Source organism: Aphelocoma coerulescens, chromosome 1A (genome assembly GCF_041296385.1).
Source record: "Aphelocoma coerulescens isolate FSJ_1873_10779 chromosome 1A, UR_Acoe_1.0, whole genome shotgun sequence".
NCBI classification, from domain to species: domain Eukaryota; kingdom Metazoa; phylum Chordata; class Aves; order Passeriformes; family Corvidae; genus Aphelocoma; species Aphelocoma coerulescens.
The window spans coordinates 22,462,700-22,606,878 of record NC_091014.1 but is presented as its reverse complement, the minus strand read 5'-3'; the positions used below and the strand labels follow the sequence as shown (position 1 = coordinate 22,606,878).

At 38.1% G+C, this 144,179-nt stretch overlaps 2 protein-coding genes across 5 annotated transcripts; both read right to left on the bottom strand.

Annotated features, from left to right (window-relative positions):
* Nucleotides 1-21,192: 21,192 nt before the first annotated feature.
* Nucleotides 21,193-35,208, bottom strand: GPR37 (G protein-coupled receptor 37). Its single transcript, XM_068996214.1, has 2 exons — nt 34,399-35,208; nt 21,193-22,986 (listed from the first exon to the last, which is right to left on the bottom strand). Exons 1-2 carry the CDS (start codon nt 35,107-35,109, stop codon nt 22,168-22,170), a joined length of 1,530 nt encoding a protein of 509 aa, XP_068852315.1. The 5' UTR covers nt 35,110-35,208; the 3' UTR covers nt 21,193-22,167.
* A 35,862-nt stretch (nt 35,209-71,070) lies between these two features.
* On the bottom strand, nt 71,071-129,120 carry POT1 (protection of telomeres 1). Of its 4 annotated transcripts, none has more exons than XM_068996178.1 (20): nt 128,656-129,120; nt 124,145-124,278; nt 119,928-120,000; nt 118,475-118,566; nt 114,608-114,718; nt 112,733-112,780; nt 111,448-111,562; nt 105,093-105,223; nt 98,489-98,779; nt 94,430-94,585; nt 88,138-88,298; nt 85,631-85,719; nt 84,460-84,504; nt 83,882-84,038; nt 82,401-82,606; nt 80,994-81,129; nt 78,339-78,433; nt 76,700-76,791; nt 74,448-74,553; nt 71,071-73,392 (listed from the first exon to the last, which is right to left on the bottom strand). In XM_068996178.1, exons 2-20 carry the CDS (start codon nt 124,265-124,267, stop codon nt 73,163-73,165), a joined length of 2,457 nt encoding a protein of 818 aa, XP_068852279.1. In that variant the 5' UTR covers nt 124,268-124,278; nt 128,656-129,120; the 3' UTR covers nt 71,071-73,162. The 4 variants fall into 4 exon arrangements, with proteins under 4 accessions (XP_068852279.1, XP_068852287.1, XP_068852295.1 ...); XM_068996186.1 differs by lacking the exon at nt 128,656-129,120 and adding an exon at nt 127,934-128,018; XM_068996194.1 differs by having other exon boundaries at nt 73,200-73,423.
* Nucleotides 129,121-144,179: the final 15,059 nt, after the last annotated feature.

Here is a 144,179-nt window from a genome sequence, read left to right as displayed (position 1 = left end):
CTTGCTTCCTGCTATGGCACAAAAATCCCACACCAGGAAGGACCATTCAATCCTATTTTAGTACCAGGCAGTGCCAACAGAGGCATTGAAGTCAGCCTGATTGGGCTGTCTGGTCTAATCAGTAGCCCATGATTCTCTAGAAACAGTTTGCTAATTGCGTAGACCTGGACTTAAACAAAACCTCTCCCTCCTACCCAGAGCTCTTTGACCACTTCCATAGTACAAATCTCCATTATGAATTGCTCAGATGCACATTTTGCTCCTTCTTTTGTCATTTCTGTCTCATTAGCTGTCTTGTTTCTCTGTGCCTTCGAAGAATAAAATATTTTATGATTCACATTCAGCCCTAGTTTTAAAGCAATACAACTGTGAACAGTTGCTTAAGAAGCTTCCTAAGCCTCTTTCAGGAGGCTGGGAAAGCAAGAGAGAAGTGAGAGTGTTTTCCTTGGATTTTTATCTGCTACATCTAGGTTGTTTTCACTTTAAAAAAAGCACTCATTGACATGAAACTTCTTTCATAATTATATGAAAAATAAAGAATACTGACTGACTTTGAATTAAGTCGCAACTTCAAAGGCGTAAGGAGCTTCTTATGGTATCAAAATGTCATTTTCCTCATGATATAGGAGCTGTTGTCTCCTGCATTGCTGCAGACTGCCATTCTTTTACCCCCAAAGGTATACTAATCAATTCTTAAACAGTCCTACTTCATCCGTGTTTTAGATGTCTGAACTACTGAGTGATCTTTGTAGCAGACACATCTGAAAAAGCAGCATTCACAATGCTTATGCATAATTTACAGTATAATTCTTTACACTTATCTAGCACCTTTCAGCTTAACATTCCAAAGCTCTTTGCAAATATTAATTAATTTATCCTTCCAGTGGTGCTTGAAGATAGGGGATATTACTATTCCTCAGGAGACACAACGATAAAAAAAGAAAAAAAAGAATGTAACTTTCAGCAAGTCATTTTTGCTATATAGTTTTATTTTTTCATAAGCAAAATGGAGTTTAAAAAATAAAGTAATTTTCAAAAATGTTATTAAGAATAATTATTTTCACTTTCAAGAGAAGTCTGAATAATTCTAGAGCAAAATATTATTTTTTAATACGTATGAACTTGCGAATGCCCCAACTCTTGCATTCAGCTAATGCAATACTGAAATAAACAGGAGCTCGACACCCAGTCCCTATGCACTTTTGAGTCTTGACCAAAGTCCCAGCAGTACAAATGGGTATAGATGGGTGTATCAATCCCTCCCAGTCCTGCAGCGCTCACCAGGAATTCAAGGACCTTATTGTGTATTTTTATTTTTAAATTTCAGCATTCGGACTTGTTTCTTGTCCACTTTTCTTTTGTCCTGTAAGAATACTGTCTGCTTTGAAAAGCAAAGAACTGTCATTGAAACTCGAATTTTTTTGAGTTTCTGAGAGCATTTTGACACTTAATCAAGTCTTGCTGCTCCCAGCTCCCTTTATTATGATAATGTATTATGCCAAATTGAAGATGGCAAGAAGAAAATTACTTGGATGATGCCTTAACACATTGAACGAAGGGCTGCTCTCACAGAAGCCCATAGCAACACTCCCATTATTTGCTTAATGCTGATGTTGTATTCTCAGCCACGACACACAGCAAAGAAAAGCCAGTTACACTGTGCTGAATATATTAAGACATTAGCAGGATTGGGAACTTGAATTCCATGCTGCTATGGTGTTCTAATATGATATTTGATGTCTTGTTAAAATGGAGTTGCCTTGTCTACTCCTACACAGTTATTCCTATGCCACCTTCCACTGACTTGAGTATTTCGTCAGGACTTTTCATTTTAAAAGGATCCCATTTTCACACTTCTTTTTCACAGGGCTGGTGCATACAGGAGAACTTTTTAACTTGAATAAATCTCCCTCCAGCAATGCTGTGTTTCTGTAATAGCCCCAGAAGGCAATATTTATTCCAGTTCTGATGCACATTGGTTAAACTTTCTACTAAACTTATGAGTTTTCATTTCCAACTGAATGTTTGTCTTTGAAGATACACAGTCACTTTTGTTTTAACAGATACGTAAAATAGCAGGGAATTTACCTCTTGTTACTTCATAAGGAAACAATTTTTTTTAAACCTTTCTAAAAATATTTAGACTTTTGCTACCCATAATTCAAGTTATATGTCTCCTAGTGCATTAACCACTGACAGCTTTTGTAGTCATAATTTAAAACAAGTCTGGCCTGAAATGCATAAGCTATGTTTTCACTTAATCTAACTGGCAAAATTATTGTAATAAAGCAAGGAATGGAGAAACAAGACAGAAATCTGGCTTGTTTCTGGAGACAAACATGGTTTTAATATTAGTGTCAACAAATATATAAAAATTATTAAAATATTTAAGTGTTATATATGATTTTTGCATCATCAATGTGGTAATCAATATAACATAAAATAAATCTAAATATAGGGCTATTCAGCATGCTGGCCTTGAATCTTAACACTACTACCTAATTTCTTTGTAATACATACATATATTAGATGTATGAATGTATATTAAGTACATCCACATATATTAACAGCCATCTTCTTAACAAGTACCATACCTGTAAGTTAAATGTTTTTGTGGTTTGTGACTTTTACCATGTTAAATTGTAAAGGCCAGCATTAAGAGTTTTCCCCCAAGCGCTTTATTTTTGATAGATTCTACCTTTGTGCAAACGGGCTTCCAACCATATAATAAAAACAGGGTTCATGGGCAGCTGGCTCTTTCACCTTGTTCTCTTACACTCCCTTTAGTGATTCATGAAACTGTGTTATGCTTGATTGAGTACTTCACTGAAATCCAAGTGGATGACTCGCTACTCATGCAAGCATATCAAGCTCTCCCCATACCAGCTCAGTCACAGATAATTATACAACTTCAGACTGCAAAAAATATATTATGGGCCTGTAGCATACCCCAAAGTGGATAGAAATTGTATTATAAGTTATCATGATACAAAGAGTCTCAAAACTGGAGTAAAAAGGATGCTACACGTAGTTTAAGCCCTTTCCACAGGCTCAGCTTTCCTGGCTTGCTGGTCATTCCTGAAGTCTTTCAGTGATAATGATTGTAACTTGTGGAGACTACCAGAGGGCACTTATGAGGCCATGGTCCTATGTGAGTTAGAACTGGGTCTACCAAACACAGCAAGACACCTTTGTTTTGGATCATGGATGGGCAGATGTTCTCTGTGTATAACATTTGTGCTAGCTATGCTCTTTGACATTGGTTCTATGCCAATTAGAAAAGTAGAGAAAAAGCCTGATCTGGCATAAAGTTAGAGATGCAGGCAGATCTGTCAGGTAGCCTGGCAACATGGAGTTAGTTTATTAATATTTTAAAATAAAATTGAGTCAGCGAAGTACATACATACCACATCAATTACTTTAATCCTATGCCTACCGTGGTTTTGATTCCACAACAGGACGGGTTTGTCATTATGGTGGATAGAAAGCACAGCAAGAACCATGTGCATACAGTTCAGAGGTAAGTCAGAGCCTATAAGCTCTCCATAACTGTTTTTCCCAAAACTGTCAGGTAATATATGTCTTTTGAGGAGGCAGACTCCCAAGGTGTCTTTCCAGAGACTTTAATGAACACATGCTGAAATTGCTGAACTCAGTGTGATTGCTTCATACTTCTCGTTGTACCAAATAAAAGTATCCATTGCTTTCTTTTTCATTATTGTAGTACAATGACTGAATGTTATTTTAAACCACCTCCTTTAAAATGCAATTTTCTTCCTGCAAGGGTAACTTGTTACAGAAACTACTGCTTCACACCAAATGAGACACGCATCATTTTTTATTTATTGTTTTATCCTCACACATTTTTATCACACTTTCAAATCCTAATGCTGATAATTCTTAACACAGAATATTTGCACACAAGATAGATAAGAAGACACAGACATATTTATGTTTTCCAATTATTAATCATAATGTGACTGTTGTCTTTGTGGCAACTTTACTTGGCTTTCCTGATTTAAGTCTATTCCAAGATGCAGAGCTTTGCCAAAAGAGGTTGTAACTTTCCCAACAGGGAGAATCCGCAACTGTTTTCAGAATCTTTTCATTCAGAAACTTTTCTAACTCCTCACTATTACAATAAATTTCTGTGAATCTCAACACAATCTCTACCCCACATCCTTTTGCTGACAACACTGATGTTTTCAATTCAAAGTGTCTTGTAAGGTAAGTGCTAAGCACATGACCTGGTGCTTAGGTAATTAATTTTTAAAGTCACTTGCTAGGAGAGGGTAATGTAAGAGAGATAAAGTATGTCCATATATAAAACAAGCAAGAAAGGGAGTGTCCAAATTAATTACTAGTATTTTGAACCTTTGTGAATAGCTATTTTTACTGTGCTTTTAAAATTTTTGTGGTTGTCTTACTTTTCCACGTGTATGCACTTTACTAAACAAGTGGGGTGAAGAGAAAAAAGATACTGAAGTATTTGTCTTCCAGCAACTCAGATCTCTCTGACTTGATATCACAAAATGTCAACATGTTCTGAAAATGGTCTGCTATCAGTATACTGTGTGATTGTATGTAAAAATCCATTAGACTCTGTTTGGATTCTAGAATTAATATGAAAGGAGTTTCTCTTCAGACTTTAGTCAGGGACTTCTTTTCATGTTCTTATATTCATAGAAAATTAAAAAAACAGGGCTGAAATAGACTACAAATGACAGCTGTACAGTGGTTGGACCAAGACAGACTCTCTTACACCTTGATCAGTCCTGAAAACATGTTTTGTATAAGCTGTGGTGAAGACCTCCAATGATGAAGATTCCTAATCCTCCCCAGGCTATCTGTTAAGGCTGATAAAATGAATCCAAGTGAATTTCAAACTAATCCAGATGTTGTGGAATTGGCTCTAAACTGAAATTTCCAGAGGGTTTCAGTGTGGAAGGACAACCAGCTGTGTAAGGGCTCTGAGGAACCTTCTCTCCTCTGCTCTTGGATTACGTACGTGCAAGGTTGAGAGACATTCACATTCCCAGTGGTGAAAGCATTCTCATTCTCCCCAATTTTACAAATACAGTCTCTCTTGTTTCTATCATAAAACAACATAATCCCACTCCTACTTTATCTAACAATCTTCCCTCTAGATTAATCACAAATAGCTGGGAGGAGAAAATACAATTACATCCCACAACCCCATGTTAGGCTACCAGACATTGCTTTGTATGCGCAGGATCGAATGAGTCATAAGGAAAGGAAAAGCCACTGCGGATCTTACAGATATTTATTCATTTTCATCTGTACTTTTGTAAAGACTTTGAAAGCTGGAGTAAAAGATGTTCCTCATTCAGCTACAGTTCCATAGATAATGTTCTATGACTACGAAGCTAAATATTGCCAGCCAAGAGCTTTGGTTCTACTGACATAGCTGCCTCCTGAACAGATCAACTAGCAGGCCTCCTTCACTAAAATATGAATAAAATAAGACACCAGAGGTGACCACACCCTGACAATGATGCCAGCTGACACAGAACAGCCTCTATTCTGTGCTATTAACTATCTTAATTTTTGGAGCAGAAACCTGTTCAAGGCATCTGGCAATGATCAGTGAATGGTATTCCCTAGTCATCTCAAGGAGACATTTGGGTGATAATTGTGACCAGGATTGTTCTGAAAACATAACAGCATAACATATGGTTACTAGCTCCTAGAGAGCTCCTGGAGAAGGCATACAGTATTCCCATAGGTATGAAAATGTTTACTTTGCTTCATCTGAGCCCACATTTCTAAGCTGTACCTTATGGCTGTCCTAATCAGCTGGTACAGGCACAGAAAAAAAAAAAAGAGAGAGAGAGATCATGAGGATCATAGGAGCACGTTTTCTTTCCCCGGACGGAAGCTGGGTTGTAAAAAATGTAATTTAGAAGTTCTTGCCTGAGTTAGAGCTGACTCCCCTGGCTGTCATACAAATGAAAGCCGCTGTTCCTTATCCTCATCAGTGTTGTGGGCTGGGGAAACCTGCAGCCCCAATCTTGTGATCCAGGGATAAAGTTTACCCAGATTCAAGGTTAAAGGTCAGGCAGGCCCCTGTGTCCACAGTGCATGCAGGCCTTTTTCGCTGGTTTTGATATTTGATATCTTCTATTCCACAGAATTAAAAGAGAGAGAAAAAGTAACATAGTATTCAAATTATTTACACCCTTGACTGAGGTTTTCAAAGGAATGAATTCTGAGGCAGGACAAACTCAGGAGCTGTATTCACTTAAAATAAATCTAGGATTCCAATTAGGAAAGCTGTGAGCTTTTTTGTTTCTTAACTGCCTGGAGACATGAAATACTTTGTGAGGCTTTAAAAAATTCCCTATAATTCCAGTTAAAGGCTTTTATATTTACTCCTAATGTGACACCTATGTAAAATAGTTGTTTGCAGTTATCTTTGGCAGGAAGAGATAGCAGGAAAGCAACCAGAATTGTTCAGTAAACCCAACAGGCTACCTGGGAGAGAGAAACTGTATGAAACCATCAGCAGTGGCTGCACAGGAGAAACAAATGCTCCAGTAAGGCTCTGAGGAGCAATTCCCCTGTGGTGTGCTGCCTCATCCTCAGAGCAGGATGAATGTCATTTAGGAAAACCAAATTATGTAAAGATGAGAGAAGCAACAAAATGAATCACATCAGAGGTGATCCCTAACAAGCCCATAGCTGAAAAAAATTTACATTTTGCATTGATTAGGAATTCTATAGATTGGCCTGTTTTTCCCTGTCTTAGAAGTATTTATATATATGTTTTGTGTGAGAAAGACTGTAGCTTTCTCAGTTTCTAGAACCTGATAAGACTTCCCTTCTGATTGTAGGCTTTAATTACTATAAAATCCTATTAGTTATTCATCAATTATCGTTGTTACTACTGCTGATTGTTTCTTATATGACTGCATATCACCACACTTTACTGAATATTATGGTATCATTATAGCATAAGTTATAACAATATTAAATAGTAACAATATGGACAAAATGACACTCCCACTAACATTAATAATATGCTCCAAGGGTGAAATAAAATCATATCATCATCAACAAGAAAATGCTTTATGTACCAGAGGGGTGAATCAAAGTCACAAGATTTCTAATGCTGATAAACTTCAAGCCACTTTTTGAGAAATACAATTTTAAGTATACAAAGATCAAATTGAAATAATTTTATCTGGCATATTATAGCAGAAAATATCCAGATATCACCTACAATTACTGTTAGGAAAGAAATGAGTCTGTATGATCAGCTCTACAATTTTTTTTCTTTAGATCTCTTCTCAAAGTCAGAATTTTTTAAAGCAAGATGTATTCTTCAAGATTGTGTAGAATTTCATTTCCATTTATAATGAAATCATCCATGAAAGGAAATTATATATTTTCAATTATTTTCCCATTCAAAGGTTTTCTCAGCAAAATTGCATTGTTTTGTGATCTACAAATAATTTTTTAAAAATAATTAGTTCAAAAAACATGTGTGCTGATCTTTTGTTGTTGTTGTTGTTGTAAATGTCTATGCATTGAGAGCAATTTTTTTCTGAAAATAACATGCAATTTGGTTAAGTGAAGTAGTAAAGTTGTCTGTATTCAGAATTTTGGGAGTAGAGGATAGGTACAATCAAACTCTGATAAGCAAACATATGCTTATACACAATCCATTTGTGTCACAGCTGATGACTGTCATTTGTAACTTGTTGTCCTGGATGGGCAGCTCCTTGCTCTGGAAATCCAGCAGAGCACACGGATTTCTGGCACCTCTTATGGAATGGAAGAAATCTCCCATTTGCATCTTCCTGCTTGACATAGCAATTGCCAAGTATCAACGGGTTTAATAACTTAAACTACTATAATTTTGTGTGTGGTGGGCAAGGCAGGTAAACTCATAAGGTATGTGCTCATTCTGGTAAAAATTATGGCCCTGATCTTACCTCATTAAGGTGAGCAGAAGTTCTGCTGCGGCTGTGGGAGGAAGGGATTCATGCAATCAACAATCAGGAGAGGAACAAACACTCACAGCACTGAGATGTTAATGTTCTGATTTTCTGTCAAAGGAATATTTTTATCTGGCTTTACTTAAGAAAAACACTGAAACATATTTAACTCATTTCTAACGGTAATCAAACATGTGCTTAAACAATTTGGGAATGACAGTCTATAACTGGAATTATACATGCAAAAATGAGGTGAGCATATAAAAATAAATAAATCACTACACTTGTACGAGGTAAAAGGAAATAGTTCTCTTACTTGCATTTATATCCTTCTAGTATTATCAACACATTGCTTATCTAAGTGTGGTTTGTTTTTTATCTCATTAAAAATAAAATTAATTTTATTGAGGCAAGGATTTAAGGAGGAGTGTTTTTCGTTAGATATAGCTCTCCTGCATGGCTGAACCACATCTGAAATGCTTAGATACTACATGTTTCTCCTCTGCACAAAAAGTTTAATATAACAAAACATTATTATATGCAACATTATTTTGTTGCATGATGAAGCTTTTCATTTATTAAAATATGAGTTCTTTGGGATGTTAAATTTAATATATGCTTTAGTAAATAATGGGAATGGGCATAGCTGTAGAGTGGTTGCAGCTCAGAAAGCATGCATATGCTGCAAAGTCATATCTGCTATCCAAACTACCAGCTGTTAATGTATCAAAATAAGTATATCAACATAATTATTACCATTTACTTCAGTTTTAATGAGTAAAAAACCATAATAATACATGAGAAGAAAGAAGGCTGACAGGTGTATTAGCAAATAGGCTTATAAAGAAACATGCATTTTTGTTTGTAGCAGGGATGTACAATAACAAAAATAACTTAAAATTAAGAAATTGGTAGTCAAGTTCAAACTTTCTTAAGCAGTATTCAAATATCTTAAAACACGCCCTTCATCTGTTGGAGATCACTATCTGCAGTACAAAACATTTTATGGATGGTTTTATCTCACTCTGAATAGCTATTTAATCACACTACTTAAAAGGAAAACATCCTCTGTAGCGCAATAGCCAGCCAAACACTGTCGAAAAGCAAGGGAGAGCAGTTCTTCTTTGCCACATAATATGTGCAACACCCAATTTATGATAAACCAAAGGGTCCATCTGGTGTGTATTTGCCTACATTCTTGCAGAAGGCTGACTTCAGCCACACTCTCTGGGGATGCAGAAGAAAACTAGCCTCTATTAGGAGGGAACTAATTCATTCCAGAGGAGAGACCACAAGTAGCATTATATAAACACAGGAAACTGAGTGGGAAACTGACTTATGCAGCAAGACAGACATAAAAGTGAAATGACAGAGTAGAGCCATTTAGTGGATTTTTATGTGAATGAACACCTTCAACGAGTAAGAATGTGAGGAGCTCCCCAAATTTCCCTAGTTTTTTGTTCATACCAATCCACTTATGTTTAGGGGCAAGTCTTTTCCTCAAAAGTGGACAAGCAGCAAATACAAACCCAAATCTCAAAGTCATTAGATTGATGTACATCATGGGGTAGCATTTTGTTCTCCTCTGCAACACATAGCCCAGGTTCTGCACACTTAGCTCTTGAGTTGCTTTTAAATGGTACGTCCAGTGCATAGAAAGGCACCTGCCTGATGAGGTATGAGCATTCTTAAACAGAAAGACAGACGCTGTAATACTCAGTGATGCAAGAGAATTTGTGTGGACTTTGCCCAAGGCAATGTCTTTGACCTAGATTTGTTGCCTTTGGTTTTTAGACAAATTATATTTTAATATTCATAATCTCTTGCATGCTGAGCTTTTAGCTCGGGACAGTATCACCTATAAATAACTTCAAATAAATAAGCACAACTAGATAGGAACAACTGGTCAAAATGGAAATGGGATATGTTTGAACTGCAGAAATAAATAAAATGAGGAACCTACCTAGTAGCTCTGCTTAAGAAATTTAATAGCTTGCAATGACTGATGCCAGGACAGAACCAAGCTGACAATTTTCTGTCAGAGAGATATTAGTCTGTCTTAAATTATTCCAGACTAATAAGTACATTAATATTGTGTTGCTCATTTATCTATGTTACAGGTTAACAGAAAAAGGAAAGGAAAAAAAATATTAAAAGGTGAAGGCAAAATACTCACAGGAGTCGTTCCATTTGGCCATAAGAACACTGTTTCCTGTCTCTTTTAACCCTAGAAAATAATTCTTATAATCAGTAATTTAAAAGACAGCCTCTTCTTTATTCCACTGGCACCATACCTTTGTAACTTTGAGGTCAAAGAAGCAAACAGCTGCGGCAAATGAATCTAAGCAACGAATCTGGTAGCTCCTCATGGGGAAGAAATGGATTGTGGCAAGGCATCTGTAGAATTTCCCTAAGGCCATCGCTATATAGTAACTTAAAAATGACATGCAGTCTTGCAGTGTTCAAGTGATCACTTAGATTAAGTTAACAGAAAGATCGTTCTTTGTAAGGAGAACAACAAATGACAACCAAAAAATATTGGTGCTTCAGCAGAAACACACGTACTTACACTGCATTTACTTACCCCCCACAGAGACACGAGAAAACCTTTTAGCACTCTTAAAAGTGAGAGACGAACAGCACTGTCCGGAGCCAAGTGTTGCAGAGATGGCAGCAATGTGTGAACCATCCCTCCCTCGGCAGCGCAGCCAGTGCTCCTGACCCCCATCACTGTGGGGCTGAGCAGGCTGCCAGCCCTGCTGTTCCTTTGTGCTTGGGAAGATGATGGGTTTAGGATGCAAATGAGGGTCGACAGAAAACCATTGCACCGATCTCTTCCTGATCACTTGCACCACTTTTTCTCCTCTGAAACCTGGGTTCTCCTTGATGGAAAATGTATTCACCTTTTCTATGGCTGCTCTTTGTGACTGTGACAAGGCACCTGCTTTTCTGTAGACACCTCCTGAGTCAGTATAGCCCAAGGAGATTTCAGGAGTCAAAGAAAAAGAGGATTGAGTGCCTATTTCCACCAAGGTCCCAACATTGCTGAAGTATAACAACCGCAGAATTACTCAGCTTGTTCAGTCAGGAGTGTTCTCTTTTCTTTCCCCAAAATAAATCTCCATATGTTTGGGGGCTGGAATCAGCCCTAAGCAGGAAACCCTAACAGTCATGCAGATTGAAGGGCACAATTGAGGTTCTTTCCCTTGCTGTGGTTTATCTTATCCGCACCCTAGAAGCACAGAATTTTCTGGTTTTGACAGAACTGCTTTGCTGTATCTTCAAGAAGCATTGCCATCAGCAGGAGCCACAACCCTGTGCTGCCTGGAAAGGCTTTGCAATGCAATACTCAGTACTGCCAGGGCATGCAGCAGAGGTTTTGCCAGTCTGCAAAGGGCTTTTGGTGCTGATCCCTCAGTAAATGAAGCTTCTCTTACATCAGAAGAATCTTGGAATAGTACCCCTACAGTGTATTTTTACATCATAACATTCTTGGAGCAATGCCCCTACAGTGGACACCCCTACAGTAGACACCAGAGATCAGCCTCTAGTGCTAAGCTCTGGTATTAACATAAATGATAGCTGAAATGTAGGAAATTTTATCTTTAAGAAAGCAGACAATAGACTGTATAATGTTCTAAAAAAACCCTTAAATGCCCCTGGTGAATTTCTATTGACTTGCTTATTGACAGCTAGAGCTTTTTTGCTAATAACAGTGTGTCTTTTCAGCAATTTCCTGTAACAGACTAGAGAAATCTTACTCTTGAACTTCATCTAAAAAATAAACACTGGAAGGGGACAAAAACCTATACAGAGAAAATGGGTGAGGAAAAAATCAGGACTATCTTTAGTTGATAGTTTGGAAGTAATATTGAATACTTCGCCTAAATAACAATAATGTGCTATCCTGAGTGCCCATAAAAAGCACATGCTAAATAGAGCAATGTACGTATTTTTCATGCATTTTTAAGAGGGTTGACTATGTGGGAGGAGGAAGAAACACTAAAAGAGCTTCAGCTGAGAAAGGAACTATTAGTAATTATCTTGTATTTTCACCAAAACCCATCTGTAAATATCCAGTAATGAGTTTACAGATCCTGAGGTTAGAAAACTGTTCAGCCTCAGAAACTGAGTGTGAAAGAGATCTAATCTTGTGTTCAGCTATTCCAGAGCCAATTCCATTTAAATAACTAGATCTATTTGAACATGTACTATCAAAATTATGAAAGGTTTGTTGAAGTCATAAGATTGCTGTTTTCTTAATGAGCATAATTAGCATTAGAATCAAGTGGAATTACAGGAGTCTCCATCATGACTGAACTATTAGGTTCTGTTATCCAAAACTGAAAAAGAATTTTTGTACTGAAGTAACTGGATGAAATTGTGAGGGCTTGTTAAGCAATTTAGCATAGTTTATTTATTTATTGTCCTTACATTTTATATCACTATATGAATATTTAAGTCTAACGTAAAGCAAGATATATTTCTGTTTCCTATATAAAATACAAGAAATTAGTTAGCATATTATATATATAAGCTCAAATCTTGATTCAAATTCATCTTTCCTAATTTGATTAAAGAAGCTTTCTCTAGAGGCAAACATAAATCTTACCTCTCAATGTCCTTCTGAGCTAGTGTTTGTTAGGAATGTGTCGAGAAGGAATTACTTTTGCCCATAAGGAATCTCATCTTTTAATACTTTTAGCTTGACACTAATATTTGAGTTAGATGCCAGAATCAACAAAATAGACTTTCTCCTCCAGCAGGGCCAAAAGCTTGACAGGCTGCCAGTGGCTTGGGGGTAAAGCAGGTCAGGTATGCTCTGATGGAATAGACCTTGGTGTTTGAAATGCTACTCTGCTGCACACAGCATATTTCATTTAAAATACCTCATATTTTAATTTTCACTCTATTCAAGATTAGTTCCAAGGGACGCCCATCTCTGATTTGGCAGGTCCATCCCAAGGCAGACTTCTGCAGCTGGCTGCTGAGTGGTAGCAGAGAAGCCCACAGTAATGATCATTTTACCTCCAGGTTCTGATAGCTTTTGGTTAACTGGCAGGCTCATTTATTTTTTGGCTTTTATATAGAGTTAAGGCCCAAACCACATAGGTACATGGTAACATTGTGAGCTAGAAGTGCTTACTGTCCTCTTTAATCCATTTTTACTCACTGAACTCAAGCTCTGATTAAACAGGGGTCACTTTGAAATGTATATAGGAGAGCTCAAACAAATAAAATTCTCCAACTGAAAAGAAAAGCAGAGGTGGAGAAGAGAACAAAAGATGACAAAGGAAAATAAAATAAACAGAAAGGAAGAATAAGTTATTTTAAGAATTTTTAGGCAGTAATACCATGATTGACAGTAAAATAAATATTATTCTATAATTAGGGAGTGGTGCATTGAAAGTAGAAAAAGGTAGATTTTTAGTGTGTTTTCATTTGATGGACTAACTTCTGTCAAATTCAATGTAAACCCACAATTCTGCAGGTTTTTTTATATGATTTATAGAGTTCAAGTCTCTACAGTTGCTTCTAAGTATAGTTGCTAGGCATAGATATATTTGCAAATTCTGATTTCTACTGCAGTGGTACTCCAGGAGGAAACAAAGCAAAGTCCTCAAGCAGTTAAAAATTACTTTATTTCTTTCCTTTTATTTACAAAAGAAAGGTTAAAAAAAAGGCAAGCCCTGCAGGCAGTAGGACCTTCAGGATCTCAACATACAGTGCTGCCTTGTGCAGGATGAGGACAGCCAGAAAGAGGCACTGAGAAGGCACAAACTGCCCCTATTCATCTGAAACTAGGCTCTGCTAGACTAAATGCTAGCACTGGTAACCCTTTCATCACCAAGGGGAGACATCAGAAAAAGCAGGCTGACCTACATGCTATCTATGCTCCCTTTATCTGAATGGATTTACCACTCAAACAGGCCTGCATGTTTGTGGGGAAAAAGTCAGGTGTTCTCTCAGGGGTCTTTGTTATACCCAGGTCACTGGCTCCATCCCCAGCAGCAGTGGGAGATCTGTTTCAGAGTGGAGGATCCAGTGTCCAATCTGCTTTAACCTTGGGAAGCTAAGAAACCATTATAATTACAGAATTCTATCTCCAAAGACAGAAGTCAAGCTTATCTACAGCTGAGCAGAATTCTATCCTTTTCTTACACCTTCTTTCTTCTTCCTCTTCTATTGTCAAAAGCCAAAGGCAAATCTTCCTCCATATGAAACAAGGTTGTCTTAAAGAGGAGTTAATAGTTTAAGAGACTGGCTACCCATAAAGCTTTTCAAAAGCAGTGCTATGCAAACCTCTCAAAACTAGTCCCAGCTTTCGACAGCCTTGTCACAGAATTGTCATGGAGGCTGGATGCAGACGCACTGCACTGCCCATGGGGGATCCCTGTCCTTTCACCTTCCAGATGCAGCTTCCAACAGTGCTGTCTGCACACAGGCAGGTCTTGTATTGTAGACAGGTCAACAACTGATGTGAACCCCCAGCTTAATCATACAAGCCTTAACTTGAGGCTCATGAATGATGCCTGTTAAAGGAAGCCCTAAATGAGAAATAGCTTACTCAGAGGTCACACAGGCATCTAACAATCTACAAGAGGATTTTTTATAGATAAAAAGGGACTCCTCAGAGAATCACCATATGAAACAAAGATACCTGAGCCAGTTTCTTGTAGAAACCTCCCATATTTCAGCAAGGAGACACCATTGTTGTCTGCTGTATCATGATTTGCAGGTAGGTAAGCCAGTTTTAAGTCAGAAAAACATGCTGTGGTGTTGATATTCTGGCCACAGGTCTTGTACAGATTGATGAGATATTTTTATTTCTGCTAAGTTAGAGAAAGATAGACTGCAGCTTCCTTATTTGTAAATACTTTCCATAGGGAGAAGGACTGTTCACTGTTAAGTCTTCCAGTGGATAGATTGTGCGAAATGAATAAGACTTACATGTTCAATTTAAAAGAATTGATCATCAGAAAAACAAAAGGATTTTCCTTTGCCCAGGGGAGAGTTAGCAAATGAAATAAGACACTGAAAGGACTGATAAGAACAGTCAGTAGAAATTGCTTCAAAATAGACAAAGGAAAGAATTTAAAAAAAAATGTGAAGTATAGCTTCTGGCTACAATTACAGATAGGATACCTCCTTTCTTAAGATTTTTTGTTCCCTATACAACACCAAAAACACTAAATAAATTCATCTAGCACACAGGTGTATATCAAATCAAATTGGAAGCACATTTTAGAGATGAATTAGTTCTCTGGTATAATAGCTAAGAGGCTAAAATCTATTTGTTTACTTAAATATTTTTATTGCCTTCAGTAGGGACTATCACATGCACATCCAGCTACTATTAGATCATTTTATTCCAGATTGTATGTATTCTGGAGTCCCTAGTGACAATTATGAAATTCAACCACAAGCTATTGTTGAACTGTATATATCTCCCATCTCTTAAAAGGTTTAGGCTGGTAAAACCATAATTATTTTTTTAAAATTATGTTACCATCCCAGCCTGCAAAGTTTATTAAAATCTTCTCTCTTCAAGATCAAGTTAGTCATGGCCATATTTCTAACTGAGTATTTAGGTTTCCTTTCTCAAAGAACGACGGGCTTAATTCGCTGTGGATACAAATGAAGATGTCTGATGCAAGCTAATGATGGAATTTCTCTAACTAGATGAAGGAATGAGTGCTTGTGGAATTTTTGCAAGAATAAAATATAAAGGATTCTATATCTATCTATCTATATATAAAGAAAACTTTTCTTTAGCTAAAATTACCTACTACCTTAAGTAACAATACTGCCACCAGCGCTTATATTAAATACTTTAAACTGAGAATCTTGTAACTCTGACAGGCCTGATTTCTACTTGGAGAAAAACCCCACAAACATTTTATTCAGGATATCTTCTACTTTTCTCTAGTAAGGAGCTGTGATGCACAACACAGTGCACAAGGACAGAAATCTTTGACCTCTTCCTTGAAAGAAGCTAGGACATCCAGGCATATGGATCCTGGCACTCCAGGTAACACTACACAGGGAAAGTGTCACCAGTAGAAACAGAGCACTGGCTTTCTGTGTTGTCATTTTGAAAATTCCAGGGAGTTTTTGTCACAGTTTTTACTGCCTGAAATCCAAAAACTGAACCAGCCAAATTGCTTCATACGGAAAGCAAGCAGCCTGGATTTCAGGGATTAAATGCAGAGCATGATTAAACACGGCTCTCCTGACTGGTGAACCTTTAGCTCTCAACATGAGTCAGTGGTTCTGTAGCAGAGATGCCTGAGTGTCCTGGAGTATCTCAGTCTGTGTCTTTTTCATTGTTTCTTGTACATTACAAAACGTATCCAGCTTTCGAAAATTTGACATATGCCAAGGATAGGTGTTAAATGACTCAATCAAATACAAAACAGTGGTGAAAAAATACAGTTCCTGAAGACTGAGACAGTGCATACCATTAAGTATGTAGGATACCATTAAGTTTTAATGATTCATATAATCTGCTCACATTGACTTTGGCTGAGCTTTTCATAGAAAAAGAAAGAAGGAAAAAAGTTATAACTCCTCCTAATGATATTTTTCAGTGATATGAAGAAAGAAGGATCATTTCAGCATGCAGACATGAGAAGTCATGACATAGCAGATCCACTTCAAGGTCCCTGTTTGCCTTTGCAATTTGGGCAAACTCTTAGTTCTTATGGAACTAAGGTGAGTCAGCTTTCTGCATGCAGTTTGCTTCTCACAGGTTCTCTCCTCTGTAATATCACCAGTGGGTCTATTACTACAGCAGTTATGCCTTTCTGATGGCATGTTGAACAACAAAATTTCAAGTCTCACCTATAAATCAAGCAGAACAGGGTTTTGAACCTTGCTCTTCCATCCTAGAAATAACAGAACCCTAAATTTTTGATTCATTAGAACATGCACAAACTTTTACATGCTGATGCTACTATGCTAAGCCTGTATCCACTTACAGCCTGTAACCTTAGATGTGCTCTCCATGCATAGACAAGACAGAGCCCAGCTAAGGAGACAGACTAATTTCAGCAGGTTTTGCCTTCAGTGTTAGTTCCAGCACAATAGCAAGGGGATGATTTAAGCGGTTTTGGAGCTCTTTTAATGCCACCTGGCAAAAAAAGCCCAGAAGCAGCTCAGCGATGTATCTGAGCACATCAACCGCAGTTAGGCACCCACAGGGCAAGCTGCATGTATTTACACTGTGTCAGAGATAATGGCTCAAAGATACTAGGAGAGATTTTGAATACTCTTGTTATTTAATGAATTTGGATAAGCTACTCAGAATTTCAGTAGCAATTCATGTTTCACAGAATCTACTTTGCTTTTGAGTGCCAGGAGCACAATAGGACAGTCTCACCATGGAGCCTCGTCTTGGGATGATTTTATGATAATACTGCATTCCCCTATTGTCTGCTTATTGCCCAGAAATGGGTCCCACAGTTTTAAGCTGGGTCTGAGGGAAGAGTGGTGGGGAGCCGGGAAAATTCCTCAGCATGGTTTGTGTTCAAGGACTCACAGACGCTCCCCCATGCTCTCACTTCCCTCATGCTCTCACTGCTGCAGAGCCAAGGGAGCGCCTTCCTGCTTTTAGCCAGCCTCTTAGCTGAGGCAAGAAATTTTCCCATACCAGCATACCGAAATACTCCGGTTGCTGCTTCTTCCTCTTCTGGAACTGTTTGGCCTGGCTGTGATCCCAGAACCAGATCATCGGACCCCGTGAACCAGCAGGGAGGCTGCGGGGACGCCGCATCCCAGCCTCGGGCCTTGGAAGGGACCGAGCTGATGCCATGAAGATTTTTTGCCTTTTCTTTTATACCCCTGTTATACCTTTTTTACAACTTCTGTGTTCTTAGTCCTTTTTCCCTACATTCTTGGACTTGTTTGTCAAGCTAAGAGACTAAACGTTTTAGAAGCTTCGTAGCCAGAGATCAGTGTGCCCCAGACCCCAAGGTCCTCTCCAGAACACGTTCTGTAAACTAAGATAGAACCATCCAGGGGAAGGTTCCTTGGGGAGGGGGGCTCACTTGAGCCTCTCACTGGGGAATCTTTGATATGCTAATTAGTAAAACCTATAGTGTTATACCCAATCTTTTGGGATGGGCATTTTTTTGCAGGGTGCATTTTGGTGCATTTGACCTGGACATGTTCACCTAAGGATCCTTAAAATAAATACCAAGGTAAAATCCCTTTTCCTCTTCTAACTGTGTTTGACTCTTGCTTTTAAGACCAGGAAAAGGCATCAGAGCCAGCTACAGAAAAGCTTTCTCTGCATCGAGGAGGTTAATATTTTAACAGTTATTCATTTTTCCTGTGCCCTGCTGGTACTTTGTTAAATAGTTTTTTTTCACTTTCCTCCAAGAAATTCCTTTCATATTGGTGGGGGGAGGGAGTCCTGAAACCTGCCTTCTATAGAGGAGATGTTCCTTCCAGGGCATTTCCCCCTAAACTTGTCTCAAACTGAGACAAGCCTAATGAAGAGATGTAGGACATGCTTGGAAACATCTGCAGTGTCTTTAGGAGCCATTCCCAGAGCTGCTGGAGCAGCAGCTGTGGAAGCTTACGTCACAGTCTCAATGACAGAACAGGAGCTGAGCAAGTCACAGATGTCATTTAAGGGCAGGATTTATTTAAGGTTGAATGTAGGAATTTATCTTGGAAGTGGTAAAATAAGAGATTTCTCAATAATTTACCATTTGTACTTTGGCCTACACAATTATATTTTGATACAGGTCAAGAAATGTTTTCATTGGAGATACTGAAATACATACTAGAGTTTCATTGTTTATAATTTCTCAATGGGACCAGGGCTGGGACAATTAGTGCTAACATATTAAAAGCTTATGTACCTGAGAGGTATAAGGTTTTCCTACCTTACAATCTGATTTTTCCATTCCATCACTCTTCTATGTTGATCACCATGCTCTGCAAGTTTCTCTAGTTTAGATAAAAAAATTAAATCTTTGCAATAAGCAAATCTTCAGTCACCAAATGCCCTCTTGTTAATAGACAAATGTCTGACAGAACTGGATTCAAAACAGACAGAAGCAGCTTCTAAGAATATTAAAGAAAGTAAGAAAAGCAAACACAAGAAAATTTCAGGAGTTCAGAGCATCAATCCCAAAAGCTGGAAGAAATGCAGGGCGGTACGGCATCTTTAACATAAGGAATCCTTTATCATGACACTTGAATGGCTGTGACAATACTAATCTGCCAATGTGGTATTAGTTTACCCAATTTAAAGAACAAATTAGAATAAAAGGGTGTCTTGCATGTCAAATTGCTACAGTTATCCATGGCAAGGCAGAGAAATAGCTGTGAAAAATGCTCTTTCAGCAGCAGCAAAGGCAAGGTTACACAGGGTACAAAGAAGCCCCATTGAATACAAGGCTGGAGAATGTTCTGCCACACAAGTAGGAAGATGTATTTACAAACACAGCATTAGATCTTCAAATCCTATCTTCTTCAATGACTTACTACATCTTTTATGTGAGGGTGGGTTTTTTTGCTGGGTGTGGGTTTGTTGTTGCTATTGGGTTTTTTGTTGGTTTGGTTTTGCTGGGTATTTTTGTTTGGCTTGCTTGGTTGGTTTGTTTGGTTTTTTTTCCAGGACTACCATACACATATTGTGGAAATGTTTACACGGAGAAGCCAACTGCACCTCTCTGGGACATGGAATATGTAACCTGGGAGCCAGCAACAGTACTTAGCAGAGCTGACACATGCCCATTGTTGAGTGGAAAGCTGGAAGCACCTTATATCCAAAGCCATGGGGACATTTTGTGTCCTGGTGCAAACTTGCACCTAAAATAGCAAAATGTGATAATTTAAAATTCCCAAGTAAATTCTCTATTTCTTTCATTTGTTTCTTTTAAAGTGCTTCCTCCCATTCTGCTGTTCTTTTCCAAGATCCTTGAGCCCCTGCTGTAGCAGAAAAGGCAGCCGAAGAAAACAATTCTCTCAGCAAAGAACAAAAAGGGAGTTTTAATCCCATTCTTTATAAATATTGGCACATAAAAAAGAATAGTAAAAATCAAAATGCAGATATGGGAATACGTATTTGAGGAAACACAGGCACCAAAGTGAGGAAGATTTTGTTTTCATCCTTTCTCTTTAATCCCTTTCATACTATATTGAATGAAATCAAGCAAAGTCAAGCCAATGAAAGGTTTTATAAGGAAGGGACAGTTCCCATCTTCAGAAGTGATTGAACATGTTAAATAGGATTTTTAAAACTTAGGTAATTTCTCAAGTTCTAAGCAGAAACAAATGCCTGTGGCTAAAGCAGACTGCCTTGCTAGGGCCCAATATCTGATTCAAAAGTCAGAAAAAGAACTCAAGTGCATATATGTTTGGATTCATATGCATATTAATTAATTGCAACTGTTTTTCTCAGTTGAAATTATCATAGGTTAAAATGGTAAAGAAAAAGAAGAAATATTGCTTGCCTCAGCAGACACCAAGATTAGACATACTAAGTCTAGAATCTACAAACAAAAAATAGAGTCCTTTCCAGAAGTTACAGCAAGTTCTTTAACATAAATAGAGGCAGGTATCGTGACGAAGGTAAGACTACATAGTTACATTCACTGTTAATTTCAAAGCATGAATGCATGAGATTTTCCTTCTGCTCAATATAGCTGCATTATTTATTTAATTAGTATTAAAATACAAGCTATCTATAAAAAATTCAGCTCCTCAGCGCGTCTACCCTTCAGCCCAGTGTAAATATGAGCCAGCTGGCCTGCCAAGAACAGAATGTCTACTTCAGCCAAGAGTGGGGAAATAAGCTCTGCTGATAAGGATAGGCACTTCCCAGTCTCCAACCTGGCTTGCTTATAACAACTTTAGATTTTACTATATCACACTGTTGCTGGCAGTGTTGACATTACCCTCATTTTAACAACTCTGCGGACAGCAAGAAGCCATCAGCAAAACACACTGTGGCTCTCAAAACCAGCTTCAGAGCTGTGAGCTGCTAGTGAATAGCAGTCTCTGTGAGAGCAGCATGATTCTGAATCAGTATACAGAGCCCCTGTGATTAATATTCATGATACATATCCCAGAATAAACAGGAGATGCCAGTCTGATTCAAAGCTTTCTGAAATTGATGGAAACCTTTCCATTGACTGCCACGGGCTCTGGGTCAAGCCCCAAGTGTCCAAGTGTGTTTTTACCTTTTAAAAGAGAAGGAATTCACTCTCCACATTTTTCAGTCCCTCACATTTATTGTCAGCAACCCTCTGGCAAAAAAATGCCTTTCTCTGCAGTAAGACTCTCTGAAGCCAGTAGGAGCTATATATACAGAGACTGAGGACATAAACTCAATGTAAAACCAATAGTGTTTTCTGAAAAGAATCTTGATTTTGAAACCACACAAGACAAAATTCAGTGATAATGAGTGTTTCTTTGTAAGAAGTATAAAATAACACAAGATTTTGTATACCTGCAGGTTAAGAAGAAAATTTTCAATGAGGCACGTTGAACCTTCATAATATAACATTAAAAAAGCCCATTCCTACAAACGTAATACCATTATAACCATCTTCCTTAAACACTGTAATTATAACCTCCAAGTGTAAGTACCCAAATGTTAATTAAATATGGCCACCTAAATTATTATATGCAAAGATTTTTTTACTTATTAAAGGAATTTAATACTACTCATAGGTGTCTTTGTTAAATGCAGATTGACAATCAAGTTAAAGAATAAAACCTCATTTATTTTTATGCTACTTTATAAATTTTCTGAAGCCCAAGTCCTCTCAAAATAGTGTACAGTAATTGGATTAAAACTACTTTCAAATACTTTCCACCACATCTTTTACATGAAACACCTTGCAAAGCCCACAATGTCTATATAATCATTTTACAGTGATTATCAAAAAAAATACTAAAGAATTTTAAAAAGTGGATTGATATGGATCCTCCTCCCCAGCCAATGAAATCCTAGCACCATACAAAATCTCATCATTTAAAACTGAGTGCTGGCTCTCCTTCTCTCTCTTTCTCTCCTTTTAGTAACCCAACAAATTATTTTCCAAAGCATGACTGTTAATACAGGTTGGTTTCAAAAGTAGTTTTTAACAGTAATTTTTTTTCCTGCATTTTGCTTCAAGAAGAAAAATATGAAGTAAAAAAAAGAAAAAGGAAAAAGGTACAGGAAATAAAGTCCTAAGGTCAATTAACAGTGAGTCCCCACGGAGGCAAAAGTCGACATTTCACGACGGATGGTACTGAATGGGGAGAGCTCCAGTTCTGTGGTGTACTCGTTGTCATTGTCATCACTCGTCACTGTGGAAGACTTCTGGATGCACTCATCACAGCAGCAACAGCAACACTCCATAAAGGCCCGGCTGAAAGGTTTACAGAGACAGAACAGGAGAACTGGGGTAACACAGGACTTAAAGAACAAAAGGAACTGACTAATGAGATGGAGGAGGTCCATAGTCTGTCGAGAGACCCCTGTGGACATGTAGGCAGTCACAATGTTGCAAATGTTTTCAGGAATGATGCAAAATCCGTATAAAATGGTCAAAGCCACCACTGTGCAGTTCATCTGACTTTCTAGCTGAATTTGTCGCTTGTTCCCCCTTGTGCAGGCTTTTTCTGCCCTCCTGATTTTCCTCGCTGTCACCAGGGAGCAGGTAATAGTGAACAGGGTAGGCAAACAAAAATAGCAGCCGAAGTACCACCAGAGCCGTGCCCCATCGTAAGTGAGAGCCAGCACGTAGATGGTGTCGGGCAGTGCCGTGGAGATCTTCACCACGCAGCGCTCGCCGGGGGGGCTGCCGCTGTACTCGGGGTCCTCCCTGGCCAGCTGGCGTAGCACCACCTCAGGCAGGGCCAGCAGCAGGGCGCCCACCCAGATGACTGCCAGCTTGGCCGTCGTCGAGGTGCAGTTCTCGATCATCTCGTAATACATCTGCACGTTGGTGGCCGCACGAAACCGGTCAATGCAGAGAGCACACAGTGTGAATGTGGTGACTCCCAGAGAGGCCACCTGAGAAGGAGGAAAGGAAATAGGTTAATACAGGTGCTGTCTGGGGGAGGAAAAAAAAAACCATAGCAGAGAAAAGGGAAAACAAAATGAGAAAAAAGGGGCGGAGGGGAAGAGAAGCAGTTGAACACCATGGTGCTGAGCACCATCAAAAGAAGCATCACAGACAGAACTTAGCTTCCTCTGCTGAGCTATCATCCAGCATGCATTCCAAAAAGAGTACATGCTTCTATTTTTTCGCCTACAAATTCTTATTCCAGCTTGGCGTCAACCTCTCCTGGAAATCCAAGCAAGCATCTGTGCAACACTGAGTGGAAAAAAAATATAGAGGAATTGACTAAAATTTTAAACTAAACTGCTTCCTCCCTCACTTTTTTTCTAAGGGGTGTTTTTCAGAAAGATTGGTTCCACCACAGGGGTTGGAATTTTAAATCAAAAGGGGAGAGATAGGAGAGGCTTCCTTCAGCAGAAGTACAAACTAATGACCACAGTACAAGTTCATCATGCATGCAGGGGATCAAAACATTAAACCTTCCATATCTACACCACTCAGAAACCCTGAGGATTAGGCATCTACTGAACTAAGAAGGATCCAACAACTACTTTTGTGGACTTAGGCTTTTAAGTGAAATTTTGATCAGATGTAGGCACATAAAGTCATCCCCTACCGTGAATTCAAAGAAATTGTATTTGAAATCCTCAGACTTCCACAGCCTGTGCAAAATTAACCTTCACTATAGTAGTTAGGCTCTATATTAACCTATAGTCAGTATTCCATCTAGAAAAAATTCAAGGAAGACCCAGACTTAATTTCATAGGAAACATTCTGTGGAAGAGGGTACTGTAGGCCAGGAGAAATGGAAGAAGTTTCATTCTTTAAATGATTTAAAGATGGATCAGACAGAGCTGTCAATTATATACTGTGAGGAAGAAGTACAGAGCAATGCTTATGTTCTCTAGCTTTAATAATCATTATTCTGTGCATGAACAGAAATCTTGTGCTGTCATGAAACATCATTTCCTATCATTTTATCCTGTTTATAATTCAATTTCCTAGAAGAAATTTGCAAGAAGACTATATACATTTTGGCCTAATTCTATTAACAATAAATTCAACTTCAGTTCAAATTTAAAGCAGGACGCCCATTAACTTTAATTGGAGAAAGATTAAGTGCCCTGTTGAATTTTAATTCACTTATTTTCTTGGGTTTGCATACTTATGTTATGCTGAAAATATGTTGATGCAGAAGAAAAAAACCTAAGTTAAATAATATTCCTAATAAATGTAAAGAATGCTAACTTTTATCATGAATGAACCATATCTGTGCAATTAACTGGGAAATCTAAAGTAATATTAGGCAGTTCACTATAATTTTGCTTATCAAAATTTGATGTGCAATGCTATATTTAAATTTCATATAGACAGATTTTAAGAAACGCTTTCTGATTTCCACCATAATATTGAAATAATAGTGTTTATGCATCTCTGAAAAAAGTTCTGCAAAGATACGTAGCACAATTTTATAAATGTATCATTAATTTTGGCCTTCAGTATTTAATGGCCATATCAGATTGCTAAAATTGACTATTACTCAAAAATATTAGGCACTTGGGATTAGAACTGTAAGATGTTGGCTTGGTTGGAGAATTCTTTGAAGCAGCTTCCTAAAAGATGCAATAAGTAAGATGCAATCTCTTACTAATTAACTTGCAGAAATATTTACTAATGACACGGCAGTACTGTAAACATTTTCAATAGGCAAATATATTGATTTGGAAGTTAAATTGTCTGACAAAGAAAGTTTGGTAAATACAGCAAAAAATAAAAACAATTAAGGAAAAAATAAATTTAAACAAAAATCATTACAGGGAAATCTTAATGAACAGTGATAAACTTCACTAATGAAATACAATTTTCCTGTATCACAGCTGAGAGTCAGATTTTTTAATTCAAGATTAGCGACTTTGTTTCCAAAACATTTAAATGTGTGTGCAGTCTTCAAATTTCTTAGTGGCAGCAAAACCTTTAGCCTTAACATGCAACATGAATAACAGAAGAGTCAGGACTCAGCTCGATACAATTATAAGAGACAGGGAGAAAAACTGAGATTTGGAAATTAATAGGGATTGAAATAAAAATCAGCAGAACAGAAGAAAATCTGAGCTTTTGTACATTAAGATTTTCCCTTTCAGCTCTTATGTGAGTCTCCCCCCACCACAACACACACACTTGTTTTGCTTCAGCATTTCATTTCATTTAGTGGCGAGACACTAAAACTCCGCAGCTGTTAGGGCTGGACTAATGAAAGAAGACATGTCTGCCATGAACAAACATAACCTACGGGGTTCCTGTCACATTAATTGACCAACAACTTGGAGGCTTAAAACAGGGAAATAGAGCAAGAGGAAACAACTAAGAATACTGGAAGGTGGCTTTGAAAACCCTCCTGTGGATTTACTGATGAAACGAGCTAAACAAAGACAGTGTCTCCCTGAAACAGGCAACAGTTTCTTATTTTCTGTAGATTAGCAGAGTTAGTGATGTGTTGGAAAAGCTTGCAAAAAACAAACAAGAAGACTCAAGCAGATGATCATGGATTCACTCCAGCTGACTTGCTTAAATGCAGTGGAGCAATTCAAGGGTTGGATTACTTACCCCACACAGCAGACTATGAGTACTAGCCAGCAAAATCAATGGGTGCTGCTCAAAACCTACATAGGTGAGAACTGAGACATGCATTCTGCATGTTCACACAATTTCAGTTCAGGTGTGCTTCTTCATACCAGTCATACTAATAATTAGAGGTAAGCTGAAAGTGTGAAAGAATTCAGAGAAGTTTTCTTTTATCATGCTATATGGCCTTGAAATAACTACAGACTTAAGATCATTGATTTGACAGGGGGAAGGTAAAGCACAAATTAACAAATCGTAAAGTGGTGCAAGGCTCCATGGAGTTTAATGGTGCTCTTCTTGTAACAGCTGAGTGTCTGATATGCTGTCGCAGTCTTAATTCCAGCAACCTGGCAAGAAATGAGGCAAGGTGAGGGCAGCTCAGGCTCAGTAGTTTTTGATCATCATTTAGTTATCTGGCTTATTTCCATATGGTCCCTCTGAAGATTCTCCTGCAGTCTCTAGACATTCAGAATTTTACAACTTTCTCTTACTATATGAAATCAGAAAAGTCCCCAAATTTCTAACTGAATGACCACCAATCTGCTTTGAAGAAGTGGTGAAGGAACTCCTGCTTTGAGAAGATACCCACACCATTCGGGCAGAGAACTGCTGTTGTAGGGATTACCAGCTACAGCATACACCTACAGAGGAAGACACTGTTACAAAAGAGTCTCTTTAAATACTGTTGCTCTTTAAAAAGCACTGACACGGTGACTGGGCACTGTGATGGCCCTTCAAGACACTGCATAAACCTTTGATCATTAGCTCACCAGCTATTAGTTAACTGTGTCAAAACTGATTTGGGGAACTGAGGCCACAGAGAACAACAGCAAACTCATGAAATGCTCAGCATAATTGCATCAGTTCTCCTGTCCATCCTTCCAACATATTGGCTCCCCTTTCACAAACTAACAATTACCAAAATGTTCCCAGGCCTTTCCTGGCCTGCCCTACTTCTCCTGGCTGTGGTCCCACAGCTCTTGGCCCTGACCTCCCAGAGCAGAGCCTCTGGCTGACCGGCAGAGCAGTGCAGATGTATTACACTGAGTTATGGCTGTGGAAATAAGACTGAATTTTCTCCCACTAATTTCTAGTCAACAGTAATGAAAACCAGAAACAAAATCAGAAAAGGGGACTTGGGTGAAAAGACCAACAAAGATCAAATGCTGTAAGTGAATATAAAAGAGAGGTTGGGTCACTCCATCCAGTAAGACAAAGAGCAAGACGTGATATTGCTGCTATCTACAAAGAAATCTATTTTGAGACTTAAGTCAAAGGAAAGTGAATGTAACAAAATGGAAATCATCTAGCTAAGAGCAACTCCAGGCTGGAAATGACAGTGACCATTCTGATGGAGAAGTGAGTGGAAACAATGTTGACTAAGTTAATATTGAACAAGATAAAATAAAGGTGCTATAAGAAGTGGATGCTTCTACCAGCTGAAGCTGAATTTTCTAAGACAATATATTTTATGTTGATAGCAAAGAGTTTCTAAAAACTACATGGCACTCTTCCTTCCTTTGTTACAATACAACATGGGTATTGTCATACATGAAATCCCTAATTGTGCTTGGTCTTTGCATATTAAGTGCTTTAATTAATTAATTCTGAGTTAAATATTTTAAATGTTAAAATTAACCCATCAGCCCAGGTACAAAAATCAAGTTCCATTATCAGTGTTTTCAATTGTTCAAAGTAGTTTATTGAGAGTTGCACCATTCCCAGTTAAAAATTCCCCAGTTAAAAATCCCCAACTTATGCTCCCTTTTCAAACTTCAAACCACCTGTACACCATAAGAGTTATCTTTCCTGTGTTTACTGTATACTTTTACAAGTGTTTTAAGATGTGTTGGATGTATTTTAATTTTTTTTAGGTGTTTTTACTTGCACTTTGGTCCAAGGGCTAACTCCAAAAACCCCAGTTTCTAACAGCCAGCAGCTACTTTTATCCCCATAGCCATTACCCTGTAGGCAAGGACCATGGCAACCTGAATTTTAATGAAGGCATTTTAGCACCCTTATCTCAACTGATACCACCCCTCTGACAAGGATGAGCCATTGGTGGACGGAGATGATCTGTCAAAGGGAAAGCACCAATCACTTTAAACTGAAGGGGCGGGCTGTGGGTGGACTGTGGGCAGACTGGGGCGGAGCAAAGGCACTTAAAACAATGAGACAGGTGTCAAAAAGTTCAGAGAGCGGCGAGAGGAGAGTGTCCTCTGCAGGCTAGCTGTGGTGGACATCAGTGCTGGGCATTAAAGGCCTTACTCCTATTAAGGAGCCTTTAATAATTTTTTTTCCTGACTTTTGGACCAGCCAAAAGCCAGCCCAGCACTGCAAGTCCTTTTCTCTACCTGAGGTCCGGTGCTGTCTCAGCCAGAAGATCTCAGATCCCTGCACTCCTGGGGCATACCATCTATCGAGCCATAGGATCCCGAATTTTTATATTTTTCTAATTTCTGTAATTTTTCAATTGTTCTGTTTTCAATAAATTACTTAAATTTTTTATTTAACTAAGAGTTGTCTCTTTTCTCACAGGTATTCAAAACATTTTCCCATTGTAATGGGAAAGCTGAACTACAGAAGAGGTTGATGACTACTATCTAAGCCACCTCTGAGCTATCACTGATACCCTCTATATATGACTCTTTATATCCATTCCTGTTATAGCATATAAGTAATTAATTTTTTCTTCAAGCCATTATAGTTTATAATTTTCTTATGGCTGTTCTACATGCACATCAAACTTCATAGCTCTTCAGTATGCTAATGCAACATACCAGGGGGGCTCCTGTAGATTTATCAGTTTTGCCTAAGATAAATAAATAAAGTTAGCACAGATTGCAGTACTTTTTTTTTGTGCTACTCTACACTTACAGTACAGAGCCCAGTAATAAGACCAGTCTACTGCAAAATAAAAGATCATCCCATTGCAAACAATCATGTAATATTTATCTAGATTCTATGCCTTTAATTAAAAAGCCCCACTCCGCTCCCCCCAAAAAAAACCCAAAACCCCCCAAAAAACCAACCCAAAACAAAACTAAGAAAAACAGTCATTATCATGAAAGAACGAAAATAAATAAATATTTCTGTATTTCTTACAAGAAGTGCTACTAAACATTAACGGCTTTATGCATTAAAATAGAAAAGAGTCACTCAGTGAAAACACTACTGTGGTGTGGCAAGAATAATTCACTGGCTAAGAAGATCTGGGGCCAGGGTACCACTCTGACATTAGCAATTACCTTAGGCATCCCAAATAAAAATCTACATCACTTATCTAAAAGATGGTAATTCTGAAATCTACTACCATGGAGGTGGTCCTACACACATGGAATAACAGGTACAATACTGCTGTTTCCTCTGTAGTACTATCAACATTCACATCAAGGAGACACAGAGCACACATGCTTCATGTGATATTTATTCTTCTGTATGTCCTAAGATATACTGTTCAGAATCAGAGTCTACTTCCATGCGCCGCTCTTGAGTTCTGCTGGAAGTGAAAGCCAACAGACTACCAGGGCACTGGAAACACTCATTAGTACACCACATGCTTATCCAAGGGGTTGGAAATATCACAAAACACAAAAGGATTTAACGTTTGTTCATTTTCCTGTTTGCAATCTACCATGCTACCATATCGGTAAATTTAATTTTTTTTCTTTTTTGTTTTTTAATAAAGAAACAAGTGTCATTCTCCTCTGGTGATCAAGTTCTCATCACACTACACAAGGGGACTCCTGCACTAATCCTTAATATTAACAATATGGAACTACTGCTAGAAATCTGCTTCTTCCTCCTTTTGCGTCATATGGAGAAATCACATGCCAGTGTTCAGAGCAGAGTCAATGGTGCTGGGATCACAGATGCTGCCTTCTCCTCTCCACACATATGTAACTTAAATATTACTGACCCAATTTTAAACCTACTCTGACACAAATTCATTTCCATGCTGAAATGCCACAGGCAAAGTTTAGCCAAAAGCAACAGCTTAGAAGACCCTAAGGACAGGATTTTCAGAGGAAAGACAGACTGACAGAACAACCAACACGGCAGCTATTATCATCATGCCATTAATACCTAAAGGGCAGAGATATATTAGCACTTTTGTTTTAAATAATTGTTCATTGTGTGATAAGCACTGAAGATATTCTGCTCAGTTAAAGATACATGTAGCCACTACCCTAGAAAACTCTCATGATGAAACTTTGAAACTGCAAACATCTCTGAGTGTCTTTGCCTATAACCCAGAGGACTCACTGGAGGTTCAGGAGCACAGCTCTGACTAGAGTCAAAGAAGAGACACAAAGAAAATGCTGCACATCAAAAGACACAAAAAAGACAGATAATACACAGCTTTTACAAACTCCCATAAAAAATGTATTTGCTTCCCTAAAGTGAAACTTAAAATAGGGATCTCTTCTGACAGCTTTGAAAGAGGCAGAGAATGGCCACTTTCTCTGTGCTTCTAACTTACCTCTGTCAAGTAAAAGAGAGAAATTGGAAAAAGCCTCACCTCAAATTGCCCTGGAGGATCAGCTCCAGGGAAAGACAGTAATTCATATTTCAATCCAAATCAATGCTTTCCACTAAGAATACTAATTGTGATAGCTTCCCTGAGCTGGAACTTGCCCACCAGAAACAGGAGTGATGCCACAAATTCACTGCCAAAAGCACACGCAGAAATTGGGCATCAGATTCCGAAGGCTTTTATTGTCAACCTGCTCCAGAATCACACCAGTCTCAAATGCATGATATGGTCCAGATGAGGACACCACAGACTTTGTCCTTCTGTTCTTTGTGAGGTGTATGGGAAAGGCAGAGGGGCTCATGTTTACAACCACTGAATGCAGGGCTACATACCATCACTGGCCTTGGCAACTTCCTGCTCTGTGCTGGACTGCACAGGATGGTAAATCAGCCTCTGCAAACCCTCATGCTAGACCATTCCTCAATTCTAAATCCTTACTCAGCTAGAAGTAGCTTGATTCAATATGTTGGCATAGAATGTGATGCCTGCTTCCAATGACCCCCTCAAACACATAAAGCTCCTAGTGTAACCTCCAAGAGCAAAATGCCAACAACTCAAGCAAACTTCCTTCTAAAGCCCAAAAGGAGGTTTCTAGTCCTACCTTACAGAATCCATTTGCCATCTTGTGCAAGTTGCTCTGGGTCTTAAACAATTTATTTAATCACTTCATTATTGGCTTTCAGCCTTATAACAATGCAACTTCACATGACAAACAGTTGTAAAGTGTTTAGAAGCACAGTAGCAGTACAGATTTTGTCTACATTCATATTTCTTTCTATTAAGGCCCAGCATAAATCTGTAAGTAGGGAAACTGGAACTATATTGTTCAAAAGACCGTGTGTGCTTTAAACAAAACCAAAAGGATTCCACATCAGCAGGAATTAGCTAAAGTCATTGTCGTTGTATTGTCATTTATCCCATGTCTCCTGATTCTGAGTAATACTGACAAAAGTATATGAAAGACATAGTGTGCAGGTGAACACTTCAGACATGCATGCCAAAAGCCAGACTTCTGAATCATGCAGAAAAGTGGCAAAAAAATTGAGTAGAGTATTAAAATTGCAGAGGAGAAGCACATCTTCACACATCCGTACAGGCAAAGTAGCTGCATCAGTTGTTCTAATTCCCTTCTTAATTCCTTTTCAGTACATTCAAAACTAGTAGTTACAACTGGCCGTACTGTGATACAATATATGGCTGAAATGACTGCTTAATGTACTTGTCACAGAAGATCTTTATTAGGTGTGGGAAAACTGCCCTTTAAATTAAATTTGTGGAGACATTCCACTGCTAGAAGCCTAGTCTTTACCTATACAAATGTGCAGGAAGATATAATAAAGCATTTTCCCCAGACCATGTGTGCATATGTGTTATCACTGGCAACAACTGGAATTCTGCACAATATCCATTAAACAGCACAAATAAAAACCAATTGGCCACAAGAGGCTGAACTAAGAATACTCAAGGTATTTCCCTGGGATCACTTGAAACCTTCAAACAACACAAAGCATGCTTGAATTATGTTAAAATGCTGTGCTCTGATCACTGCATCACTTGTGTGGATAATCAGACATCCCATTCTCTAGTTCTCAAAGTAAAAGCTGGTATGACAGAAGACTCGGGCCAATAAGGGTTTTTGATGCTTGAAATATTTCTGGATCTACAAACCTGGGTGAGATATGTAGCTCTCTAAACAGCATATGCAAAAAAAAAAAAAAAAAGAGATGAAAAGCATGGAATAAAGAGACACTTAAAAGAACTAAACACTGTGCAAACTTGCAGAAAACAGGTTAAAATGTGACCATCTTCAGGACAATGACTCTATTTGTATTCCAAGAAGGTCTGGAAACCTCTCCTGAAGATAGCTGTCTACAGCTTTCCTCTCAAGGAGCTAAGAAGACTTCACCCTTTCCCATTGTGTGAGGAGATGGGCCTGCCCAGGTGAGTTACAAAGGAAAAGACAGTGTTGTTCAGCTGTCAGATGAATGCACTGCTGTAAACAATCCTTGACACAGCAGGGAGCAGCAGCTGCTCATAGGATGGATTCCATTACATGCTCCACATCTGCATTGCTCCTGGTGGTGTCAGTGTCACTGTGTAATGCCTGTGAGGTTAGAACAACACCTGGAAAGCGGTGAACCTTTGCTCCAACTGCCTTCTCTGCCTCAGCAGGGTCAAATCCTGATTTACAGGACTGTCCTTCTCTCCAGGCTCCAGGTGAACTGTGGAGAGTCATGATCCACTTGTGTTCAGTATCTGCCATTCATTGCTACAGTTTACAGAGAGGGAAACCCAGCCTTTTACTTACTCCTCTCAGGGTGATGAATATACTTTACATACGTACTACATTTAATGACCACTGAACAAAAAATATACAATTCTGGGAGCAACAGAGAACCCTAAGGATATGCATCTTTATATTCATACCTTAGATCTAAGTTAATTATATTTCCTCAGGGACAAAGAAAATGCTTTACTTTTAGACACCAGTAATAATTAAGCCTAAGACAGGGATCAAGCTACTGGTTCAACCTGACTGGATTGGTGCCAGTTCTTGAATAAGACCAACTCTAGACATCCACAGAACTTTAAAGTGAAAATATAAGGTAACATTAGATTCTAATGGGGTATAGCAGAAGCTGAATATTTTTCGGGATTTCAGTTTAGAACTTCAGCAACTACACTTCAGCTAAACTACTTTCAGTTTGACAAACTCTTTAGTGCCCAAAGCTGCAAAGCATAAGCAACTAATTTTGAGGAATAGTGTGGCCATGGAAATCATTTAAACTACTAATTTTTAATTAGAATCAACATTACAAAGAATTATTTCAATTTTGTATGTGGATGCACCAAGAAAGGGTTAGGAAGCATGAAATGTCACATGAAAGTCCTTGAAACACAAACTACACTATCTATTTTAATTGAAATGGTTACTTTCAAAACACTACTACTTATTTTATTGGTTAACAAGCAGCCCCAGAATCCATATCAGAAATTTTAAAGGATTCAAGCACTATCAGTTTCTCAATAAATACATATTTACTGCATCATGTCTTCTTAAATGCAAATCCTTTAAGTGTACTCTGAATTTTTCAAATGTAGTGGTATAGTACTGGCCTAGAATTCAACTAAGCGTAGCACAGCTCCACCCTTTGTTCAATACCACCAGTAATAAACCGTATCACAGACGAAAGAAGCAGTGACAATTTTATGGCTACACACGTCACACATCTTTCTTGACACTTTCTTAAAAATACCGTAGTATCATTTGACAGTTAATTCTGTGTTACTGTCTACTAACGTGCTGCTGAAACTGATACTCTGTGTATTAGTAACAGGTTGGGTATTTGAGGGTTCTTTGGGAGGGGGATACGGGGTTGCTTTTTTTGTTTGTTCGGGTTTTTTTCTAATAGCTCGTTCGTTGGACAAGAGAATCACCAGTTGTTTCCTCAGTTCTCAGTTACAGAATAACGTTGAACAAAAGGTTTCGGGAATACAGGAGAGCCAGCCAGAACTGCAGGCTACCACCCTAGCAGCAAGCCCCAGTGTTCAGTTCCAGTAAATAAATAAAGCGGACAACCTGAGCACTGCCGGCAGGACTGTGGCCAGCGGTCTGAGAGCTTCTTTGACAGCCTCTGAACAACTGCCAAGAAGCTGCAGTTTAAATGAAACTGGTGCCTTTGGAAAAAAAAAATAAATAAAAAAGCTAAATAAACGTGAGATCTGAGCACTGAAATATAAGAGCCCAGATATCGCATGGATGGTCCTTTTTACAATCACCTTCTTACAAGCTATCCCCTCAAGCCCTTCATCAGCTTTCCCGACTCAACTTCACTTTACCATAAAAAAACAAAGCAAAAACCTTGAAATCTAATCCTGAGAGGACCACTTGCTTTTCAGGGTCACAGGGAACAAGGAAAGTTTGGTAGAAGTCGCGCGAGTGTCAGGAAGCGCCGGTCGCACTCAGCTGGAGCAACAGAAATCCCGGTGCCGCTGGACCCGGTGCGGCCACTGCCGACTCCGGTCCCTGCGGGGCCGTGAAGGGGCCCCGCTCCGTCGCAAGAGCACCCGGTAAACCCGGACGTCCCCGGGCCGGCAGCAGTGACGGCGGGCAGCGCCGGTCCCGCACACGGCTCAGGCTTGCGGCGGGGAAGCGGCGGGGACAGGAGCTCGGGGTCCATGTATCCCCACCCACGGCCGTTACCTCGATATACGGGACGATTTTGCAGGAGAAGTCTTCTAGAAGCCACTTCTTGGTGAGTTCCTGGAAGATGACCAGCGGCAGGCAGAAGAAGACGATGAGGAAGTCCCAGAAGGCCAGGTTGGCCAGCAGAGAGTTGGAGATGCTCCGCATGTAGTAGTTGTGGCAGACGATGCACATCACTGCCATGTTGCCCATGATGCCGATGCCGAAGATCACCACGGAGAGGCACATGACGGCGTAGGCGCCGTACGACTCCTCGGTCAGCGGGTAGAAGGGGTTGCGGAGCCGGGCGCGGCGCCCCGTGGCGTTCCCGCGGCCCCCGGCGCTGCCCTCGCCGCCGGCCGAGCCGTTCAGGGGCAGCCAGCGGGGGCCGCCCGCCCCGCCCCTCCCCGCCGCCGCGCCGGCTCCGGGCTCGCTGCTCCGCGCTCGCCGCCGCCCGGCCCCCGCCGCCCCGCGGGGCGCGCAGCTGCCGCCCGGCCCCGCCGCTCCGCCGGGTGCGGCGTCGGCCCCACGAGGGAGGGCTCCGCGCCCGGGGAGCGCCGCGGCCGCCCGCCGGCCCGGGGCGAGGGGCGGCGGGGCTGGCGGCGAGCGGGCACGCTGCGGGGGCGCCGGGGGCCCAGAGGCTGCGACGGGGTCCGGGGCCAGGGCGCAGGCAGCCCACGCGCCCAGCACCTGGCAGAGCAGGGCGAGGGGAGCGCGGAGGGGCCGCATGGCCGGGAGGCGGCGGGGCTCACCCGCTCTCCTTCAGACCCGGCGGCCGCCTCGCTCGGCGGGGCTGGGAGCGGGAGACATGCCCGCCCGGCTCCCGGGGACCGGGTCAGGAGCAGCCGCGACGCCGCTGCCGCCGGGAGTCCGCCGCGGACAGCGGCCGGCTCTGGGGGCGCGACGAGCGGAGCAGCGAGGAGGCTCTTGTCGCCGAAGCCCGGGGCAGACCCGGAAAGTTGTGTCGCCGTCTCCGACGCGCCGAGTTAATGTAGCAAGTGCAGTGCCGGGAGAACCCCCCCGCGGCGCTCCGCCCTTTCCCGGGACCGCTGCCTCCTCGCCAGCAGCCGCACCGGTCTCGTGCTGCCCATTTGCGTCCTCCCGCCGCCGTGGGCAGCCAGTGGCTCTACGGGTTAGGAAAGGTCCCTTGAGGAAGACACCTCCCCTCGCCGGGCGGTCGCGAACACTAACTCCTCATCTCCAGCACCTCGGAGAACACAGGTTGCTGCGCGCAGCTCAGGGTGTTTCAGAGCTTTGCAAAACTCTTGACGGGATCGATCACTGCACCCCCAAGCGCTTGCACGGGGGCAAGGGACGGCGAGCACGGCCGGGGCGGCAAAGACGCTACCGGCGCCGGGCGGGCAGAGCCCCGGGACGGACCCCCCGGGACTGCTTCTGCCTCCCGAGTCGTGCGAGCACCAGGAGAAGCGAGGCGGCAGCCACGGTCCCCCGGGCAGGCAGGGGCTGGTCTACGGCGGGCTCTGCTCCTGCTGCCGGCTCCCCGCGGCCGCGGCCCCCCTCAGCGCGGTGCGGCTCTCCGGGCTCGGACCGGCTCCGCCGCGGCTCTCGGGGCGCGCCGGAGAGGCGGGCGAGCGGCGCGGCGGCCGCAGTGCGCAAGCGCCGCCCGGCGGCGCCGCGGGGCCGAGGCACCGCCCGCCGGGGGAGCCGGGGCGAGGGGCGGGTGTGGGGCCGGGCCGGGTCCTGCGCTCCCCGCCGGCCCCCAGAGCTCTCCTTGCGGCGATCCGGCCGCGGGCAGGGATGCGGCTCTTGCTGGCGCTTCCCCGCCGCCGGCTCTCCGCAGCCCAGTGGCGCGCCCCGCTCTCAGCGTCTCGCTGCCCTCCACGGGCCGCGGGTGCCAGCGGGGCCGAGGGAAGCGACGGGCGAGCAAAGCGCCCTGCTCTGGTACCGAGAGTCTCGCCCCGGCACGAACCGCCGCCCGGGGAGGCGCAGGGTGGGTGGGAGGCGGTGGGGGAAGCTGCGGGCACCGGGGCGGCGGAGGAGCCGTGAGGGCACCTTGCTGCGGGGGCAGAGGCCGCGGACGGGCGCGTGTTCCCCTGGGAGAGCGCAAAACGAAGCAGCAGGCTGAGCGAAGGAGATGGTGGTGTTCACACTTCATCCCGCAGTGGGATAGCATCAGAAGCGTCTCCAAGGATTTCTTTCCTGCTGGGCACATTTGTGTATGGTTTTCTTTCTTGCATTTGTACAGTCAGATAAACTTCATAGTTCTTGTTTCTCTGATTTTTTTTCATGCAGGTGACAGCTTGCCGAATGGGGATGCAGTAACTATATAAAATTATAATTGCCCGTAAGAATTCTCCATCACCCCTGCCAGTTGCCTTTTTTTAGAGCTTTTGTGCAAATTATGTCCAACTAGTTTAAAAGTTTAATACTTTTCCCATAAAGCAGTTTGAGAAGGTGATGTGCTATTTTTCCTTGAAAAATGTCCATGACTCTTACCCAGAAAACACAAACAAGACAAACAGAAAGTTTTTCCTTTTCTCAAACCATTCTCTCACGCATGTAGGTGAGGTGTAACTGTGGAGACCTTGAGACGTTTCTAAGCTTACGGGAGTGCGTAATAAGTTAGGCACTGCTGTGTTGCATGTCCCTAAATCCAAGTCAAGCCATTTTCTTCTTCCTTAGCAATATAAATATAATCTCATGGAGAAAAATGACCAAAATAATTTTAAGACTTCCTAATAAATAATAAATTTAATCCAATAAAGTTGTCTATGAATGTTAAAAACTAACTAGGAAATGTTAAAACCTACCAGGAAAAGAAGAGAATGGCAAATACATTTAACCTTTTCTTCCCTTACATTTTTTTCTCCCATTTGTTCCTTCTGAGCTCAGCTGGTGTATAAAAGGAGTTAATGATGATAATGAGCTTACATTTACAGTGCCTTTCTTCCTGAAGAGTCCCAAAGGGCATTACAAACAGATATGATAAATTCACTGCTTGTTCTTAAAGGGTACTGGGGATTATTGCTGCTGGCTTTTATGTGAAAGGAGCAGACAGGAGCTAGCAGACATACTGCCCTTCTACATACTTCTGCAAGAAATATGGATCATGAAGAAGAAGGTTAAGCAGTGTTTGGTTGACATCACTGATCCTTTAATGGTGAGATAAGAACTGAGATGTACATAAGTTTTCCAGTGTCAGCATTTCACCTGCTTTATAATGGAGAGAAGCTATTTCTGAACAGAAGGAAAAGTCTTATAAACTATTCTCTTTGTCACATTTCTTTTGCTTCATTAAGTATTTTGTTTCTTGCCAAGAACAGCACATTCAGAAAATCTGGATTGTGTCGATTGTATTCAGCCAGTCTAAAAAGATCTTTTGCTGGCTTTAAAAACAGTTGATTTGCCATTATGATAGTCCCCTGTTCACTATTGCTGCCCTGTTAAATAATGAAAGTTAGTGCCTGAAAATTGCATTTTTCAAATATTTTTGGTCCCAAATATTTAATTGAAATTTTGCTGCAGAGTATATAATTTATGAGTTGTTGTTTTTTTGGTTTTTTTTAGGGGAGGAGTTCACTGTGTGGTTTTTTGGGGCCGATGGTGCATTTGTCCCATGTCTTTCAAATAATTCTGTTACTTCTTATGATAAGATCTTCCTTTAGGATAAAGCTCCTACTCCGTTATTTTCTGATACAACCTACAGTTCATTCAGGCTTTCACAACACTGCTAAAGAAGTTGTACATGTTTTGGCAGTCTTTCTACCAATTCATGCATCAGCCTAGAAATGATCTCAAAAACCACAAGCACACTTATATTTATAACATGTTTAAAAACAAACAAACAACAACAAAAAAAACCAGAAACACCCAAAATATTTTTCTCTGTTAGATGGGGGAACTAAAATTCATAGATGTTTTTGCAGCCAAAATCTATAAAAGGAACACCAATAAATATGTTTCTACATGAAAAAAAAATTGAAAGGTTTCCAAGTACATTCATTCTGTTCTGTTGGTGTTCTACGATATTTCATCTATGGTAAAAAAGTCAATAGGCTTTCAATGCCTGCACTGCTGGTTTTTCTGACATCTCCAGTATTCATTACCTGAATAAGTAATACTGAACATGTTACTGTGTTTCAGCAAGAAGGGATTACTGCTGTTCTTTTTATGTCTCCTCAGAGTTCATAGAATCACAGAATGGTTTGTGTGGGAAAGGGCCTTCAAGATCATCTAGTTCCAACCCTCCTGCCATATACCTTCCATAGACCAGGATGCTCAGAGCCCCATGCAACCTGGCCTTGAACACTTCCAGGGATAGGGTATCCACAACTTCTCTGGGCAACCTGTTCCTCACTGTCCTCACAGTAAAGAATTTCTTCCTAATATCTAATCTAAACCTACTGTCTTTCATTTCGAAGGCATTCCCCCTTGTCCTATCACTACATGTCCTTGAGAAATGTCTCTCTCCAGCTCTCTTTAGGTACTGGAAGGCTGCTTTAAGGTCTCCCTAGAGCCTTTTCTTCTCCAGCCTGTCTTGCTAGGAGAGGTCCTCCAGCCCTCTAATTATCTTTGTGGCCCTCTTCCAGACTAACCCCAACAGGTCCACATTCTTGTTATGTTGGTGTCCCCACCAGCAGAGGGGCAAAATCCCCTCCCTGAACCTGCTGGCCACACTGCTTTGGATGCAGCCCAGAATACCGTTAGCAATGTTCAACAGTTCATCACTGAAGAAGAAAGAGTATGTTTCCCAAAACAATGTCTGTCGTTTTTGGTTTTGAACTACAGTGTGTACTGTATACTGGTTTCTACTTTTTCATTTAGGCAAATTTAATAGGACATCTTTTTTTCTATAAAAAGGGTAGATTTGTTTAGGCTGTATTCTTACATCTCACTGGATTTTGATGTGTATTGTTCTGTCATAAAAATCTGAGTTTGGAGGGAACATAATTAGTGTGATGTGGTATCATGGGCTTTTTATTTCAGACAGATAAATATAGTCTAATCAAAAGGAGGAATTTTGTTGTTGAATTCAGTTTCTTATATGGTTGGGCCAGGCTCTCTAACAGTAAACAAATGCTTAAAAATTTGAAATTTAAATTCAAGAAGGAATTCGAAGTTTAATGATAATATGGTAAGTTTCTTGTAATTAGTATTTTGATTGTGCATTTATCGACATCCCTTAGGAAAGATTCTGATGGCTCCTGAGTATAGATTGCTCTTCCTGTCTAGTTTCACATTTTAAATTATAATGCTTTTCCCTTTAACCTTTCTCATTTGCTGAAGTTTGAGTTCTGTTTAAAGGATAAACGTCAGTGCTCATGTCACACAGTCCAAATAGATTTGTTTGATAAGTTTTCCTTGTTTTTAAAGAGAAGTTTCAGCAACTCTTCAATTACTATTAGTAATAAAAAAACAAGTATCTATGTTATGTGGAAAACTGTGATGTAGTTGATGCTCACATGATGCTTTTCTGTCATATTTTATCCAAAAGGCAGGATGATATATTGCCTATTTACCAACAATGATCATTGGAGTGAGAAGTCAGGAATTCTTTTTTTAAGTTGAATTACTTGAGGAATAAGTTATATTTATATGATGTAGAGCTGTGGGAAAGAGTATCTGTTATTAGTGGGTATCCTTGATAGAACATAGTTTAAGACAATGAGGGTGAAGCCAGTGTGTGATGTCCACCCACAAAAATTCATTCTATTTCAGTCTCTTCTGTTAGCATCATCCCTTTTACCCTTATGATCATCTTTCTGTACAGAAAGTGCTCAAACAGTAAAGGTCTCAATACTAAAGGTGAGATCAAAGACTTCTTCTTTTCTTTGCCTAGCTATGAAATTAAGAGCAGTGAAAAAAATAATAAAACCTTTCCTTCATAAAAGTTAATCTAAGTTTTTCACTCTGTTATTGGTAAGAAATGTAGAAAGGCACTAAGAGTCATATGGACACAGCTTAAACCTTTACAGACTTTGAAAGTGTTAGATCATGTTCAGCCGAACTGATTTTTCTTTAAGCATCCAGCATGGTGAAATTCTTGTGATCATTGTGTTTCAGAGAATTCTTAGATATTTGTTCATTTGGTTATTTGTTTGTTTGTTTGTGTGGGGTTTTGTTTGGTTTTGCTAGCTGCTTTATACAAAATATTTTTTTCTATATTGACTGGAGTTTGACTATTTCAGTTCATTTGAATTGGAGCCACAAACCCTAAAAAGCACAAACTGGTATTCAGAGTTTCAAGTCAGATTGCTCCGGTGAGTCACTCCTTGCCCTAGTTTGTTATTTAATGCAAAACTGAAGTTCAAGGGAAGTTAAGATCTGAACTGTGGTGACTTCTTAGTTATGCTCTATGAACTGTGGAATATCTTTGAGGCCATAACAAAGCTGTGGCTGGTGTGGAGAAACTGCTGGAAGAGGGAAAGCTCCACCATTTCCAGTTACAACCGTGCTGCAAAATTCCAAAGGATTTCAAAAGGTTTTGGCAGCCCTGGTGTCCTAGGGATGGCTGAGATTGCCCAGCACAGCAGCACCTCCTCTAATCCAGCCTGCAGTCCAGCCCAGAGTGGGTGATCACATGTATCTCAGAGTGGCAGAGGCAGTTGAGTGGCATCTCAGTAGTTGCTTTTAAGCAGCCTTGTGCAGATGTAAAGAGAAAATAAGAAAATGAGAGGAAGGGGAGCTGAGAGAGACTTTGAAAGACAAAGAGGAAGAGATGTTAAGAAGGCTGGCAGAAGAAAAAAAGGCATGAGTGAGAAGAAGGGATTATCTTCAGAGACTATGAGGAAAAGAAGATGGAATTAAAGAATAAAATGGGGAAGGGAGAGACTATGGTATAGACACTGCCTCATCCCTTGAAATCATGGAGCAGACATCTTTAGATTATTTGTCCCTAGCCTCTGTTTTTATCTCCTGGTGTTGTGGTCCCTGTCTCTCCCTTCTGTATGCATCTCAAGATTTTTCTGTACTTTGATGTGCTAAAATTTATTTAATAGTTAACAATTAAAACCTTATGTTTTTTACATGCAGATGATTTTCTCCTTTCCGGTGCCACATTAAGCTACTAAATATGCATCTGGGACATACATTAACTTTTGTGTCCAATTAAGTGCACTCCAAACAGTCATAAGTAACATATATTAGTTACCCCTTCATTCCTAAGTGTAGGCCATTGCTTTTGACTGTAGAAGATGCCTGGTTTTGTCTGCTGTGGGCTCTCCCTTCTCCAATGCAGCAGCTTGGTGCTTCACTTTTTTTTTTTTTTTAATTAGACCTTAGTTTTATATTTTCTGCCACTTTAACATTACTCTCAGTTGTTTCATCTGCCAAGGCAATTTACATTTTGTTTACCTTTTCTTAAAGCTTATTAATGAAGCTATTAAAATAAGAGACAACTTCATACCTTGCTGTAGACCCACTGCCTATTTCCCCACAACTTAGTGCAATCTGCTGCCATTTCTCATCAGCCAGTGTTTGTGATCCTTCAACCTGTTTTCAATTTACATGACAGTGCTTACATCCAAAGCAATTTGGATTCATTTTGGGAGATTTAGTAAGACACCGTATTAAATCCTATATTAAAATCACGCTGTGTATCTCTCATCCACGATTTTTGCAGTTCTATCAAAAAAGCAATCACGTTTCCTTGGCACAACATGTTCCTTATGAACCCATGCTGCTTATTGCTCATTGTACCATTATCCTTTGAATGTTTAGAGGAGTGTTTTGGAGTCATGAGTTTTGTTTCTTTTTTCTGTTTATTTTCTCTTTCCCCTCAGCAAATGTTCTGTTCTTTCTCATTACAGAATATGCTTGAAATTAAACTCCTTGTTTAATAAACCACACTTCTTCCCTTTATTGGTGTTTGAGGCTATGTTTGCTATGCTATATGACTTTTCAGAAATAGTTTTTGAGGGCTTCCTCTTTTCAGTGTGCACTCAGGGGTGCCTTTAACCTGGGCTAATTGACTGGATACAACTGTTTTTCTTTTGTGCTATCCATAGCAATGTTTTGTTTCTTGTCATGATTTTGGCTAGGATAGAGTTAATTTTCTTCCTAGTAGCTGGTGCAGTGCTGTGTTTTGGATTCAGTATGCAAAGAATGTTTTTAACACATTGGTGTTTTAATTGTTGCGTATTACTGCTTACCCTAAGTCACAGATGTTTCATTGTCCCATGCTCTGCTAGTGAGGAGCTGCACAGGAAGCTGGGAGGGAGCATGGCCAGGACAGGTGACCTGAACTGGCCAAAGGGATGTTCCATACCATAGAACACAGTATATAAGCTGGGAGAAGTTGCCTGGGAGCTGCTCAAGGATGGGCTGGGCATCAGTCAGTGGACGGTGAGCAGCTGTCTTGTGCATCACTTGTTTCTCTTGGGTTTTATTCATCTCTTGGTTTTATATCATTATTGTTACTGTTGTTAGTATTATTATATTTTACTTTATTTTAATTAATAAAATTCTGTTATCTCAACCAACAGGCTGTACCTTTTTGTGATCCTTTTTCCCATCCCGCCAGGGAAGGAGTGGTGGGGAGTGAGTGGAGGGCTGTGTGGTACTAAGTTGCCAGCTGTGATTAAACCATGATACTTGTTTTCAGTCAAACCTGTTCAATAGGAACAAATAATAAATACATGTATGTGGGAATTGTGAGTTTTGCCCACCTCTCCTCCACCAAAGTAGCCCTTTATTTGAATCATGTTTGCAGTTATTTTATATCTTTCAACAATTCCCTTTGGTATCATTAACTTGTTCTTGGCTTTATACTGAAAGCCATAGAACACTTTTATGGAGGTCTGTTGAAATTGTAAGAATATATTTCCTTTTCATTGCTGAAGTCACCATGGAGTGTTTTTGGGAATATTCATCCATTCAGGTTAAGCACAAGATTTTATGCTTTGCTGTTGCTCATACAAGTTTTCTTCTAGAGTTCATCTTTTCCATGAAGAGTAGCCCACTGTATGTAGTGTCTTCATAAGTAAGCACAACACCTTAGGGAGAAGAGTTATTTAAAACTATGATAAATACCATGCACATTCTCCTTTTCATGACTTCTTAGTTCTCTGTTAAGGACAGATCCAGAGTGTGTTAAAGTTGTAGTTAATGAATTTCTATCACACCCTTTCTTGTCAAATGTCATATTTTGCTTCGGTTTAGGGTTCTCTTTTCTGGTTTAGTTTGGTTTGGGTTTTTTGGGGGTTTTTATTTTTGGTTGGTTGGTTGGTTGGTTTTTTTTCCTTTTTTTTTTTCTTTTTCCTCTCTCCCACTTCTGTATCCCATGATGAATTGATAGCTTCTGAAGGATGACAGGGAATAAGGATATCAGCTAACTGCATCTTAGCAGCTGGTGGGTTACAGCATCTATTAATGAGAACATAGTATAAAGTCACTGGTAATGTCAACAGGTCATTGAGGAGAAGAAGCAGTCAGGGATGCCAGCTCTTCTGTCACTGGTCTTATGAATCACAGATGTCCTGGACCACAGAAGGCATCTGAGGGTGTTGGTGAAAGCTGCCTGTTGTGATGTTAAATTAGGCTGTGCTTTTTCTACCTGAATAGCATCAGCACTTATCTCTGTATAGGTGGAAACCTCAGTTTGCTGCATGAGTTAGTATATTCTTCTCTTAAAATCATCGGTGAATACCCTGATTTAAGCAATGACCATTGGTACCAGAACATGTCGGTCACATAAAATATCATCAGGAGGAACTTGTTATCTGTGCCCAGTAATAAATTCCAGGATACTTTTTACAAGACTGAAAATATCTTGACACTGAGAGCATGGTTATTTCCCGTAGCAGAAATGTCTTCACTTGAGTGGTAAGTAAATAACTTGTACAGTGGGACACATTTTTGGCTGTGGCTGTACTTTGCTAACCAGGCCAGCAGAGATAGAGAGAGTTAAAGTAAATTTCCTTTTAGCTACTTTGACTTTAAAGCTTCTAAAAACTACTTTGAGGTTCAGGGATGCTCACAGAAACAGTGCTCTAGACTGTTACCTGCAGCCCTCTTTCCTCCTGAGGGGTGTCACAGAGCCATGCTAGATATGTTTGGCAATCAGAAACTTTCTTAAATCAGGGAAAACTCACTTGCCTTGCTTTAGCTGCTTTTTAATATGTGTAGTTCATAGCACAAGGAGACCAGAAAAAAAAGGTCAAGGATCCACTTTGATCACTGTAAAGAGCTTTAGAAATGTGTTACTGACCTCCCAAAGAACTTAATTCCATGGAAGCCTGAACACCAGAAAAAGCCATATGTTTTATGGAAGAAAAATATATTATTGGCTGGAAGAGGTTATTAAAATTGTTCTGAAAAATGGTAATTCAAATTTCCAAATAAAATAATCTTGAATCCACTTTCAAATAACTATGGTTTGAACAAAAGCTAATGGCAATTATTTTTCTCTCTACCTTTACTTCCAGAATGAAAGTTAAGAGTTATTATCGTCTAATTGTGAAATGAATGTTACCTCTTTTGGTAATGCTTTTTTTTTTCTTAGCAGCCACTGTGAAGCTGTATTTCATTTGGATGCTGGCAAAATGTTAGCTTCCTGTAGAGTGAAACACATGCATTTCATGTGAAACACACGTATCTTATATGAGCCTGGTTGAATTGTATGTTGCTGTGAGCTAAGGCTTCTGCCACATCCCCTCCCACATTATAAAGGTAAGGAACAGCAGGAGGGATTTATGTGAAGAATTTTCAAAATGTATTTAATTATTATTTTAAATATGAAAGGGCTGTGCTATTATGTTTGTGAAGATCCTTCTGTTTTCAGGCTGAGCCTTTCTGAAAAGCACTCATCGTTCAGCTCAAGTCACTTGCTGGAACATCACTTAAAATGAAGAGCTGCTCTTTCTAACCTCTTGCAAGGAAGGCTTTAGCTAGAGCCAGAAAACAGAGCACAACCCAAGCTGCCAGCTTGTTAGCGTGAGAATCCCGCCTCCATAGAAGTCTTTGGATTAATGACTTCAGACAGACAGATGTGAGACTCGAAGGCCATGTGTGGGGGAAGGGGTTTCTTGTCAGAGGGCCTGGCAGTGTTCTTGGTGATGAGAGTAGCTTTATTCCCTGAAAAATACAGGGTGTTGACTGAGCAACTCTGAAGGAAGGCTGGCAAAATGGAAGGAAAAATATAAATATTCCAGGTTTCTTTGTGCTGGAAAGTAATGCACAGTGGCTGCTCTGAGTCCATCCAAGAAAACACCCTCCTTTCTCTGTTTTCGCTGTAAAAATCTTAAGCTGAGTCTTCCACATCTAAATACAGTAATGTTACCAATGCATCGTTGCTAATGGAAGTGATCTGGGTTTCCCATGAGCCATCACTGCAGGAAAACTGATTTCTGTGGGGTAGAAGATTTTACAAGCACCAGATCTGTCATAGCAAATCCATCAAGACTATCCCCTGCACACTGGCCTTCCTGCTATGCTATCAAAAATGAATAAAATCAAATGAAATCTAAACATCTTCATCAAGCCCTTATAAATGAGGGAATACCCTGTGGGGCACAAGTTACAGGATGTGCATTGTACAATAAAATACTTGCATGTTCTGTGACATCTGTTGAGTGCAAGAGTCTCTAGTCTTGAACAGCATTTGGAATGCAATTGTGCACACAGAAGAGGCAAATAGAAAAGTTACACAGTATTTCATAGTGTGCTTATAAAATTATTATAGGAATATAAAAATGCAAAACACTGATATCCTGAAATAGATTTCTTTACATATTGTGCATTCCAATTAAATATTAATTACATTTTTGTAACCTATATACTGTATGTTGTAAGTGCACATATGCACATGCACTGTTTCACACAAACACGTGTTCTGTCATACACTTATTAGAGTGTATGTCACACTTTCTATTTTGTGGTGTATGTTAATGTTAAAACCAAGAAAGTAGAGGCATATTTTCAGTCTAAATTCATAACACTGGGAATGGGTAAGTGGGAACAGATGTGGTGTAGAAGGAATTTTATTCTGGAGGGCTGTCATAACAGAATTAAGCTATCCAGCTGACTTCATTTCAGTGGTAGAAACTTTCAGCAGTGGGTGGTGTATGAGCAGAAAGTCACACCAGTTTAGAGCTCAGTGAATATCTCTTAAATATAGTCAAAGTACAGCTTGGTGAAAGATTCAGAAATAATAAGCAGCAGCTGATGCAAAAAGAAAAAAAATTGTTGGTGGACATAATGTGTCACAATAGCCCATCACATTGAGATAATGTACAGCTGCAATGACATCAGCTGCCCTGTCGAGAGCCCTGTGATGGGGTCTTGGAATGATGCAACTGAATAAAATAATAACAGAGGCTCTGTCAGTGTGGGCAGTGTGGCAATAGGCTGGAGACTTCTGAGTACCCTCTTGAGGCATGTGACCTCTGCCAAGAACACAGATCTATCTTCTCAGGTCTGGGCACTAATAACTTCTGATGCATTCAGTTAACTGTCTTTCAAAATTTCCCATGGACCTGGCCCTGCAGCTACAAGGCCAGGTAAAGATCTTGCATCATCAGCATAATGGTAATACTCTGTCCTGTGCTTAGTAATGATCTCACCCAGAGAAATCGTATTTACAGCACGGGAAATGAGAAAGGAAAAGAGCCTTGAAGGTTGCCACATTTCAAATTCCGTTACTCTGACATATAATTACTCAGCAGAGCCAGTTACCTCCCATTTTTCAGACAGCTGGAAGGGGAAGGATGCTCTTACATGTAAGATCGTGGGAAATACAAGCTCAGTAGCTAGCTCTGAGGGAGCTTGTTTAGTGTGCCCTTGAGTAAGTGCTTCAACTGGCCACTACTTTGTCCTTATTTACAAGAGGATCACTATTTCTGGTCTTCTAATTTTCTTGATATTTCTAGGCCCGTGGGTTGACACCAAACACCTACAAAGTATCAAACACACAATGTTCCAATGCTCTTTGGACCTGTATGCACTTCCAAGCACACAGTTCTTGCACTGCATGCAGTTCATTCAGATGAACAGTGAATAAGGCTGCCGAGGAAAAGCTTTAGAAACACCAGCCATTTCTTCTGTCTGCTAAAAGGAAATATTATGGATTAGATATATTATTTATTTAAGAATCCCAGGAAAAACTAAACGTTACTGAACTTCATGAGGGACCAAAGAGGTAATGACATCTGTAATTAATGCTTCCCTCAAATTGAATTCCAGAGTTTTTTCAATTTTCTAGAAATTGGCAAAATTGAGTAGGATTACTTGCTGAATTTTTAGATAATTTTCTTGAAAAGTTTCTGGGTAAAGCATTAAGGAAATTATCTCTTGTTTTGATCACTATGAAATGCTGACACCTGTTTCCTTTGGAAGCTCTCAAGCAGAAGCTTGAAATGTATTGCAAAAGGGCAAAGAAAGAGGAGGTTCCCTTTTATTGTTTCCCTGAACCTTATTTCACTGGAGCTGTTTTTTCTCTATGCAGGCAACAAGTTGTGCCCTTCTCTCTTGGTGGTGTAAGGGCAGGACCTTGAGGCACTGTAGGCTCATGACAGGGCTGTATTTGGAGTCCTCCCCTCACACACACCCACACCCACACCCACACCCACACACAGAGTGTCTTGCCCCTGACACACCCTGTCAGGAAATTTCTCTGTGTCTGCTGGTAACGATACCAATTGTTAGTCACCAGAGACAGGGGAGGAGGGAAGGCAGGGGAAGTTAGAGGAGGTGATGCTGGTGAGCACTGCAGCACGGGTGTGTGGGCTGTTCTGCATGCCCTACTGGAACTGCAAGGCTCCATTAGCAGTAACTCCTCTAACCCTGTACCTGCTTTGTACAGTGAATACACACTGAAATGGTTTGTGAGCTGTCAAATATAAGATCTTGCCCCTTCTGAGCAAAATGCCTCTTGATCTCAGCCATATATGCTGCTAAAGGTCTTTTTCTTGGGTCTGTATGATTGATATTCATAAAGTGAAGGAGAGGGGAGTGGTCAATGGCTGTCAGCAGGACCCTGGCTGTAGCGAGAGGTGTTTAAAAGACTGAATGCTAACATCTCCTACAGCACTTCCCTGAAACAGCGTCCTGGATAAAATAAGGGAAGCCTTGCTAGTATTTTATGGACCAGCCTGTTAAATGAGTGACTACACTTTCAATCAACCTGTTATTGCTTCTGATTACCACTTTTTGATGTACTTCTATACACTTGTTCTGGAATGCCTATTATATCAGACTGACATGGACTAATAGCTTGCTAGATTATCAGAGTGAATAGACAACAACTGAGAAAATTATCTATGCCTATTAATACAGGAATGCTACTATGTTAATTGTATATTCACAGAAGAGCCAGAGGGCAAATATATTGTACCTTCACATAACAAAGTGTTTCAGCTGATGCTATTACTGATTATATCTGAATTCATACTTTTCAGAACACTTGTGCTTTTTTACTTATGTGCTTCACAGCAAATTTCTAAAATTATATTTGGTGATATATCCTGGTACCAACTGTGCAGGGTCTGCAGTGATTTGTTATCCTAGAGAGTCACTGTCAAGTTGAACAACCCAGCTTAGAATGCCAGGACTGTCAGGAATGGTAATGTCATTTCATTAGCATGTTCCCTAGTGCTTTCTTTTTTAAGGAAGCTGCTTACCACACACAAACACACACAAAATTATGAATGCTGCATTGCCTCCCTACAAGTATGTCTATCATATTTCTGCTCACATAAAATCATAACAAGTGTAGGAGCAGGTCTTTTTTTGTCTTCTGCTACCAGGATATTGCTATATCTGACATCTTAATATCTAGACAGTGTAAGGGAAGACTAGACAAAGTATTCTTGTCTTAAACTGCTGTGGTGGGATACCACTGTAGTATCCTCTTCTCTAGATCTGGGAACTGGAGAAAGATCTTCAAAAAAACCTCATTCTCCAGCAATTTTCTGAGTTAAGTAATAACTGTCTCCAGCAGATACTTGCGAGGCATGTTTATAGAATTCTCCAGCAAAGATCTCCCAGCCTCTGTGGGAACAGCCTCAGAAAACAGGTTTTTTCTTTACACTGAGATGTTAAAGTTTACTGTTTTAGTTTACTTAAAGGTAATGACCAAGACAGGAGAGTGTAAGGACTTAAAGACCACAGTTACCTGTCTTAAACACTGTTTAGGCTGCAGAAGGGCTTTGCCATGGGATAAGCACAGAATGGAGTGGCAGGATGGTGCTGGCTCTGGGTGAGGTCTGTCCTGCACATCCTGGGTAATGCATCCAGACAAAAATTCTCACTGTGGCAAACTGTGTAAAGAAGCAACTGCTGGTACACATATCACTGGTTAAACCAAGATCACCACAAGTTATGGGACAGATGGCACCTGGGAATACCAAGGACCACTGAAGCCCCCCTGAGTATGCCTCCATGCATACCTGAAATTTGGACTGTAAGTTAAGCCACCATGACAGGAGCTTGAGATAAGATAAAGGTGGTACTGTTGCTCAGACCAAGGGGGAGGTTAACAAAGCTGGGGGAGAGGAACATATCACTGATAATGGCACAATTTATGGAACACAAGGAAACCCAACTCAGCAACTGTGCTGAAATTAGCCTGGACCAGGTAAAAGGTAATTCTGGTTGGGGGCGATTGTGATCACCAACTCACAACCCACTGACTCAAGAAACGCATCAACTCAAAAGAAGAGAAACACTGAGCATAGGACTGTTTAGCATTAGAAGTGAGGGAATAATTTAGCCAATAGAATAAGAGAACTGTGTAGCCATGAGCATGAATTCCTTTGTTTGCTAAAATTTATAAATAGCAAAAAGTGTTGAATGACCTCAGTATCCCCACCACCCTGAAGCCCAGGGTGAAGAAGGACCAATGAGACACTGTTGGATCTACAGGTGCTGACTATCTTTTGCTTGCTATCTCTTTCCCTTCCTACTCAGCCCCAACCCCCAGCCCCTTTCTATTTCTTTCTCTCTCTCTCCATCACATTTTACTGTTAAATAAAATCCGTATGATTGACTTTACCATATGGTCTCATTTGCGCCTTAATTTGGGCAGAGGCATTTCTCAATAGTCAGATCATAACAGAGAACAATCCTGAGAGAACATAATACACCTGCAGAAAAGTCTTTCCATTCTACCTGAGGCTTTTTTTCCTGAGGCTACAAGAAGTTGAAAACAGATAACCTCTCTTTAACAAGTAATCAAGGATGTTCGAGGGCTACTGGAAGATGCTTCTACTTGCAGTGTTTATGCTGTTGAATTTTTTGCCTGAAATGTTTTGTCATGATTGAAAAAAAGAACTAAGGAAAAGAAGTCTGACATAAAAATGCTAGTAAAATGTGAAGGAAGGAATAACATGTTCTTCTCTTTCCCTGGCATCAGACCAATTAATCCACAAGGGCTTTTTAAATATCACAGCACCTTAGTTGGAGTTAGTGAGACGTTTTAACCATTTCTGCTGACATGTGCTTTAACAAGAGAAACGTTTCATGTTCTTTGTCAGTTCTAAAGAAATATACTAACTTCATTGCAAAACTGATGAAGTTTGAGTGCCATTAGCAATAACCATCTCTGAAAATCCTCTAAGGATGCTACTGTTACTGCCATTGAAAACTCAGCAATCCTGCTGTAACAGCATAAGAATTAAACTGGTGAGCTGCAACTCAAGTGTTTAACAATGAGATATCAAGCGAACTATTCAAATATGCTGCAGCATAGCAATTCATAGCTGTAACTAACAGAATGCAACAACAGGTATTTGAGAGATGAGTGAGAAGCATGCAGTGTGAATGCTGAGGCAGCTATAATGGATGGCTGAAGAAATGAAGCAGCAAAGAGAAATAATTATTGAAGGGACAAGAGATTTTAGTAGCTCTGAAGTTGACAGGGACCAGTGCATTAAATGACTCATCCAAACTGAGGGAAGTTGATGATAATGTAGTAGTAGCAGGCAGTTGTTCAATTATATTCTAATGGTTAAGGTTCTTGGCCAGAAGATGACTGTTTCCAGACCAGTGCAGCTCTTTTCTTCCTTTGTGTAGTCAGGAATGTGGGAATTTCAGGAACACAAAGGAAGAAAGAGTGGCTCCAGAAATGAGGGCTTAGACACTCATCTTTTGAATTACAGGTTAGAGACTAGTAGCTTCCATGGGGAAATAACAACCTACCTTCAGTTCCCCGCTTGGAGTCATTCAGACACCTATCTCCTGCCTACTTGGCACCCTAGGGCTAGGACTTTCCTGAGAAGCAAGTGAACACAGCCCCCATCTCTGCTCCCCAGCGTATTTCTGCACATTCAATTCCTACTCACTGAGAAGTGATGCCGAGGAGCAAGGGCAAAATCTGTGCCACAGAAACCTGCTGGTGACTGGGCAGTAGCTGAGTTATCCATCCACTGGGAGGAGGAAGCCCCTTTTGACCAGTACTGACAATGTAAGTCTTAATGTGGATGGAAAAGAGAAATTATTTGGGATGGAGCGTGGGAGATACTTTGTCAGCAGCACTCCAAAGTGGGGAGCTGCAATCCTGGCAGTCCAGAAACCCTGGGAATGATGGAGGCCTGCTGAGCTCCTGGTGTTCTTCTGAGAGTCCATTCAAAGATTCAGGTATTTGTTTCTAGCTTGAACTCGGGGCAGTACCCTATCACTCTAAATAGGCATTTGCCAGAGCCAGAAAAACCATACCAAAAAAAAAAAAAAGGATTTGACTGATCAGACACTTGATTTGACACTTGTTTGTTCCACTGCCTTCAGGCTATTTTTCCTGTTTTTACTGAGGCAATCAGTTTTTACTGAGTGAAACCAGAGACAAGATGTTCAAGTTTAGCCAGAATGATGGTGCTTTGCAATGATATTTAGTTATTAATCAATCTTGTGGAACCCTGAACCTGACGTATGCAATGATTATTTATTCTGTTGCTGTTACTGCTTCAATTGACAGGAGGGAACAAATAGAGCTTCATACTGATATCAAGCAAAAAGGATTCATGGCCTTGAAGCCCTGAAGCTCTTTTTTCTGAGCCAAGAGAAACTCCAATACAAAGTGAAATGCAGAATTTGTTAAAGTATATTGGTCATGAAACTGAGCAAATTACAACAATACTTACAGAAAAATACTGTACCAAAAATAGTGCATAAGTTTTATAATGAAAATATTGATTATGAGACTGTCTTACAATAATATAAAACTTTTATTTTTCTCAGTAATGGCCTTAAAATGTAAGGTTACATCAAAATTATTTGTATATAGGTAATGAGTATTATTAGGTGGTGAAAAAATTAGATTCCAATACAGAAGCAAGGGATGGCTATTTCTGTACCCTGTGTAATACTGAGCACAATTTTCATGTTTTTCTTCAAAAATGTTGTTCTATATAGATAAAAACTGAGCTTTAAAGAGGATTCTGTAGGCAATTTATACTGGTGTTTGTAGCCATTCTTGCAGGTGGAGAATTTGCACAGAAATAAAAAGCCTTTTAATATCTGTAAGTACAATTGCCCAAAAGAGGAAAACAACAGAGAAGAGGAGGATGCCATTCAAAATTATGACAATGACTGTAGAACTTGTTCTTTCAGTGTGTTCCATAACAACTGTCAGTATGAAAGTGAATCTGTTCTTTATCACAATTCTTTTCCTCCAATTTGTGTCCAAGTTGGCTTGCTGAGATAAACTGGTGGGCTTCTGGCACTCACATTTTCCCTTTGGAACTTAAAGAGAAAATAAAAAAAGGTTGGTTTCCAAAAAAAAAAAAAACCCAACAAAAAAAAACAGACAAAAGAACCCACATAAAATTTTTTTAACATTACAGAGCAAAAATGAGAACAGAGGAAGTTATATTTCAGACCTGTCAGTTTCAAAAGTGTTTCCCTAATTTGAAATTGCAGTGGTTTTATGAACTTGAGTCACATATGATTTTTGTCTTGACCTTTAGTAGAAAGAAGCAGGTGTGAGGGAATAGTCAGTTCCCTATGTGCATGTTATACTAATGAACACAATCTTAGGAAGGTAAGGCGAGGTTGGGGCGATGCTATAAACACCAAGAAGTTATTCTCCATTCCCCTGCCTCCCATCCAGAGGGTGATCAGGGCTTTTCAGAAAGTGTTTAGCTGATACAATCTATCCTATTGTGATTGTCAATTTACAGTGCAAGGGATTGAGTGATGTTGCTTCTTAACGTAGTGAATATGCTTCTGTATGTTTCATCTGTGTGGTTTAGGCTGTGTTGAAATTGCATCAATTTGCAGTGTTAACTGTTATGCAGCATAAATAGAGCCTGCATGGAAATTTGAATTGGGAACTAAATGAGCAGATGCAGAGATAATTCCAACTGTCACTATTAATATTTCCAATTTTTTTTTTTTAACGCATACTTCTCCGATTTTAAATACAAGTTTGGGGCTATGTGTGGATAAACAGGAATCCATTTTTACTCAGATATGGCTCACCAAGGTACCAGATAAGCTGGTGTACCCACAGAGCACATCAGGGGTGCCACATTGTGACTTGCACAGAAGGCACTCGCTGCCTGCCTTGCAGGAAACACCTGCTGTGTGCCCAAGGAGTTGTGTGCTACTGACTCTGCAGATGAAGACATTATCAACACACAAACAGATTCTCCCTCAGCCCTTTGTGACTTTCCAGCTCATAGTTTAAGGGCCCCTTAATTCAGTTTCCCTCTGGGGCCATACCAGCTGAGAGGGCACAAAGCTCAGATGGAAATCCTCTGCCAGATGCCAACAAATAGGCAAGATTTCGTAGAAGAATCCTGTGCGGTTTTAACATTGTATTTTGTTTATATAGACAGAAAAAGAGCTTGGAATTAATGTCATCAAATGTGTGCAGCTATCTTTACCTATAAACAGACCTGAATCCTCAGCTAGATATTCCTTCCTCCCTAGATGAGGTGGGGATATAGGGAAAAGCAAGTGCTTGGAACATATTGTTAAGAAGAAGGTCTGCAGGAAAGAACATTTCCTCTCGTTATCTCATTTATCTGTTTTAATTTTATAGACAAGACAAATATTTCCCAGGCACCCCTAGCCTACCCAGCATAGCTGCACTTGCTGCATATTTCTCCTTAGCACACTGATTTTACAGATCTTCATCCTAAAATTTGTAGGGAATAGCTCCCTCCCCTGCAAAAGATAAGGAATTACTGCAAGTCATAGAGGACCAATCTTGTACCTATTCTGTAAGTGTTAAAGGGAAAATCAGCCCATTTAGTTGGATTGCAGTGGTAAATTGCACTTGCTGATACATCTGTACAGTATTTACTATGTTTAGAGTGTCTAATTTGTGAATTGTACTCAAGACATCTAGGTTTTAAATTAATTTACACATATAAGAGTCTTTTAGAAACACAATAGAAACAGCTCATTAAGGAAATTTTTCCCTAGAAAAAAACAAACAAACTTCTGATAGGCTTATCTTCTCTGATTGGGGGGCTTATACAGTCTTTCAATAAAAAGAAGATAAAAGAAGCATCTGTTTCATAATCATCATTTAGACAGCATAATAGTGTCAGAATGCGAATACTACAAGAACTGCAGATGCTGGGTCAGTCCTCAAAAAGTATTTGATATCCAAGGCTTTGAGAACAGTGTAAGATTAGCATATACAGAGAGAAATATTTTCATTAAAAAATCACCCCAAAGCCCTCAAAACCCCACTTTCCTGCAGGATAAAGCTTTAGAGTTCGCTTTCATGAATTGTAATGTGTCAGGTGTTTGCAAGAAAGCGTATGAAGTACCGTAACAGATTACGCATCCTCTGGAAGAGGTATGGCCTAAGAAGAAAATTAGTGGGTTTACCAAAGATGAAAAGTGATTTAGATAATATTTACTGTTTGCACTTGCTTAACTAGTATTTAGAAGTATCCATACTAATTGAGACCCCTGGGTAAAACACTAATACAAATAATAAATATATTGTGAGCACTGATCAAAGTCCCCTTCTTCCCTTGTCCTAGGATTAGAAGTATGAAATGACAAGAAACATTATAATATATTTTTTTAAAAAATAGAAATCATATTTACAACAATAAACTTCTATGTTGTTATCCAGTGAATTTGTAAAGGTTTTTTAATGGACACGTCCAGCTGTGGCAGCACAAAGGCCTGCTCATCCCAGAATCAAAATGCTCCCTTCTGGAGCAGAGTGGGAAGAAGGAGTAAGACACTTGTGTTTTAAAACTGGATGAAGAAGTTTATGTGCTGACCTTAGTTCGAAATTAATATAAGTTTATAATATCCTATGCATTTTGCAGGCCCACAGTTGTAAAACAGGCTATTAACCTTGCTCTATAGCATCTGCTGAAGAGTCCAGAATTTTTACTTCCACTAACATGTTTCTCCTGGTTCTGAAAGTATGATTATTAGGAAGCATGTCTTTACCTTTAGCAATACTCCCTCTATCCATTGGTAAAACACATATAAGAAAAGTAGTCAGAAGGAAACTGACTATTGTAAGAACAATAAAAAATGGTGCTGCACTAACAGGTGGTGGTGGATTTACCCTGCCTGGACAGCAAGTGCCCACTAAGCTGCTCTGTCATTCTGCTCCTCAGCAGGACTGGGGGAGAAAATAAGATGGAAAAAAAAAATGTGGCTTGAGAAAAAGGTAATTTACTAAAAACAAGGGAAGATTGCACATGTGTAAGCAAAAGGAAAACCAAAAGATTTTGTTCTCTACTTCCCATCAGCAAACAATGTCTGGCCTCTTCCTGGGAAGAAAGGTTTCAGCACCCACAGTGGTCACTCCGGAAGGCAAACATTGTAAAATAACAAATGTCCTTCCTTCCTCCTCCTTTCTCTTAGCTTTCATATTTGTTATAAAGTATGACATATCCTTTTGTTCAGTGTGGGTCAGCTGTCCTGATTTTGTCCCCTCTCAAGATCTTGCCCACCCCCAGCCTACCGCTGGAGTGGTGGAATGTTGGAGCGACAGCATGGATGCTGTGCCATCACTGCTCAGCAGTAGCCAGAACAGAGGGGTGTTATCGACACCTTTCTAGGTCCCAATGTAAAGCATAGCACTGTGGGGGCTCTGGGAGGGAAGTTGCCTCCATCTCAGCCAGAGCCATACACAGGTTACATGTCTATTCCCATTTTCATGAGAACTGGCTACCAGGCAGGGTGCAGGGTACAGAGCACTTCAGGTCTCCACCTGTCACTGCTGACATCTAACATTCTCAGCCTTTCCTTTGCTTCCTGATGAATCTTTACAAAGATGAAAGAGGAATTCAGATCACAGTCATTACCAAACTATTCCTGGAATATGAGAAATAACCCTGGCAGAATTAGTAACGTGGGGTTCTGGATGCACTGGCCTTTGTTTCCTTTTCCTTTTTTCATTCGTCAAATATTTTAAAACCTGCAAATACATTTTGGTTATTGTTGGCACTGTTTTGTTGGGTTGCACATCATACTCTGGAGTCTAATTTTTCAGCCATGATAAAGGGCATAACCTTACTGAGACTGATTATGCTGCCCCAGATTCTTCCAAATTACACACTGGCCCACAGCTGAAGACAGTGTGTAAATATATAAATATACACATACATTGCAGTTCTTATCTTTCAAAGATATCCCATTAGATATGCCATTAGCAAAGACAAAATAGTGAGAATAGTTATTGATATAAGAATTACAATAGGTGGATATCCATTTAGTTTACTAACTGTAGAATAAATACACTATAATCTGAAAAAAACAAAGAGAGTAAAATCTCATTAAGATTATTATCTTCTTTTGCATTATAAGACCCAATATTAAGCTATATTGAGATATGCTGAGACTTACAAGGAGCAGCTGAGGTCACTTAGTTGGTTCAGTTTGGAGAAGAAAAGGCTGAGGGTGCCTAATCACAGTCTACAACTTCCTCAAGCAGGGCAGAGCTGTTGATCTCCTGCCTTTGGGGAGCTGCAACAGGACGTGACGAAATAGAATGAAGAAGTTCAGATTGAACATTAGAAAAATGTCTCTCATCTGACAAAAGCTGAGGAAGAGTATAAGGAACAGCACTCATGAATAATGTCCTTTGATGTGGTTTAGTGGTTTAGGGGTATGTTGTGCCAGAGAGTTCATATTTCTAATTAGTCAGGAGTAGCCTGGAAGTAGGAACTGCTAAGCAATTAACTGTGGGTGTAGATCCCATCAGGAATTAAGCACAGGGAAGCTTTTGGTGAAATCCCACTCTTCCTGAAATTGAAAGCAAAACACACCTATTGATTTCAACAGCATCAGCAATGTATTGACTGCATCATTTACCGGCTCACCAGCCAGTTTGTCCTTGGTCTGTTTGCTTTTCTCATCCTTTAATGCATCCAGTGTGACTATCACCTCCCATTTCATGCTAGAAAGGCCATGTAACCAGCAGCTTTTTCAATCCACAAGAGCAAAATGTTGAGATTCAACCAATGGCCTAAAATCATGGCTCTATTGATTTAGTGTCTCCTGCAGTGAGGTGGCATGGTTGCAGTGGGTAACATCAACCTTGTCAGCAAAGCTATCTTCATTGCTTGTGGCCTTTGGGACTGAAAAGAGTTAAAACCAAAAGGAATGAGGTGAACTTTACAATGATGTTACCCCTCGTGCATTGCCAAATAAATAATTCCCTGTGACACTGCAGAGACTGAGGACCCAGTGCTGGGAGTAAAAGGAAAGCTGGGCTTGTGTCATGACTGTATTCAACTAAAAGCTGGTGTCTTCAAGTTGCTTTGTTGATGGCAGCATCCAGAAAATTCCTAAATGTTTAAAGGAAAAATGAAATACATTATGGATTTTTCACAGTCTTCACACTGGGAAGAGTTATGTGCAACATTAAGCTTAAATTGATTTTCAGTGTTTGAGCACTGGCCTGGACAGTGGGTGTAATTATAATCTACAGTTATTTAAATAACAGAATTGAGTGCCTGGGTTGCAACCGTTCTCATTGGTTTACAATTATGTTTTGTTAAGGAAACTCTTCTTGTGGTTCTGAGAGATGAATTTAATTGGGAACTGTAAACACCAAATAAAATCTGCCTTTGCTCTTTAAGCTGTGATAGTTTTGCCCAAGTACTCAGATTAGAAACAAACAATGAAAATAGAAGCTGAGCAACAGAAAAACCCAGCTGCTGTAAAGCACATCTCGTGGGAACCATAAATCTATATTTATAAAAAGTTTAAATTTGCCATGATCCTTTGTCAATACATTTGGTTTTTGAGGTCTTTTCCACCAGCTTTGTGCAAAACAGGCAGAAAACTGGCCTGAGTGGTACCTGTGGATCATCAGAAAATTCAAATTCACTACAATCTAAATCAGAACTCCTTTCTTCATCCCGTGTAAAGAAGGTATTTTGGGACTCAACAGCTGCTAAAATGGGTCCTGGGAGGGCTTTGGGTCTCTACTTTTACGTTCGCCCAAGGAAACAGTCCCACAGGAGCTAGGGCATGATAAATCTGCCAGCTGACTCAGAGAAGAAAGATATCTGTCACAGACTGTGTTGCAATCCTTAGCTACTAGTTACATTTAGACAAAAATTATGTGTGGCTATTACATGCTCATTTCCTCATTCAGAGTGAGAAAACAAGACCGATTTATAACTAAATGTGTGTGACAGACTTCTCACCTAATCCTTCAGCTTCTGAATACCCTCAGTTCCCAGTGAGGTCATGTGAAATATGGGAGTTATAACTCCTATAGCACCTTGCAAAGACATGAAGGAAAGACTATTCAGGGGGTACAAGTTCAACAGAATCAGTGACAGAGCTGTGGTACAGAGGTCACACCAGGGATTTCACACATTTTCCTTACCTTGTGATTGCATTCTGAATGAGTCATATTTAGGGTGTGGGTTTTTTTTCTCTGCACAAACCATTATGGAGTTATAATAGTAGCAAAGTGTAATGTTAGCCCCTATGATTTGAGTGATGTTCCTCTAATTTGCAATCTCTTAATTAAGGTCTGACACGGCTCAGCTATTATTTACACTTATAGTGGTTGGCCATCTGGGCTTCACTAATAAATAAGCACTTTAATGACTGAACTACTTAATAAACCTTCAGTGAGAGAAGATGAAAATTAAAGAAATTCTTTCATTACGAAAATATGTTGTGCCATCTAATTGTTCAAAAGCAGATGTCACTCAAATTCAATTAAGCTGTTTAATGACCTGCATGCTTATTACCAACTTGATGGAAGGTTTGACACAGTTAAAGTAAATACAAATGGCTGGTGTGATTTTATCTTGTCATGTTTCTGCTTTTTGCTACTTTCCCAAAATATCCATGTCAATCTGTGTTTTTTTCTTATGATATATGAAAAATTTGCATTGTCTGGTCTAAAATAAGAGCTTATGAAAATTGTTAACAAACATATTTTTCTTATTTTCACTTCCAAATGCGTAGTTTTTGTCTCACAAAGAATGTGTCAAGTTATTCAAATGTGAGGCAGTCATGAATGCTGTTGCTTAGATAGGCAGCAAAGCTCCCCAAGCAAGATCTTAGTTTAGTGATTTAGCTTCTTTTGTTAGTGACAGATTGGGAGAGATATTAAGGCTGCTTTTTCCCTGTAAACAATGTCTTATAACGTGCCAAGCTTTACAGCACGTTAATGAAATCCATATACAAGTTCCTCCTGGTTTATTAAGAAACAGACGTGCAATATTCACTGATTATTAAAATGTTATTCAGCACTTCAGATTTTATAATGTGCTTCCCCCTTCCTTGTTTCCCTCATCCTCATGACTTTTTTAATTAGCTAATTATTACTTACAGAATTAAGAATGCATTATCTTCATTACAAATGTTGCAGACTTCATGGCCACACAGCTCTCACTGCATTATGAGGTGACTATTTCAGTCTTTCCCGACAGAAATATGAAGCTGTGTGGATGAGGCGTAGCTCATCCTGGCTCTGCAGTGGTGATAGACTTAAAGAAGTTCTAGAGGTGCTGTGCTTCCCACAGCCATGTGTACCTGCCAGCTGCTGCCGTGCTGCAGAACTTCTCCTCACAGAAGTCACTGCCCACGTACTTTCCTTGGCCTTGCTGTGGGCAGCAAGGTCAGCTGCACCTGCCCAAAGCAAACGTCAGTAGGAAATGTTTAGTCCTGCATGGGAGTGGGGGAAGGACTAAAAAGACATTCGTCTTTTTTAAAATCTGTTTTTTCCACTAGATCTGGTGCAAGTATCTATTTATTATAAGCAAATTGAGTTTTTCAGATGTGTTGGTAATTCTGAAACAATGACAAACCCAAGAAGAAATCCTGAAGTAAATCCTAAAGCAGATGCTCTGGATGGATGGCTTCCTGCAAAGGAGTAGGAAGAGAAGCCTGTCCTTCACACATTGACCTCAGATCCAGGATCTGATTTCCAGACTCCAGGATGGGAAGCAGATGACCTGGGAGCCCTGGAGGCCCAGAACCGTCCACATGGTGACACAGCCCTAGAGCAATAGAGCCTGAAAAATAAGGCTCTTCAGCATCTGGTGCTGCCAGGCAGCTGGCAAGCCTCCAGCTGAGCATAGTCTATGTCCCAGCAGAAGGCTTTGAATAGGATGCATTTCTGCAAAATGCTTGCATTTAGATTTGTAATTTTTCATTTTATAAAACAATTTTAAGACTACTTTTGCCACATCCCAGCCTACATTTTTGCTGTGTCAACAACCTGCAGTAGAACTTATGTCCATTTTTCTCTTCTTGCAGGAATATTGGGCTAGCTGCAAAGCACTGTTCCACCCTCTAATTCTTAAATGTGTCCCTGTGTTTCAGAAAACAGCCAAAGGTTCTCTTTGAGTAAAGGTTTTGCCACATGTGTTTTGAGGTCACTGAAACAGTTGGGTCTTTTTAACTCTTAACATTTTGGATTGGATCTCACCCCATTTGTGCTTTCCCATGTACAGAAGTCATCCATATGTGTTAGGAGCTAGGTATGTTTATTTACCTATCAATGTACTAATAGCAAGATTGGAATTGTGAGGACTTTATAGTTCAGACATGGCTAAAACTTGTGACATAGAAAAAGTTCTAAGTTGCTCTGGAAGAAAATACAGATTTTTTAAATTTTAATTTGGAATCATGAGAACATAGTCAAGCTAAACTTACTTGACAACCAAGTACTAGAGATTTGCTAGAGACCCTTCTGAATAGTTAAAAAAATGCAACAAAATAAAGTGGAACCAAACCAGTGATTTCAAAAATGGGTGTCATTCTCCTTCTCATTTCTGTGTCTATGGTCATCATTTGCAATTACAAGTTCTTTTGGAAGGTGAATCACAAGCGTGTAAAATATGCTATTGTACTGGTCTGAAAGCCAACCAGTGAGAGACTCGAAATCAGAACTAAAATTTAATTGGAAAATACAAAATAAATGCAGTAGCACAAAAACACTGACAGTCAGGATACAACCTGACACCCTGTCGGTCAGGCTGGTGGTAGCAGTCTGATTAAATGGTGGCTGCAGTCCTCCTGAAGTGATAGATGTGGTTCTGTTGAAGCAGTGATCCTGTAGAAGGGTCTGGTCTTCCTCTGAAGCTCCAGTGGTGGTTATGTAGCTCTTGTCCTCTGGGAACCCAGTAGGTAAGGACCACTTGTGGTGTTCCAAACCTCAGATTATATCCAGGGAGGAATGCTTGGTTCCTCCCCCTGGGCAGAGCATCTCACAATGGGATGATGTAATTTTATGAGTCATGCAGTGAGGCTGGATGGCACATCAAGAGAAAAATATGACTCCAGAGGGAGTTATCAGGGATGTGTCATGATAAAGAACACTGCCCCACCTGGTTTTTACATACTTTTGGTTGCATCTCATATTGTAACCCAAGCTATTCTCTTTTCCTCCAGCTCCTATGCTTCCTCTGTTCTGTACAGTTTCTACTTCTAAGATGTTTAGCCAGTAAAATTCTACTGAATTATGCTAGGACACACATCTTCCTTAAGGAAGTTCCCTTTTTTTCCTTGATTAAGTTCTTCTCATAGGTACTTGTCTGGGTGAAGTCTCACTTATGTGGACTCATCTGGGTGAAATCTCACTCTGTCTGCTTCAGAGTTAAATGTAACATGGGCCTTTCCCTAAGGCAAGGCTGGCCACATCTTATAAAAATGATGATCTTTGCACCAAGTGCTGTGATTATTCAACAGAGGACTGAGTCTTTCACTTGGGATATTTCATAGGAAAGTGGAAACATGTCCTGCCAGTGCTCAGAGCTGACTGAAATCCATGCTGGCACATTTAGTACAGTTCTGAGCTAGGTCTGTTCATTCATATTCCTGTGGCTCAGAGTAGGGGTGGTGTATAGCTTGTGCAGCTCTGTACAACACTGTCTTTTTTTCAGTCTGAAAAGAAGGGATGATGTTATATAAGGATATGATATTAAAAAGGTAGTCTGAAATTAACACAGACAATTCTGAAACTCGAACAGATCTCCAGATGTCCTCCAATCCCACAGCTTTTAAAAAATTAAGTACAAATATCTTGTGATTTGCTACCCAAGGATTGCCCTGTCCACTTGGTCTTTTTAGCTGTGGCTACATGTCACTAAATGCTCATCAACAAATCCCGTTAAAAAAGCTACATCCACCATTTCTGCCACTTATTCCCACTTCTTCTTAGCTCTGATAACCCAGATTTTCATGTGACTCTTCACAGGTGCATTTGTGGAATAATGCAGACTAAGTGATCACTTTCTAACATTTCTTTTTTAAGGAAATCTTTTATTTTAGGCCAGAACACTTAAAATTTGTTTGGAGAGCTGCCATGCTCAAATCCAGAGATGATAAACTTTTGGAGAGGGGGTATAGAGGAACACAGCTGGGTACAAATGTAAATCTGGAAGTGGATTTGCTGCCAATACAATACAATAGCAGCTTGTGTGAAGAGAGAGCTGCTTCCCTCTAACTCACTATCATTTAAAAATTGAAAATTCTCAGTTAAGCTCTTTTAGCATTTTTTGATGGTGAAATTCTCAAAATTAAGAAAGGATTTGCAGAACAGGACAGTCAGGAAAAGCTGCCAGGCTTTTAATGACTTCTGGAAGCAAGAAATAATCCAACAGGTTTTGGTGATGAATGAACCCAAAATTTATTAAAGACAAAACCTCTTTCTCTGTATGTTCTCAGGACAATCCTGCCTAAATAAGAGTAGGTAAGGGGAAAAAAACCCCATATATTTCTATTCACATGCCCCCCCATTCATCTGTTTTATTTATGAATTGCATCTCATCGTAAGCACACACAACTTGCAACAAAGACTGTCTCCATATGCCTGTCTGTGAGAGACACAGCACACGATTCCCAAGACTGGCTGTGGTTCCTGGCTAGACTGGCTTAAAAATTATGTATTAGTTAGATGTTTTCTGTCCATGGAGATAAAAAAGGAAGTACTTCAGATGTACTTCTAACAAGATAATACGTTTGCTCAGGCTGAGGTCTTACTCTTTTAAGTAAATTACAATAAAATATAGTTGCTACTGTGATTTTCTAAACATATGGTTTTTTGACTAATTATTGTTCCCTTTCAGCTTGTTGTGTCAGAATTAATTTTTTCTTTCCTGATCTGTGTTTGGATCTCACTTGATGGTCTCAGCTAAGTTTGAAGTATTACCACAGTGAATTAAATTGCTCTATTGCTATGCTGATTAAAAAAAAAGAAAAAAGAAAAAAAGGCAAGTACAAATCTTATTTCCCAAAGACTATTATATCTAGCATGGTTTTCATTCAGGGCTGTCATTCAGATACTAGCAATTACTTCAGATATTGGGAAATAGTTTAATCTGACCACTTGTTTCATCCATCTGTCCTGAAGGAATACCTAAATTTACTGGTACACCTTGAAGCTGCTTCAGTTTCATAATGCTCTTTGTAACTCAAGTGGCTGGAAAAGGTAATAGCTGAATACATGGACTGACCTGTCCAGATGATAGCCACTGCCTCAATAAATACTGTATATGTTTGCACTTTGGATTGTGCTGAAGTGGACACATGGGTAGCCAAATGAATGAGCCTATGGCAAAACTTATGCAAAAAAATAAATGTCATCCTTTTCTTGGACAGCACTGCAGGACTCACGAAAGACTTACTGTGCTTGCATTTATGCTTGTCTCTTGTCTAAAGCAAATTTTTGGTTATCATTCTCAATTTATGTATTGTAGATTTAAGTGGATTTCCCTTTAAAAGCATCCTGATGCTGCCAGAACAATAAGGTTAAACATGAAAAGCTTAAACATCCTCCAGATATATGCCAAAGAGATTCCCATTACAAAACAGAGGAAGAGTAAAAGGCTCATGCTAGAGGGTCTGTCATGAAGATCTTATTTACAAGGAAAGCACTTATTTTACAGTATCTGCAGATAATAACAATAATATCTAAATTGAGAGAAATCTGTGAAGAATCTCTCAATTCCTTCTTTTACATCTTGATAAATAAAACATTTTCTTTCACTGAGTACATACACCTTTGGGGCTGCAGTACTTCCAGTACTATTAAAAAAAGAGGTGTGATACTCAATTGCTCAATTTTTTGAAGCCCTTTCCATCCACTTGCATGTCTCTTAGTGCTAGAAGAATTAATAGATATAGTGCCACTGCCTGAAGCACAGCTGGGTAGAAGTGGTAACAGATTGTCTAATTTCTAACGGGCTGACTTAACCTTAAAAATTTGGCTGTGGTTCTGCACTATATGAAACAGATAGGTTGTTTGTACAATTAGGCCTTAAGTGTTAAGTTCTTCTCTTGATTAAAATGCCCAAGACCTCTATTACCAACTATCAGCTAAGGTGTGTGTGTCTAGTACAGGAAAGTATACAACCCTGAGGGTTAAATAATGTTTGCCAGGCAGCTGGGGACAGAAGGGTAGCACACTGCACATTTCTGCCCCATGTTACTCCTGCTCTTAATTTGGTGAATCAAACCATTTGTGGATCATAACCAAATTTATTTGTGTTTATCAAAATCCCACATCTCATCAAGGGCCTGACTCTGCTCCATCAGTGAACATGCCAGAATTTTTGGATTAACAACTTTCCAAGTTATTATGCTGTCAATTTTCCTGCTTTTCTCTTTAACTAAGACCAGGACATCTCAGGCAGCAGTGGCCAGACATCAGTGTCTTGGTGCAAGCATCTGCTCCTGAGCCTGCAAAGTTAGAGGCTGTACTGGGCACAGGTGCACAGTCCTCCATATGTGTTTTGAAACTGTTCAGACACAGTTATTGTGAACTGCGATTTAAATCTGCTGCTTCTATTTTGAACTTGTCATTGCTCCCTTTTAGATCTAGACCAACTGTTGCAATTTTTAATATACAACCTTAGAAAATGATTTTGAGGACCAACAGGAGAGTACTGATACATTCTTTGAAAATTGATGGTGTTTTACACCAAGGAGGTGCCAGTTGTTTTGGGATCCCAGTAAGAAAGGCATTGACACTCAGAGCTTGTTAGATGATTTATTAAGTATGGAAATTGTAGAGGAGGTGACAGCAATGTGAGTCCCTTTGGAAGCTGGGAAGTGCAGCTGTTGCAGAGTCAGAGAAGCCCTCCTTGTGACAGCTCACCACACAGCATTCCACTGGGACTGGGGTTTGCCAGCTTGGTGTTCACTGGCATTCCCAGGGATAGTGCACTCCAATACTCTTACCTTGATAAAGATACAGTTCCCAAAGAGGTGTATACATTATTTGAAGTGCACAAGATAAGGCACCACACATGTAATTATGGTTAATACATATTGAATACATGAAAATTGGTTACCTGTGAATTTATGTATACCTTGATCAGTTATACTTTGGTATAAGGCAGCTGTATGTAAGAAAAAAATTGCTTTTCAATAGAGTGCCTCTTCTGGGGCCTCTGCTCTGTTTGAGCAAGTAGTCTTGTGCTTTTCATCAGATTAAGTTTTTATTTGCTATTTGATTTAAGTTCCAGATGAAAATTCTTTACCAAAACTGAATTACCAAAAGCAGAATATATCACTGAACCATTTTTCCGTGTGACAGTTTCAATTATAATTGATTTCCAGTTCTGATTTGCTTTGTTGCACGTGCTCTTGACAGTATTTGGTACAGCTCTGTGCTTTCCTGACACTTATTAGCCAATGACCTCGATATTTAAAATGAGGCTTGCGTGCCTTTGCCATAGCCCCTAAGAAAAGAGTTCAGGATTCCCTGCTCCATCACATCACATCAGGTACCTCTTTTCCCAGACCGAAAAGTAGGCCAGACATTCACATTTTTCTAGGCCTTACAGCAGAGCTAAATGAGTTTTGAAAACTACTGCTATTTTTACACTGCCTCGATAAGCTTGCTGTGAAAAGGTACACTTTGAAGGTATCACTGTGGAATATCGTCCTTGTCAGAAAAAATGATCTGATGTGAGTAGGTCCTGCCACTTGGTGAATGACAAATATTGTAATTTTGCCAATTCTTTTTCCATACAGTTTATAAAGGATAAAAGCAATTTCCAGTAACTGGACCCAGAGGAATTAAACTTGTTCAGAAATATAATTGTGAGTTAGTCTAGTTAATCACTTACAACCGATTGGAATAATATTCAAAATGTTATTAATTATCAAATCATATAGAGTACCGCAGTCAAGAGATTTGCATTAGGATTTGCAAGGTAAAACATCTGATTTATAGAACTGCCATGTTAGACATTTAAGGTTCACTCCTCATTCCTCATTGTTCCTTCATGTGTAACTTCTGACCTTTCCCAACTCTTCAAACAAAGCTTTTGAAGCTTTCTTTTCTGCTTCTATTTCCTGCAAGAAGGACCCAAGCCATGGCACCTTGCTAAACAAACGCATTGACTGATTTGTAGGGAAAAAGCAATTCCTCACCTTTCTCCTTACTTTTAAGGCTGTTTGGTTTACTCTCAACAAAACAGCAAATAACGGAGCCAGCCATTTCCCTTTAAGTCAAATGCAGTTTTCTGGCAGCAAGACCTTACACATGTCATGGCTTAGGAATGGCAGTCTCCAATTCAGTGCCCCCACCGAGACTCTCCAAACCATGCTCTGCTCTCTCTTGCTCCCCCATTTTCCCCTCTCTGTCCCCTGTAGCGGAGTGGAGAAGAAAACTGGAAACACAAAAGGCAAAGGTCAGAGCTTGAGATAAGAACAATTTACTGGAAACAGCAATGAAACAAGAAAATGAACAGTAGCAGCAACAATACTACAATAGCAACAATACTAACGACAGACAGTACAAGAAAATAAATTTTGCACAAGGAAAAAATCCCCCATAATAGAAAATACCAGAGGGCTCCCTCTGCCATGCTTACTCCACTGCAAGGAACCTCTTTGTGGTGGCCCATTGGCCTGTGGCACAAGAGACAGAGAGAACTCTTGGTAAGAGTCTCTGGTGCCAGAGACTTACCAGTCAAGGTTAGGGCGACCAGAAAGCCTTCTCCCAGGATGCTTGTTCTGTTATGTTAATCTATCCCAGTTTGGATTCCCCGGTTGGCTCCCCCAGAGCTTCCCCATTGGTCCCCGTTCCCTGGTCCCGCCTTTTCCCCGCCCCCAGATAAAACTGTGAGTTTCGGGCTCATGTTGGTATTTGCCTCTGCACCCTTCGGCAGTGTAGCAGCAATAAATGCTCCTGCCGGAACGCACACAAATGCCCTTCTCGGCTCTTTGCTACCGACTGTAACACTGAACGCACCCGTGCGTCTGTGGGGGCACGCGGGAGCCCACGGAGCCGGGACGGAGACAGTATTACCCCTTCTTATCAGAAGAGAGTCCCTTCTCCCCACCCCTGGCAATGATCTGAGGTGGTAGAGCTCTGCATCCCAGCCATGCCCACTCCTGGCTACGGCAAAAAGTTACCCCTGTCCTGACCAGAACCAGGACACCACATCACTACATATACCTGGGTACCTTTGCATGATAGGAGACCACAGGGCAGCATGTCTAGATGGCCTCTGACATCGCTATATCCTGGGCTTATGCCAAACACAGTCACTCCAATGTTTCCATTTTTATTAATGGGATTTCATCCCTTTAGCATAGGAAATATGTTAGGAAAAGTGTATCCTTCAAGATGGAGTCGGAAATGAATTTATGTCAGAGTGACAGCATTAAAGACAGCTGGGTGGTGAAAGCCCCTTTCCCACCCCGTTAAAAACAATAAAGAGCCCCTTTGGTTAATACATACCCTGTGAGTGACTGATCATACTTGTCACTTCAAACACTGCTTCAGAGGGGCTTTGAGTTGCTTAAGGGCTCATTGGTAGACAGAAAAAGAAAGAAAGAAAGAAAATTTGTAATTAAATCTGTTCAAGCAGCAGACTTCAGTTTTAGTTTTGCTGCTCTTTTAACCAAAAAATTCAAGCAGCAATTTATAAACTGCCATCATCCAGAGAATTCCTTTCAGTGAAGTAACACTTCCATAATTCAAAGCTATCTGATAGCTGGCCTTTGAAATTACAGCTGAATATGGACTCAATTCTAAAGGTGTCGCTTGTACAGAACTGTATTTTTTTAGCAGTGTCAGTCCACAGGCTGCACACACACAGTAGAAGGCACAGAACAAATTTATGTTTAAAGCTTCGTGTAATAGAACAGTTGATATTAAAAAAAACCCCCAACTTCTTCCTTGCTGGCACATATTTCCCCATTCAGCATATCTCCTCCTAGTTTACTTGTAAAAAATTCAAATTAAAATAATCTGCTTGATGTAGTTATATTCCTAGACTTTCAGTCTACTCTGATTCTGTAGGCAAATGGTACTGAAACAGCAGTTTTAGGGAGACACCTCTGTAGGCATGTATCAGTTGCAGCAGAAAACAAGGAAAAACACATTGTAGCACATTGTTCTGGGGTCAAGTCCACCCATAGCTTTACCACAAATATGAATTCATTAATTATAGCATAAATCTGCTCTACATTTTTCAAGCACTTTGGATCTGGTATTCCATCATCAGATGAATGTTTTCCCAAACCATAGTTCTTCCTGGGAATTTAATGTAGAGGAAATGCTGTGAACAGGAGCTGCACCAAACTGTCTCATAAAGACTCTCTACTATCACTTCTTGTTTTTATTACTATCCTCTGGAGTTGTTCTTTCCTTCTGCCTCCATTGTATGCTGATTTTTTGTTTCCAATTCTTAACATTCACTGTACACTTTGAATAATAATGGAAGTAAATTCTTACTTGGATTTTTTTTTTCTCCACTGAACAGAAATTTTTTGCAGTGGTCCCATTCCACCTGAAGAACTTGAACATATATATTTGCTTGATTTTTTCACAACTCCATTTAAGTATCTGGCCTTGCCCTATAGGGTAGTATCCTAGTTCCTGCCAGTTTCACATCTCAATGCAATGGCTTGGCCAAAAAGTGACCTAATGTGCATACATTCTCATGATCTAAAACACTGGAATTGAAAAGCTAAGCACTTATCCCTGTGAAGACAATAAACTCTCTTCCTTCTGTTGCAAACCGCAGCTGTACCCTGTGGGCTCTACTGTCCTTCTGACAATCCCACTTCCTGCTGCTCAGTAGCCAAAGGATTAGTATTAAGCTAAGCATTTCAAAGCCTTGTCTGTAAAATCTCTGGATCCCATAACTACAAAGGCTGATGAGAAAGTTCAATCACTACTGAACAGCAGGTCATAAACAAGGAATGCCTCCTTGTTTCTGCAATATGTTATTTATTTACATTCTGTCTTTCCAACTGGATTTTCAAGAGTATGACACATCCAAGAGCTTAAATTCATCTGAATTTGGAGAGACTTCCAGAGTCTTTAAGGTTTTAAATTTCCTTAAAACACCAACTGCAAGGAACAAAATTACACAGCCACCTGTGGCCATCCGTTAACCCATTGCTTTTCCTATTCTCCCACTTTTCCCTTGCCCCTAGCCTTGGCCGCTCCCTCGGGCTCTCCCTATTGGTTCCTGTACCCCAACCCCGCCCAGGGACCACGTCTGAGCCCCTGAGAAAAAGTTGCTGCACCCGGACCAGGAGGTCTCTCTGCCTCTGAGGGTTGCTGGGACAAGATGTGATTAAAGTCCTCTCAAACTCTCATGGGAGACCCTTCTTTCCTCCCTTGCCATCACTGGTTGTAGCGCTGCTGGCTGCCGGAGCAAGGCCGCGGGGCCGTCCGAAATGGACTCTGGGATGTGACCGGGTCGCAGTGCCCTAAGCAGCCCTGCTGAGCTCTCAGGAAGCTACAGCCTGCTAAGATAAATCTAGCAATTATAACAAATGGCACCCCTAAAAACATGATTCCAAATCTATTTTGTTTTCTTTGCTTTTTTCCCCTGAAAATACCTTTTTCCTTTTTACTTACAATTTTATCACCTTTTCTTCACTTATCCATGTAATTGGAGTGGGGAATGGGTTCATGTTCCTTTTTTGGTCTTTTGTAATTCTATTATTTTCCCTCACAGTTTATCCTTTCATACTCAGATATTCTTCCCCCTTGATGATGTTGATGTGTGTGATATACTTCACATTCCATGCGTATTTTCCATTTCTAGTAGGAAAGTGATGTTTCGATTCAGTTTTCCTATATGCTGGGATGTATGTGGAAGAAGAAAAAAGATGTGAAACCAGCAACACATGCCTGGAGTTCTCACTGGATCTTAGTGTACCAGTATTAACCCGATCTCCTATCGGTTCAAATTTGGAGTGTCTTTAAATATATATTTCAGTAATTTAACAACTATTAGAGTAGACATTTGAACTTTTATTAATGTTTTAGAAACTGAAATCACACACCTGGTCACGAAACTCACCAAAGGAAACAAGACTTTTATTTGTAATTAAGAAAATTGTAAGTAATGGCTAAAAGTGATTGCTGCCTGAGACACTCATCTTTCAGAAACCAGAGTCTGCTGGTGCTGCATATGCAGGACACAACAGTCTCAGGATTTCACCCCTCAGTCAGACGCAGCTCTCACCACTGACCAGGATAGGTATCCAAGGTCCACCTCAGTACAAGTTCCACTGCTCTGTACAAAGGCTACCAATGAGACCCATTTTTAAATGTCTGTCCAGTAACTCCTTTCTATACAGTGATCTTTAGTATGAACAAATACATAATTATTAATTTATTTCTACGCACTATATTTAGAAAGAGAATGAAACATGTACATTTCAACTCAACAAACTACACATTCATTTGGAGCATTCATTTGGAGTTGGATGAAGGTTACTGACGACAAAGTTTTCCCAGTTATGAAACAGAAACTAAAAGACAAATACAAGAAAAACCTAATTATTTGGAGAAATCTTTATTAAGCATTTTAATACGATATTCAATAGCAAAAAAAAATCATGTGATGCATACGTAGTTTTTTAGGCAGGGATCTCAGACAAGGCATGCGGTGAAACTGATTCATTTTACACTGCAGTTCAAAACATCTTTTTATTTGTTACTTTATAAAGACTCATTTAGAAAAAATGTACAATATCAATATCTTTCAAAGTTGTTAACAAAAATCTAAAAATAGAAATTCACATTTTCATACACTCTGTACAATAAAAGCAGAAAAGATTGCCTTCAATTTAGCATCTAACTTCTGAAAACATGTTGGTATGGCCAGTTTCTAAAGTTTTATAATATTCATTTGCCGTAAGTTTTTTGGTTGATGCATTTATGCAAAAATTCTAGAAAACTTTCTTAAGTCAGTAGACTCTCTGATAAACTGCTGGTTCAATTCCAAAATTGTTTTATTTTTCAGAATTTTTAAAGGAAATATGCACTCACCACTTTTAATATTGGTTGTCCCTAGACACCGATCAATAAAGAACAATATCCTTCCTTACAACATATAAACCCAGTATAATTTTTTACAATATAAGAAAACTACCAGAGGAAATTTGATGAAACTTTAAATGACAAATTGCATAATCTACTAAATGGCCCTGAAAAATGAAAAAAATAAAATGTCATCTACAATCAAAATAATAATCTACTCACAAATATCCCATCTTGCTTCTGAACTTCTTTAAAAACAGCTGCTGTAAATACTGCTGTAAATACTAAGTAATTTTGCTCAGATGTAAAGCATTTGATTTGACAGGGATTTCTACATTAATTATCCTTACAGAAACATGTCCTGAATTTGTCCTAGAAACTTCCAAATGCAAAGTAAGACCACCACATAATTTTCTAGTCCAGCAGAATTTTCAATCCATGATAGCACCAGATCAGTTCTATATCTCTAAATTTAGCCCCACAATCTGATTATGTAAAATGGAAAAGGCAGATCGAGGCAGTGCAATCTGACAGTACGTTTAGCCAGATACAGGAGAGCCTTTGAAAACAGACCCAGCTAATAAGCATGCTAACAAATTTGGTACCTAACAGGGCCACCCCAGAATCGTTACCATCTACCAAATGCCAATATTCATTTTACAATTTTACACTAACTTATTTCACGGCTTGCCTGTAATTTTAGTGATAATCATTACATGGTCATGTTCACAACCCCATCAGAATCTACAAGTAACTGGTACATGTAGCAGTTACCTGAGTATTACTAACAGGAGGAGTTTGTCTAAATGTACGTATCAGTACAAAATCAAAGAAATCTCTAAAAAACTACCTCCCTGTCAAACTGTCTGAGAACAGTAATATTGGCTTGCACAAAGTAGTCTGAGTTTACTGAAGAGCTCCTTCTCTCTACCTCTGTTGACATAATTTAATACAAAAATGAACACACAGCATCATCCTGACTACATTTTTCTGAGTAAAATTCACGAGTTTAGAGTAACCTCATCACTGCCTTTTTAAGGGATAGATGGATAGTAGATTGCTTCCATCAGCCTAAGCCAAGCAGCTTCAAGTGAAAAGCTTAGCACCTCCACTTGCCCTCAGATCATGAAGTTGTATGCCAGGAAAAAAGCAGATATATCACAGTATAATTCCCATTCCCATTCATATATAAACTAAAAAATCATACATACAGGTTAAATTCCTAAGAAAGAAACAAAGATTTATTTTTTTTTTAAATACAGTCTCTGATCCCAACACCCCCCCCAAGAAATTGATTCTTACTGGATTACTTCCAATTAGCAACACACAACTATACAACATCTTCAGCAACTGTAGTGTCAAAAATTTGGTAATAAACTTGATTTTTCGTTGCATCTCTGACATTATAGGACCTGATGAAGCATTCCAGCCACGGCAAGTCACCTACCAACAAAATCCAAATTACTGTTCAATATTAATTTCTAATTTTTATAAGAGGCAAGTATAACTTGAGCAGGATCTTAACTAGGATAGCTAAATGCATACAATAGTAAGAAAAAAAATTGTTAACTTTGAAATTGCAATTGGCATCTTTTAAGTTTCACACAAGATCTGAAATGGTGTTTAGTGACAGTCTTCCAAGACTTGTCCTCCCTGCACCAGCACTCCACAAAACACTTGGATCCAGTAGTTGTGCCACAGTATAAAATACATATATGTAAAGACTTTCCAATAATAAAAATTCATCTCCATGTGTCTCAATGAGACAATTTCAATGGTCTCAAGGGGAAAATCCTTTACAATCTTATAGGACAACTTTTTCTAAGTATGGCAAAGACTCCAGGGTGATTGCAGTGGTCACTGACAGCCATGTATGTATTTGCAGTATGCACTGGAGGTTGGAGCTGCATCACACATCCAGCTACCTTAGACATGTGTAGTTTAGGCAGAGCTACTTTGTGCCACAACACATGCATTGAACAAAAATCTCTGTAAATGGATTTGGATTAAAGATTTGCTCAATTTCCATGGATATTTCCCATGGCAAGGGATGCTCTAAATCAGCACGTGCAATCAAAAGCAGGGTATCACACAAACCACGTGCCATACGCTGAATTTCCTTTCAGTTTTCCTTAACATGCTGCGACATCCAGTACAAGGGGGCTCTGCTTAACTTCCATATGAATACAGATGGTATGCTAGTGCCTGCACAGGCATGACTGTATTCACAGATCATGGCATGCTACACGAGAATTTACTGAACCATTTATTTTCTTTCTCAAAGGGAGAGCTAATATTAAAGACATGTCTCAGAACAAATTAATTGGAACTCTGCTTTCAGACTCCAGCATTTCTCTGTTTTGAGTTTTGCCTGTGCATAAGTTAATTCTAAGACTTTGCATATGCAATAGCAGACTGAAAGACCCTTTCCCTTCCCACCCCCCTTTTAAAATAACAGCAAGCTGACCTAATTTTCTTCCTGGAGGACAGAGCGTATTCATGGTCATCTGCATCTTCTGCTGAAGAAAACTGTTAGTTAAGATTTCAGAGGCAGGAATTTGGAAAAACTTTTCCTGAAAGAGAACAGAAAAATATGAGGTGTTGAAAGAGGCGTAAGAAATCATTAGCCAGAACCTTGACTGCATGTTCTTTTAGGAACTTAAAATCAGGTAACACAACACAACAGAAGAATAATATTATTTCAAAAAACTGTTCAGCTACAGAAAAAACTCCAAACTGTCTGAAAAAATTAACAGTCTGTTTTTCAGTACCCCTGAGTATTTAGGGACTACAGCCACCTACAGAAAGCACACCTGTAGGTCTCTATACATAACTGGCAGATATCCCTCATGAACCTCTGTAACAAGACAATATCAGACAACATTATGGCCAGAGAGGATGGTCAGTCCCCCTCAACAGTCCTTCACATCTTGAGAGGAACAAAATCACTTGAAAACAAGGGGCACAGCAACCTGGCTTTGTATCTGTGGAACTCCCTTAGTGTGAGTTTCATTTTTTGACAGTTTTAGAAACTATAGAAAAAGTCTTATACTGCGGGGTTCATTTCTGAATGGAGACAGAAAATAATAAATGGAACATTAAAATGTTAGATAAACATTTTCTAGGTATTATTAAACCACATACAGTATGCATGACTAAAAAACTCCAAGTTTATTCTTTCCAAGTTTGTTACCTGATTTTGTATCTCTAAAGGCTCATCATGTTACAACTTCTCAGAGTGAGCTAAGATTTTTGTTAGTAATTTCTCATTTTTGTGACAAGATACAAATACAGAATAATCTGCCTCTGCATAATTTTTGTATGACATGCTTAATGGCAATGATCAGAAGTTAAAAGATAATCCAGCAGCAAAATTGACACAAATAACCCTCTTTCTTCCAACTCTTCTTCTCAGTATAAAACTTTTTCATTTTTTTGCTTCACTGACTTTTCCTATAAGGAGGGGAGGAAAGAAAAGCACTGTGTTCATATGGAAGTGCAACTGGAAGCTAGTGTAAAGCTGCACTTCAAAGCAGCCCAGTTCCTTCTCAGGTGGTGCTGAAGGACTGGAATTTAGGCTTGGAAACTATTGGCTTGCCTTTGAAGTACCACCAGCAGGAATGTGAGCAGCTGGCACTTCAGAAGAAATTGTGGATATTTTACTTCAGCTAAACTGCAGTACTGAGCAGTATCTGATAAGAAAGTGAGCCACCATGAAGTAAAAATTTTTGGAATTTTGCATCAAGAGATGGTTTAAATCCCCCACCTTCCTTTTGCAGTCTAGTTTCTTGATATAAAAAGGAAAAAGGACAGTAGAATGAAAAGATGACTGGCTGAAATGGGGATTGTAGTCTTTGAAGTCCTTTGCTGTTAAAACACCATGTATTTTAAGAAAAACTAAATTTTTTGTGATATTACTTTTACTTACAGTCTTAAAATTAAACAAGGAAGAGTATTCTCTTCAAAGTCCCATTCAAAGTAATTTAATATAATGGTGGAAAATGTGCAGATATAGACACATTAAACTGCACTGCTGTGCATAAAAAAAATCCAACTAAATTCCTTCTCCATCCCATTTTGTCACACCCACATTGCAGTGACAGGAAAACCATCCATTCTTCAGTGTCTCAGGTAGCAGTAATGGCCTTAAATTGCTTCAGAGAAAACTGAAGATAGGTTAATTCTAAGGTTAGTAAAGTAGTTGAATAAACTGCTTCTGAAATCCGCGATAAATATCTGAACAGACATAGCTGAGTTCTGCCTAGGGAAAGAAGGTCTCCTTACCTCATGGTCATGTGAAACAAAAACATCAAGCATTACTCAATGGATAGATTCTATTGAGAGTTAAAAAAAGAGGTAGTGAGATTTTAAACTAATGCATAAGTTAGCTGCATAAATACTGAAACACTCCTATCATTCACACAGCATTCAGGCAGCATAATTTAACATTGCCAATAAAAGAGAAATTCAGCTACAGAAATACATAAAAGTTTATGGAAATACCAAATAATCTATCTTTAGGCTTCAGTTTTGTCTTTATGCTTTAATATTCTATACTCTGTACAGTATTCACAACCTTACAGCATTGTAATTATTCCTACAAAACACTGCAGGTAACACAGAATGAATATTTGTCTACATACATTTGTTATATTTAAAAACAAATAAAATCCAAACACACATCATCTGTAGAGCCTATCTTTACCCAGATTTACTTACATAATCAAAAAGGTATGCATTTAGTGCTCCTGTTTCATCAACCAGTGTAAACTTCATAATAAAAACATACTGGAGCAGTTCAATACCTAAAACTGAAGAAAAGAAAAATTGATGTTTCTCTGAGAGAATATGCAAGGCAAACTATAACTCGAGCTGACAATATCCTTCCTTTAACAGTAGCTGACTTTGGATACTGTCATTGAAAGTATAAAGTAACAGACCAAAACATAGAGGCTCTGAACAGCAAAACATCATTTAAGACCACATTGCAATTTTTGTAGTAACACTTTAATAGATGAGCCTATAAAAACACATAAAGATTTTTAAATACTTATTCCCATGCTAGTAAACAAAAAGATAACATTTGCTTAGATCCTAGATCCCACCTTAGCAGGATCCTCCAACTCCTATGTTCTTTTATCCATGGAAGATTAGAGAGGTGCTCTTAATTCAGTGCTAATAAGAATTTCACCTGAAAACTCTCTTCTGAGGAAAACAGTTTATTTCCTATGACGTAGTAAAAGCTACCAAGCTGGTTCAGAAAAAACTTTGCTGGCAGTTCTGAAAGTATTCCAGCCTAAGTAAATGACTACAGTCACTCCCTCACCGGCAGCAGTAACTGTTACGCTGCAAACGTGAAATAGAAACAGACAAAGTTACTACACCTCTGCATCAGTTTTTTCTGGGTACACCTACTTAAACTGGTAGTTATTTTTTGTTCAACTTATCTGATATACTTGCAGGTTTATAATTTAGTCTGAAAATACAGATGATAGAAGAATATATACATAAAATAGTGTAACTGTCAGGAAGCATTAATACTGTTTTCATTTTGAGAACTGTCAATCACTGCCAGTTATATATTACCTTACAATTATTTAATAGGATACAATTATGACAGTTTATTTAAGAAAATCACTGTATTGCTCAAATAGTTTTCTTCTTTTAGAATGTGTTTACCAAACTTATATACTGCTAGATATTCCAACTTAATATGTTAGAATATGAATTGATAAACATGCAAATATTCTTTTTCCTTAATGCATTGTAAGGTTTTAAACTCAATTTCCAGCATTTTAACATGTTGACTGCATACAGTAACACAAGGAACACAGAAAGCATAGAATACACATAATTGTTCTGGTGTAATTCCTTTCATTTGAATATTATCTCTTGCAGACTCTCTAGAATATCCTTAACATAAGGTTTACAGAAGATAAAAATCTGACTTGTACGAGTCATTAAATAAGACTCTCTTTAGTTCCGGTCAGAAAAACTGTATCTTCAAAAGGAAAAGCAAGACTAACTTCTAGGACTGCAAGTACATACACAGTTTAAAAGTAACATCTACAACCAAAAATTCATGACATCTGCACTATGGTAAGTGTTACTACTGATACCTATGGTAGAAGAAACTAGTCAAATATAAAATCCTTTAATTCATACTGCAATAGATCCAAAAGTATGTTATTTCAACTGGTAAAAGGTGAATGAATTTTACAGCACCATATTCAACATGACCATAATTACATGCTTTCTGTACAACATTGCAACCCAGAGCTGCAAATCAAACTATTTCATATCAAAACTACAGAATCAAGGCGAAAAAGTATTTCAGGACAGTATCCTGTCAGCTCACCTTGTGCTACTTCAGTTGGCTCCCATGACGGTTGCTGTTCTGCTGCAATGGAACTTAGATTCTTGATAGGCTTTGGAGTTGAACACTGCTTGCACCTAGCATTTAAAACAAGAGATGGAGACTAACCAAACACTGATGTATTTGTACTAGAAGTGTTCTGCACAGAAAAAATCAAAATTCTGATTTTCTTACACAGTGGAAGTGCAGAAGTATTTCTGTTGCTGCTTGAAGTAACTATTTTACCAGACACACCAGCTTTAGAGCACAACAAAACCCTTAATGCTGTTTTTGAACTATCCATGAGGAGAAATAAATCTGGAAAAGACCACTTCAGTCAACAGACAGGAATAAAACTGTACATCAAGGTTGAGAGAACGGGGGTTGTTAAGCCTGGAAAACAGAGGGCTCCAGGCAGACCCTACTGTGACCTTTCAATGTATAAAAGGGGCTTGTAAGAAAAACAGAGAGAGTTTTAACCAAAGCCTGTAGTGAAGAACAAGGAGAAACAGCTTTAAACTGAAAGAGGGTAGATGTAGATTGTGCAGAAAGAAGAAATACTTTGCAAAGAAGGAGGCACTGGAACAGGTTGTCCAGAAACATTCTGGATGCCCTATACCTGGAAGTGTTCGAGATGAGACTGGATGGAGCTGAGCAACCTGGTGTTAGTGCAAGGTGTCTCTGCCCAAGGCAGGGGATTGGATTAGATGATCATGAAAGGTCCCTTTCGACCCAAACCATTCTATGATTCTAAGATCACTACATTGCTAAACATATGTACATATGCCACTACTTCTCACTTTGTAAAAAAAGGAATGAATCTGAACTTCTAGCACATTCTAAACCCATTACAGAGTTACAAGAGACATTTGGCTTTGCCTATGCTGAAAATATTAACTTAAGAGTGGTTAAAACACTCTACTTTATTCGTGGTGTCTTTACACCAATTATGATAAATTTTACACATGACATAGTAAGCTAATGTTGCAAGTGGACGGAAATATTGAAGAACTGTTTTCAAAGTTACTCCCATTTGCCTTAAGGAATGAAATTACAGAACAAACGTATTTGTTTCAAATTAAGCTTCTGTATTAGTATATTACAGTTAGAACTTGAAATAAACATTTATTATCTTTTAGGATCATATGCAAAGCATGTCATAAAAATCAATAAAACTACTTCTGCTTAAGTGATACAGTCAAGCTCAGCAAAGTCACTTTTTTCCTTTAAAAAACCCACTCAAACTCCAATAAATTAACTGTGAATCTTGCTTCTTATATGTAGTGTCTGTGTTCATTTTTATATACAGATGAATGTACATGCATATGCACACACATATAATTCATTCTATCATACAAAATCTTCTCTAGACTTTGCTAAATATATGGCACTGATAAAAACGTGCATAAAACATAGCTCTGAAATGCCAGCATACTTGTGAGGTTCCTTCCTAAATATCCTATAAACAATCATGGAATATCTTATAAACCATTCACTTTTACAGTCAAACCATTTGAAGAGAGAACAATGTCTGAAGGTGGGTTGTGTGTAGCTGGGGAAATATATGGATTATGAAAGTGCAAGGGGAAATACTTTGTATTGGTGAAGATCCTGTCCCAGTAGGAGTACCCATATACTGCTTTTATTTAAAAAAAGAGGTAGACAGCAATAACTGGAAAGGTCAAAACTATGTATGACAAAGAGAAACAATTACCTATATTCATTTTATGGATGGCCCTTATGGGAAACTTTAGAGTTCACATGAAACAGAGTATTTCTGCACAGACCATTTTTTACTGCCTGCAGACGTGGCACAGTGCACCACTGCACTGCACTCTGCCTGAACGGTCACGCTGCTGGGCACTACTGGGAGGACACACAGCTGACAGCTCTCATTGAGCAGGAACATGGCACTGCATGGCAGAGCAGACATACCAGATCTAGAGATGCGTACTGTATTCCACAGCTTTGAAACTGTGGAATTCAGAAACCTCTTGAAGTCACTCTACAGTGAATGACATCCACAAACAGGTAAGGCACTTTGCACTGCTGTGGATAACAATAAATTACAAATGGTAAGGTAAGGCTGTCCAAAGTCCCTTACTGCTTCCAAACCTCAAGCTTTCCCAACACTAAGAATGAGAGAGAATGAGTTGTAGATTTACGGGCTGAGATTATTTTCTGGATCTCTATTTAAATATTATCTGTTATGCTGTATATGTATATATAAAACGCCATAGCATACAGTTTTAAAAACAATGTATGTTTTGACTTTAGTCTAAGTGAGACCAGAAAATGGAAGATCTGGACTAAAAGAGGTGTTTAGGTACCTGCACTGCATGTGTGTTTCCATTTCTATAGCAACGGCCCTACCCATGCACCACAGACAAAACTGAAACTGGAGAGCTGTGTAATTAAGGCCTTAAGATTTATAGAACAAGAGCAGAACTGCAGTCAGTCCTTTGATACAAGGTATCAAATGATATGGCATTTCATCCCTGATGTCAGTACTGTGGATCATGCTCCACATCATGCTATGTATTTTACATCAAAGAATCTTTGGGAAAGTTATCCCTTCAGCACTGCAGTCTGAATTACTGAAGAAAATGCTATCTATTACTGCAACTACTGAAGTATCAACAATTACTTTTAACCTACCCATAATATTTTACATTCCCTTGTAGAAGAAAAGGAGCTGAAAGATCTAATAATTCAAGATCATCTTCTGTGGATCTCACAGGAATAACACACTTAAATCTTTTTGTAAGCTTCCAGATTTCTTTTAATGTTCCACCTATTAAAAAGCGAAAAAACATGGTTTCTTAAACAGTAGCCAGAAATAAATCAAACAACTTACACTTCTCAGTTGATTTCAGGGCCTTAATAATAATTGATATACACTACCAAAAACCCAAAAAATAGCCCAATACCTTCTCACTTTTACTCAACAACAGACTCAATTGAGAAACAAGGATTGACATTTATCAAAGCAGATGCCTTACTATCTTCCTCATAGCTGTAACATAACACTATGACCAAGAAGTTGTATTTAGTAAACATCACTTTCATATAATTATTCCTATGATTTTACTAGCCATTTTGCTAGGAAAAAAAACAAAGCAACCAAACTGACCTTTTATATGCACATATCCATATACAAATATACTTAGTTGCTGACACTTACATATCTGAAAATAGATTTACCGAGTTATATTGCTCAGCTGTTTTAGGAAAACAGAGAAGAAATAGATTCTTTTTTTTTTCTCAGAAAGCAAAGGTTAGATTGAAATCAGTTTGGAACACATCAGGAATAAAGCAGCTATCAGAACTAATCCATTATAAAAGAAAGCAGAAAACAAAAGGGGTCATTGACCCTCACACAAAGGACCACCTGACTTATACTTGCTTATTCACATCACTACTTGAGCACAACGGAAGACTTTGTTATAAACTCTGAATGATGCTATATGCAATTATTTATTTTTTTTATTATATTAAAAATTCCTCAGTAGTACCTTGCTAAATTGCTTTGTTTAAAGCGGCTATTTCTCTTCCCTGAGGAAATCTGATAAAAACCACATCAACCCAAAAAACCTCACACTGAGAGAAGCTCTATTAATCTGAAACAACACTGACATCCAGAGGCTGACAAAGTTAATTGGAGGCTTGTACTACCAGAAGCCTTTCAAAGCTTTTCCACATCAACACTAAAAATAGGCTTGTTTAGAAGACTCAGCAAGTTTTTAAATCAGAACTGAAAAACCAGTAAGCACAGCTAGAAGAAAAGAAACCATGTTCAGATGTTAATTTTAGCATAATCAACAATAAGCAATATTGGCATCATTCTAAAATAGACAGAAGCACCTTACAAGACCTTCACAGACTACCATCGCCTGTTTGGACAACATTAACTTATAGTTCCAGCTCAGTTTTTCTGTTCTTTGAAGATGCCTTTATGATCATCACTACTTACACTGAATACAACTTCAACACATATCTTTACTTTGTACATACTCAGAGTGGACACTGTGCTGTAAGAATTGGTGTATTTGCAATTTACCTTACCTTCTATCATAAGCAAGGTGTCTTCAGGATGTTGAAGCATTTCATCGTGCTTCACAAAATGGATGGCTATTTCCCTTTGTTTCTGGTCTTGAGTAGTCCACGTTACAGATTCATACCAGGATGTATTGTGTAATTCTGGGTTTGGGGCAGTATTGGCAGAGCCGTGTAAAATGAAATCAAAGTCATCTCCATATGGAACTTCTTGCCTAAAACCATTTCCAAAATGAGTAAGTAAATTCTAACAGCTTCTCCTCAGGCAATCTACCAACAAGGATGACAGTACTCCAAATAAATATTAGAATATAGTCATGAGAGTTAAAGGACATACAGGAAAAATATTCTCATTGTTTTATCAGTTTAAACATTTAGAGTTGCATAGTATATTATGAGTTTCCATGTTAATAAATATGCTAAGCAATATGCTAACTTACCTAGGAGCAGAGGCAGCCTAGTGGCTACATCCCACACAAATGAAAATCCACAGAAAACCAAATCTATCAGCTTTATGTGATTTCAGTTGGGCCTTAAAAGGGCCAAAAACTGCATACCACTTCATTAGAGTGAAAAGACCGCATAACCTTATATTATTTCGAGTTTTATGTTTTAGTCTATTTGACTTTGCATATATTGAGGGAGAAAAAAGAAAAAAAAGGACACTACTAGAATAGCTTCACATAAAAGGAAAGTAAAGGGAAATCTGCAACTGCACCACACAGTTTCTATCCAGTCCTACTGGAGTACACCATTTACACATTTCCACTTGTCATACACAGCGAAGCAATAATGCAGGCCATCCAAATTATACCAATATTACAGAATCAATTAGGTTGGAAAAGATCTCTGAGAGTGCCCAAAGCAGGGCAAGAAAGATGGTGAAGGGCCTTGAGAGGAAGCCATATGAGGAGCAGCTCAGGTCACTGAGTCTGTTCAGCCTGAAGGAGACTGAAGGGAGACCTCATTGCAGTTAAAACTTCCTCATGAGGGGAAGAGGAGGGGCAGGCACTGATCTCTTCTCTGTGGTGACCAGTGGCAGGACCCGAGGGAATAGCCTGAAGTTGTGTCATTTGCCTGATATTTTTGGATCCAGAAAAGATGCCTTGTCTGGAAGACACACTGTAGTCAAACATATTTTATTAATTCATTAGGAGACAAGTATACCTCTTTGCATGTCCTATTTTAAAACTGCAATAAAGAAACACTTAAGATACTTAAATACAACTATGGTATGGAAAAACTGCACTACTGCATTTGAAAATAAAGAAAAAAATTGTTTTGGAAGCACTCAAAGGATTCTGTAAATGGAACTCATCTGATGATTTCAAAATTTTCTACTTATTATCAGTGAGTTTCAAATCTTTGCTCAAAATGATATACATTTACATTCAGCTCATCTTACACAAGAAAAGGTTGAAAACACACTGAAAATCTAGGCAAAATATACAGAGCAATTTCTACTTACTTATACTGTGTGAAACACTTACAGAGAGTTGCATTTGGAACAATGAAGTTTAACAGACTGATGGAGTTTTTGGGGTTTATAAGTTCTCAGCTTTGCTCTAATGCGATACTGTTGAGGAGCTGTGCTGTTTGTTATTGTTTTCAGTTCTGTGTTACTCAAATCCTGATGATCTGTTAATACTGCAAAACAATACACAGACAGAGGAGAAAGCACCAGGTATACTATTAATCACCGTAATATTTGTAATACAGGAAATGGCAATCACAGGTATGCATTTTTCCCTTATTTCAAACTTTTCCTTCCTTCCCAGCTGCAGCCTCAGTTTTATCAATTTTATTAACTTCATATTACAGTCTGTAAGATAAATCATACCAGGCTGCAGGAGCATGGTGTAGAAAAAACATATGAAAGCAGAATATACAAATATGCTCTATTCCTTTAAACAACAAGTAAACCCAATACAACATACATGTATTTATACTCTTGGAATTTATACTTTTAGAATAGCTCTTCCTACAATAACCTTTAAGATAATGTTTCAAAATAGCTTTTGTTCTTTAGCAAAATTAAAATTCACCTTAAGGTCAAAATGTTACCTACCTGTAACAGATAACTGCTGACATCTCTGTAAGTCCAATTCAAGATCTAAAATCAATAAGAATTCCCAATTATTTTCCTTCCTTCCTTTCTTTTTTATCGTGTGGACACACACAAAGAATCAGGTAGACAGACATGTGGATACACACACAAAACCAAAAGCTGAACAAATGAAAATGAAAATCCCAATAATGTATGAAAACAATACAACAACAACAACAAAAGCAGAGTAAGCAGGAGACAAACATTGTGTATCAAGAGTTAGTATATTAGAGGGGAAGTTAGCATATACATTAAATAGTAATGTTATCAAAGTGAACATTTTTCAGAAGTATACTATGAATGATCTGCTGACATAAGTTGTATTCATCCCCTGTAATCCTTCTGGACAAGAACATAAATATATTATTCTAAAACCAATATGAACTGCCTGGTCCCTCCTCTGAACAACCTCTACTACACACAGAGAATGCAGTAAATAAGTGCAAAATTTTTTCAAAATTTTCAGTTATGGACTGGACATGAAGCATTTATTTATTCTTGACTTTTGGATCCTTTTAGAAATGTCCTGTGTTTTTATGTTAATAATGGCTGAGTAACACAGATTTTTAAAAGCTAGAAGCAAAGATACAGACTACGTCCAACCAGCTTTAGAGTTTAATTCCCTTTTAGTTACTCTTATCTTGGGCTAAAAACACCATTCAGAAAATAATATGGGGTCTGTAGAACAGTTTATAAGATATCACTGTTCCATGGAAGTGCACCATACAGCTCTGCCATTGACACAACTTTCCATCCAATGGCTTAAGAAGGGCCCCTCAACAGGCAACTGTTAGTAGTGTTTTCAGTTCCTGTCCCTCTGGAATCACCCTTTAGAGGGAGGCACTTACATAACTCTGCTTTGTGATCTAATATAGTATGATTAAGAACACCACCTGTGTTTAAGAATTTATTCACTGACTCCTATGAAAGTATCTTTCCATGTAATATGAAATGCTTGTGCTGGGAGACAGAAAGAGTAATGTAAATTTCCAGTCTAATAAACCAAAAGAACTCTCTAAAGCTTTGAATGTGAAAGTAACATTACACACATAGGGAAGCAGTAACCGTGACCTTATCTTGACCATACATATCTATTAGAACAAAGAGCAAATCAGCTTTCAGATGCTCTTACCTGTAACATTGCCAAAAGTGCTGTCTAAGTCCATTGAACACATGTTTTCCATATTCTGACTGTCTGCCAGATCCACAGATTCTAAGAATCTAAAGATAAATTACTAAATATTTTATAACTTAAAGAAATCTTTTATAAATCATCATACACACATATATATACAGGATTACACAGACACTTATATGAAACCTATTTATTATCAATATACAGGTATAATGTTCAGACATAAATGTTCCAGCAGAGAAATAAAACTCAACTGAGCCAAAAGTTGCAGGAGATTATATTAATGATGCAGATGAGACACTTTCCAAATCACTTCTGGAACATTAAACATAAAACTGTGCAAGAAGAAATATGTACTACTGGAAACAGAATTCCTGATAATGGAATATGGACTTTGCTTACTTAGCCTTTCCTAAGGAAGAAAAAAGTTTATAACCTTCGGAAAAAGGAGCAGACCATTCAGGAGGACTACAAGGATGTTACGCAGGCAGAAAATTAGAAGTGCCAAAATCTGACTAGAACTTTATCTGGCTATTGCTGTATGAGACATCAAAAACAGTTTCTTCAAACATACAATCAACAAAAGGAGAACTAAGGAGAATCTCCATCCTTTTTTGGATGTAGGGGGAAACATAGGAAGGACAAAGGATGAGGAAAATGCCAACGTACTTCATGCCTTCTTTACCTCAGTCTTAATAGTAAGACCAATTATTCTCTGAGTACCCAGACCCGTGAGCTGGGAGACAAGGATGGGGAGCAGAATGAAGCCTCCATAATCTAAGAGGAAATGGTCACTGACCTGCTATACCACTTAGACACACACAAATTTAAGGAGCTGGCTGGGATCCACCCATAGATACTGAGGGAGCTGGCAAAAGTGCTCAACAAGCCACTTTCCATCATTTATCAGCAGTCCTGGATAAGTGAGAAGGTTCTAGCAGACTGAAAATTACTGTAGATGGTCATCTACGAGAAGGGTCAGAGGGGTGATCCAGGGAACTACAGGCCTGTCAGCTTGACCTCAGTGCTGGAGGTCGTGGAGCAGATTGCCTTGTGTGCCATCATGTAGCACATGAAGGATACCCAGGGGATCAGATGTAGCCAGAATGGGTTTATGAGAGACATGTCCTGCCTGACCAACTTCATCTCCTTTTATGACAAACTGACCTGCTTAGTGGATGCGGAAACAGCTGTGGATGTAGTTTACCTGGACCTTAGTAAAGCCTTTGACACTGTTTCCCACAGCATTCTCCTGGAGAAACTGGCTGTCATGGCTTGGATGGCTGCTTATCTACTGAGTAAAACCTGGCTGGAAGGCTAGGCCCAGAGAGTGGTGGTGAATGGAGTTACCTCCAGCTGGTGGCCACTAACAAATGCTGTTCCCCAGGGCTCAGTACTGGGGCCAATTCTGTTTAGTATCTCTACCAGTGATTAGGACAAGGTGATTGAGGGCACCCTCAGTAAGTTTGTGGATGGCCCCAAGCTGAGCAGGAGTGTTGATCTGTTGGAGAGTAGGAAGGCTCTGCAGGGGACTCTGGACAGGCTGGAGTAGTGGTCGAGGCCACGTATATGAGGCTCAACATGGTGAGTGCACTTGGGTCACAACAACCCCATGCAGTGCTACAGGCTGGGGCAGAGTGGTTGGAAAGAGGCCCAGCAGAAAATGACCTGGTGAAGGGGCTGAAGCACAAGTCCTGTGAGGAGCAGCTGAGGGAGCTGGGATGGTTTAGCTTGGAGGAGAGGAATCTCGGAGGGACTTTATCACTTATCTCTACAACAACGTGACAGGAGGTTGTTGAGGTGGGGTCAGCCTCTACTCCCAGGCAACAAGAGACAGAAGGAGAGGAAATGGCTTCAAGTTGTGCCTGGGGAGGTTTACATTGGATATTAAGAAAAATTTCTTCATGGAAAAGGTTGTCAAGTGTTGGAACAAGCAGATCAGGCAAGTGGTGGAGTCATCATCCCTGGAGGTGTTTTAAAGTCATGTAGATGGGACACTTAGAGACATGGTTTAGTGGGGGACTTGGACAAGGCTTACAGTTGGACTTGATGACCTTAAAGGTCTTTTTAAAACTAAATGATTCTGATGCCTTATGAATGTAACACAGTTCAGTAAAGAATGTAAATTAACTGCTTCATTTTGAATATCTTTAAATCTCACTGCTTTCAAGTAGCACACACGTTTAAAATATGCTTAATTTATTTCCTGAAGCAAGGTGATGCCACTATAAAACAGCATAAGTATGTCAATATGGCCAGGCTTTATTACTACAGCACTATAAAATAGAAGTCTTAAGCCCTACTGGATTTTAAATTTGAAAAAATTGCCTTTATTTACCTATCCCTCCAAATACTCTTCATCTTAGTAGTGCTAAAGACGTGTTCTGTTCTTGAGTTTCTGATTCTTAGATATATTTAAAATTCTAAACTGTACAGCTGTTACATTAGCCTAGAGTTTTCAAGAATCAGCTAGAAAAAACCAAACATCTACACATAGTACTTACGCTTTTAGCTCCTTAACATCTGGGTTACTTTCTGGCAAGACTCCTATTCCTCGACCATAACAGGTGCCACCATGAAGATGAAATTCTATATGTGAGACATCTTCATTGTCAGCACTTGCTTGTTTCGTATGAATACTGTAAATTCTCAGAAAACTTCCAATCTGAAAGAAAAAAAAAAAACCCACTTTGATAACATAGTTAGTTATTTACATGGAAAATTTTAGTACTCAAGAAGCTTCTTCCCTGTTTTAACTGAATCACAGAACAGCTGAAGCTGGCAGGGACCTCTGGCGATTACCCTGTTCAACTCCTGTGCTCAAAGCAGAGTCAGCTAGAGCAGACTTCTTAGGGTTGTTTCGAGGTGGGTTTTAAGTATTTTCAAGTACGGAAACTGCAAAACCTCTCCATGTGACTTGCTTGTTTTGCTTTATCAGAAAACATTACTGGCAGCAAAGGGTGATTCAGAACCAGAATAAGCCTTTGTAGTAAATCTGATTCTCAAACAGACTGCAGAAGACAGATGAAACGAGTCAATACATTCCTTTCCTGAGGGCACAATTTGCCTTCTATATTCCCAACACAACCCCGCAGAGACTGACGTCCTGTGATTGGTCCATGTATGATCACATTTAGCAATTGACCTCCTGCTCATCATCGTGCACAGTTTACTATCTGTTTACATGTACATACAAACATATCTGCTTACTCAGATTTCTCCATCATATCTTACTCTTACATTACGGATAACATTTTTTTAGCTCCAGTACAAAAGACAACATGTGTTAGAAACTGAAAGATCTTGGCACTTTTCCTATGTCTGTTAGATCTTCTCTTCAGGTACATGGAGAATATGCTTCCTGTTTTGCTTACAATGATTTTGTGTTTTCTGAAACAGTTTTGTCAAGTTATACAAATGGACTTAGGCTAACTTATACAATCACCTATTAAAAAAGAAGTTATGGAGTGCTGAACACATCTTCATAACTTTGCATTTATTTCAAAATACCACTCCCATTACCCCCCAAAGAAAACCCACATACCCAACCAACAAAACAAAACCAAGCCCAATGTTGTACAGATAGATAATCTGGAGACTCAATTACACAGTTACCCAAATATATTACCTGAGATCCAGCTGACAGCTCGCAAGCTACACACATTCAACAACCTGGATTTATATTCATTCTAAACATCTTTTAAATAGCCTAATATAAATGACAAATTATTTTAAATTTACTTCAATTAAAATTAGTATTACAGCAGCCAGTTTATTAAGTCACATTTCACCTTCAGGTCCCATTTTAACCAGCAGAAACGGAAAAAGTATTCCTATTAGATTGGATTGGTCATGTCATAGTACAACACTTTTAAACACATGGGTATATGCATAAAAGCAGATGGAGCAGCAACCTGTGTCTAGAATCCTCCTTTGTATCAAGGAGCAAACTATGACTACATAATGTGGATATCAAACTGCTCTTTTAAACAATAATCACACTTGAAAAAGGCAGCATATTTTCCAATTGTGGCAGCACAGACATAAAAAGTGCACTTCAGCCTGCACCTATTTTGCTTCTGGCATGGAGCTCTTACCAGACTTTTAATTGATCTACACTGTTAGGAGGTTGCTCATTTTGTTCATTCAAAGCACCACCAGGACAGCTTGTGCATTTAGATGGCAGTTAAGAGGCTTATCCAAAGACTTTTTTTTCCCTTTCCAAATGCTGATTTCACCTAATTATGTTGAATATCCAAAAGCGCAAATGACACTCATATCGTAAGACTAATCTAATGACTATGACAAATATTTCTGGAGAAAGTTTTTTTTAAAAGTTCTTAGCTAAGTTCTGCTTATGGAATAACCTTATGTAAATAAAACAGTAACAAACTACTTCCCTACTGCCAAGAGTAATTTGCATACAAGCAGGAAAAGGTGATTTTGATTGACAAATTTCTTTTTTTCAAAAATAGCATATAAAAAATAAGTATTTTCTCTATGTATAAACACAAAAAATTAAATATGGGAGAGAAGAGCTCAGAAGCTAAGAATATAAAATGCTGTGTCTGCCTTTTAAACTTGTGTGCTGAAATTCACACAGAAGTCAACTGAACTATATGTTTTAGTGCAGCATTCACTTTGCAAGGCTTATCATCACTATAAAATAATCTTCCAATACAAACACTTAGTAGATCCTTTTCTGAAAATGTTATTATTTTATATATTTTAATATCACTTCAAATTATAAAAAAGAGATGCATAATAATCAACATTGCCAAATACTCAAGAAGTCCATAAGGTTCTGAAAGTCAGCCCAGAGATGCCTGGGTGGACAGGATGCCGTTTCTGTGGATTCCTTTGGGAGGCAGCCTTGCTTACCGTTAAAAGCAGAGAGCAAATGTGGATATTATGGATAAAAATGTTACTGCATTTCTGTTGTTTACAGAACACCTGCAGACCGAGCACTTTATATACTTGACTAAGAAGAAATTTTAATCTACATTAAACACCACAATTTACAGAGACATCACTAAAATCTAGTACAAAACCAGCTCCTTACTTGACTTTACAGCAGCTCTCTTTATGACTTACCTCATTTAGAGGAAATTCATTTAAAAGTGAAATTAACGGAGTATAGAAACATTTCTTGCAATAATATAAAATATACTAATACCCTATTTTTAGTTTAATTCAAATACGACTATTTAAAGAATACATATTAAGGCTAGACAGAATTGAAATGCAGAAGTCATTTATGCAGTTCCCTGTAACTAGCTGACTAAAACAACTTTTTGGCATAGGAAATACTCATGATTATTTCAAAACATATAGGGTTGTGTTCACATTCACACTGGTGAATTCATAACAGCATTTATCATGGCAGGTAAATATTCATGTTTGTCCAAAAAGGCACTCATGACAAGAAATTGTCTTTATCCACAGGAATCACATAACAAATTCACCTGTGCTTATTTTTATGCCTATTTTTATGGTTGATTATATTCAATGAGATTTCTTTGTCATCATTTTTATTGCATCAGCAGTCTAATTTTACTGAGTAAATGGTGCACAGCTTTCTGCCAATGAGATAAAGCATACACACAACATTTGGGCACCATCCTTGGCAGTAAGAAATACAAACTTAAATCCATTTAAGAGTTTGAAGGACTTTGGAGTATTGTCTTTTGGGATTTTTTCCCCTTTCAGTGAGTAAAAAGACAGAAGTGGGAGACTACAACTGACATGTCAAAGGAATGCTACCTAGGTCTGAAAAATATGAAGCTACTTATTGCAGCCATGTAGTAACTCATTTAAGTTGTATGTTGAAAATGTGACTCTGGCACTAAGAAAGCAAGAATTCTTAGTCCAAACTACTGTTAAAAAAGACATGATGTGATATGGTGGGAGAAACAGCTGAAAATATACAAATTCTACATCTGAAGATAGGTAACACAGAGCAAATACTGTGAAACTATGGACTAGGACTCGTATGTATGCTCAAGGTTAATTGTTTTAATTGTATTATCCATAAAATAAACAGAATCGATGGTATCAAGCCAGAAGAGGAATGCAAGGACCACACATTCAGTGAAAGACAGAACATAAGGAAATCTCTGACCAACTGCGGGCAGCTGGACCCCTGCTGTGCACTGACTGACCACTGACACTCACTCATCTTGATGCTTACCACCTAAGTAAAATGCCCCGATGGAGAAACTCATGTCACAGACCTATTCCCAAACTGCACAGCAAAGTCAGTGAACCCTGAGAACTTCTGGAAAACTGGCATAAGAAGGGCTTAAGAATGTGGAGCAACTGTATTCCAGACCATTAGTTGTAGGCTGGGGTTTCTACAGTAATGAGAATGAGTGCCTCGTGCACTCCAGGTAGCCAAAGGAAGAGGGAAATTGAAGCAAAGTGAACACCATTTTCTTTGCTTAGTTGTAGGTCTTGCCATGTCCTTATGACCGAGGTAATAATCTACTTTAGAGATGAGATTTCTGAAAATTCTTTCTGTGTTGTGTTAAGGCACCAAATTCTGAAAAGCCACAATCTTACCCAGCAGGAAAGAGAGGCCAGTAAATATAGGGAAAAAAAGTCTAATTACAGTATCAACCGTAACATACCTTCAATGTTTAAATAAAGTTCTCTCCATTGAAAATTTTAAGTGTTATTTGTCTTAGAAAATGAGATAAAGTGCTCATATCTTCAGTGTTCTCTGGACAAACAATCTAAACAAGAAGTTTTTAACAAACTCTTGCAGCAATATCCCTGACACTGTGCTCCAGGATTCGCCAAAAATTCCCTGTAATACACTACCCACTTTCTCTGTGTAGTACTTATTCAGAGCTTCCTTGTCTGAACATGTGCCTACAGATATCATTTTAAAATAAGAACATGTATTTCAGGATTTTTTTAAATCTGCTCTTCTTGTTATCAAGGTTGTGTAAAACAGATTGCTCCTACATAAAACGTCATTTCCAACCTGCAACTATCACTGCAAATGGCACACAACAACAGGCGAGAGTGTAACCTAAAAATTCTGTAACAAATTACATTAAAAAGGCCATTCTAAGCTAGTGTTAAATGTAGAAGCGATGATTGAAAAATAGTGCACTTTTTACTGTTTCTGAAACCACAAACTGGCAAAATACCTAATCACACTTAAGCAGGTGCATGTGGATGCACTAAGCACTCTCCAGTTCTATATTGTTACATACACGAATTTTTAAAAAACACTTTGCATAGCAAGACCCTGAACTCAGTAAAATACCATATATATTTTGATTATACTTTTTTATGATATTACATGATTTCCACTAGTATTTAAAAACCTTTAATAAAACCTTCAATTTTAGGAGAGTTCCCCCCAGATTTTATTTTATACATACATACATATATATATATATACACACATATATATATATATATATAAAATTCTGTGAAGTACAATTAATTCTATGTGTTGCAATCTGAAATTAATAAATATTTCTGAAATTTAATTGTCAGCATATCAGCCCTTTTTATTTGATAACTCCACTAAGACAAGCAAGTAAAAAGTGGTGTACAAAAATTATCTATTCTGAAACTTCTACAGCTTGCGTGACTGAAACTACTGCAAGTTTGGATGTAGCCAGAAGGAGAAAAACACCCACAACAGGTCAAAGGAGGTTTCTTAACAATTTCCTTTGAAATTATTAGAGCTTCTACCACACAGTGCAGTATCCAGCAAAGGTAAAAATGCTTCAGAAATGAGAAAGAGCAAGTAGATAGGAAGTAAAAAATTGAGAAAGATGATGAAGACATCCCACACATCACATACTCAATATGCGATTAAATTCCTGAATATAAGTGGGAAAGAAAAATAAAGGGATTATTATCAGCTACTCAGGAAAATATGTTTTATTAATACTAAAATACTTTTTTTCTTCATATTCAAAACAATATTTCACTGGAACATCAGTTTTTTACACCAGTTAGCAAGAGAAAAATTCTAGAAGAGAACTCGTAAGTAATAAAAGTTTCAAATAATGAAATACTTCTGTCAGTTTTGTTATGAATTCTTACACTAATTCTTACACTTATTTTGCTATCTGTAATTTACTTATGAATGGGTGTTAATTTATCAAATTGATTTCATGTCTGCTAATAGACCCAGCAGAAAAAATGGTTATCACTTATCTTTATTTTCTGGTCAGTGTTTTCTTAAAAATGATCTGGAGTATAGAGGGCAAGGCATGAAATGAAAGATGAAGTCTTTGCCAAGTTCCTGTATTCAGAAGCAAGATGGCAGTATTGCTGAAGATCAAATGTTTAATTGTGTTGTTGTTTTTTCCATCTAAGCATAATCAACATTACTGACCTACTAAATGAAGATTGCACTGCAAACTGCAGAAGTTTATAGAACAGAAAATCTTCTATTGACTTTAGAATTAAAGGTCTTTAACAGGACTACAGGTTTAACACTGCATTGTATAATTTTAAAATAATTCTAAAGCATAGAATACATTCTCTAAGTGCATTATTTTCATTGTATTATCTATTATATTACAGTATCTTGAAGGAACTGCTTAATTGGAAGAATTTTTTTCATGGCAATTTTTCGGTAATGAGCCTGTTTAGCACATGTTGAAGGAGTTTTGCATTCAAATAAAAGGTATGGGAAATACAGTGAAAGATAAAGAGGCACATAAAACTAATTACAGCAGAACTGAATTGATGCATTCTCTGAAGTGATTTCTAAGCAGAAAATAGGCCACAAAAAAGAGTCTGAAATACCAAACTATGCATTACCTTAAGTGATTCTGCCAGTTGTACATGATTATCATAGACTAGAATGTCCACTGCTAGATTTCTCAGCTGATGAAGAAGAACTTTTTCTCCTTCCAGGTCTTTTGCTTCCACAGGCACCTTCCATGTGGGGTAGGGACATTTTGTGCCATCCCACACCTACAACAACAAAGGAACTATTTCAATGTGCTCAGAATACTTTAGTCTCAGGCTTTAAACAACTTTTTAAAAAAATTATTTTGCTTGAATCTTAGTTGCAATCTCATTCTAGAAGTCCTTAAAATACTTGGATTAGACCTTATGGGATTTTAAAAATTATTATTCCTTACAGAGCATAAAATAACCTCTACAGAGAACACAGTCAAGTATTAAGACCCGGAATTAGTTAATATTTAAATAAAAAAACCAAAAAGAACAGCTCTAACAAAACCTCAGCTGTTTATCCAGCACAGAATAACACAATATTCTGAGCTGGAAGGGACTCACAAAGATCATCAAGTCCAACTCTTAAGTGAATGGTCCACCTGGGGATTGAACCCACAACCTTGGTGCTCTTAGCACCATGCTCTGACCAGCTGAGACAATCTCAGGGTTAGCTATTACAACTCTTAGAATTCATCATATGCACAACTGTCTGTACTTAGTATTTTAATCCTTCTATAGGGGTTTTTTAACCACTCCAGCTACAGAATGTGAAGACTGAGTACACAGCACCTATTGACTTAATTACTGATGATCTCCTACATCAGTATACACTGCTAGTTATCCAGAACATCTTAGGAAAACATCAGTACTTAACCTATATTTATTAACAAGGATTCTAAAACTTGCTTGCCTAAAGCTAAATCCTTGATACACTCCAAGTACTGAAATACCAGTAGTTATTTTTCAGCTCTCAAAGTGTTGTGAAAAGGTAAATTTACTGACAGGCTTTACACCTTGAAAAGAAAATCTTACCACTTAACCCAAACATCATTCTGTAAACTATGGTTTCCTGAGTTTCTGCAGATATACTCCTCTCAAAGACTCAAAAATAATGGTCTGAAATACTGCCATAGTAAAATAAAAATCTAGAAGCATTTGGACTATACTTCTGAAATGCTGCTTTTCACAGGATTTCATACATATAGGTTCAATAGGAGAACCTATTTTTCAATTTTCAGACAGTTTGTGATACCAAGGTGCTTTGTCCCATGAGTTAGGCACTGCAGAGCACAACAAAAAAGGACACCAAAGCCTGATTTTAAAGGTTTTCTACCCTTATGCTTAACTGCTTTGGATCAACAGACCCACAGGAAAAGATCTAAGAATCAGCAAAGCCATGTATAAATGCACAACGAATATCGTTCACAGAATATGCATCCAAAATCAAGAGATAAAAGGGAAAACTGTTCACAGTGAAAATGACCCATGACATCAAATTAATGTTGCCAAGAGTGTATTCTGAAGGACCCAGATAATGAGGCTGTATATGCTGCCACAGATTAAAAAAAGCCTATTATCTTCTGATCCTGTACCATGAAATACTTAAAACCACCTTTGAGAGAGAGGTTGCCTATTGCTTGAATTATCACATCTTTTCCAGAACTCATCTTGAAAACAAATTTAGAGCACATATATTACAAATTTAATCACTTTGACAAAATAAAGAACCTTTAAGTTTGTCAAGTTTTCCATTACTTTTCTACTGGCTTTACTTGGGAAACTTTGGTAATTCTGCATTGGAGAGATGATCTGACAAACGGATTAAATTAACCTGCATGCACACTCCCTGTTCAGAAGAAGGATGACTTAGTTCTAAAATGTCCTTCGCCAGAGGAACTAACAGAGCTGGCACCAGGGCATCTTTTGGAGGAATTTATAAGTTAGTGAAGTTTCTTTACAAGAAAAAAAAATCCTTTGAAAAGTAGTTGGGTTTGGGTTTTTCCTTGCACAAATATGAAAACAGATAAAGCTCTCTACCTGAGGAGCTTGGCAGCTCTACTTTACACAAAACATGAAAACATTCTGGTTTCAAACTGCTCTGGTTTCAAAAATGAATACTGGACTAAAACCCAACAGTGGTTAAATTAATTCTGAATAAGAAACAAATTGTTCTATTACTAGTCGTAAACAGATTGGAGCTAAAGAAAAGTTAGTGATAACCTTTGATCACCATGGTTGGAAAACACTGAAATGAGAGAGACAAAATACCTGTTTCTATCTTCAGCAGAATATGCTCATTGTACAACTTACCTTAATGTACACAATTTAACTGATAGACAGAAAGGAAGAAAAGAATAATAATAAAACTCTTATGAAAGGCATAAATGACAGAATAATTACTAGTGTGCATTCTTTAGTCTTCACCAATTTGAATAACGAAATTCTCAGAAAATGGTAAACACTAACAGGTCAGTGATAGCATCTTTATACCATGTCCAACTCTGCTGCTGTGCAAATAGCAATTAATTCATCAAGTGTAATTTACAAGTTATGCTACAGGTGATGCACAAAATTGCTGAAATTTATTTTAGTTGTCTTTGAAGCAATCTCCACTATATACATGAGATCAGTGCTTAAAATAGTAATGATTTTTCATAGTATAATCAACCATTAATGTAACTGATATATTTGGAATAAAATAAACGTAAATTATTATTATAAAATGTATAACCAAAATAATACAATAAAATAATATTTAATAATCACTTAATTTGAGCTCATATTGAATTGGTTGTTTTGTTTGATTTTTTATTTAGCAAATCAAATAAAGAATCAGAGATCTGTCATGACCAATATTTGATAAGAGAAATGGATTTTGCCATTGTTGAAAAATGGAGGAAATTAGAAATAGAATGCTAACATAACATTTTTAAGCTTATACAATGTATTGTAACACATTTAAGTATTTAATATTTTATGCTAAAAAATTGATCTACCATTATTTGACCTCAAACTTTTGCCTTCCTAAATCAATCCTAAGATTTCCCCAAGTCATTACCTTTACTGTACAAAAGTGACACAATCGACTTCAGGTCTTACAACACAGAAAAACATGTAAAGAAGGAATAATTTAAGAAAGTATTTGTCTCTGTCCTTGCAAAGGGCCCTTCAATGCTGAAGATACACTTACTAATGAAAAATTTAATTAGAGTCCTGAAATTTTACTGGGTCTCATTTGACATCTATTTCACAATGGAAATGTTGTAGCACTTGCAGAATATGTTATAGCATGCACTTAAGGTGTGTTTCTGTCTAGTAATGCATTGCTCTGTATGTGAAATATCTTTGCTACTTCAATAAAGGAGCAATGCCAAGTGCTACTTCTAAAAATATTGTAACAATACAGTTTAACACAGTAGAACCAATATATAATTTTATGAAATCATAAAATGGAAAGTAACAGCTTGATCATTACTCATGTTGTAACGATCAAGTTAAAAAATAAGTAGAGATGAGTTTTAGAATAACACCAGACTGATACATCTGAGCTAAAATTAGGAATATATGGAGACCTCCTTTTTATTTACCTAATATTAAGGATCACCTTCAGAAATTCCTCTCCTGTTCTGTGGCTCTTTGAATTTTGTATTTTCACTGAGCACTGATGCCCAAAGTGCTTACTTATAACTAAAAGAAGCTACCTGAAATCCATCATGGTAACATAATCCATTCATTTGTTTTTTACAGTGCTACTTACTCCACTAATCATATCCAGCAGATCCAGAAAAACAAGCAGTAAATGCTGCTAACTAAAAAAGAAGGATAAAGTTTAAAACCAACAAGATTTTTCAAGGTTAAAAAGTCTTGCGATATTTATCTACAAATCTTTGTGAAATGGTGATCTATGTAACACCATCTTCATAAACCTCTCTAAAAAACCGCATCAGGTGATCAACTTCAGTGAGTACTGGGCTTTCCATTTTCTTCCCAGAGAAACAAAATGGCCAAGGATCACAGATTTGCTTACCCTCAAAATATTTCTCTACATAATATTATTTAAATTAATGTCTTTTTTACTGAAAAATGTATCACAGTGTCTTAGTTAATCTAACAAATTATTTTAAAAAATAAGTCTACCTTTAGAAGAAAAGAAGATCCATCCACTTTTGCTTTTCCTACCAGCTGACAAGTGAGATCAAAGAACAGCATTGGCTGAACACCAGACAATTTTGCTGCTGGTCCAGAGATGGAAATATTACTGGCTGCCCAAATACGTAATTCTTCTATTGTTTTCTGTTCTTCATCCATGAAAGTGTATGCTTTGCTAGAAGTTCGAGGAACTACTGGAGCTCCTACAGTTCCATCAAATGTTAAGGATGCAAATCCTGCACTGGTAATTCCCTGCATCTGTCCATTGTATTCCCTGATCTGTAATAAAATATGAATGAGAAAAAAAAAAAAGTTTGCACTGCATGGAAAAACAAATATATTTCTGCTTTATCATGTGCATAAAAAATGGACCATTGATCATTTCTGTTCCTGGTTCTATTGGGAGAACAGAGCCAAAATAAAAACAAAACAAAAAGTAAAAATAATATTAATAAGAAAACAAAATGCATGAGCAGAAATACAATCTTACACAAACAATTTTTGAAGAGGCAGACTAAGACCTACTGTAAATATACAGCATCTCTGCAGAGTATTTTTACACACGTCAAAATATTTGTGTGGGGAACACATCAGGATTGCTGTTATAAATGGGGAAACTAAGGCACAAGAGAAATTAATTTTTAGGGGTTACATAGCAGGGTGATGGCAGAGCACAGTTATTATGGATTTCTGTTTTTGGCCCATTACAATAGCCCCGTTTCCCAATATTATGGAACTGAAAAAGAAAATATCAGCTCAAGGAGGTATTTTTTTTTCCATAAAGCAAACAGTGATGAGCTTTCATTCCTTGAATTATGAATACAGCTTTCACAATCACTCAATGTCTATTGCCCTGCATGTGGCAGGCCTCTTGAATCCTGCTGATTTAGCTGTGTATCTGCTGCCATATAAAACAGTATTTAAAGTCTGAAGCATTCCTTCAAGGATCTAGTCTAGTCTTATTGCTCCCTCCAATTATAGATTTATCTATATCAAAGCACTGCATGACTCATTATCCAGAAATCTGAAACCGTCTGTTTTGATCCATCCCTTTTTAATTAATGTCGGGTTACCAAATAAGCGATGACACGCACGAACACAGCATTTGTGAGACAGTCCAGTACAGGATTCCCAGGGCTCAATTTTTAAATGGTTGAGAATCCTACTGACTTTAAAGTACAGAACATGAAATGTGTGTGAGAAGTTATAAACAGCAAAACATTCCCAATGCTTTAGGCCTATATTTTATAAACAGGGTGAAATTTAAAAAGCGCACAAATCAAGCATTCATTGACCTTGGAAATTCATAAACAAAACAGTTCAATCTTGGTGACAGGAACTCCTCTCATCCCTGCTACTTTGACATAATGCATAAATGCATTAAGGGTCATCTCTAAGATAAACTTCAATTTAGTTAAGCATTCTTCACACCTCACCAATGGAACACACCAATTCATGATGTTTTTCTTCAGTGAAACACTGCAAAGCTTTAGTTTTTTAACCTTTACATTTAAATATTGAAAAATACAAGAAAAGCCTCTGGACGAATAAGGAAAATACGTAGTTTTATAATCAATTTGCTCCCCATTATCCATGATCTGGAAAAACATGCTCCCCTGTAAGATGTTATCTAATATAAATGCACATATTTACTTCAGTTGCTGTCACTGGCCTTATATTCCATAGGTTCTCTAAACAGGTAACATCCAGAGGGGAGGAAAACTCTCTTTCATCACTTTTAGCTATTCATCCTGTATCAAAATATACTTCAAGAGTATTTTTCATATCTTGTCTGACATGTAAATGTTTCTCAAAGTGTTTTGATTTCTAATTTACCTATCCATTTGTTTGTTCACTAATTCTTTTATATGATCATAAAAATATCTTGATTTCTTTCTTAGTAAAAATACTGTCCTAATCTTCTGTGAAGGCTCTAAACTATTCATGAAACCAGAAAGAAACTACTTTGTCTCCCTGGACTTCCACCAATATTTCACCATAAGTTATTTTCCTTTTCTCCCAAATCCTTTATGTCATGCTTTGAGCATTTTGGAGGCTGACCTCAAACTCCTGACATCTCTCAGTACCCTCATTTAGTGAATTTGAAATCAGCCTTAATGTAGAAAAAGGCAATTATAAAATAAAAATAAATAAAATATATAAGAAGGTAAGTCTCAACTGTCCTGATGAGAAAATTACCAACGATCTTTAGCAAAACCAGATGTCCTTAGGCTCAGGCAGGTGGAGAAGCCACTCAGAAGCTCTCACACATAAACAGAATTCAACAGTATTATTTAGTGAACAACAGAAGAAACAGGAGAAGAAAATGTAGAATGGGTTACAGAACAAACTATTTCACAGCTGGAAAATTATTTATGTCAGACCCACAGAGCAGATTATGGTCAACAGAAATTCTCTGGGCTTGTCCTTTAAAAATAAATCATTGCTAAAGCGATGAGGGATCGCTGGAATGTAAAATGAACAAACTCTATGGGCAAATGTTATTTCATTATGGCACTCTTTAAGTAAATCTCAGATCAAGTTAAGCATTGATACTGTAAGCATGTTGTATTTTCCAAACGGTTTTGAAATTGAATTAGACTTAGAAAAGAGTCAATCTGGGACTTTTGCATATGACAATTCCCTTCAGTACATTTTGTGTAATTTCTAGAGGACATGGTGATTTTTTTTTTAAAAAACTGGTGGGGGAGGGTGAATGGGGGGATAACAGGGAAGTGGGGCAGACAGCTGTCTATTTAAAAAGTCCCTGAAAATTTTAAATAATTTCAATAAATAATGGTTGCTAAATAAAAATATCCTCTGGGACAAAAATGGAGCAGAAAAAATACATTTGGCTTGTTCTAAGCAAGCAAGTAAATTCCAATACATATTGCAGGAGTCTCTGGCACAGTTTTTGTAAACTAAAGAACAATAGGTGAAATGTCACCTTAACAAACTGCATGGACAATAAATTCTAGTGATTTCTATGGGGTACAACACTATCCTGAATATGGTTATTGAAAAGAAGCTAATCTTGAAATATTTATAAATAGACTTACAGCAAAGTAAAAGCCGTATTTTTTTTTTTTTTTTACTGAAGATGGTGTTATTCATCTCACTAAATGGAAAAGTGTGATAGTAAGTAGTGTATAAAGCTGGAATAATAGCATCTCCAAGGTAGTTTTCCATCAAAACTGATTGTTAAATTATAGAAGCAAAGGACTATTATGAAACCACTGCAGTCACAGATCATCTTAGAATATCAAAAAATGCCTAGGGAAACAACATATACCAAGTTACTGTACATGTTTTTATACTAAGGAAGATTTTATTTTTTTTATGATTGTCACTGATGATATTTTTATGAAGAAAAGTATCCTGTCAGAAAAAAACCCACCAGAATGCATCTTGTATATTTCTTTATATTTTGTAAATGTTGTCTCATCTTAAGTAAATAGTCTAAACAAATTTGGATAATACAGTATGATGATTATATTTTCTTACATTTTAATAATGTAATCGTGGTTTACTTGTACCTCCAGCTGTATGAACAGAGAGATACTAATGAAATAGAGAAGTCACTTGAAGTATAAATTAAACCATTTTGAGTATGTTTAAATCTAACAAGAAGAAAACTGAACTACCAAAACCATCTGCGGGCACCTTCTAAAAGAAAATTAACAATATTGCAGGTTTAGCCAGTACCAGCAGGCTGCCTCTTCCCTCTCTTTAACAGTATAACAATTAGGCATTAATTCTAAGATATTAAGAGCATTCACAGTGAACAATAAAAAAGAAGTCCCAAGAAAAATCCACATAAGAAAACTCCTCCTTTGCCCTGACGATAGACTAGACAAATAGATCACAGGCCTGGCTTTTATATTGGAAGATGGGGGGTTTGCCTTCCACAATCTCTGTAGAGCACTGATTGTGGCTGAAAGCCCAGGTACAGTACTGCAATCACTAAATTCTATAATGCATTAGAACTCATCATAAGATTATGTGCATAAAGACCAATTTCAAGAAATACTAACAGAAATGTAATTGCAACTAGGTAATTTCCCAATTCTGTTACTAAGACACTTAAAATTTTCCTTCTCTGCAACAAATACTAAGCAAATTAAATTACTGTCTACTCAGAGTAATTCTAACATAATTATCTTCATTAAATTCTTATTAGCTCTGACCATCAGATCTTGCCAACATCTCTGTTACTATGAGAAGTTATCCATGAGTAGCCAATAGTGTAGCTGGGAGCAGTAATTTTTAAAATGTGTTTGCTATCAATATCAACTTCCTGGAAGTGTCCCTTGAAAGCACATCTGGAGCAGACAGAACGTAAACACACACTCTAAGGACTATGTATATCTATCTGTCCTCAATGGTAAGCACAGCTCTGACAGACTGTGGCCTCTGCTACCTTTCATTGCTTTCCATTCAGAAAGCTAAGACAAGGTGATTAAGGCCTGAAGACAACAGCACAAGAAGAGTGAAGGAGGAACTGACGAAAGTGTAATTAGAAATCTAATTAAGAGTTGTTGTTTTTTTTTTTTAATTGAAAACTGTGTTGCACAGTATTCATAGCTACTATTGCTGGCTGTGGCTGAAAGAGAAAGAGGTGTCCTCCCCCTCCCAGTTCATTCCCAGAAGCTGGCACCAGGCTTTTGTGTCAGACTTCTACCTCCTCAGATCAGATATGAAAAGTTCCAAAGTACCTGTTTCTTAGTCTGGGATAGTCCGAACATTCCCATCCAGAAAAAGGCAACTTAGTGACTCTAGATCATTTTAACTTTGAAAGTAATTAAACAAGCTCTCAGCCCTTGCATCTGAAGAGACACAAATTGTGAGCAGCTGGCGGTCTGTTAGGGCTGGAAACCACTTAGAACAGCTCAACCACGATGAAAAAAAAGTGTTTATGAGAAGTGAATTGATAGATGCTCTCTTTAAATACCAGAACATCATCTTGGAGAATGATAAAGTACCAACTGACAAGGATTCTAGAATGATCTCCTCAAAAAAGTGATGCCAAATCAGAATGGTGAGGTCCCTTAACCTGTGCTTTATCAGTAGGTTTCCTTAGTAAGTTTCTGATAAAAATAAATAGTGGAAGTTAGACAATACTATGTTTGCATAAATTTATATATAAATTTCCTGACAGTGGTCTTGTTTATTTTCTTAATGTGTACTTAGAAATCCAATAAGGACCTACCACAGCTGTGCAACTTTTCAATTCTTTTATTTTGACCAGCTCCTTTCTACTTTCTCCTTTTTCACATCTATATTATAAAATGTGCACTGTGTTTTCAGAAGCAATAAAAAAGTTTTTATCTCCACTGAATTTCTGAAATGAGTGTATCTGTATAACACTCATCCTGATGGCTTCAGAGAAAATATTAAAATTTAGTGTCTTTCCCATCTGAAGTTAAATTCATGAACTTCCAAGACTAATAACACATCTCAAGTACTGATCAGCAACACAAGCTTCAAAACACAAATACAGTTTAATTCCACTCTTATTATATCAACAGATGACCTTAGAGAAACCTTATACTAACCCAGAATAGGTTAGCTAATTTCTCTCTCAATTGTAAACACTTGTAATATACAGGAATAACTGAAGACTGTTGCTGAAAATCTTAAGTTCTTTCTTAACAATCTCAGTGGTACAAAACTCAAATACTGGATAAATCTTAACCACTTTTTATATTTATTATCATGGGGTTTTCTTCTTTGTTCTCCTGCTACAGCATATCATAATGTACATGCTTAGCACTACAGATATTTATCCCTTTTATCATCCTTTTGTACAATCCTAAATTTCCTAGATCTCTCAAGAGTGTTCAAATAAGCAAACTGGGGTTTTTTTGGCTTGTTTTTTTTTTCCACTGGCCTCTTTCATGACATTTATTAATTTCTGCTATAATTATTTTACACAAAAAGCAAATATATAATTATGTATGGTTATGTTGCAAATTAATGGTAAAATCACATCTTTGGTCCTACTATGCAGCTCTTTAAGTATGGTCCAGAATTAAAAGACTTCCATTCAGTCCTTGTAGGGTGGTTCTTGTAGGGCATAAAAAAAACATCCAACAGAAGCAGTATCAAAGCTATAAACAGTTTCCTGCATGCCCTTTGATACAGATGAACAGGGAGTAAGGCAGGAAAACATTGAAGCAGCAGCTGGAGCACACTGCACACTAACAAGCCCAGACAGACTCCCTTTACTGGAGTGACTCTCCAGCTGACCTAAACTGCTACACAACAAAAGACATAAAGAAACTCCTCAATTCTACCACTTCAAAGAGAAATAAATTGTGCAGATTTATCTCGGTTAAACTCTTTTCATCTAGAAGTACCACATGATTTCATGATTTTTTTGTCAAGTAGTTTAATAAATATTGTTGGTGTTGAAAAAATGTCAGTTTCCTTTCAGCTTTGGTCCATACCATAGCCACAGCTGTTTTAACAATCAGGTGTTTTATCCAATGTCTCCAAGTGTTAATCTCTTTACATGTAGAACTAAATTATTCCTACGGTCCTCTCACTGCAGAAAAGCAAGCACATAAACCCCCCATATCCTAGTACATACCTTTATTCTGTGAAATCGAACAATATCACCAACTTTGTAAATTTTTGGTAGAGAATCTAGATTTCCATTAAAAAGAGTGCATGTTAACTTCACATTTGATGGGTCCACAAGTGTTACAACTGAGCAGTAATCTGTAAAATAGAAAAGTGTCTGAATGAATAACAGGCATTATGGAATTATTAATACACAGATATTAAATTTGGGAGGAACAGCCCTATGGCCAATTTTTTCTGCTATGATCTGTGTAACTCTTTCAAAGTTAATTTTTTTACACTATCATAACAACTGAAGTTTGGCCCATTTTGCCAATAATTAGCCCAAAAATGAAATGTGTGATTAAGCACAGCTCTGTGAGCAAGAACACACAATCCTTTTTTTTCTGTCTGCAACAGGCATGCTATTCTTTCACTTTTCAATTACTTGTTCTACCAAATGAGGAGCATATGTACAATTTTATAAAATCATTCTCTAAGATTTATTTTGCACAGCCTTCCAAAAAGGTAATGAGTTCTACAAGTTCTAAAAGCAAATTAAAGCATAAATTACATATCCTTCACTTCAACAACATATGCAAGATAGATATATCACAAGAATAAAGTCACACAGTGGTAGTTACAAGGTAAAAATATGAAATACGCCCTTTTGAAGTTAAACTTCATAGAATTTCACTTCTAATAATGATCTAAAAAGTAAAATTAAAACAAGATACAAAGATGACAATGCAGACCAGCCCAGAACAGAGCAGTATTTGCAGATGACATAAATAAAACCTGTATTTTCCATTTCAGCTTACAGAAGCATGTGTGCTCTGATACCTTATAAAAGTAAAACAGTAAAAGCACATTTGCTCTTTCTCAACATGGTAGCTGGTAACCTACCTGAGAAACCAAGTAGCAGCAGAAAGAAACACTACATCCTGCCCCCAACCTCCTGTACCACCTACTGCCCCTCCAAGAGACACCTGTAGCCATAGCCAGAGGAACAGAGGGTAGGAAGGAGGAAGGAGGGCTGCCTGGAGTGATGCTGAACCTGGGAAAGGTGGAGGAAAGGTGTTCTCCCTAAGTGCTCAAATGTTTCTTTGTTTCTCAATATCTGAATAATTTATTCGATTAGATGTTAACTGGCAATGAATTAAATTCCCCAAATCAAATCTGTTTTGCCCTGACAGTCATCTCTTAAAGAGAAAAACCCAAACAGGAAAGAAAAAAATCTAAGGATCAAAAACCCCAACTTCCCTTAGCTGTAATTCTATGAGGCAATTAGTGATAATGACACTACACCAGAGTTTCTGTATTTGGGAACTGAACAAAGGTGCCGTAGTTCTAAACCAAAGTCAATGGAATCTCCATCATGCACGTTACAAAGATGCAAACATGTAAATTGTTGCTTGACAGTTGTGAAAGAGAATGCTCTCAGTCTAGTAAAACTAGCAGATTTGCCTTATATAAAAAAGCTACAGGAAGGCAGTCATAGAAAGATGATAGTCATAGTCACGTAAACTCTGAACAGATTCCCCAAACATGAAGACAGGTGTGTAAGACTGGATTAAAATATGTGGTTCAAAAGAAATATTCTTCTGTTTCCAGCACATATACCCTTAAATTTTGCTATCATTTAAACTAAAAAGTTTAAATTCCCTCATGATTTGAGTGAATGAAGTGGTGAAAGAAATCCACTGAAGGCTCACCGAGAAATAAAACTTTTCCTACATACATAAAAACCTTCTGTATTTCTATAAAACTAGTACTCTTCTTCTTTCCCAAGATTTTTACATAGACTCAATAATGATAAATTATCTTCTTTTGCATTCAAAAGTTGCTGAGATCACTCTTTTTGACATTCCCATCAAAGGCACAAGGTCCACATAGTCTATTTTGACATTTTATGCCAGGAATGTCATGAATAAACTCCAGTCACTGGCTGACAAAACTGCAAGCATTTACTACTGTAATCCAAAGACTGATGTGTTTCTTTGGATACATGAATTTATGAATTTTATGATTTTTTGAATGTATGAATTCTAGAGGTTAACTTAAAAGAGCTGTTGCAAATATGAGCAAAATGAGCAATTAAGAAGAAAAAACCCATATGGTTCATAGATTTACAATCCTTTGGGGATATAGAATAACATGCTACAGTGCACTGATATAATCCAACATCAGAATCAACAGGAAACATCAAAAAATTTCACATTAGAATTGTGGTTACTCTTTGATGCTGTGATTATACAGCCTAGTCAGCTTCATACATGTGCAGCTGCCTATTTAACGGTAGAAGTTAACACACTGCCTCAATTTTCTGTGTAATTAGCATAAGCATGTAAGACTGATAATCATCTTAGTCAAAGCAGTATAAAGTATTGCACTTGCTTAACATAGCCAGGGAACACATTCTACATAAACAGGTTCTCTGTCTCTGTGACTTTAGTCTTCCATTCCTCACTATAACCTCAAAACATCACTTCTACAATAAACCTAATTACAATAGAGGTCTTTGAGAACAAAGCATAAAGACTGATTTTTTTAAATGAAATCATCGTTCAGCAAAGTCCTTTTTGAAAGTTAAAAATAAAAAGCCACCTGTCTTTTCTTTTCCAGCCGAAATGTGAGAATTGTTTTCTGTTTTCCACAGTAGCATTATAGATCAGTGAATTAATTCATTTTTCTGAAAAAATAGTGAGTCAAACTCTAAACAGAATTGCTGAATTTAAATAATGTCCCAGAGTTAAAGAAAACAATATAATGTCATTGGTCACACTTGGTTTTTCTCAATATACTTTCCAGTAAAGCAAAATCCCTTCATTACCAAGCTAATAAAGAAATAAATAAACAAATAATGAAAGTTTACCTATTGGAGTCAATTTTCCTTTACTAGAGAAATTTACTCCACTGATTAAAAAAATCCACTGATTTTCTTTAAAAGAGAATTTTTATCACTGGTAGATTTTACTTGCAATAATCTGTCTTAAAAATATGACACAACGGATGCACAGTTCAGCAAATTTATATGCTACAGAAGAAGGCTTTTTACTTTCATACTACATTGTCTCAGTAAAAGCACTGAATTTCAGCTGACACTACACAGAACTTCAAACTGCACCTACCTTTTTTAAAATATATTTAATTATTATGAAGAGGTATTCTCACATAGGCTTAACATCATGTGAGGGACCACCTGCCATGGATAGCTACCTGGAAGGATGCTTTTAACTGCACAGAATTGGTGTTTATGAAAACAAGGAGACATAACTTATGTTTTAATTTAAATGAAAGTATAGAGTGATGGTCTGCATGCATCTTACATGCTTTTTATATTCCTTCAGATTAGTCCTTATTGTTCTTTAAGAATACAATTTCCATAACCTGTTAAAGAGTTACTTCATTTCATAAAAAATCCACAACTATTTGGTAATCAGTAGAAGGTTACACTATCTGCATGGAGAATGCTGATTGTCAAGGTTCTAGGTCCTGACTTTAAATAGTTTGAAACATGAATCTCTTGCAGCCCTGTAACAGTCATGAAAATCTTGAATTGCCTCCACTATCATGGCAGTCTAGATTCATTCTTCAGGTTACAGCTTTCCTTTCATAATGTCATTACAATTCCACTCTTTAATGGACTGTTATGACGGTCATTAGCATGAACAGAAAATCAGCATTTCTCCACAGTATGTACAGATAGATAAAAAACAAACACTAAAACCCCAAACCCCACAGCTTCACATACAAATGCACTTTTCAGTCATCCTAAGAAAACCAGAACTGCTACAAAAGCTTTCCAGATTAGTAGTTATTGATACTGTAGGACTAACAAGTTGTTTAGGATTTACTGATTAAACATTTATTGTAGTTTTACTGAGGACTTCAGCAGCTCCTGACAAATATGCTTGTATAAATTGCTAAGGTGGAAAGCATCGATCTAATTATACTTCCCCCTTTGGGCAATCGCATACGTATTCCTCAATAACATTTACTGGAAAACCCACTACCCTGAACCAGTAACTTCACCCTTCAAAGAGATAAAAAGGTTTTGGGCAATGTTGTTAGCAGTCAGGGAGTCTAATTAAAGAGTGCCTTCTGTTTCTTTTATTTCAATACACACAAAAAAGAGAGAGATTATTGTAGCAAATTATTCTCTCTTCAAAATGATTTCAAACATTAATACTGTTTTCAAGAATTACTGAGGCCATTCAATACACAAGTGTCTGCATTAACACCAAGCAGCTGACCCAGTCAATTTACCATTTATATTTCAACAAGACAGAAGAAAATTAGTACAAATGTACACAAACTCCTATGCATGTGTGTATACACACATGTACATACAAACATATATTGCAGAAGCCCAAAACAAAACCTCTAAAGAATCAAACTGTTTTACTAGAGCTTGTTATTTCTAGCATGGTGATACACTTCAGAGATACAAACAATTCAGTAACTACCAGAAGCATCTGGCTAAACAGATGTTTCAATGCCATCATTTGTAAACTGCAGATCAAAGTATCTGTCTTGAGATTTCTATTAACTATTTATTCAACTATTTATTATTTTTTTCATTACCTTTAAATATCTTTTTATCTTTTATTTATCTTCTATACTTTAAGATAAGAAACAGTGGTTATTTAAAAAAGAAATGCATATAACCACTCTGAACAGAAGGGAAAAGAACATTATTCTAATCTCTAGGGGTCCATAAAAAAAAAGGGTTGGGGAAGCAGTACTGTCATGTTGTAATGTCCTAAAACTTTCATGGTCAAGCACATAATCTCTGTAATTGGACACTACAAAGACAGAGGCTCTTTTTTCTTCTATTTACATTTTTTTCTTTTAAATCTCAATGTTAAATACTTGAGATATCCTTAGGATTAAGGGAGGAGAGAGAGGAGAATATCATCTTTGTTAAAAATTTAAAGTATCTTAAGGCTCTTAAATTACTGGGGAAGAAATAGAGAATAGAGTTTCAAACACTTCCAACAGATCTTCTAGCAGACAAAATCCCATCTGTCTCTTTTACCAAGCAAGACCCAAAGTACTTTCTAGGACAGTTTTCAGAACTCACGAAGTTCTCATATATAGACATTTCAAACTTTATGCCCCCAGCAAAAGTGTGCTTAGCTAAAACAACTTTCTCTGTAAAAAATAATTTATACACTGAAAACTCATTTCATTCACTAGTGTTTTAACACTCACCTAAATGCAGTAATGGTAATAGCAATTATGCATTTTTAATTATAGATTATATAAACAGACAAGACTAAATTAGGTACCCCTCCAGTGGTACTCACTTTCAGTGGGAACACAGTGCAAAGCCTCAGCCTTAAGCCTTAGTATGTGTAAGAAGGAGCAGCATCAGGGTATATCTATATAGTGAATAAAGACCCATGTGGATTAAGTACAGTGGCCCCATTTTCCATGCTTCCAGTGGGCATCAGCTTAAAGCTACATGATTCTACTATTACAGTATCAGACAAAGAATGTATTAGTGCCAGATTGGGCCAGATCTAATGCAACCACAGAATATTCTGACAAGAGCCACTTCATGCCCTGACAATGCAGAACAATCATCAACCATTTTGCACCCTCTCAAGCAAACATCATTCTGGATTGTGCAAAAAAAATCAAAAAACAACATTGAAATATTTGACTGATCTGTGAATATTTTTACTCAAGACCCCAGACTAATTAAAACTGTTTTAGAGATTTTCATTATAAAGTAGCAAGTGAATTACAACTATCTTCATAAATAAGAAACATCAAATTGTGTCCCTGTTCTCCACTGATATTATTGTGTTATTTTAATAATGCCAACTGAAAATATACAGGGAAAACATATCAGGAAGCTATTAATGACATTTAGGCAAGGACTAGTTGTTAAATAAATAATCATTTTCCCTATTAAATTTCTACTACTTAAGAAACCGAAATGACTAACTTGACAAATAACTCAGGAGAAAGAAATCTCTCCTAGCTGCTTTGGAGACATGCTACTTTGAGAGTTGGTGCATTTAACTTCACTGTTCTTACATATCTGGAATGGATGGCAGCCCTAATGATTTCCAGCAATCAGTGCTTGTCTAATTAAGATGTTCCAAGTCCTCAGTTCCCCAAAGCCTTGTTAAAGTAGCTGGACAAATGACAAATCTTCTTTAAGAACTTTTTTCACCTCTTATCTCCACCAGCCTGCCTAAACTGACTGATGTCTCTTATCTATTTGTTGTTCTGTTTCCTTGCTACTAGCTGGTCAAAGCTATGGCCAAAGGATCAGGTGAATTTGTTGTTCTGGTTGATTTTTAAAAAACATAGTAAGAACAGTTCTGGCTGGAGGAGATTTCAAATCTCTTGAATACAGTACATACCAGTTCCTTTGCTAACATATGGAGGCTTGAAGAATTTCACAATGCCATACAAGTTCACTATAGTTCCATCTTTGAGATGATTCAGGGGAGTATACACATATTTTGGAGCAACAGACTGAAAAGGAATGATACAATTGAGGGAATAGAAAAAAAATTATCAAACATTCATACAGAACTTTGTCTTTTAACATCATTCATCCTCAGCATGTTTATTTAATCTTAAAAAAAGAAATAAGGATTACCTATTTCTTTGTATCTTAGCCACTTTAGACTCAGAAAGTACACAAGACTTTTAATTTCTTTTTGTGATTGCATCTTTCTTACAAAAAGCCAACCAGTTAATTCAAGTAAGTTTCAATACGTGAACCAGGTGAGTAAAAGTCATTACAATAAAGAACAATGAAAGACAATTTTTTACTTATCCATTTTAACATGTCCATCCAGAGGACTTTTTAAAGCACATACATTAATAGCTTTGTATTTCTGCTTGGCAGTGTCACTGCACAGAATCATTGTCTTGGGCTGGTGGGGGGTTACCTCTCACAGACACTGTGCACATCCTCTGATTAAAATACCACAGTTGCTGGAGGATTAAAGAAAGCAAGGACTACTTTCTACAGTTTCAGGACTATTTTCCTCTCATCTTAAGGTTGTAATATATCCTGATTTGACTCTTTTAAAGGATATGAGTTCTGTCAAACTGACTGATAACTGCGGGTTTCAAGTACTATACTGAAAAAATCAAACTGTAAATAAAAATGATATGAAAACAAGTTCTATCACCATTGGTACTGAATCTTTAAGATCATGAAAAAGAACATTAAAATTTCATAAACCAGTTCCTCTGCCTTTAAAATACTATTTCCTGTAGAATTTTAATTTAGACACATAAAGGCTTGATCCAAGCAGTAATCAAAACAAATGTTAAGATCAGTACATGAAGTCTGATTTTAAATCAAAGGAAGTTTCATATTTCCTTTTTTTTCTACAGCACAAGCATACAATTTTATTTAGACTAACAGTTACCTTTCTAGTTCCAAGTTCCTAAACCGACATGAAGTCTGGAGATCAAGAAGGGAACTATACTACAAGTATTGAAAACATGCTACTTTTTTCATATTTTATTTTGTGTTCCAGGTATATTCTTTGCAAAAGTAAAAGCTAAATGACTGCTGGGGCAAGAGTGTGGAAGTAAATAAAACAAGAAGAAAAACAAATTCCACACATTCTTATTTACATGCAGTTAATCTCATGTGATTTAAAAACATCCCAAATGCAAACTCACCACAGATGCAGTTTCTGAAGCAGCAGTTGTTCCTGGTGTAGTGTAAATCTGTGGAGAAAAAGACCCCCAAGCTTTCTGATTACAAAATTGAAGGCACTGCAAATATAACAACGTTTGATAACTTTAAAGCAAATACAACACTATAAGGAAATACAAACCAGCCCTACAGACATTTTTGCTATATGAATCACCTCTGAATCTAGTAAAATTTTAGCTACAGAAGAAAAGAAAGTAATATTTACTGCAATTATACTCAGACAAAAGCTTCTTCAAAAAAATACATTTTCTAAAGTCACTTAGTCGAATATGTTAGGTCACATTAATAGAGTAGCATTTGGAAGTTGGATGCTACAAATTTAAAACTGCACTTGCTTAACATAGACCTTAAATGGGTTTAGGTTTTGCACATAAACACGTATATACATGTCAGTGCTCAGAGCAGATCTATTCTCAGCAACTTATTACTTTCCTTTGGGGGAAAAAATTCACCAGAATGGGATTAACTTTATTTAAAGATAGTTCCTAAGCGTTTTGAGCCTTACTTATAAGCCAAACTTATCTTCAATGTAAGGTCTTTTAAAGAACTAATTGTGGTGATCTGACGAAAAGCCAACACACCCCCACTGTCTCTGTGAGGAACATAGGGCTCAGCTGCCATCCTGAGGCCACAGCCCAGCCTGGCTGCCGGTCACAGGGCGCCGTGTCACAGCGGTGCACTGCCTCAGCACTGCCGACTCCTGCTGGGGATCTGCTTTTGCTCTCCTCCTCAGCCGCATTCCTGAAGCTGGTTTTACTTTTAAACAGCCGAGTGAGAAGCTGTGATTGAGGAAGTGAAGCACACACAAAGTCTGCTCACTTGTATTAATGTTAAACATCCAATGCATGTGTCACTAAACGAAGTGCCAGAAGCTGCATTCTGTGGTCAATGATGAGATAAACACCTCAGCACAACCTAGGCATTCAGGGAGCTGCACAGTGTCTTTGGGATTAGACTGTATGTCACGAGGTCTGCCAATACTCAGCTGAAAGCCTCATGTAGCTCCTAAAATTTAGGCACTTTTAGTTTAGATGCACCTATTCAGACTGAGGGCAGTTTTGCTATCCATGATCTTCAATGAAACACACTCTTTCTACCTATATATATCATCATCATCATCATTATCATCAACAGATAATGAATGTCATGAAGCAGTCTCCATTATCATTTTAAATAATTTTGTTTCTCGCTGAGGTATGTGCCAAGTTTTAGTTACCTACAGAGGTCAATTCCAAAACAAAAGAGCCTTTCTGAAATTAAACAAAAAAAGTATTTTCACTTAAATTTAGGATTTAATTAGAAAACAACTATACAGACAAAAATAAACACCACTGATGTGAGAATAGCAAAAAAGAACAAATATTTTACCCAGGACAAAAGGATATAATTGTCTTTATAAAATTTAGATTATAGCAATCCATGTATTTGAAAGGCAGCAATTCATGACTTGACTTAAAGCCGAACAAACTCATAGACCAGAGAAAAGTAAAAATTACAGCCTTGAAATCACTCTTGCACCCTCTACCTTGTCTGCATTATTGAAATGTGTTATGCACAGAAGTAGTTTAAACAGCTCTAGGAATCTATCTAAAGTCAACTAAAGTCAAATTCTTGCACTCGGCAAACAGAAATTTACCTGGAAATAACTTGGTTAGGGTTATTATAAAATTACAGGCGCACACACAGATGTGTCTTGTTTCCTGATGAACAAGGTAAAATAATCTGTAGCATTTCAATTTTTAATAGATTTTATTATTTTTTTTCTATTATGAAACAAAATGTTAATGTAAGTATTTTGGAAATTAAAAAAAAAAAGAAAAAGTTGGCTAACCACATACATAAATGGCTGATCCAGCTTCTTCAGACACTTCCAGGTGACAACCATGTCTACCATCCTCTCTCACTGTAGGCAATTTTATCACCTTAAATCCTGCAACTATGAAGGTTTCCTATGGGGACAGAGCAATAAACAGAAAATTACACAGACTCTAACACGTTCTACTTTAAGAGTATATGATGTGAAATGTCACCCCAAAGTCTCAAGACATTTACGAAACAAAAATCCTGAACAAATTGTAAAAACTGACTTTAAGTTTCCCAAATTAGCTCTTTTACCCATGGAATTTATATTTACAACAAATGCCAGAAAGCTTTTTTTCTTTTAAATTCTGCTAACATTTTCACACTCTTGATGCTACTGTAACAGAGTGCTATTTTTGACAAAGCCTAGGGAGGAAGATTCACACTGAATAAGGCAAAAGAATCATTCCTCTTTGAATACACTAAAGACTGACTCCTCTCTGGTTAGCTTAACTAAGGTAGAAAAGAAATCACACATCAGATCAGCAGTGATAAAACACTCTTCTCTTGGAGCTTCTTTCTCACTGACTTACAGCTGCACTTTCAAGAAACTCCCCTATAAACTCTGTTTTGGCTGGATCAACATCTTCCTTCAGAATTAAATAGGTAGGTCAATCAACAGGTAGGTATCTGGTAGCAAAAGAGACATTACAAACTTCTCTGGCATCACTCCTGAGATTCTAGCACAGAAAGTGATTATAACTGTATTTTCACTTTAGTACAAAGCTCCTCAGACACCACAAAATGAACAAGAAAAGGAAGATTTAAAGGGTACATGACTCAAGTCCCAGCAGCAGCCCATGTTTTTAGCAGCAAGCTCACCAAATAAAAAAGAGAAAAAAAAAAGAAAGAATAAACGAAAAAGGAGAAGATAAAAAATACATTAAATACCTTTAGGTAATCAAAAGTGATTGAGCAAAGCTATCTGATACAATGCAAATCTCCTTTATAGTCAGCTCCCTTGCTATCAGAGCTGTATAGAAGGGCCATGCCAGTGTGCTCCATTCCAATAAACATATTAGACTTGGAATCCTATTTCTATTCAAGCTTCTACCAAAAGCACTTCCATAAACTTTCACTGACCAACTTTTGTTTATGTGTTTATTTGATTACAACAAATAAAAGACTGTTCTTACTAAAGCTGACAGTTTTAGTCAAATATTGCACTATGACAGCGTGGTTTTTTGCTACTTCAGCAATCTGACAATGCTACTCTAAATGATTTAAGATCCAAAACCTTAATGTTTTGTGCAAGAAAAATAAAGGCTGCTGGATTAAGTGACAGTGATATATGTAGTTATTAAAATATTGGGAAAAAAATTTCTGCAGAAAATATAATTTAATCAGACAGCTTAATTCACAATGAAACTACTTAGGGCATGATGACTTTCAGGTAGTGTCACAAATGGGAATACAATGTATACTTTGATTAAAAAGTAATATATAAGTCACCTAGAAGTAAGCCATACTCAAAGGTAAGTTAAAATGTGTCAAAACAATTAGAACACTCAGTATTCCTTGCACCTCTAACACACTGTCCTGCTAACATGAAAGTTGTTTCATTCTTTCCAGGAACACACATATATAAACTTCAGGAAACTCCACGAATTTTGCAGGAATCAGGAGTTAGTACGTGTCTTTCCTTTCACTGTTAGCTGATGCTATCCAGAATGTTCCTTCAACAGCAAAATCAACCTTCATCTAAAGAGCTATGCCTTGCTTATACATTATTCCCATTTCAGTATTTTATTAAAATGTAGGCTGCACAAGGTTCTGGGATGTGGTTGCTGAGTCAGGATTGGAGTTCTGTACGGGTGACTTCTCGTCTTGCTCTCCTCTGTCAGAAGAAACTTCAGAATTACATAGACTCAGCCTTTTAACAGGCTGATAATAAAAGGAAAAATTTTTGAGTAGTATTAGGTCACTAGTGATTACTCTCCTGTAACACATTTGCCATATCTAGCACTACAATAAATAAAAACAAACTGTGAAAGGACTGTGCAATTCCCATCAGGAAAAGACAGCACTAACCTCAAAATCTAGGTAGAAAGAACAGATATATTCTCAGATTTTTTACAAATTTTCAGTCAACTTTGACAGGCTGTGACTTGAAGTTTCTAAACCTAATATTTGCACAGTGCTTTGAAATTTAATGTTATATTAGTTTTCAAAATAGATTAGTTCCCGTTTCGCCTTTAGCTAAGAAGATCTCGTAATTGGCTTGGGAATCAAAGCTATTTACATAAATTGGTGGATTTCCATGTCAACAGAAGTGCACTGCATATACAAACTCAGATTCGACCAACATTTTTAAGTGGTAAAAAGAAATTCTGTTTCCCTCATTCAAAAAGTGTGATATACAGGAAAGACAGTATTTTTCCTGATGATTATTCTGTTACAGAATGAGAAGACTCTCAGGAGACAACATGGCTACTCCCATTTTTGGAAATTGCCAACTCCTCTCCCTGGCTACTTAGCTAAAGTTCTTACACTATGCCAAGAATGACATGGAAACTAAAAAATACTAAAATCTGAAATGGCATGCAGCAAATAAACAGTATTGGACCTTAATGAAGTCATTCTTTAATGGCTAAAAAATGCTTTTTTTTTTCCAAACTCTGCTAGCTTCAGAAATCATTGTTTCCTCATATTCATATTCTTCCAAACTTAAAATGTCATTTGAGACATGAGGTAAGGACCATGAAGGCTCAGTTCACTGGGGAAGAACAAACTGGGGTTTTAGCACATTCCAGCTGTCTAAGGGTTGTTGCCTGTGGTTTGTAGTTTCCTACTCAGCTCTTTAGTACTGATCTTTTTATCTTCGAATTGCTGCTCAATGCCTTGTTCAATATTTGTATTTTTATGAGGAGAAAATAGATTAGTTCAATGAATTTAAAAAGATTCTGCAGCTTGCATATTTACCAAATTAGTTAAGGAACTTCCAACCCTGACTTCCTTGTCAAAATTCCATGGAATTGAGAAATCTGTATAAAGACCACAATTTGCCCAGAGAAGTTGTGGCTGTCCCACCATTGGAAGTGTTCAAAGTCAGGTTGACAGGGCTTTGGAGCAATCTAATGTAGTGAAATATGTCCCTACCCATGGCAGGGGGGTTGTAACTGGCTGATCTTTAAAGGTGCCTTCCAGCCCCAACGATTCCATGATTTAGTGTGAATGTGTATCACAAATGAAAAAGCACTAACATGAGCTCATAATCTATCATATACTAATTTTAATTTGATATTTGGTTAACATTGACATGTCAGTAAACTGACAGGCAATCTTATAAAAAGACTGAGGTAACTGTTTTTATCTTGTTCTCCTTTAGTGGCAACACACTGTCTCACAAACTCACACAGGCTGACTTGTCTTTTACTTGGAACTAATCAAACCAAGCTTCTATCTCTGACAAAACAAGACACCAGCACCAAGCCAATTAAAAAAACCCTGTATGCATAGTTTTGAATTTTTTTTTTAATATTTTAGTGTAACTGTCTTTGAAATGAATTTAATTCTAAAATTATCTTATCAGATGGCAAAATATTCAAAATATGAATATAAATGGGTGACTTCTCTATTATCCATATTCATGATTCTTTGCTTGCTAGGTAAACAGCACTGATAAAAAGAATTGCTTTATTTCAGTATTAGTGTGAGAAAGAATTTACATAAGCAAATACTTTTTTTTTCCTAGTTCATATATATAGATTTGAAGGGACTGAAGAGATTATTTCTAATTCTAGGGATAGGTAGACTAAGACAAGACAAGAAGTGAACATTCATCTGTGAAAAACAATTCCTAAAACAAGAATATATATATATATATGTTTTGGTGTTTTTTTTACCCCACGGCGTATAATTTTTGCACAATCCTCTGCCATTTTTCCGTATATTAAAACATTGATGCTGTTGATCTGGGAAAACAAGTTATCCGAATCTAGAGGGGAAAAAAGCAAAAGTGATTCCAATCACTATACCTTCTCCAAAACAAAACAGCAGTGAAATAGATTTACAAAACAAGTTGATCTACAGAGTTTAACACTTTTCAATTAATAAACAAAGTGTGCTAACTACAGATATATTGCTCAGAATATTCTTCCTAAGAGGACCATTTAAAATGTTCACGTTTTATACCAATGTACAATTAAATAGAATTTAAAAAGATTTCCACTTGGATAATCCAATGTGTAGTGTTAGAGAGGCAATGTTACCCAGTCACATTAACACAGATGCTATTGTAGAATTTATTATAAACTGAAGATATTCCGGGACACAGACATATTAATTAACAGCCTTCCAGGTGGACTGAAGCAGAAATCATGTTGTTATTTTACGGGTTTTCTACCTTTTACTGTTTCAGAAACATCATCAATGATTTAGGTGTGCAAACTTATGTTTCCGTGGAGAATGTGCATAAACTCTCTCCTCTCCTGAGCAGTCACTGAAATCAGCAAGGCTCAGGGAGGTTAAGCATCCCTCTGAGAACCCTGAAGCCAGCAGGGAGACTAAGACCCCATCAACTCCATCCACCTCTGCTAACACCAGCCACAAGCAGCGTCACTAGGCAGGACCTGCACATTCCAGGCCTGCTGCTCAGGCCCTGGAGTCAGGAGGATCAGAGTCAGGAGCTCATGATGATTCTCTAGCCACTGTAAGGAATAAGCTGAGAATGAAATGGAAGGAAAGTTCCTTGAATCCAACAGACACCTGACAAATTACCTTCTCCATCTTCCTGACTGGAGGGGGTGATAAGCTTAAGACTTAAAAGGAATATATTTTTTTGCATTATTTATTACATGATGAACAAGGCCTTTCAAAGTGCTAATCTAGCTATTGATATTCAAATACTTGAGTAGTCAAGTGAAATTTCCTTTTTTTAAATGCTTAAATTAAAACAGAATGAAACACAAATATTTTGCTGTGAATCAAAATACTGACCCACATTAAATGTCCCCTTACATAGTATATGCTATATATATTATGTGGTAACAATTATGTGTGCAATTTCCTTAGTCCTTCTTATGATAAGCAGTTTGAAAATACACTACTAAAGCCATACATATAACTAATCCATTTCCAGGACAGTATTTTAGAAAATCATGCAACAAGAAGTCTACTGAAATACAAAGACTGTATTGTTTCCATTAACTTACCTGGCGTAAATTTAAGATAAACTTTTTGTAGAAAATGAACAGTTTTATGGAATATTTTAAATCTCACATTCTACTGAACAACATACAAAAGCAGGTACTACTGATGTAGTACCATAAATTTAAAATGTATATTTAAATGTAGTACCTTGAAGAACAATCTTGAAAAAGTCTGTTCCATCTCTGAGTTTTGTTAATGGGTAGGAAAGAGTAACTATTCCCTAAAACACAAAAAATAAAATAAAATGTTGTGAACTAAGACTCTATGCCTCTAATTTACTGAAATACTGATAACAGCAGAAACACCTGTAAACTAAAAAAGGCAGAATTTAAAGAATAAGTGCAAATTGCCATCTAAATTCTTAACAAAAGAACCCCACAACTCCTATAGACAGCACTAAAAAGCAACACTCTTGAAATATAACCAAGGAAGTATTAAATGTCAATACTACTTAGATGCTACTGACTAGATGATAAGCTTATATTAAACAATACAATAGTAGATATGGAACTATACAAGTAACTTTCATTAGTTACAAAAATAGCATAAAAGACTAGAGTTTTAGCACAAAACCTGAAAGGCAACTAAAGAGGTAATGAAACAATTTCTCCAAAAATACTGGCAAAGGATTACAACACAAATATCAGAACAGAATCACAGTCAAAATATAACAGATGCATATTAAGAGAAATAATCTTCTTGGGAAAAAAAATACAGCTGTGAGAAGAGTATTACAAAGTTTTGAAACTGTAGTGTCCCAATTATTTGGCCATAATACAAATGCTCTGAAAGACACTATGATTTAATAATTAATTATAAATACTCTTTTTATTGTGATGCTGAAGTTACAATGAAGCAAAAATGAGTGCTGGTGATTACTAGTGATGGTAACATCTCTTTGGAACAAACACATCTAGTTAGAAAGACGTTATCATCAACAGTAACCAAAAATGTCAGTCAAGTGTATTCTTTCCCAGTATGGCAGGGAAAGCACTGTATCCTTCTCAATGATAAAACCACAAAAATTGGTTCAATAAAGAAAAATAAAATATTGAAAACAGACTCTATATAATGCTTTAAAAAAACTACACAAAGCACAAAAATAGACTAAGAGGTTTCTTGTAAAAAGTTTCTCTTGTAAAAAGAGAGCAGGGCAATCTGTCTATAAATGCAACATTGAGAGGACAGTCAGGTCAATCAGTGATTTTACAGTACACAAATTCAGTGGTAAGCTGGACTTAAATGCTAGCAGATGCTTCTTAAACCAAATCAGGATAAAATATGCAGCACTGAACTGTTACTCCAGAGGCCTTTCGGAGTAAAATTTGTGCTACAACACACTAACTGAGAAGTAATCCAAATCAAATTCAACAAGATTTTACTATCTGTTTTATAAAGAAATAATATGACTCCACAAAACCTCAACATTATTTGCAGATGCTGATTTCCAAAATAGTTTGATAATTAGGTCTCCTTTCAAAGCTCATTAGTCTTCTCTGTGAAAAGTAGGAACTTACCTGTTAAAAACAGAAAGGTTTCTCACTTGTTTTCAAAATGACAACTTTGTTTAAAATTTCACTTTATATATATATATGTATACACACACATACATATACATATATATATATGTAAAATTGTTCTTGCTGAGATTGTCTTGAATTGTACTCACAGGTAAATAAAAGACTACAGAATTTTTCTTGTAATAAAGTCTTTGTAATGAAACAGTCATCTCAGGAACACTCAACATTTACATATATATTTTTGTCTTAGTAAGAAATTTCAATCTGCACCAGCACACTATTTAAAAGTGGAATACATTGATGCGATAATGACTGCCTTTTGAACATCTTTATTTTTTATCTTTCCATTTACATCCCAGTATCTTCCAAAGAGTTTTCAAATTCTGGGACCACATTCTTTGCTGTAGTGGTTTGGCCCTTCCACTTTCCTTTGTATCCCAAACACCTAGACTATAGTTCTCTCCCCCAGCTACCCACTTCCTCATTGCTTTCTCTACATGCCTGGAACTCTTGGGCTCCAAACTTCAAAAGAACCTACCTTAGCAAAACTTGCTCAAGTTGACTCTTCCCTCACAAATCCTGCACTGTTTATTGAGTTCAGAAGCAAGCTTTTTCCAAACCCCTCCACATTCCATATGCCACTAAATTCACTCTCAAACCATGTACAATTCTTCCAGTGCATATGTCTCCTTCCTTATAAGGCCTCGCTCCTTCAGTTTGGTTCTGTAGCTGATTTGGCAGCTGATTTTCAGGTTTGGTTCAGATTTGCCACAGCAAAATCCAGAGGATGATGAACCAATGGGAGAAGGCATCATGTGTAGTTAATAGACATGCTGACTGAGGAGGTACAAACATTGCTTGTGCTGTTTTTCCACAAATTTGAAACTTGCAGTTCTCACAGAGATGCCAGGAGGATGAAAACGTGCAGAAGAATGAAAGGACTGAGGCACATAAGTCAGACAGAAGCATCCCAAATGTTTTTTGTTGCTTTTCCCAGAATATGTTTCATAAAAATATTCCTTTGCTCTTCCCTCCTTGTCAAAGCAGGACCTGATCCCTATTTTGGCATGTCTAGAGTGACAGTGTGCCACCACTAAGATAACCTAACATCAGTGCACTCTAAGGTTCACTTCAAGCTCAGCCTGCAGAACTGGATTTTCCTACACATTTAATGGTGCATTAGCACCAGCTTTATCAGCTCTCCAGTTGTGCTGTTTTTATGCCAAGCTGTTTTAGTCACCTACTAATCCATGTCAGCACCAGCAGGAAGTTCTCTTAACATAAGGCAGAAGTCTGAGAAGACATTCTATGCACTTTCCCTTTCAGAATCAGCTATAACACTGCATGCTTCAAATCTATGTCTGGTAATAACTACTCTGCTTTCCTAATGGTAACATTTATTTTGGAAGAAACATTTTCTAATTTATAATCTGGTTTTGTCTTCTTCACGACTTCCTTCTGAACAAGAATCCCTGTTCTTCCATGTCAGGACTGCCTGCAGACATAGCCCTTCAAAGCTTGAAAGTCCATATATCCTGCAGGTGAACAGGGACAAGAAACTACACCCCGAGGAATAAACCCCGTTTGCTAGCAGCAGTGGTTATTGATGTTTCCATTTGCTCCTTTACAAGACCTAAGGGAGGCTGGATCATTCTCGGCCAAATCACCTCCTGCACGACTCAACTGCTGCCTGCTTCCAAACAGGGCAGTTTTGTCCCTTCGCTCTACGGAAGTGCACCACTCCTGGCATCAGTATGACACCACAATAAACCAGGGCAGAGTGAGAGCAGCAGAAAATTACTCTCTCTCCAGCAATATGGATGGCCTTCTGCCAGTCTCCTTCTCATGAAGGGACTCAATCACAGGGTCACATGAGCACTAGAGTTGGAACTGAGAACATACAGCTGTGGAAGCAAAAATTAATTTTTTTGGATACAGAGAAACATTAGATCAGTTCAGCTCATATTTTTGAAATGTTTGTGCCATTTTTGGAAGGATTTGAGACAACTCAGGTTTTCTACAGAACCAGCTTGCCTTTATTTTTTTCCCCTTGTTTTTTTTCATTAATAGACTGAAAGAAAGCCTGGGTTTATGCTGATTTCCTGACACATAAGAATCAGGGATGCCTAAAACAATTCTCAGAGTCCCAGACAAAAAAAGTTAAACAGGATAAAAAAATAACACACTGAAGAACTGACACTGCATTTTACAGAGAATACTTGTTTTAGGCATGAAAAAAGTATTCCTCCATTTTGCTAGTACAGCAGGATTGTACTTCCAATCCAAAATATATTTGGGATTACTGTCAAATATAACTGCACACTTGGTAATAATAAAAAAACCTAATTGTGTCTTGATGCTGGTAGTTGCTATAAGCAACACTTTTCATAAAACTGGATATTGCATTGTTTCATACAAAAGGAGAACTACTTTAGAAGTCATTACTCTGAAATCTATCTTTAACAGGATTGAGGTGCTTATTACAATTTTCTTAAAACAAAATACCACTCAACCTCCCCCAATCCCTCCATTTTCAGCATAGCATTTGGCATATTCATGTGTTTTTAAATTGGTCCACAACTTATAAGCTCTGAAAAGAGAAACTCCTATAAAATTTTAGTCTGATAACACAAGAGAAATGGGCAAGACTGTGAATCCATGAAGGTAATAGCAACATACAATGAAGTTCAACAAGGTCATAATTTTCCACTGCTTTAAGATTTGCAACAGATCAACCCAAAGATACACAGTTGCAGAAAGTCACCACCTGAGCTGGGATACAGAAGTGCCTTGCTAATTAAACAGGAGCTATTTCAAAGCAAGACAGTTTACTGGTCAGTTTACCTGAATGTATTTGTTGGTATGATCACAGCCTTCTTTCAAATGTTGCAAATTCTCCTTCTGCAAATGGCTTGGTAGTGGAGCCTCAGACTGCCCTTTAATGATCTTCAACAATTGAACAGGCATAGCTGCTTTATCTAAACAAAAATCATAAAAGAGTCCTGCAGCTCTTCATTTTGTTCAAATTAAGAGTTACTAGAACTTGCATCAACTCAGAATGGGAATATCGACCTATTTCATAACAAGACAGTTTAACTGTGTAAGACTAACAATTTTCAGAGGGATTGGCCTCATCTCTTAGTACCGTAAGTAGCAAGAAGAAAGTAACATTTCCTTGGCAGTAGACAACCATCCAAATTACTTGATTTTTCAAACATTCCAAAACATCATATAAAATATTATATTATATTAAAATAAAATATTACTTTACATATAAATAAATAGAAATACATATAAATGCAAAGGGCAATGTAAACAATGTTAATATTTTATGTACAGAAATACAGATAAAAACCACACAAAGACTTTGAATGTCTCCTTCCCCAGCACAAGGTCATGGACAGATAGTCCCCATATTCAGTTTTTTTCCCTATAAGAAAATCTGACTGCAAGAAATTAAAACATCTGTCATTTTAACTCAAAATGAACAAAACATGCTTACATACTGATCAAAAAAATTTCATCAATTAAGTAATGAAATAATAATAAATAAAATAAGATGGGTATCTTAAGATGAGTAGCTAAGCATGGAAGGCACTGGGAACAAGCTAAGAAATGTATGACTGTGTCATCTATGGTCTGCCCTCACTGTGCTAAAAGTCAATGAAATGAATTATTAGTGATAGTGTTATAAGGCTGAGAATAGGGGAGAGGAAGAGCAGTCTAATGTAACAAAGTTACACGTATGAGAAATAGAAAAAAGTGATCTAGCAATAAGTAGTTATTGCTGTATTTTCTCATTACATTGATCTCATTTCTTCTGTTGGTATCTTTGTCTTTGCTGTGTAAGTTTAATTCAAGCAGGTACCTACAGAAAAGCCACAACGTTATCAATCTGTTTTCAGTGAGTTTTAATAAACTAAATAAAAAATGCTTTCTGTTTTCTGAAAACCTAGATATCCTAATTTCAAACTGTTTTAGCAATTTTTACATGATATTAAAGAACAGGAAAGAAAGTATTTCCTACAGTTTTGAATGGACACAAAAACTTGGAATTATACTCAGTAAAAACTACATTTCAGTTACAGTTCAAAAGAGCTTCTTCAGTGCTAAGCAGACTGAATTCCTACAAAATATTCACTTACAATGAAATGGAATTGGGAAACCATTGCAAAATGGAAAGACCACTGGATCCTAAGTTATACACATAGGTCAACACATATAGGTGCAGACAGCAACATTACAGACACTCTTTTAAAAAGTACCTTATTCTTCAGAAAAATCACAGATCCACCTTATTTATTCCAGTATCCACAGATATCAGACTTCACTTATAACTCATGACTACTCCTTGTTGTGAGGGACCCTTCTTTCTCCTTCCCCATTTTCCAAGAAACTCCCCAGTGCTGTTACTCTTGTCTAACAGATATAAGCAAGAAGTCACAGCCACTCATAAGGTACCAATAAAATACTTTGGTCTGAGGACATCTCAGCTGCTATGGTTACACACAGAATGACTGGTTTTATTTTTTCCTATTTACATGAGGAGGAAGGAGGCAAAAATGAAGCACTATGAACTGACCACAATCCCCATTCTCTGCCCCTGCACCGCTCAGGGGGAGGAGGTAGAGAAACTGGGCGTGGAGCTAAGCCCAGAAAATGGGAGAGGTGGGGAAAAGATCTTTAGATTTGTTCTTATATGTCATTATCCTACCCTGATTTGATTACTAATAAGTTAAATTCCTTTGTTTGAGTCTCTTTTGTCCGTGTAAACTGTGAGTGATCTCTCTGTCTCAACCTGCAAGGTTTTAGCTGTATTTTCCCTGTCCTCCTGAGGGGAATGGTAAGAGCAGCTTTGGTGGGTACCTGGCTTCCAGCCAGGGTCAACCTACGGCAGCACAGAGCTGGGAGGTACAGTACCAGAGAGCTTTCCCTTTCTGCTTGAGATGAAGGAGAAGTAAAAGCCTGCTACAAAGGTGCAGATGCTGTTCCATCTCTGTCAACTGCTTTGACTAGTGAGGTATTAGAATTTCTATAAAATGTTACTAAATGAGGCTAGAAATGATGCCTTTATCTGTATGTTTTCAAACACAAACCAGGACAGAACTGTCATTAGCTTACTAGGATTTCAAGTCTCTAGTGGAAAGTGCAACTAGGAGATTTACACAGCTTTTTCAGTTCAAAGTATCTACTTCACACATTATTCTAGCAGACTGAGAAGCTGATCTATTCCACCTAGAAAGAGTCAACTTCAAAGTTAATCAGCAATATTGATCTTCACCCAGCAACAGTATAATGAGCCAGGGAGATATACAACATAAGAGATTAACACTTTTTTTTATCCTGTTTCTCTCTGTTACACTATGTGAGCAATTATATAGATTTTTCCAGTTTTTTTTTTCTTCCCATGAAGATATCTTAACAACACAGAGCATTTTGTTATAATTCAAATATATGTAAACAACATTCTTGTAGAAAACAAGTGGGGTTTTTTCCCAGATCTTAAACTTCTGTATATATAAAACTAATGTCATGTGTTCTAACTGCCAATTATCTCTGAAGCTCCCAGATTCGTGTTCTCTGCAATGAAAAACCAAAGATATGAATATCCAACTCTAAGAATTATGAATTTTCAAAAACAAACTGATAGAGCATGGACTTTCAAAATCTACATGAAGATACTGTTAGTGCTGTGCTTGGTCCTTGTCCCAACTCTCCTGGGAGCAACTAAGTGAAAAAAAGTAAGTCTGTCAAGTATCTTTGTTGCTCTCAAAAGCCTGACTAACACTGACAGGAATCATTCCAGCTTGAGCCTAAGAAGCCTGTAAATGGTGTAAACAGAGCTATTCATATGAATGGACACTGAAAAAAACACCAAAACAAAACCAGCAGAGACCGCAAGAAAGGCAGACAGAATCATGGGACACTCCTTGAAGAGAAGGGAGACACAACACACACACAGAGCAGAAGGAAGAAGCCTGTGAACTACAAATACCTTTCGCCTTCCAGTAATTGAAGTGACAAAAATATGGACAGTGAGCAACCAAAGAGCTTAACAACTTTAACAAAGAACTATATGAAAGGATGTAGACTGTTTGAAGTAGACTATAAACTGTATATAGGATGTAACCCACAATTTAACACCCCCAAAGAGAATGTGATAGGCATCACTCAAGTGAAATATAACACGGAGGATGGCTATGGCCTTAACTCTTGTGTGCTGCTCTGCCCTATCCTTGACATTCTGCCTACTAATTTTATAGACCTTAAATTTCTCAGAGTGGAACAATCTACTTCAACACTATTCCTCTGTAGTCTCCCCTAGAACACAACTTTTCTTCAAGAACTAATGAGATATTAGCTTTGGAGCAGAAAAGCAAAAAAAATGACAAGAAGTGAGAGGCAAACTGGAAAATTCAGTCCTTTCTCTACAACCAATAAATACTTCAGTCATACACAAAAATTACATGAAGAGGATAATGTCGTTTTGGGAAAAGGATGCTGTAGCAGTCAAAGCCATGAAGAATCAGATTCCTTATCTATCAAAGCAGCTGCTATTTGCAGAGAGACAAAACTCATTCTCCAAATCAGAGAATAAAACACATCTGTGTAGACTTCTGGAGGAAACCTCACCAAAGTTTCATGAAGAATGAAGGAATAGTCAAGAGCATCAGCATCTTACTGATGCGGTCAGTCACTGAGGTACATACCTGAAGCCCCTGTAAACACAAATACCAGTCAGTGCAATACTCAGGCTAATTGTGCAAAAATTAAAACAATTATGAAATAGGTAATGCTTCATTATAAAAGAACACACATATGGAGGCACAGCCATACACTCCTACAATGTTTTATGCAAAATTTTATCATAAAAATGAACATTTTTGGCTTGAGCAGAATAGGCACTACAGAACTACCACAAACCCAATCTGCTGTCACAAGAGAAAGCTTTTGTCATATAGCAGTCTTAACGAAATCACAAGGACCACCAGCAAGCAAAGCGTGTAGTTTGTCTAGAATTTTTGCAAAAGTCTGATTTTGTAATCTATTATTTCCTTGAGAATTCTCACAATGTGAAAACATCATGCCAGGTTAACAAAAGGAGAAATCAAGTCCATAGCATGACACATTCCCTTAGCTGCAAGGCTTCAGCATGCTCTTGCTGCAGATCTTTAGGCACTTATCTTTTTTGGGAAGTATGTCCTAGGCTATTCTTACTCTTGATCACATAGGCGATACTTAGTTTCATTAGAATACAACTAGGTTTCTTCAAACAAACAAACAAAATTTCCTTTATTTCAGATTAAAATTTACTCATCTAACATTGTGCAAAAGAGACCACAATCCAACATTACCTGAGGAAAAGGGATTCTTACACAGCCATCACTATCTCAACAGTACTTCAGCGCTAGAAAGCAGCAACCCACTGCAAAGCAAAGGCCTCAGGAGGACAGAGCTACACTGCAGATCCCACACTTCACACGGTATGAACCAATCACTTCAGAAAGTCAGTCCACCAGTTGCAAAAAGCCGAGATCTTTAAAACCAAGACCTTAGATGCATCAGCGCAGCCGTATTAACAACAAAACTCCCCTTTCGGTTTACTCAGTGCCCGGAAAAAAACTTCCAAACCCGTGGGGCACTGTGCGTGGACTCAGTTCCCAGAGCAGAGCCCGTGTGCAGGGCAGCTGCGGGAAGGAGGGGAAGTCTCACAGCGGGAAACACAGCCAGGCCCGCAGACCCGCCGGTTCCCGTGTCTCGCCGGTCCCCGTTTGTCCCTGTCCAGGTCCCTATCCCTGGCCCGCCGCTCCGGCCGCCTGCGCCACTTCCGCCCGCCCCGCGCGCCGGCCGCGCACTGCGCATGCTCGGGCGGCGCGCGCACGCGCACCGGCGGCGTCGGGCACGCCGTCCTGCGGGGCCGGGGCCCGACCTGAACGCACTGATGGTTTTCTCTTTTCTGTTCTGGTTCTTTTTTTTTTTCATGTCTGCAAAAGATTTGTTTAGCAATTAAAATTACGGTGAAGTGAAACCATGGAAGTCTTACACATTATAGGTGAATTAAATTAAAATCATTTGGAAACATCAAGTTGCACTCCAGAGTAATTTAAATGGTTACTTGGTCTTCTCGTACTTCTCTCCTCTTTTGCTGCTTCTGTTTCCAGTTACTTTTTCTAAATTTACTATTAACTTCTTTCTAAAAAGTAATCTTAAATCTAAAAGAATTGGGAGTTTTCTGTGTCCTGTCCTGTATATAATCAAAAGAGAAAAAAATTCGGCAGAATTTTGGTAAAAGAATACCGCAGTTTTATGTGTCAACAGAACAATAATTCGGTGTGCCAGAAGTTTAGCCCGAAGTCTGTTTTTCTTTAATTTTTAATTCTGTGTTGGAATGGTGGTCATACTCCTCTTCAGGAGGATGGCAGGGGGCAGGGGCGAGGGCGGGCGAGGGAAAAGCGGCGAAAACAAAGCGCGGCCTGTCCGTCCGGGGCTGTCCCCGTGCCCCGGCTGTCCCTGTGCCCCGGGTGTCCCCGTGCCCCGGGTGTCCCTGTCCCCCGGGCTGTCCCCGTGCCCCGGGTGTCCCTGTCCCCCGGCTGTCCCTGTCCCCCGGGTGTCCCTGTCCCCCGGCTGTCCCCGTGCCCCGGCTGTCCCTGTGCCCCGGGTGTCCCCGTGCCCCGGGCCGGTGCAGCCCCTCCTGCAGGAGCCGTGCGGGCCCTGGGGCGGCTGCTCCCGGCCCCGGGCAGGCTGTTGCCCAGCCTCCGCTGCACTGCCGGCGCGCTGGGGAAGCACCGCGGCAGGGCCCGCTCCCAGCCGCGCCGGAACGGAGTGTTCAGTGCCAGCAGGGGCCGGACCGAGGGGGGTAGCCGGTAAAACGTGGATGCCACGGCCGTGTTCAGGCGAACAGAAAAGCTGTCACCTGCAGAAGTTAAAAAATACGGGGGAAAAGAACACACTGCTGCTTGTTTAAATGGCTTTGGAAACCAGTATTCATCATCGACAGCGACGCGGGGTCCCTGAGGCTTGCTGATGTTTGAATGCTGCAAGTTGACACATGCCAAGATCCCAATTGCAGTGCTTGCCAATTCAAAATTACAGCATTCCAACAGTGACGCTTCTTCCTTTAGAGACTTCAGCTTTCTGTCTCCAGTACCTCAGAGATATGTCTGCTGCCAGTCTGTGCTCTTTCTCTCTTCCCTTTCCCATCTCTGCAGTCCTGGATATTTGGGACAGCTTTCCTTTTCTTGTTTCTCATCACTTAGTGATTTTAAAAAAGTCCCACTGGAAATAATTTCCTCCTTTCTCTACCTTCAAATAATTTCCTTCACAACCCTCCTCCTATTTTGGAACTGTTTTAGTTATGTCTCTGGAGTGTTTTATAGTTACACTTGGAATTCAAATCCAATTCAAAAAAATGAAACTTGGATCCCTCCATGTTCAGGAAGCCTCTGGAGGGACATCGACGCTTTGTACTCATTTTCACTGTTGACAACCTTTTCTGGAACAGGCTTTTTTTCTTTGATCATCACAGTTCTCAATAAATTTTAATCCTGTACCTTCCATTGGGTATTGATGTACCATGCTTGATTATGAGCAAAAATATTATTAAGACCTTGTTATACAGACATGATAAAAGTAGCCCACAGTCAGAGCTAAGACAGAGCTGGGAATTTAAGCACAGTTGCTTACATGGAGGACTAATGATCTGCTGTTTGAAGAGCCAGCTACAGCAGATAGCCTGAGAAGATTGGTGTGACTTGCCCACATCCTTTGTTTCCATCAAAAGATTTTGAGGAATTAAACATTTTTAGAGCCTCTTGTCATTAGGTAAAAAAAAATGGATAATTTGAAAGAATGCAGTGAGGAAATTGTGCTTTAACACACTGATGCATTTCTCTTTTCTGTTCAGTTTCTTTTTTTATATCTGTAAAAGATCTGTTTAGCAATTGAAATTACGGTGAAGTGAAATCATGGAAAGCTTATACATTATAGGTGAATTAAATTAAAATAATTTGGAAATATCCGGAGTAATTTAAATGGTTACTTGATCTTCTCCTCTTACTTCTCTCCTCTTTTGCTGCTTCTGTTTCCACTTACTTTTTCTAAATTTTTTATTAAATTCTTTTATAAAGTAATCTTAAACCTAGAAGAATGGGAGTTTTTTGTGTCCTGTCCTGTATATAATCAAAAGAGAAAGACTTAGAAGCTGTATATAAGCAGAATTTTGATTTTGATAAAAGAATACCCCAGTTTTATGTATCAACAAAACATTAATTCGGTGTGCCAGAAGTTTAGCCCGAAGTCTGTTTTTCTTTAATTATAACCTTGCTTTTTGTGGTAGTTATCTTCCTCTTCAGTTACTCATTTTAATTCAAGAAATTATATGAAAAGTTAGATGAATTACATCCGAAGGTGATTTTTTAATGTTCCAATAAGAGTGTGTATTCTCATACTACTTGCAGTAATCTAGAAATGTGCAGCTGCAACTTGTATGTATCATAATAAAAAGTAGTACCTCTGCAGAGGAAAAAAAAATCACCAAAACCAGAATTCTGATCTTTCTGTTGGTTTGCTTTGTGGCTTTTAAAAAACCATGCTTAAAGCTTACACTACAAAATGAACGTCCAGAAATAAATGCGTTATTTCTTGAACCCATGTTTTGGTGTGGGGTCCACATGTAAGTTACACATGCTCTTAACCAGTTTAGGAATCCTTGGAAATCCCCAAATGCAACTGCAATTCTGATCTCACTGAAAATAATAAAAACTTTCCGTTCACTTGAGCAAGACAAAAAGGTCATCAAAATTCTATGTAACATAAGACATTGAATCAAAGCTTTCAGAAATAGAAGCCTTATACATTAAACGATACCTAGTCAGAGGAGCTTCTGAAGGCTATTCTCTTAATAAGGCAGGAAACTAGATAAGGGTTTCGGAAACTAGCCTCAAGCTCATGGTCTAAAAAAAACCAAAAACAAACAAAAAAACCAAAACCAACCTCAAAAACCCTAAAAACCAGAAAAACCTCAAAAACTGGGCAAGTTTTTCAAGTATGTTTTTCCAAACACACATTGCAGTGTCAGTCAAGTCCTTAAGCAATATTGAAAATTGTATCTCTTAAATCTTATTTTCCTCTAATATCCTAGTAAACAGTAGAAGAAGAATTGTCCTACAGGAATACAGGCTATCTTCATTAGCAGCTGCCTTGGTGTAATGTTTTCCTGAGACACCAAGCCCAGGGTTAGCTCGGAGGGCAGCACAGCATCTCGCTGATCACAGCCCTCAGCAGGTGAGTAGCAGTGATCTTGAGGGCAAGCCCTCACTCTGAGGAGCAAGCCCCAGGCCAGGGTGGTAGAGGCGTCAGTGGAGGCAAAGAAGCAGGAGGGACTCTCCGTATGGGTTCCAGCAGCAGAGCTTATTGCAACTCAAGGATGCAGGGACAAAAAGTCCAATTCACAAGCGGGTCCAGGGATTTTATACTCAGAGAAGGAAAGGCAGGGATAAGGGTAACAGCCAATCAGGTAAGGCAGTAGGGGAGGGGTTAACAAGGAAGCAACCAATGGGGGTAACTCACAGGCGGGATCACAGGGAACAGCCAATGGGGCATCGAGTAACATAGAACTTTCTAGAACTGATACATAGTCAACTAAGGGAATAAATATTTATGACATTATACATAAAACTAGGAGGGGAGAACTTAACCAATAAACTTGCAACCAACAAATTAAGGAAACAAAGGATTATGGGGACTCGCCATCACCAGGAGGTTATCTTAGACATCAGTGCCTGACCACAAGGACTCGGATGCTGGTGTTCCCTCTGGGGTCATTGTGGCTATGGCCACATGCACCGCAGCATTTTCCAAGTTCTGCATGAGACATTTCACAGCCTAAATGCAGCTCTTTCTACTCTTTTTGCTTTGCTTTGATGATAGCACTTGATTTTTACTTGAACTTTTATGGATACAGGCCAAACTCAGGCAGAGATCCTTTGCACTACATCTGAAATTATGCATAGCTTGCTGGAATTGATAGGCTAAGAGAAGTAAAAATTCCAGATTTATTAAAATTACAGAAATTATTACAGTATAAATGTTTAAGATTTTCTGGATGATTTCCAGGAATGGATTTTGGCTAATTGCATCTTTATAAAAATAGTTAATGTGCAGTCACTCAATAAGAAATCATATATATGACTATAGCATGTTTCTCACTACAAAGTGCTGTGCTTAAAGGATTTCCCTTCTGTAAAGAACAGTCCGATCCATGAGTTTTTGTTGTAACTGCTGGGAAACCTGAAATGCCAAGATCAGAATTAGAGTATTTTGAAATAAGTACATATGAAGTACTAAAATTAGTAATTATTTGATGTTTGTCTTGTATCAGTGTTCTGTGATTGAAGCTCATTTACATGGATATAGCTTATGTGAATGTAAAAAAAAAATAGAGCTTATGTTTATAAGTATTTAATGGGTATGTTATGATAATTTAAGAAGCAAGATTTGCAGAGAAGGATAAATCTTACTAGACCAAATTATATATTATATATTTGGTCTTACTAGACCAAATTATATTATATTATATTATATTATATTATGTTATGTTATGTTATGTTATGTTATGTTATATTATATTATATGTTATGGTTTGTATAAGTTACATGATAGCATGGAACACTTTCACAGACTACTGCTGATATTTCAGTAGCTGAATCACTGAGTAGATTCATGACTGGCTCCCTGATCAGAAGAAGCCAGCTTTAAATAACTCACTAATTGAATATTGGGTGAAGAAAGACACATTTTGAGCAGGAGACAATTTTCTACTATATCTAGGAGATAAGGAAAAAGAAATGGGAGAGGATCCAGGATAGAAGAAGACATTGAATGTAGGCAAGGGAATGAAGAAAGTCTCTACTAATGTGATCCTGGAGACACATATGCTTGTGGCAATTCTATAGCTCAGCAGCTCTAAAGTGTACCTGAAAATCTCCCAAGTTGGCTCATGAAAGAAGGTGAGGCGTGGTACAGGGAGTCTCTTGCAAAGGATTCTTGTGCCAACTGGCTGCTACAAAACTTTACTGTGGTTTTGAGCATTATTAAGATAAATGCTAAGAGAATGTATTGAGTTATTACAGTTAGTGTAAATTTTGGAAGCTGACAAAAAGCTGTTTGAATTTAATGTTAGTCTTTCCATTGGTTCCAAAGGTTTCCTATTTACTGAATCATCACAGATACTGCAGATTAGATTTCTGTTTGCAGGTATTAAGTATCCTTCTTTGTTTAAAATGAGACGTTTTTCTAAATTTAATACAGTCATTAAATATGTTTGCTCTGTAGTTGTGTTCTTAGCTAATTTTCCTAGCAATATGATTTTATTTTCTAATAAGGCATCTACCCAAAAGCCTTCTGTAGAAATCAGTGATGGAAATTTATTATCTCTTTGCATAGCAGTTTTTCTGTATTTTAGTTGAAATAGTCACTAGCTCTAAGAATGTTGAAATACTGTTCTTTATTCTAAAGCCTCAGCTGTCTGACCAGCTATAGAAGTTTGTGCTTCTTTCACTGATGCTTGTAAGCTTACACTGGCTAAGAAGGCTTCTGGAAAAAATAAATCTGATTTATATAATTTCCCAAAGAGTTGATGTGTTAGTGTGACACATATACTGGGAGTAAGATAACAAAAAGAAACCCCTACACTTCAGAAGCACTGGATTTTTTCTTTCGTTGGAAACACAGAAATAAAAACTAGTGTTAAGATATTTTTGTGAGAAAAGTAGAACATTCATAACTACAAGGTAATTAAAAACAAAGTGGCATCACTGGAGTGTTCAATCTTTTAGTGTTGGAGCATTTTTTTGTATATCCATTCATTGCATATGAATTTTGGTTATGTGTGCTTTGGTTGTAGACAACAATGGACAGGAATCCAGGCATATATTTTCAAAAAAGTCATTAAAAGAGCTTATTAAAGGGTGCAACTGTGTGAGTGCAGATAAACAGAACTATTTCTATAAAAGCTATTTATGTATTACTTGTAAAATAGTAAAGTGTTTCTTCTGTTATTTTCAATAATGGAAGCAATTTCTTTTCTATGACATGTACTAAAACCTGAGATTTTTTTTCTTTAGAAAGTATTCTTTAAATAGAATTCTTTATGAAACAGTTTACCTGGAAAATTCAAGTTCTTCCATTTCAAAATGAAAGCCTAACTATGGTTATTATCACAGGCATCACTTTCCTCACTGTGAAAATCTACAGATGCCATCATGAACTGAAGTCATTGTGTTTAACAATGTAGTGGTGAACAAAAGAGCCTGTCTTCACCCCACTAGGTTTGTAGTCAAAATACACTGGCAAGATTAGAATTGGGAGTTAATTTAAAATGTATTGAGTTACTCTGAAACAAATGTCAAGAAGCTGAAGGAGACTTGGGAAGAGATGTTACTGAGAAGCCTATTCCTATTAAGTTATTTAGCTTTCATTTGTATGATGATGGCGCAAGTTTTGCAGACATCAATGAGTTCTCCAGCCTGGAGGAAACTTCTATACATAAAATTAATTATACTTTATTAAAATAGGGACCTTTTGGGATATATAAAATACCCCAAAAGCACCCCATTTTTTCCTCTTTCTTGAAAATCCTTTAGCTATTAGGGCTCGTGTGTGTGCCCATGGTACATAGGAGAAGTAATATGCTTAAATTCTGTAATGAGTTATTTGTATTTGACAATAGGACAGACTGATAATTCTGTGTTCATTGACTACCAGCAGGCTTTTAAAATTTTTTTTTTTTCCCCGTTTTTACACATTTAATTCTCAATTCAGCTTTGCATCAATGTATTTTTAAATGATGCATTTCTTTTGGCTTTCAGTAAAACAAAAGTAAAAAGAAAATGAAATTAAAATTAAAACTAAGTAAATAGAGAAGGGGAAAAAAACCTGTGGCTTAAACAGAATGACTTTATCTAGTCACACTAGTCATGTTTGCCTCCTATCCTGAGATATTCTGAATGTTTTCTAAGAGGTTCTTAATTCAGGTTTTAACTCAAAGGGCCTTGTGTGCTTCTCAGTACCCTGAAGCTAAAGCATTAGGTGTCCAGTGCTCTTAACCTTTTTAACTTCTGCGTTCTATGAAAAACTGAACAGGAGTTGCTCTACAAGGAATAACAGGCCACCTTATTTAAAAACACTTATAACTTGGAAGATGTTTGTCTTCAGTCTTCCAAACATTTTTGTCTGTTTATTTTCTCAGGCTAGATGATTACTTTTTAAAGCGTCTTTGTTACAGAAAAACAGAAAAAGCATTTTCCAAAACATGGTAAACATAAACATTATTTTACATTTGGAAACAGCCAAAATACTCGAAGTCAGGCAAAGTATGCCATTTGTTTTAATCATGACAGAAATGAAAGTCTGCCTTAGCAACTGAATAAGAGGAAAGCACAGGAAAAACTTCTGACCTCTGTATTAGCAACTAACACTTTAGTGAAGATTTTGCACTCATCTTTACTTCTAGAATTTGTTTATGTCATGGCTTAGGAAAGGTGCTCCCCAATTCAGTGCCCCCACCGAGACTCTCCAAACCAGACTCCACTCTATCTTGCGTCCCCGTTTTCCCCTTTCTCTCCTCTGCAGTGGGATGGAGAGGAGAATTGGAGATACAAAAGTCAAAGGTCACAAGTTGAGATAAGAACAATTGACTGGAAACAACAATGAAACAAGAAAATGAACAGTAACAGCAACAATACTAATGACAGAAGGTACAAGAAAATAAATTATTCACATGGAAAAAAAACCCCCAATAACAGACAACACCAGAGAGCTCTGTCTGCCATGTTTTCTTGACAAGCAGGAACCTCTTCTCCTCGAGAGTCCCTTTCCCTTGCCCCCACCAATGACATAAGATGGTATAGAATATATACCACCATATGTCCTACCCATGCCCCCTCCCAGCTACTGCAAAAAATTAACCTTGTCCTGGCCAGAACCAGGACAGCTTAACTCAAGAGTGCTTGTGATTTCATCCACTAGTGGTCACATTTTTTTGAGTGCAGCGGTGTTGTACTTGATGTTTTACATTCCTGTGGACTTCAATGGGACTTAAAGCCACATGGAATCTTGTGAAAATAAGGATTTTTCAGCTGTATCAAGACCCTACGTAACAGAGTGCTGAGCTTTTGAGAGGTACTACATGAGCTCAGTTTCCACAGAAATCTCAGGGCAGATGTTCAAGCCCTGCAGAATTATGAGAATATGCTGGTATGTTTTTACAATCTTGGCAATGGTCTTGTTGCCATGCTCTGTAAAATATAACACCCCTAGGAAGTATGATAAATTGAAGACTCTTAAATAATAGTAGATGACATGGTGAGATGCGGTTGGTGGAATGGATGCTGCGTCCCTCCCAAAAGTGTCGCAGCGCAGGATCCGCTCAGGGTGTCACACACGCACACAAGAACACACCCAGACTCACAGCGCAGATGGTAGCGCGCAGCCACACACACTCACACAAAAGCAGGATAGCTCTTCTAACACAGCCAGAGACAAAGAGGTGGGAGGGATCCCTTGTGCGGAGTTCCAAGGAGTTTATTCCAAGGAGGGATCCAGGGAAAAAGGACACAGAACAAAGAGGGGTTCAGGGGTTTATGTGGGGGCGGAACAAGGGGTGGGCCGAGCATTGGAACCAATCGAGGGCCAAGGGGTGGAGAGCACATGGAGTGACATAACAATAACCAATGGGGAAGGCGAGGGGAGGGTCAAGGGAACCAGGAACCAATGGAGTACCAAATCAAGGGAGAACTTCCCAGAACATGAACTTATAGGGAGTAAAAGGGGTGGTAGGCCAATGGGCCAACCAAAGGAGAATAATCTACATAATAAAGCAGAGGGCTGTGGGAACTTGCTGTGACCACGGAGGTGCCCTTAGACATTGGTGCCAGCCCACCAGCGAACCTCAGCTGTCTTGGGGCTCTGTGGCTCCTTGGTCACTGCTGCAGTGGCCTCAACCACTGCAACAAGCACATACTGATAATGTTGATTTTCCATTGTTCTACAAAAGTATTTTGTTCAATTGAAGAAAATGGTTAAAAAATAAGATGCAGTCAATAGGGACAAGCAGAAGATACTACACTTATGCAAAAATAGTCACAGTGTAAATACACAAGGATAAACAATGGGCTAGATGGCAATTCTTTAGAGAAGAAAGGAATGAATCACATGTGAGTCAGACACATCATTCTGTTCTAAAACCAAAACAAATTACAGAAATAACCTGTAAGGTACATAAAAGAACCTTCCTGTTCAGGAGTTCTGATAAGCTGAAGTAATGTGTCACATTCCTGTTACAAAGGTTGAAGAAAAACATAGATCCGTTGGAGGCATTTTGAAGGACATCGGTATGAACAAGGAAAGGCTTAGGACACATGGCAACCAAAAAGACTGTGGAAGAAAGACTTGGAGTTATTTAGCCTAAAAGTTTTCTAATGTGGGGTCATGTGTGTATGAAAATAGAAATATTTTCTTAAAGAAAGAATTTTTTTTTGTTTGTGTGTCCGTGGTACATAGAAGAAGTAATAAGCTTAAATTCTGCAATGAATTATTTATATTTGACAATAGGATGGACTTTCTGACCAAAAAAAATTAATTCTGAGCCATGGAATAATTTTTCTGAGATCTGCATTACTGAATGGATTTTTTTGGGCCAGGTTAATAAAATATTTAGTTTAGCTAGATGATTTGTCTCAGAGTAGATGGATAGATAGGTAAGATACCTTCTGAAGGTCATTTTAACTCTATTCTTCTATGGTTCTTTAAGATTTTGCTGGAAACCTTTGCTTACTTTAAATTTATTCATTTCTTGAAGCTGTATTATTCTCAGACAGCATTATTCTCAGTTGTTTATGAGAACTCAAAGTAATCACTAGACAAGGATGGAAGTCTGTTCATATGTGGGCTGTGAAATAAATATTTACAATTTCTAACTTTTTTTTTGTGACTTAGTATGTATTCATTGTATTTGATTGGATGTGATGAATATGAGCTTAAGAGCTGCCATTTAGTTTTATTTTAAATAATCTTGCTTGATTGTTCATTGCTGCATTTTCATGCTGCATTAGTTCTTTGTTCTTTTTTGTATATTGACAATGTAATCCAGTTTTGTGGTTTGTGTGTTTTAATATTATTAGTTTAATTGTCATTTTTTAGCTAACATAAAAATCTAAGAAGTGCTAAGAAGTTTCAAAAATAGATTTTAGAATTTCTTTGATAATTTGATTAATAGCAAAAAGGAATAAACATTGTAAACAGCATTTTTTGATATATCATAATAACAATTGTGTTCAACTGAGTTGACTAAGACTAGGTGCTCAACAAAGCATCTAATTATTTTGAAAAATTGCAGTTGGATGCTGCATTGTGATATTAAATACAGACAAAGGTTCCTGATAATGACTTCTGCATCTTTAAGAAAGCAGTCAAGCATGAAGCAGCACAGTAGCACACCAAATTTGGAGCTTGTAGGTTTCGCAAATAGAAATAGTATTTTCTTAAATGAGGTGGTCAATTTATTTGCATATATTTATTAATATTATTATTTATAACAGTAGAGAGGATGTCCAAGGTAGTGTTTTTTAAGAAAACCGGACACTTTTCCAGGAAGACTCTAGGAAGAGTCATGTAGATCACATTCGTCTTGACCTTGGTGTATATGAATATTTCTTTGCTATTTTCATGTGAATATCTTGTGTCATTCAGTTTGCAGAACATTGCAATTGATCAAACACTACACGTCTGAATATGTCATCTCAAATGTGAAGCTGTCTCTGAAGCTTCTACAGCAGTGAGGATAGCAGTTTTAGCTTCTCTGTGACTTAGGAGGATTACTGTAAACAAGGTTCATTTCTGTTTAGGAATGGGGACTACTGAAGAGGTCAGCAACATTATGAAAAAGATAATTACCAAAAAGGTCTGTGGTGCATTGGTCCTGGCTGGTAGCCAAGCACCCACACAGCTCCTTCTCACTCTTCTCACCCTCAGCATGAAAGAAAAGCAAACAGAACAGAAGATAGCTCGTGTTTTGAGATAAAGACAAGGAGGTCACAATTGCTATGGCAGACAGAGTAGGCTCAAACTGGGCAAATAATTTATTGCAAATTAATATAAATACTTAATTACTCTTTCAGGTATTGAGAAACAAAAGCAAAAAAAGAAAAAATCATTAAAACATTTAGGGAAAACACACCACTCCTTTTCCCAAGCTTGACTTCACATCAGGCACCTCACCTCCCAGCTTGATATGGCTGCAGGTTGTGCTCAATGCTTTCAATGAGGCAAGGGATCCAAAGCTGGAGGGGTGGGAGTGTTTGCAAGTCAGGATGTATTGGTTCCTTCTGGTGCTCCTTTGCTTTTTTCCTCTGCTTTGGGCCTTCCACAGGCTCTGTGCCTTTGGAAATATGTGCTCTGCCGTGGAACACCTCCTGCCTCTCTGACCTCGATATTCTCTTGCTGTTTCCCTTAGGTTCCCTCCACCTATCTTTGTTCCCTCATTGTCTCCATGTTCTCTCCTCCCCCTTCTAGAGTTTCCATTCTTTGATAAAAACATTTTTGCAGAGGCAGCACCAAATTCAGTGATGGGTTCATCTTTGGCCTGTGATGGGTGGAGAGCTATCTGGAAATGACTGTGTCCTGTGCAGGACAATCACTGACCTCCTTCTACAGAGGCCACCCCTGCAGCTACTCACCCCCAAAACCTTGCCACACCAACATAGAAGGTTTTATCCACATTGCATTTTCAAACAGAAAATCCATATCCCCTCGTCACTCTCTGAGAACTGAATAGATTAATCAGAAATCTGTTCTGCATGCTCACATCAGCTTTAATAATTCCTTTCCTCTCAACCTGCCTCACAGCTTTTAATTTTAACAAATAATATATAAACTGTGTATTTTTTAGTTATTAGTCTGACTTATGGGGTATTCAACAGATACTGCTACGAATTGACAAAGATACTTTAATTTGTATTGACATCCAATTCTAAATTTCTTTCAGGATGGGCAAATTTTATTCTTATTTATTAATTTTATTATTCTAGTAAGTAATAAAATTACTTTCTGATACTAATTAGTGTCAGAAACTAACACTGCATTGTTCTGAGGAGAACACCAGCCACTGACAGTAAGTGCTTTCAACAAGCACAAGGCAAGAGAAGGCCAGCAAGGTAATAAGGTCAGCTTGATGAAAGGTAGTTTTAACACAGCAGAAAATTAAGCTTTGCCAAGGTCAGCAGTCATATTTCTTAGTGAGTCATCTGTCCATTTTCTTGTTGGTCTGACAGAAGCCAGTGTCCACTTGTGAGAAAAAGTTGAAAGGGAAAAAAAGTCAAAAGGCATGAATTGTGGTGAACAAGGGTTAGAAAAAGGATCATAATAAAGAGTGTACATCATTACCTTCATTGGAGAAATAGCCAATTGCAATTCCAGAGAATTCAAATATCTCACAGCTAAGTGTTTTTTACTAAATGATGGTAGAAATCACAAACAGAAATAAAGGCAAAAATGGATTGCAGTAGTGATTGAGGATACTTATTTTGTACGTCTCTTAAACTCTTGAAAATGCCGTCACTACCTAACTCTGCCTTTTGTTTCATCCTTCATTCTTCATAGCAGTTTCATGAAATTCTTGGGATCAGAAGAAGAAAAGATGAACAGTTCTGTGTTCTGTGGCCAGGGTCTCTCGCCTCTATGGAGAGGACTTTCTACAGAGTTTTCTTAGGGCAGTGCAGTTTGGGACATCTCACAGGCAAAAAGATTCAGAGATAGCAATCATGAAGTTCATAGGCAAGATAATAGCAAGACATTGATTGATAGGTGGTCTATTTGCTACCATAATCTTACTCTAAACTTAATAACCACTGAAATATAGGGTGGTTTCCCACATGATGTGCTTGCAAAAGAAAGTACCAGACACTACTCAGAATATTAAAAACCTTCCTTTCGTATATTCATGTCAGGAATCAGATTGTTCTGGATATGTTTATCAGGTAGTACTGATAAAATGGAACTCAAATGATAATACATGACAGAGCACAGCTTCCACTGATATGAACAGGTGTTGCATGTAGTGATCTGAGAATTGATGTGGACTCTCTCTATAGAGTGACATTTCAGACATTAATGGATATTTACAGAAAGTCATGAACAATCCTTATATGAATTATTTAACTGTCGTAGGCATTTCTACATAGAAAATCAGAGAAAGGTGATATGAGGAACTGAAATGGAAAACAAGGTAACAAAGCAGCAGGACAAGAAAAAAAAATAAGGCTTTTAAAACAAAAAAAGATACAATTAACATTTTACTATCTGACCAGACTCTATAACTTATTGTAAAGCTATACAATATCCCCTAGGGAATAAACTAAGATGATTAAGAGCTCTGAAAGCTTTTCCTTTAAATCAGTGCAGTAATAATTACACTTTTTTAAAATACTACTGAAAATTGTTCACAATTTTTCAAAATGAAGAGCAAATCCTCAGAAAGTAAGAATCAGTAACTGCCATTGTCTTTTCTAACTAACAACAGGAAAATAGTCTGGAAAAACAAAAATTGGTCTGAGAGAATAGAAAACACATTCATCTGTTGGCTGTTCCAACTGTGCTCATCAGGGCAAAGTCCTGCAGGAGGGCAGTTGTTAGTGAAGTAAACCAGCAGCTGATACATTTTTGCCCAAAACATTTTTCTTAATGGCCTGGACAAGGGGACAGAGTGCACCCTCAGCAAGTCTGAGTATGATGCAAAACTGGGAGGAATAGCTGATGGCTGTGCTACCTACTCTTCAGAAAGACCTCAACTGGCTAGAGAAGTGGGCTGAGAAGAACCCAGGAGATGAACCATTTTATAGTGAACCTTGTGGAAGCAACCTCACCTGTAATCTCTGAAGGAGTCTGTAAAAGATCCTGTCTCTCCTGACTGGCTGGGAAAAGGGGAACCTGCCTATTTTAGCTTTTGTGCCTGATGTTACACTTAGAGAATGTGCACCTTTTAAAGGAGCCAGTTTGTAGAGCCCTAGCACATAAAATCAATCTGACAGAAAGGATATTTTCTATCATATGACAACCAGTTCTCAAGAAGTGGAATACAGAGCTGAAATGACATGCTTCCTCACTGCTGTCGCTGTTCCAGTCCTGAGTAACGCTACCTGGTGCTTGTCCAACCAGTGTCCTGACAGCTTGTCAAGAGGCTCCTTGGAAATAGTTTTCACATGATTTACTGCATCAAAGAAGCTGTCTTTATGTTCCAATTCAGGCTTGACAAATTTGTCAGTTTCTCCAATCCATTCACAGTTCATAAAGTCAACATTTCTGTGAAGCAACCTGAGAGACCTGCAAGGAAACCCCTGGAGATTTCTTGAAGTGTGACTAATTTATAAATAGTGTAATATATTTTTAAATCTCAACAAAAGAATGAGGCTTGGAAGGTAGCAGGAGGTCTTCGTTAAAAATCATCTAACAACATCTGAGAGTTTCCTGTGCAGCAAAGATTTATGTTTGAAAATTCTCACTGGTTTAGGAAAGCTCAGGGCTCCCCTTGAGAAAGTGTTTGGTTCAGATTCATAAGCTGTTAGAGCATGAGGTATGAAAATGATGAAGACAGAACCTTTAGGCACTTTAGGTGAGCAAAATAACTCCACTTCTTTTGCTGGCTGGATAAACAACTTGAGAACTGCATTCTTTAAATATTGTCATCCCTTTAAAGTTGTGTTAGCAATGAAGTTTTCCACTTAATATTTTTTGCTAATTTTTCCCCTGTTGCAGAGAAGAGCAGGGTATTAAGCTGTTACAATACGTATGTCAGTTAACCAACAAAAGATGGATATTAACAGTTCTC

What these genes read in the sequence shown, in the direction of transcription:
- GPR37 (XM_068996214.1), bottom strand. Translation starts at nt 35,109, where the DNA reads ATGCGGCCCCTCCGCGCTCCCCTCGCCCTGCTCTGCCAGGTGCTGGGC. An exon ending in AAATCGTCCCGTATATCGAG is followed by an intron (nt 22,987 to 34,398) that starts GTAACGGCCGTG and finishes CCTCCTTCTCAG; the next exon opens with GTGGCCTCTCTGGGAGTCAC.
- POT1 (XM_068996178.1), bottom strand. Translation starts at nt 124,267, where the DNA reads ATGCCTGTTCAATTGTTGAAGATCATTAAAGGGCAGTCTGAGGCTCCA. An exon ending in ATATGTTAGCAAAGGAACTG is followed by an intron (nt 105,224 to 111,447) that starts GTATGTACTGTA and finishes TCTATTTTACAG; the next exon opens with ATTACTGCTCAGTTGTAACA. An exon ending in TGTTCCAAATGCAACTCTCT is followed by an intron (nt 82,607 to 83,881) that starts GTAAGTGTTTCA and finishes AAATGGTTTTAG; the next exon opens with GCAAGAAGTTCCATATGGAG.